Source organism: Gymnogyps californianus, chromosome 13 (assembly GCF_018139145.2).
Source record: "Gymnogyps californianus isolate 813 chromosome 13, ASM1813914v2, whole genome shotgun sequence".
NCBI lineage: Eukaryota > Metazoa > Chordata > Aves > Accipitriformes > Cathartidae > Gymnogyps > Gymnogyps californianus.
This window is the reverse complement of record NC_059483.1, coordinates 11,176,398-11,298,293: the sequence shown is the minus strand read 5'-3', so window position 1 is coordinate 11,298,293 and position 121,896 is coordinate 11,176,398. Positions and strand designations below refer to the sequence as shown.

Sequence of the window (121,896 nt, the reverse complement as noted above, 5' to 3'; positions counted from 1 at the left end):
TCCTGAGGCCTTTGCCTCAGGCATCTTGCCAAAAGGCATCTAGTCTCTATTCACTTCAAACACATACAGTTCCTAAGCCAGAAATGTGCAGAAAGCTCATGAACTGTGGTCAGCTGAAGGCCAGAAAGTGTGACCTGGTGCCTCTTAAAAATCAATGAATTGAAGAGCTGTGACTTCTGGATGCTTGGGAAGTATGAGGAGGCTGCAGCACCCGCCGTGCAGTGTGAACCTGAAGAGGATCACAGGATGATCTGCTCAAACATGGATCTAACCTGTATTTATGGTAGGAAAATATCCTGAAATCTGTGCCAAAATAATTAGAATTTGCTTAAATGAAGTGTTTTGGCAAACACAAGCGATTACCTTCATAGATCCTGTGTATGGGCTTCCTTTCTTCAGAGCATGAGGAATTTAAGGCACATTTTACTTTGGAGCTAAAAGGCATGTTTTTAGCAAAGGCGGTGCAAGCAGCATTGGAGCAGACTCCAGGCCTTTGGTGTTCCTGAAGAAACGCAAACAACTGCAGAGAAGGGTATAGCTCAGATCCTTTTGCCAGCGCGCTTAGCAGGCAGCCCAGTACCAGATCTGGTTCAGTCTTCGACAAGTGACCTCTGTCACTGAACGGGAACATAAAGAGCCTCAGTGAGCTTTGGCTGAACTGGGCTTTTGCCTGTCTGCTCCAGCGAGAGAGTAACCTCAGTGTTCCCTTCCCTCCCTCCCCCCAGTGTGTCTGTGAAAATACTAACTTGATTTAGCTGCCAAAAAAAGACATTTGAAAAGTATACATTGCTCTCCTGTGTCCTAACTTCTGTAAAATATGGGTTACAGTTGGTGCCTGTATATGGTGCTCAGTAATTTTACAGAAGAGAAAACGGCACCACTACAACTATCTACGCAACACTTAATACAGTGAGGTCTTAGTCTGTACTAGGACTCCAGAGTGCTATTCTGAGCATTATGAACCCGTTTATATTACATATAGAGCTCAGATGGCTCAGAGCCACACTCGGGATATTAACTGTTTCTATTAAGCTTTGCATTTAGAGATCCTTCTGGCAGAGGAGGGTGATGCTGAATGAGCTAGCATTCCCACAGCAAAACTGTGTGTGTCTGTACAGTTAGGGAGTGTTTTGTATTTGATTGGCACAAGGGGTAACCCAAGTTCCAGAGCTTGCTAACTTATGGATGCTCAGTGTAATAATCTTTTCAATATACTAGTTTTGTAGCTGCAGGTGTTGTGGAGGAGGCACTTATTGATGTAGATGTATAGGAGTGCAAGAGAAACCTTACAAAGTTTATATACTATATATAAAGTATATAAATGTATCATAAGGGATAAATCCATATGTAGTGTGTCATTTGACAGAGTATGTGATAAAATGGCATTGAATGTGGTTACTTGTGATTCTTGACAGCCTGTGTCCCTGAAAGAGCATTTTTAAGACTCAGTTCAGTTTGTGATGAAAGTAACTTTAGGAATAGTGAAGGTCCTTCCCACTTCTGTTTTAAAAAAAAAAAAAGTTTCTTTTCATTATTTACATTTTGGTTTGTGCTGTTCCAGATTTTGTAAAAACAAACGCCCTGAAAACCCAAATAACAACAATAATAAAAGAAATCCTTTGTAGATCGCTTGGGTGACCAAACAAAGTTGATGAGTTTGTCAGTGTCTGAATACGTACTGGCTGCCAGGTGGGAATTGTGCAACTCTTCCTTCATCACCCCACAAGTGAAGGAAGAGATAAGAGAAATGTGTGTAATCCTGCCCTGGCACTGACTGAATTTGAAGCACACTACTAGCAGACAGGTAGGCTGAACTTGGAGCCTAAATGGGTGCCTTATGGAGGAAAGGGGCGTAGACGCTATTGTATGGCTGTTAGGGATATGAGGCACTGGGATAGGGAAGGTTACAGATTTGCTAGTGGGAGAAGAGTGCTGGAGGTGGCAGCCTGTGCTGTTGGGAAAGCAACCTCTCATCTCTCCTTGGAGGCAGCGAGACTTTGCCTTCACTGGGCTTGGGGTTAAACCCTTCTCCCAGTAAAACCGCAGTTTGCAGCTCCTTTTTCTGTAGTGGGAGAGAGATGCGACTGTTGAGGCAGGGACAGTCTACCGTTCAGTGAACACCTTTCTCTGCAGGAGAAAGAAATGAGTGGATGGAAATATCCCACGTGCCACTGGTTAGTTCATGCTTAGGCTGATGGTGAGGGACCGAGTCTGTGTGTGTGTTGTTGATGAATATCCCCTTCCTCAGAAAGCAAACAGCTGACATCTTTACCTTGCAAAGGCTTTGCTCTCCAAACTCAAGCCTGTAGCGCAAGGAAGGCACGTGGTGACCTTGGTGTTCCTGTGCCTTCTCAGCTGCTTTTTTGTCTTGGACTCCGCTGACCCTGAGATTTGGATGCATTTCCATCTGCTGCTTCATGTTAAAAATGAAGAATGAACTCTAACGCAGGGAAGCAGTTTGTATGATGGAACCTCTCAAAATAAATATGAGGGGATGGTGGTGGTGGTTGGATGAGACATGGTGATTGGGCTGGATGTTGTAGTGAGGAGGAGAAGGGGAGCTACGAAGGGACTGCAATGGGAATCAGTCCCTGAAATAAATATTGCATGAGCGGGGCATGAAGGGATAAGTGGTCTCCTTCAAATCAGATTCTGTGCCTGAGCCTTCCTCCAGAATTTTCTGCAGTTTAGACAAATGGCCAACATCAGATTTTTAAATGGTGTTTGTGCTGAACACTTGCAGGAGTGCATTCCCATCCAGCTGCTAAGCAGAAGTCCTCGTACTTTGGCCTTGCTGGGAGCTGCTTTGCGCTTTTCTGCGGCAGCAGCTTTTGCAATAGGAGCCCCCCTGCCCCCGAAAAGGATGGCGCTTTCTGTGAAAGAAGCCAGCGTAGCCAGGCAGACATTATCCCCTTGCCGGAAGGAGGGATCCAGGCTCCCTGGGGAGGAGGGAACTGGGGGGAGCGAGTGATTCATTGCAGCTGGCTGCAGTTTGGCCTCCTTCTCTCTCTTTGCCCTGGGTGCCAGGGAGTGACAGCTTGTGGGCAGGGGGCCAAGCTGTGAAAAGAGGAGTGTGTGAGGCCTTCAGCTTTCTCATGCTTTATCAAGCTGCAAAGAATAGCTCGATATTCAGCCAGTGTTGGTGCAGGTCAGGAGAATGGAAATGCTAACTTAACTCCTGACATGCCGGCTGATTGCTGACCGCACGCTCTGCGCGGAGCGAGGGTTGCTTTGTACTGCAGCATGCGGAGCAAAAGGAAGAAAGCGTGCTTCGATGCAGTGATGAAGATATCTTTCTGTTAAGTGGGCAGCCTCTGGGACTTGCTGGGAGCGTGGAAAGATGGAAAGAGTGCTCTCCTCTCGTGGCTTGCTGCCTGTGTACTGGTGGAGGATGGAAGCACTGAAAGGTAGGGCAGCAGGAGCGATGGGCGTCCTGGGAAAGCGTGAGGGACTGTGGCGGGTGAGTGGCAGGTCTGCCCTCGGCTGTCCTCCCGCTTGTGGCACAGCGCTGAGGGCTCCGCTGCAGGCCAGCCGACCCCTGTGCAGTGCCTCTCAGTGCGGCCTGGGGAGCAGGATGGGGCCAGTCCTGGAGCTGTAACCCTTTGCTGGAGGGCCCGCCAGCAAGGCATCCCTGCGGCGGCAGGCTCTGCGGAGGGCTGCCCGCCGGCACGGAGGGAGTTAAGCGCTCCTCGGCGGCTGGGGGTGAGCCTACCTCGGGGTGTTGAGCTCCATTCCCACGGCTTTTCCTTTCTGACCAGGGCTGGGGGAGGGATCTCGCCTGGAACAAGTAAAATGCCCGGAGGCTGGAAAACAGCACCCGGGCCCCTCCGGCCTTGCGGTGGGCTGGGAGGGATTTGAGCTTCACCGCAGGCTGGACAGGGGCTGCTGGCCAAGGCCGGGGTCTGTCGCCGCTCGGCTGGCCGCTGGGTAAGATCATTGGTTTATTTCCCTCCTTTAAGCAGACCAAGATGGCTTTGCAGGCAATTGAGTTCCTGCCTAGGGGACTGAAATAAATTATTTCTCAGCTGGAAGGATGTAAAGTAGAAATCAAGTCCCAGCAGTTCCATGAGCAGATCACAGCACAGGTTAACATACGGGTTTTGTGGCTGAGCGAGAGCAGCAGTGTTTGAAGGAGCGTCGTTCCCTACAGGACGTGCAAGTTTCTCAAAGGCGTGAGGTATCAGGGCCCTTCTTTCCTGATGCTGACTCCTGCACCATTTTGAGCTGCTGAGTTGAGCTGTTTGAAGCCCTGAGGGAGTGGGAAGGGGAGGAAGAGCAGGTGAAAGTCTGAGGGGCCAAGGAAGGGAGTTAGCGGGTGCTTGGAGCACAGCCTGCGGCTGCCTTAACAGCCCAAATCCCACCATTTCTCCATCAGCAGTGCAGGGGGCTGGGAGAGCAAGAGGACTCTACCACATCCCAGCTTGCTTTGGAGCTGAGTGTATCTCTACATGGGGTACTAATCCTGGCCAGTACCAGTTTCCCAGCAGAGGGAGAAGGGAGTTAGAGTACCTATTCAGCCCCTAGAAATACTCTCTGAAGTCCTCTTTGAGGACTAAGGTGTGCAGTCCCTATTCTCAACAGCTTCTGAATTCAAGGCAAGGTGAACTGATGTGAGTGGATGGGACCCAGTAGTAGCATAAAGGAGAATGCTACTCAGGGTAGCATTGTTCACGATGTTCATGTGTACTCATGGTTCAAGGAACCCACGAACCATGGGCTTGGAGTGCAATTCCACGGTTTAATTCTGCTGGGCTGTGTTTGCGCTGTGCAGACCAGGTTATGCCAAAAAGCATGGCAAATGTGTGATTAGAGACTGGATTTTTGTTTGTGCAGGGGGTATCTGGCCTTGCTTCTGCCCCAGATTCTCTTTGCAAAGGGTGAAGTACTGTGATTCTCCCACTTGCTGTGCTGGCCCCTGTGGCAGCAGGATCTGGAGGGGAGAGGGTTTGGGAAGCAGTATTGCCTGTGTGGGGCGGAGGCTTTATTTCTTGCAAGGCCAAGAGAGTAGCCTGGGTCAGCACCCAGACACAGACATGAGTGATGAAAACAACAGCATCTGTGCAAATATTCTGCAAATGCCGAAGTGATTCCTCCTGGTGGATCTTGCTGATGTTAGATGCCAAAATCCTAATAAAGACCAGTAGGCAGCAGCCCTTGTTCAGTTTTCTGCACCCAGGCACTTAATGGTCGCTGAGCTCTGCTTTCGAGTATACTGCAGCTCTTTGCTCTGTCCCTTTACTCACCCAGCAATGGGAAATAGTGGCTGGAGTGGGAGCTGGAGTCACAGGCTGATCTGAGCCCTGTGCGAGGCAGACCTGTGGTGGATGCACAAAGAGAAACTCCTGCCTGCTGTGGCGGTAGCTTGGGACCCAGGTGCAGCAAATGCACCAGCAAGAGCTGGCTTTTCTGCTGTGCTCCTGCAGGGCCAGGGCGTGTGTTCCCATTGTGCCTGTTCTGGTTTGCTCCTGTCAAGCCTCTTCTCATTATTTTTGCCTTGAGCTGTCTCAGGCCCGAAGGCAAAGTGCTACAGAAGGCTCTGTAGGCTTGCCCTTGAGAGACGTGCGGTCCTTGGAGAGTGGCTGTTCAAGGGAAGCACTGCAGTGGGCTGAATTGAGGCTGTTTCAGGCTGCACAGCTCTGAGCTAATCTCCCAGAGGCAGAGACATTACTCACCAATCAGGAATGTGTCTGTATTTTTCCTAATGAGAACAAAACATTTTATCCCTGTTCATTAGCAGAGAGTTAGGGTGTACTGTTGCTATGCCAACAGACTCCTCTCCCCTGCAGACGCACTGGGGGTGTCCTCCATGCCATGGTTAGAAGGGTGAAAGGGAAGGCTCGTTCTGGCAAGAAAAAGATCCCATTGTTTTCCCAGGGCTGCCTGGACTTTGTGCAGCTGGCCAGACCTTGCCTTCTCAGGGGGAAGGGAACCACAGCGGAAGTCAAGTGCAACAGAGATTTAATTTATTGGAAAAATAGTCTTTGCATTTCATGTTATGTTGTTTTTTCCAGCTTGAGGCACACTCTTCAATAAGAGAAATGAAGGTGTCTCAACGTTCCCAAGAGTCCAGATGGTAAGCAAAATGCGCCGGGAGTCAGCACTGGGACGCCCATGGACTGCTGCAGCCCGCTGGGCTACTCCGTGTTCCTGATCATCTCGGTTTGCGTGGCCAGTGTAATGCTGGGCAGCCTCTTGATGCTGCTGCACAACGAACCCACCTGATGAACTGTACCACCTGTGATTAGCTGGTCGAGTGGGTTCACCAGGCACGTGGTCTACTGGAAAGAGTGAGTGGCTATATGTGAGAATATGCACTTGTTCCCTTTGTAAAGGGAACATTCCCTTTATGTAGGGAAATCCTGTGAAGGACGGAGGGTATCTCTTCAACAGCAGCTTTGATCTGTAGAGTTCTGCTGTAAGCAGATGTATTTACTCCAAAGGCTGCCTGTCTATTTGCTTGTCATTTTTGTCTTTGTCTTCTCCCCAGCTGCACCCCACTTTCTTGAGGGACTGATTGGGATCTGTGGGTTGCAGTGGCACCTAAGTCAGGCCACTGTACACCTTTTGCAAGAATCTTCTTGGCACCTCTGGTGCTGCACTTCCATCTCTGTTGCAATGTAAAAAATAAATTTTAAACTTTACATTTTCTGTACGAGGAATGAGCTTAACCTACAGATGGAAACAAACAAAACAAAAAAGCTACTTTCTGATGGTGATCTATGGCCAGAGATGGGCCAGTGAGTGTTGTCAAATCCAAAGACAGACTCCTGGAGCAGGGGTGATGTTTATATCTGGCTGTCAATCACCATGCGGTGTGATGGCTTTGTGCTGGCTGAGCTCTGTGGTGTTTGACAGCTGTAGACCCTTGAAGAAACATCTCCATGAAACTGACTTTTCCTTTCAGGCTGCTTCCTGTTAAACAGGATAGTTACAACTCCTATTTCAGTTTGCCTGGCAAAGCACTCTGAATGTGTGGAATTTGAATATGGAAATTTGAATATCAAATATAGGGTGGTACAGCAGAGATCCCAGACTGAATGAGCTGCTGGAGATCTGCAGATCTGCATGAACTTCTGGTTGGGGAGTGAAACCCTGGCACCTGGATACCAGGTACCGATTTAGATGAGTCACCGACTCTTGCACTGGAGAGATGAGTATTGCGTTAGAGCACTGTGAGTACAGGAGCCCTTCATCAGAAGGATGTCTGCTTGTTGGACTTGCAGCTATAGCAGCAGGAGGGCTCAGCAGAAATAAAAACAATGAACAAAGCCAGACAGCAAGCCCAGAATTCTCTGTGTGCAGCCTGTGTGGTTTCAGTTTGGTAGTAGACCTGGACTGAACTCTTGGATGGTAAAGAGCAAGTTTTCAGAAAACCTGTTTCAATGTGGAGGCTCCAAGAATAAATCCTGAGTATATATAACACATGTACAAAGATTGGCGAGTCTGGTTTCCTCAGCTTTGCATTGCTCTGGGTGGTTCAAGTAAAACCACTAAATCAAAGCTGTTTGAAATAGGGAATGAGTAAGTACTTAAGATGACTTGAATTCAGGCCAGTCTCTTCTGGATCCATGCTTTCAGAGTGCATAAAAAAATAAAAGACCATAGGGAGGACAGAGGTCTATATGTTGTATCCTTTGAGATATCAAATGAATTCTGTCCAGATCCTATTGGAAAAATGCTCCAGCAGAAGTGCACTAGAGGACATGCTTTTTAGTACCTTTAAGTGCGAAAGATCCTGGCTGAACAAACTAACTTCTGAAATGTGAGTTACGGTTATTATCCGAGTCGCGCTCTACTTCATTCTTGTGCAGCCGAAGTAGCAATTCGATGTTACCTAGGAGAGTGTTACATGTTCCCTCCTCTTCTCTCCCTTCCTTTTTAAACAGTGTAGGGGCCGATTTTCTGCCCTATCTTTTGTGGACCACTGCTTTTTCTTTTTTAGAGTAAAGATAAACATACAGCTGCTGTGCTGTGTGCAAGGCAAGAATTCTTCAGGAGAAACCCTCAGCTTTGGGGGGTGCAGGGCACATTTTTCCAAAGTGTGATGATGTGTTTTGGCTGTAGATGTTTCTTTCTCATTGCTTCCTATGCCTGGCAAGCAGTTCTGTGTAGTGTGCTCTCTGCAAAGTGGTCAGAATAGCGGGGGGCGTTGGATTTTTCTAGACCTGGGGCCACATACTTCCTTCATATGTGATGCAAAGCCTCTGCATAGCTATGTCAAGCTCCAGTTCCAAATGTGGTAGTTCAATAAAAGACTAGTCCAAATTGCTCTCTGGTCTTGCATCTTGTCTTGCAATTCTGTTTCCAAGATGTCTCCCACTGCATGCTGAGCTCTTCTTCACTAGATATGTATGCTCCATTTGTTTAAGTATTTAACCTTATAACAACTAGATTCTTGTTTTGGTAGCATCTGAGCTTCTTTCAGTGGAAAAATAATGCAGACCTATGCATATCACAGTGGGGTAAAGAATAAAATTCCAAATCTGTTTCTACATTTTGCCTCTAAAAGCACTGCAGGTGCAATACCTGGAGCCAGGTGAATGCCTTATGTGAAAATAAGCCCTTGTGTCATGTTCCAGGTGCAGGTTTTATGTAACTCTCAGGGTTGAGATAGTTTGATGTCACCGAAGATGTGGTCAGCTCTCCTGCATTGCATTCGAGAAGCTCAGCTTCCAGGAACAGCTAAGTGCTTTGCCCATCGGATCTAGTGGAAGAGATGGGAATAGCTGGGCTCAACTTAGAGGCTCGATGAGATGAACTTCTGAGTCCTGTGTGCTGTTTGATATCCACCACCTTGAGAGGAGGGTTCTCCCCTTTGATCAGGACCAGTTATGGGCTGTTTGGGGTGAGGTGTTCCTTCTAACCCTTAACGAATGGTTCAAAGCCCTAAATTGGGGTAGGTTTATATTTTTAAAAATGCTGTTAGCACTGAGTATTGTAACTCTAGGTAATGTAACTGCCCTCTCTTGAATTCTGTTGGGTTTTAATGGCCTCACTGCTTTTTTAATTCCAGTTATACTTCTACATCTCTGCATCTTAAAAATGCTTGTTTAACTTCTAATAGTGAAACTGGCAAAGGACAGAGAAAAGCCAGATATTTCAGCCTGACAGGAAAGTTTAGGTTGCTTACTGAGCTAAGCATGTATAAGTAGCGAAGTCCTATATCTGATAATCAAGAAAGCAGGAAGCAATTAGGATCACTGCACTTGTGGAAGAAATCACTCAGGATTTTGAGGGAGTCATGAAAAAAACAGTGTCTAAACCCAAGTATTCTTATGTGATTCTGTAGAAGAACAAGGTCTGTTAAGGATATTGTTGTTTTATGTAGCATCAGGAAATCACTGAATATTGTGCCCATGCTTAAGGAAAAAATTGATGGATTGAAATGTTTATAAAGAACATGTGACAGAATAAAGCTCTGGCACGCAACCTTTGTCAAAAGGGATATATCCTTCATCAGAGCAGGCTAAATCAAATATAAGGATGTTATTTGTATTTTCAAAGCACTAATGGGAAGAGAAAGTTTTTGAAAAATACACCCTGTTCTGGAGGAAGAAGGTGTAGCTGCATGCTGTGGCTTGAAAGTAAACTTGCTTTTGAGCAAACTCAGTTTAAGAAGTTAGGCTGCATATTTTAAGAGAACTACCCGACTAGCAATTCACTATAGCAGTTGGGAATCCCTGCTGTATTTGAAATCATCACACTAGTTTCTCCAGCTCATATGGAAGTTGAGTTTTTTGCAGCTTGAGGAAGACGATTGCATCTCAAAGGTATCTTCAGTTATTAGGAATGGAACAGCAGCAACAGTGACCAGAGGCGAGGATTACCTTCCATACAGAGAGCAACTGAATAAACTGGGGCTCTTCCACCTGAAAAGTGATGAGTGATAGTTATCTTCAAATCCTGAATGCCATGGAAAAGTTAGAGGGGGAGCAACCTTTTTTTTTGCCTCTTCCATTACAAGTATGAATAGGTATTGAATGGAGCCAGGATGTAGTAAGCTTAAAAACAAATAATGACTTAGTCCTTGATGTGTGCAGTTAACCTGGGAAGCTTCTTGCCACAGGATGTTGTGAATGCCAAACATCTGTGTGTATTTGAGGACATAGGGCAGCTCCATAGAAGAAGGGAGCTATTGAAGATTACTAAATGCATAGAAACCACCTCTACCCCAAGAAATTCCTGCACATTGTTGAAGCCTGGGAGAGTGTTCAGGGAGGTAAAGTGCTACTATGTGCTCACTTCGTACTTATGTTTCAGGCCAGAGCCAGACAACTGCAACCTGGTTTGTCAGCGTGGAGCGGGAGGGGGGATACAAATAAAGCTTGTAAAAACAGGGACTGGCACAGCTTGTGTTCTAGGTTGGTTCTGTGCTGCTTGTGATGTACTGCATGCACCTCTTACTTGCTAAAGGCATTGCCTGTGGGCTGTTGGAGTCTGCAGACTGTTGACTTGAGTTTGAAGAAAGGTGGAGAGTATATTTCTGGAAACTATGCAGGTAGGAAAGGTGGTGTGAAGACAAATATTCTAAGCAGAGAAGCTGACTTTCTCCCTTTCTCTGAGGCATATACTGTTCCTGCTGCTCTGAGAAGGTACGTGTTTTATTGAGTTACAGAGACTGTCTTGCTGCTGATAGCTTAAATCTTGTTTGTGTGAATTTCCCCCCTTTAAAAGAGTATTTTTTGCCTGGTAATGGACTGTAACTTAATTTGAGCTAAAATGGGTGATAAGCAAATGTATAAACAGTACTATCCCTGTTCCAAAGCATTTTCAAACTAAAAATGTCATGGCCTACGTGAGGTTCATACTCTTCAGACGTACTCAAAACACTGGTCTTATTTTAGGTCCTGTCTAAACATTTAAAAATAACTTAAAAATAGGGCTCACTTCTAGATACTTCACCCTTGAAGGTCTGGTCTTGCATTTGGTTTTAGATGCTTACCCAAATCTGCAGAACAGCCCTCGTCATTCCTTTGAACTTTTCCTTTCAGAAGGAAGAGAACAATGTCGGGCTATTTCTTTTTCTTTTTGTCCCTAGGGATGTGGTCTCTGCTGTTAGGTAGTGTCCTTTTTTTTTTTTTTTTTTTTTTTCTTTTTGTTGACTAACTTTGCTGCTGTGGTCCTTGGGAAATGGAAAGCTGACCGGTAGCAGAACTAAGATGATGTGTATTCTTGGAGGCATGCTCATATGACTGAACACAACTGAGTTGATGTATTTTGGGAAACTATAGCCCCTTTGCAAGGATACGGAAACTGACTTGTCTGCATCTCATATTCTATAGTGAAAGTCACTCCATGGACTGGCTGAGAAGTCGTGTGCTCAGATTACAGCTATGAGGAGTACAGACAGGCCTGGGGCTGAGACAAGAAGCCAGGTGGAGTACATACAGGATTAGGACAAGGGTCATGTTGGGGAAGACTGGGACTAGGTGGAGTGGGCTTAAGTTCCCTTCCTGTTGATTGTTCCCCTATTGTCTTGATGTGTTGCACCATTTAGTCAGCTGTTTGATCCAGGAAGAAGTCTCTATCCCAAACCAGAAGCCTGATCATTGCAGAGTAGCAATGGGCTCAGTTGTTATACCATTTAGAGAGCATCCTTCTTGTTTCACTCTTACTTATTCACTCAATAATTTCTCGATTATTGTTTTCACCAGTAGTTTTGTTCCAGCAATGATTCTCTCTCAGCCTGTTCCTGTGAGTGCTGGACCTGTCTGCCATTCTCCAGATAGTCTGTCCAGGTTAGATTTAGTTTGAACTCGTCTTTAGCCTGTATGATCTTTTCTATTCCTAGCTGGTCCGTGATTTCAACTAGTGTATTTCCCACTAAGCCCTGAGAAGGTTTAATTTAAAAGATTTTTATGATGCTAAACTTGTGTCAGCCCCACTGTGGCCCACTGAGTTGATGTTAGGTGGCCGATTGTTCAGTTTGGTCCACACATATGTCTGAAGAGTGCTGTCTGAGCCACATTTTTGTGGGGTTTTGATTAGTTCCTATGTTGTGGCAGAGTTGAACAGTTTCCTTTCCCAGAGGAAGGCACAGTCCCTGCTGTGTGGGGTATATAGCTTAAAATGACAGAGGAAGGGTGCCTGGAACTGGGACAGCCTGCAAACAGAACCGTGCTGACCGCAGGCTATGTTTTATCCTTTCAGCACAGATGTGCATACTTTTTCCTTGTTCCCCTTACCAGCCTCTCTGCTCTGTCTAGCTGTTCCTTCCAGCAGAAGAGCAGCCACTCAGATGTAAAACTCTCAGTGCTATTCCTAACAAGCTACTGTAAATCTGGTTTTCCTGTCTCCTGGGCACTTTTGCCCAGGGGTGACCCTGGCAAGGTAGCATTCTCTTGAAATGCCGACAGTCAGCCGGTTATACTGGCTGAAATTCCTGCTCATAGCAGTTTGCATTTCAGACTAGCACTGCACTTTATGCAGCAGACCTGTTAGTGCATCTCTTTGGCCCTAGGGTGAAGGTCTGGGCTTCCCTGAAAGGCAAAGGGAAGAGCCAGTCAGTCCTGCCCAGCCAGTGGTTGTCAGACTGTGAAGGTGGGACGGTAGCAAACCAGATGGAGAACAGTCTCAACCGAAAAGCCTTTAAAATTCATGGCTGCCATGAACAGGTAGCCAGTTCTGAACCTTGGTGCCTTTAGGACAGCACCAAAGAAGCTTTCTCAGCCCTGGACAGGACCAGGAGCTCAAATATTTTGCCAGAAAAAGTTAGGATCTCCTCAATCTGAGTGTACAGATAAGAACAGAAGCTCATGTTGCAAAGCTACTTGATGGTGTTAAAATTTCTTATCGTGAATTTTGTCTTGTAATAAAATTCCTTGTTCTGGATAAAATGTGACTAGATGTTTGCCTGTTAACAAAGTGACTGGGGAACTCTTGCTCCAGATGGTTTATTTCTCCAAGTACCAAATCTTGTGGTGTCCTAGCTTCAGCTTTCTTTGCCGCTTAATTTTCATGTTGCTCATTTTCACTCCTCCAGATTGTGGACCTGCAGTGGTATGAATGAAGAGCATTGCCTGATGACCCATGCACAGTAGTAGTTCTCCCACGCCTATCCGTATGCAGTCTGGTGCTCTGAATTTTATCCTTGAAACAAGAACTTCCAAGTGTGGACAATGTCTGGGATGGAGGGCTGTGATTGTAGGGTGGAAGAGTATGCTGCGTCGCTGCTGCCAGCCCGTGGCTCCTCGACCACATGCACATTGAGAGCCCTTCATGGATGGTTCCTGTGCCACCATTCTATGTTGGGCTATGTTTGCAAGCACTGGATGTCAAAGATCCCAGCCTGTGTGGGAGGGTCATTGCTCGGGGCTGTTGAGACTGGTGCGAAGTTGATTCTGGCTCTCAAGTCTGCACCCAGCCTGTTCAGTCTTCTATAGCAGTGCAGTGGGAGCTATTGTGTTTTATACGTGTTATGAGCAACCAGGGAAGGTCCCCAGGCTTTTTGAACAACATGGTGTGTTGCTATCTGTTCTTGGCCTTATGAAAGCCTTAGTATTGGCTTGCAGAGGTGGAAGAAAATGCCTGGCCACCTCAACTTGGATCATTATCTAGCAGACCTGTGTAACCTAATTACCAGAATATTGAGCCTAATAGTTTGTAGCTGACTACTAATAGCCTTCCAGGCTTAGGCACTAATTTATGGAAGATTAATTGATCAAAGCTGCATTTCTGATAATGCTTTAAAATGAGTTGAGTAATACAAGATAGAATATACCCCAACTTAGTTTGAAGGCAAACCGCAAGCAGATTGTGGTAGTGATGTGGAATTCTGTTGATTTTGCTGTCTTTTCTGGGTGGGAGGGGATAGATGCTACTCATGTGGTTGCATTGCATTAAATTTATTTGCGTGTTACTGCCTGTATTCATGGCTGTAGCCAGAACTGCTGACACTGTTGGAGTGATAGGGGAAGACTGTCAAACTGCTGTCAGGCTGTATGGTTCTCCAGAAGATTACTGGGGAGGGCAAAAAAGCAAATTTTGTTTGAAATGAAGGAAAACTCCAAGGAGAAGAATTCCTGCCTGTCCACCCAGGGCGTATTAATTCTTTATAGAGCTGTTGTGGTACAAAAATTGAAGACTTCTGCGGTGTTGAGGAAATGCTGTTCTTTAACAGGCCAGAGCACCCTGCACTGCTCAGTGTCTGCAGATCGAAAGGATTTATTCAAGGCAGGCCCCTCCAGTGTTTAATGGTTCTGATTTGCATCTTGACAACTGGATGGTGGAGCTCGGGATGTGGTCCTTGTGTGTCTGCTTGTGGTCTGTAACACTGCTAGCATGAACTCCTTTTGTGGTAGGTCTCTCTGATGATGCTGGCATGGAGACCATGGTTTCCTCTTGGGGTGCAAGTGTAGGACTGGCTTCCTTTCACAGGATGTTTCAAGCTCCTTTCCTCTCTTGCTAGATTACTCCAAGGCCAGGCTAGATGCAAAAGAAATTCTCTGGGAGTGTGGCCTTTGCCTCTGGGACATGAGAGCTTGGTTAGGGGTCACAGTGCTGTCCTCTGGGAAGCATGTGCTGGTTGCAGGAGGTCTCCTCCCTCCCTTCTGGAGGGCACTCTGCCAAGGAAAATAGACTCTAAGGCAGAAGCGATTACACTGAGAAGATCGTGTGCTGTCCTGGCTGTTTCTGGACAAAACGGACGGGCGTTTCTGCTTTATAGAAATCAACGCAAGAATAGCTAAGGCAGCTAGTGCAGAGCAGGACTTTGGCTTTTGTAGCCTGTGGAGCCAAAGCTGAGAACAGGAGGATCCTGGCTGAGGCTGGGGAGAGGTGCCCCTAATGATAGGGAGGGCAGTGTGGTTGGGAAGGCGTGCCTTGTTTGAGGTGGAGGCCGGTAAAATATGAATCACGTCTGTTTGAAGTAGTGATGAAATTCCAGATGACGGTTTTCTGTAATACCTGGCCAAATAGTCTGGTATGCTTTAGCTTTCCTTTCTCCCTGGTTAGAACGGACAGTCCTGACCTACTTTTAGCAATAGCAGTTCTGTTGAACGCTACCCAGTGCTTAGCTGTATGTACGGCAAACACATGTTATCTGTTTTGTTCAGTCGGTGTCTGAGAGAGATGTTTCCATCAAACATTTAGCAGCCAGGGAAGAGCTGTTCTTGGAAGAGGGACTGTTGGTGCTTTAAGCTTGATTCTGCCACTTCGGTGCACCGTGGCTCTGGCCTTTGCTTTGGTTTCCCAGTCTGCTGAGGGTGACGCTTGCTTGCTTCGCTGCTGTATTGTGCATTAACTTTTGTGCTGCGCTGTCAGGATTCAGTTAGATGGTATCTAAATGTTAATATGATAGATAATGCCTTTAGAAATAGTCAATGAGGTTAGTTTTCCGGCTTCCTAAATATGCGATTAGGCAGGGCTAAAGTTACATTCTTAATACTTAAAAATAAATAAAATCTATAAATGTACCATAAAATAAGAAGTCTAAATAGAAGTGTCATCCTGGGGCAAATTGCAAAGCTCTGTGTAGCTCAGTATCCTGTCTTTGACAAAATCCAGAAGCAGACACTTAATGAGGGCTGTAAGAAACAGGGCATGTATAATGTGGTGGGTTTGTTTTGGTTTTTCTCCGCCCCCCTGACTCCCAGCTTATGACCATCATCAGTTTAGGACCTTCCTTGGCCAGGAGTTGTATCTGATCATCTGATCTCAACTATATCTAGTCTCCATTAATTTATATAATCCCTCTTCTAACTTGTTTATGTTTCTAGTCTCCATGACATCCTCCATCAGTGAGCTCTACAATTTAATTATGCATTTTAAACGTTATTTAAAATATTCTATATCCAGTGACAATATCCTTGAACTAGCGTAGAAAAGTTGTCTGTAACTTTGGTGGGTGCAGTCTTGTTTCTGCATTGTAAGACATGGTAGTCGATTATTCCATGTTTTTCATCTTGACACTATGTCATGTTTCAGATCTCTTAAATTTTCCATATTTTCCCCCTGATTGTTTCTTTGTCCATCCGAAGTCCTACTCTGCTCAGTCTCTTCTTACAAGGAAGCTGCTCCATGCTTTTGATCATCTTTGTTGTCCTTTTTGTCATTCTGTCTCCTTTTTCAGATGTAGGAAGCAGAACTGCCTGCAGCATTCAACAACATAATGGTGATGCATGTTTGCTTTCCTAATCACTCCAAAGGTTGTATTTGCCTTTTTGCTTGATACTAAATACTGAACTGACCTACCAAGTTTCCAAAGTTTTCCTGAGTGGTAACAGCTAATTTGGATCCTGTTGTGTTTATGTAATTAGAATATTTTGTGTTGGTTTTGGTACTTACTGACATCTAAGATATTGTGTAGTTCCTTAGGAGCACATGAGTTCTGTTACTTTTTGCAGTCTTTCCTGAATTTGATTGTGATGCATAATTTTTTTAGTAATAAAATTTGCCACTTCTAGACATATTCCTCTTCGTAGATCTTATGTGAACATATTCAACAGTGCAGGTTGCAGAACAAATTCTTGGCAGATATCACTGATAAACTTCCTCTGACGGGGAAACTCTTGGTTTCCTGTATTTTAACTACTTATTAAATCACGATAAGGACTGTAACTTTAATTGCCCAGTAGCTTAACCTTTTTTTCCAAGAGCCTTAGCTGACAGTTCTTTTAAAATCAGTTTAGTTCATATTAAACAGATTAAAAACTGGCTCTTGGATCTCAGTTAGCTGGAAATGGGAAATCTGCTTTTGGAATTTCCTGGGTACTGCAGGGATTTCTCTCTGCTCTAATATTAGTCTGCATTTTGATCAACAATTGGGTTCTTGAACTTCTGCAAGCAAATTTGTTTCTACGGGGGGTGATGGGCTAAGATTTGTGTAGGTTTGTGTAGAAACAGTGGATTTGCTCAGCAGGGTGAATTGGATGTTAACTTTAGTGAGCTCTGCTTTCCCAGCAGGGTTCTATTACAGCTGGATTAAATCTATCTAGGCTCTCTGGATGTACTCTACACACTAAAGGCTAGAGAACGGGATATTTTTTTTTCTAACTAGTTGCCTGGAAAATATTTGTCACTGATGGTATTCGACTGGATACAAACTTGACATGTGATGGGGCAGCTAGAAGAACAAGAGGTTCTTGGGCAGGTAAATGGCGGGCTGGTGGGTCGAACTGGAGAAAGTAGTGTTTGCTCTGTGCGCAGCATTAGAAACCCAAAGGGATAGCCTGTCTGGGTCAGGTGCTGTGAAAAGGGGATGCTCATTCAGGTCAGGTGCCTTAAAAAAAAGTATGCTGACAAACTGGAAAGGGCTCAGAGAGCTACAAGAAAAATGAATTCTTTCTGACTAAAGAAGCTCAGACCACCTAATGTATCCATCCGAAGGATTACATGTGTCTCCAATCTGTGATTCAGGAAGGCCCAAAGCTGGCAGGATGTATAGGGGAAGGATTGCCTTATGCTTGTCTGCCTTTATACTACTTCTTAGGCATCTATTATTGTCTGTTGCTGGAGCCAGGGTTTCTGTGTAGGTGGACCTCTGTCTGAGTTAGAATAGCTGTCGTTATCTTCTTGCCCAAGGAGGATTAAGAAGAAGGATTAGTTTTTAAACTGTTCATGCAAAAAGCAACTAGAAAGCTCTTTGACTTGGGAGATCCTGTGACAAGCAAAGTTAGACAAAATGACAAGGCATTTTACCTGGGGTAAATAACCCTCAGGGATCAGCTTGCTGGGTTAAGGTGGTGGTTTCTGTATTTTAGGAGCCCTAAGAAAAAAATTCTGCTTTCACTGGGAGACTTTAGTCAGGAGCTCATGGGCTAGAGGAAGAGATTGCTTAGTGGTGGTCTGTGGTTTGATTACGCAGAAAGTTTGGGTAGATCCTAAAGGACTCAATCTTCAGATTCATAACACCGACAGAAAGTTATCCTTTGATTATGTTAAGATACTGAGAAACCAACAGCTGACTTGATTTTCCCCTTTTAAAAGTGTATATACAACATGGTACTTGAGTTCACATTTTGTTAGTGTTTGAGAGGATGGTAAAGTGAAAAGTCAACCCTCAATTTACGATGACAATGTCTATGAAGAAAGCTTCTTTTAACAGCAAGCAGCTTGTGGTTGCTTTATATTCCTTGTAAATGTTTGTGTAGCTTGTCTTGATTTATAAAGTTCACTATTTAACATTGTATTAATCATTAACTCTTCATTAACCATTTGTACTGGAAGCTTAAACTAGTGTTTATTACATATTTTCATGTGTGTAAGAGAAAAGATCGGTTGTGCTAGACCTGTTTAGGGGAAATACCTGTCCACTACCATCAATTAATTCTAGTATGGCTAAATTTAATATTTAGGTAGGCACAGGGGTAGAAGCCCTTTCTACAGTTTTTCCAAAGAACCCGAACAATGCACAAGCATCATTAAAATGGCAATAGTATCACAAAGTTGACAAAATACTTTGTGCAACATTGTTTTAGTATAACTTCTTCAACCTCCATCCAGAAAAGTACGTTGTAATGGTCAGCAGTAACTATCAAGGGTTTAGAAAACATAATTTTCCCAAGCGTTTCCCTAAGAATGCTGTTAATTCTGTAGCCTGAAAGTACAGGTTTTGTGCCACCTTCCCTCACTGTTTCAGATTTGATATTTTGTCTTTAGAGGGTTTTTTAAAAGTTATTTTGACCTCAACTTTGGTGTTACTCACATCTGGTATAACAGAGCTCCCTTGTCTCTGCCAGTCCTGCTCCAACAGGATGGCTTGGATTTGGGATTCTCCTTGGGGTCAATTTTATTTGGAAAACAGAGGTTTGTGTTCATCTCTGCCGGAGCTGCTTGCTGCAAGTGTTCTTAAACAGCAGAGCAGGGGACTGGCCTGGTAGTAGTAAATAAGACTCAAAAAAAGATTTATTTATTTAATGGGAATGTCATCTTTCACAGCAGAAAACAGCAAGTCTCTGTTGAGCATATGAAACTTAGAAGGGGGGCTGTAATTCAGAGCTTTTGTGCAGAAAACACAGCAGTGGTCGGCTTCCTACTGCTGGGTGGTTTGAATGAGCTGGAGCACAAGGGTCGTCATACAGCTGGAAGAATTATGCTTTTAATTTTTAAATCTTTTAGTGCTCTCGCTGTGGTTTGGCTCTGCAAATGATACAGTGGAAATTGCAGGTGCAAATTTCAGGGATGTACTTTTTTCCAAGGATAATTCTGCTGGGATTGGTGTTGAGTATGAAATCTAGCCTAGAAGTTGGAACATTATCTGACCTCTCCATGTTTGGGGGATAGGATGTGGTATTAGGGAAATAATATGTGAGGACTGAAATAATCTTTACGTGTTGATACGCTGTTAAAATGTGTCCAAATGAGTTCTGGGTTTGTTTCTTTAATAAATGAGTAAAGTCTCTGAGAGGGATACGTGAGGTCAGAGAGGTAAAAATAGTGCTACAGAAAACACGGTCTTATTTCAAATTCCACGTAACAAAATAGTGCCATTGCTTCCACGTTGTTGGTTGTTGTTTTGTGGATGTGATATAAATATTCTGTGGCAGAACTGACTAATCCTCTAGCCCTTCTGTTGTGATCCAGATTAAATAAATGAAACTCAGAAGTATCATTTGGATATTAATATTTCACAGTGTGTTAGAGGCAATGTTCAGAGTATTGTCTGGAGCATTTTCCTATTTAATGGGAATTCATAAAAAAAATGGAATATTTGAAAAGAATCTTTAAGCCTTGGCAATTGCCTTCAGAATTAATTAAAGGCTACACACTTTTAGTGCAATCTGTCTGTAACAGCTGTGTTATACACTAGCAGTGAGCACAGGAAGCAGAACGGTTCAGTAAATCCATAAAGAGCTCAGTAGTGTAGCCTGTCATGAAACCATCAGATTTAAATGTAGGTTATCCTCCTCCTTCCTGTCCTCCCAGAGAGGTTGTGATGGGCTTAACTGTTGTGAAGAGCAAGAATAAAAAAGGCAGCGATGCCCATGCTTGGGAAAAGACTTGGAAAAATTAATCAAAAGACACTGCTGGCTTTTTATCTCAATTTTCACGTAGAATGGGAATGCTTCTAGCTACTGATAGCCACACAGACTTGTGCTCATTTCTGATGTGTTTGCTCACCTAGCAATAAATACAAGTTCATTTGCTAATGGCTCTTCAGCAAAGAGCAACAAAGAGCACTATATTCAATGTTTACCTGTCGCTCAGAGCGATTAGAACTAGCTTGCAGAACATGCTGTACTACCTTTTTTCCTTTTTTTTTTTTTTTTTTTTTTCCTTCCCCTGTCTTCTCAGCTGCCCTCTGTTCTCCCAGAGTCATGAGGACTAGATAGTAGCTTCTAACCTGGAACACCTTTGAGGACTAGCTCTTAACAAAGCGATCTCTAGGGGCATATTGGTGAGTGAAAGAAGAATAACTTCAGGTCAGAGCTTTGACCATAGCAGCATCTGTTTTTGATTGTGGTCTGCTGGAATGAAAGGCTAGTTGCTTTTCCATCTCTTTTCCAGTACAGGTGCTCCAATAGGTAAAATGCTTTCAGTGAAACATTAGGGATAGATTCAACTACAGATCAGAGAGCTTGTAAAAAGATTTGTATTGCTAGAATGGTGTCATACACTGGGGTTTGAGTTCAACCACTGGTGATATGTATGAGCATTAGTTCTGCCCCAGCAGTTGTCAGTGATGGTATGTAGTGGACAGAGCAGGGTCTTGCAGCTTGTAGGCATGACGTCTAGCCAGAAAATGAGTATTTCAGAATTCATAAATTCCAAAGACACATGCCGATTTTACTGTGTGAGTGCTGGCATAGGAAGGTTGTATTAGCTAGAAAGAAGATTAGAGATTCCTGTAACTGGTGTAGTGTAATGATGTCTTGTGATCCTCAGCTGCTCTGAGATCAAAGACTCTCTTCTCCATGTCAGTGTGGCTCTGTCACAACGTAGTCAAGCTCCCGCTGTTGGATGGTCATCAGCCTGTTGTTTTGTTTGCAGGCATTTTAAGCTTTGAGGAGACTCCAGACAGAGTTGCACAACAAGCCATCATGACATCTGCATGATGGCTGTGCAGACGTACCAAGGCAGTTGTGTGATTAAGGAGTTCCTTGAATAAAGTTTTCTCCAATAAAAATGGTGAGAATGCATAAAAAAATAACTCACATTTTGGAGTTGGGGCAAGATATCCTCTACTGATATAAACCGAAGGTGATATAGTTAAGTTAGAGCTCCATCCTTCAATCTACACGTATCTACTTGCTGGCTGTATAAATATCCCTCATCACGCTTCACAGATAACATCTCTCACATGATGAGGACTTCTGTCAAGTGCTACAACGCGCTCTCTCACCACCCTGGAAAGAGACTCCAAGGCTAGTTCAGCACTGTTTGCGAATCTGGGTGAAGCAGAGTGTGTTCGTTGCACTGAGAGCAGAAAACACTAAGTGTCCATTATCGGGGCAAACAAAAGCCCTAGTGTGCACGTAACCTAAACACAGTGCTGGTACGGTGTGAATTGGCAGCTGTGTGCTCTGGGGGAAAGCTGCCAGCCTAGAGCCAGCATTCCTGTGTCTGGGTATATCCTGACAGTACTACCTACTTACCTACAATAACCATGGGAAGTGGAGCTTTTCCAGAGCTTCACAAAGCCTATATTTAATAATGTGTTGTATTTATAATACCTTCCATCCGCTGGATTTCACAAGTAGACTAATCCTCTCAACTGGTCTTTTGGTAGAGCAAAGATGCCTGTTTTACTGACAAAGGAGCTGGAAAGCAGGTTTTTGTGGTTGTTTTGTTTTGGGGTTTGGTGTTTGGTTGGGTTTTTTTTTTTTTTTTTTGCAATAGCAGTGAAATAAAGGACGGCTCTAGAGTCTTAGAGTCATTGTTCTCACCATTGCTACTGTGTTTTCTGCACACTGTGTGCTGGGTGCTGCACAGAACGAGTGGAAGACACAGTTTGTGTGGTGAGAAGTTTGTGACCTAAACTGGGTAAGTCCTGCAGTAAATGCTGGAGTAGTCTTCTCTTGAAATGCTGCAGACCTTTTTTCCACCTCTGCTCTAAGCACTTGTGGGCTAATAGCACTTTGAGCTTATCAAGAAAAAATCCAAGAGGGATGATGCTGTAGGAGGGAAGTGATGATAATTTTCTTAGCTTTAACTACAAAATAAACATCACCCCTGAGGAGCTGAGTTGCCAAAATGAGCACAGCAGATTACAGATCAGTTCTGGAGCAGATACTGTACCCATCAGCTCTGTTGGGCCCCTGGCCCGGCTTGGCATCTGTGTAGCTGTATGTAGCTTGGATACCTTGTCTGTAGGAGGGAGGGAGGGAAGGGAGTAGATTCACAGCTGCATTGCCACCTACTTTTCAATTCAAATAAGGTGGTACTCATAGTAACTTATGAGTACTTGCAGCTGCTGCCCTTTCTCTGTGGGGAAAGCATTAATCTAAATGTTACCACATTTCCACCATGCTGTGGGATTCCCCATGCTGTTCAGGACAGTTGTTCCCATCTGTGGCATGGCTTGGGTGGGTCACAGTGGATTTCAAGAGGGGTTGATCGAAAGATCCTCTGGAGAGGAGCAGAACAGGTCTGGTGGTTCCCTGGATCTGTCTAACACCCACCCCATCTGGCCTTGCCTACGCTTTGAGGCATGGGACAGGGAAGGAATGGAGCATTGTCCACAGAGCAGGCATGTTTAAATCGCCTTTTACAGTACTGGTGGAGTTGCTGTGGAGAGATGAGTGCCAGCAAGAGACTTTGCCCCCAGAGAGTGCAGTAACAAGTGAGCAGGATAAGGTGGTCTCCCCCTTGCCTGGACATGCTGCATCTGCCCAAGGAGATGGGGGCCCACCAGGGCTGGCTTGGCAGGGCTGGGGGGCAGACTGGCGGCCCCAGGGGAGTGGCTGGGAGCGGCTGGGAGCTGCTGTGACTGACCCTCTGGAGGCCTCATACTGGCACCCAGGTCCTGCTTGGGTGGGTGATGCTCAGTGGCAGAGATGGCATGGGAAGGTTTCTTCTGAAGCAGTAGTGGAAGAGTCTTGGACCCAAAAGAGGCTGTTGATAGGCATAAGTGATGAGAGAGAGAAGGATTAGTTACGATATCTAGATCAAATACAGAGCAAAGGGGTTACTAGTTTGCTTTGAATTGGATCCCAGCTACAGTTTATTTAAACAATGATCCTGCAGGTTGTGTTTGTCTCGGACAGTGGTTTGTTTTACTGTGGTGTTGCTCGTTAACAATGTATGCGATGTGCTGGCTGCTGTAGGAATGTGGTCCTGTCCTGGAGAACTTCCAATATAGCATCATAGGAAAGAGTTGTGCAGGAGTCTGGTTAAACATGGCTTTTTCTGATGTTACAAGAATAGTGATCAACTTCAATGCTTGAAATACCTTCTGTCACAGCATAGATAGGACCTTTCTCCTTAGGTTATGTCCCTGGATTGATGAATCTGTACTTTGGACTGTTTATTCACAAGTTTAGTACAAGTTCTGGGCTTGTGAAGAGAAGCTTTCCCCAGTACCACCCAGCAGTCTCTGGGAAAGCCCCCAAGAACATTACTTGCCGTATTCCAGCTTCTCCTGAATATGCTATGCCTGTCATCTTGATGTAGAGGTGATTGAGTGAAGTCTCTGATACTCCTGCAGGCCTCTTTCTGTTGGTGTTTCTGCAAGTGTCCTGTGTTGGCTCTTTGTGTCTAGCTCTCTGCTTTCTCTGGTTATCCATGTCCTCTTTGCCTACCTCTCATAATAAGAGTGCTGTTGAAGGATTTTGATGAGTGCTAATCTTCCCTCCTGGTTTATGAGGAGTTATAACAGCTTTTCCTCTCTTGCAGAGTGTTTACCATGCCTCTGGGAACGTTCTTCCTTCCTGTTCTCTGTTTCTTGGGAGCAGCGATTCCACGGGGACTGCAGTATGTCACATTCTCGCGCAACGCTACGAAATTCCTCCACCTGTCTATGGACTTGGAATCTGGGACCATTTACTTGGGGGCCACCAACTTTCTCTTTCAGCTGACATCTGACCTGCTGATGAAGAACGTGGTTCAGACTGGACCGGTTCTGGACAGTAAAGATTGCCTCCCCCCGGTCTCAAAGCTGGAGTGCCCTCAGGCCCACCACACTGACAATCACAACAAGCTGCTGCTAGTGAACGCCGTGCAGAAGGAGCTCATTGTGTGTGGCAGTGTGCACCAGGGAATCTGTGAGAAGAGGAGCCTCACGTCCATCGACCACGTCCTCTTCCGACCAGAGAGCCCTGGTGACACTCAGTACGTTGCTGCCAACGATCCCAATATCACCACTGTGGGACTCATAGCCTACTCAGAGGATGAGGTCCCCTTGCTGTTTGTGGGACGAGGGTACACTAGCCGAGGAGTTGGAGGAGGGATTCCTCCCATCACTACCCGAAATCTCAGGGCCCACGGAGGGGATGTTCAAGCAACAGACTCTCACTCCATTTTCTCCTATGAAGAAACAGCAAAACTGGCTGTGGGCCGGCTCTCTGAGTACAACCACCATTTCATTAAATCCTTCACTTATCGCTCGAGCGTCTATTTCCTATTCTACCGTCGGGACCTCAAGTCTCAGTCACGTGAGTACAAGACCTACATCTCACGAATCTGCCTGGATGACTCTCATTATTACTCGTATGTGGAGTTACCTCTGCTATGCCAGAGCAAAGCCAATACATACAGCCTCCTGCAAGCAGCCTATGTCACCCAGCCGGGAAAAGGCCTGGCCCAGGGGCAGCTGGACACCGAGGGAGAAGTGCTGTTTGCAGCCTTCTCTGCCTGGCAGGCTTCTTCTGGCAAACTGAGCGAGGAGTCTGCGCTCTGTGTCTATGCAATGGAGGAGGTGGATCGCCTGACCAACTGGACTAGGGATGTTTGCTACATGAGAGACGGCAAGTCAGAAGAAGGGACAGAAGTGGCGTATATTGAATACGATGTCAGTTCCAACTGTGTCCAGCTGCCAGCGGTAAGTGGCTTTGCACCTTTGCCAGGCTAAAGAATAGTCTGCAACGTGTTCTTGTGTTGCTTTGTTTTCCTGAAGTCAGCCCATTTCCCACAGATGGATATTGAAATTTGCTTGGGTTAAAAGCCTCTGGGCTCAGGCTGTTTCTTTGCTGCTGCAGCAACGTGATGCAAGAACTGTTGCATCCTGTTTAAGTACAGTCTGTCTCATTGCTGCTGGAGCTCTCTGCACCACATGGGCAGGTTTCCTTGCAGAGGGAGATGGACTGTGTGGCAATGGGGAGAGCATCTGGTGTGACCTGGCCCTGAGGCCTCTCTCATGGCAATAGCAGGCAAGAGCACTGAAGTTGCAGTTCAGGTTGTTCTTTATCAGTATCTTCATCTCCTGGTCTGCACTGCAGGGAAGGAGAAGAGTATGTGCATGTGCACCTGTGTGTTGGGAAGGGAATTTAAGGGGTGTGCTGGGTCCCTGTTGCTTATGGTGAGGTGCACCTCGCAACAACTTCCTGCAAAGGCACCCAGGAACAAAAAAGAACATAACCAAACAAAGTGTCAACAAAATCCTGATTTCCTATTAGTCCTGCAAAATTCTGTGCCCGAGGAAGACCTTCTCCTGACCTGGCTGTTCTTTGTCTCCAGAGCTGTAAGAGGTGATAATCTTTCTTTAAATTTTGTGGCAAAGGCATGATGGGATGTTGCAGGATAAAAATGTGAACTGAAATGGCTGTGACCCTGAATCCTTGCAGTCTCTTAGCCACGCTGGCTGGTGCTGTGATATCGGGGACAGTGACACAAACACAGAGCAGCAGCATTCTCCTGGGGCGGTGCTGAATGCAGTGCCCTGGCGTGAGGCTCTGTGGTTGTGAGTAGCCTGTTTTCACCGAGGGCGTTGCTAGTCCTTAGCAGAACAGCATGTTATCTTGTGTCTTCCTTCTATGGAACAGGCTGTCCAGATAATTGCCTCTTCCCAGCCTTGTGCTACAAAGAGCAAAGTGGTACCACAGAGCTTTCAAAGTCGCTGAGTTTGGATGTGTGGTCCAAAACCGGTTTTAAAATTATGGTTTTCCTTTTGGTAGCTAAAGCTGACTGTAGAATACTTGTGGGACAAGGGAAGGGTAAAGAGCAGACTTGGAGCAGGACGCATGTAAGGTCAGGAGAAGTACGTAAGAGTTGGGAAGCAAGAGACTGCCCAGCTTGATGTCCTGCTTTCGTTGTATTTCTTAGCCATGCCCAATGTGTGCTTTGCGGGGCCGCACAGAAGGAATTTTCGCAGGTGATTTTTAGGGCAGCTCAAGGGACTTAAATGTCAAACTGGTGTGAGTACTTCAGAAAAATCCTTCATTCAAAACAATGTGGAGTCCCCCTGTACCATTTGATCCAGTGGAGAAGTGGGTGCACAGGGTGGGAGAAAAAGGCCAGTCTCCGCTATGCGATTCCTGGCGCATGATCCCGGGGTCCCAGCTGCACGGTTTGGCACTAGTGGGCTGACTAAAGTATGGCATCTTATTAACAAGTGTGTCCAATGATATGTAAATGTCCTAACAAACTTTATCCTTCAGCATTCAGTACATGGTAGCGGTTGTCGTTAAGATTGTATCTAACAACACGTAAGGGTCTGTGCCAGCTCCAGCCTGCTCCATTCAGCGCTGAGTGGAAGTGGCTGTCAATGAACATTTTATGCAGGAACAGTTTTAACTTGGTTTCAATGGGGGCAGCTTGTGCTGAATGTAAGGATAATGCTAATTAATTTCATGTTTTTCTGCCTCCAAACCAGCCTGTGCACAAGGTATACCCTTTTCCCTAGTTAGCACTGGCTCCAATTTTTAGCCCATCAGGAGAGGCTAAGATAGAGTTTTGCAGTTCAGTACAATCTCTTCAACTGGAAAAAAATGCTTGTTTTTATAAGAATTTCAGAACCAGTTCACTCGTTCAGTTTGCTGGAGATCCATTAGTCTTGAGATGCAGGAGACAATGTGTAGATGCTGTTAGTGACTTGATAATTGGAGGTGTGAAACATGTTTCTGCAAGGCTTGGGAAGGCTGCATATCTTCTGTGGGTGTAGTTTTCAAGGTATGTAACTTGTCCTTTTGCGTGGAGCTTTCAGTCTTCTTCATGCATAGATACGGAGTTGTCCTGTTGTTGCTTCCTACCTGTGCAACGTAGGAAGCGCACACCAGAATTCACGGCAGCAGCTTCATCCACACTTGCTGCATCACAGTAGGACACTGGCTGATCCCTGAAGTGTATTTTCTGCTACGTTGCCAAGATGTTATTCACTGAAAACAATTTAAACAGCTTCTATGTAAATTTATATAAGCACTTTACACAGTTATCATGGTCTTAATCTTGTAGAATGGAACAAGTTTCAGCTCTTGATTGTGATTAACTGCGCTGCAGACAGTCCCTGCGAGGCCACGGGCAGGCTGTGCCAGTGCTGGGAGAGCTTGCACAGGTCACGTTGGTTTATGATAGATAAATGTTGTGTGTGAAGTGACTTGCCCTTGGCATCACGTATAGGCCACAGCAGTGCTGAGCACAACGAGGGTACAACTGTTTCTGACTTGTATGCATTTTTTTAAGCAAACTTTGAAAATCAACCTCAGCAGTGAGGTCATTAGGCTCCAGCATTTGTCTGCATTGATACAAAGGTTGCAAAAGGTAGCTAGAATCCCATTCAAAACAAACACTTGATGCTTTTAACCATGGAAATTTGGCTGTGGCCCACTTCCTAATAAATCTTATAGCAACTGGACAACTGGAGAAATAGAAATCTTTAAGTTACAAGAAGGTGGTTGGAAGAAGTTTAAGAATCAAATGACAAAGCTGATAAAAAATATATCTGTCACTAAAAATGAATGATAGCTTAGAAGATGGTAAAAACTAACAATCATTAAAAGTTGTAACCTCCTCTGAGGCTTTAAGTCAGAGCTTTATACCTAGTGTGCAGAAAATCAGTTGAATTAGTATTTGAAAGGAAAACAATAAAGCAACAGAATGAAAGTAGTGCTAGTCTTAACTAGCATGGTTTCTTACATGGTGGAACTGCTGTGTCAAGCCTTGCTTCCCTGCTAAGATAGCAATACCTTTGAGAAGTGAATAGAGGTCAGCAGGTTAAATATATTTTACCGTGGGATTTCCATAGACTTTGTCAAAAGCTCCTGATCATTTTTAGTTTCTCCAGGAAGCAGTCAAGTATTTAAAAAAAAAAACAAACAAACAAACAAACCAACAAAACAACCAAAACCAACCAAACAAAAAAACAACAAAAAAACCCAGAGAAATGGGAGGACAGGGGGAAAAAGGGTCAAGTTTTCTATGGGGTCGGCGAGGGCTGATGAGCAGATGCCTCAAGAATGCCATGTTGTGCTGTTATCGCTGACCTCCGGCGCGGGCGGCTCCATTGCCTGGTGCTGAATGGTACCGTGCAGCTCAGTGCTGCCAAATGCAAAGCCACAGACATCAGACAGAAGGAATACGTAACTCTGCTCACAAGGAGGCTAAATTCAACCACATTGCCTGAGGCAAGAGAGGGAGCTGGAGTCGGTGTGGACTGCGCAGTTAATGCCTCTGCTCCACACGCAGCTTTGTAAGAGTAATTAGTAAGGGGCGGGAGACGAGGGTGAAAATGTTATCCATAAGGGATTTCATGATGAAAATCACTAGTTTACACAGCTACATTGTTTGAAGACAAGCCACTGATTGATTTAAAAATGGTGTTTTTAATAGTAATTATTGGGTGAACAATCCTGCATTCAGTCTCCAAAAGGATACTGTAAAATTGAAGTGGACACAGAACAAGGTGTCAAGAAAGATATAAAGCAACAGGGGAACTGTCCTAGACAAGACTGAGTTTGTTACTTAGGATGAATCATAATGGAATATCTTCTCTCTACATATACAAATAGTAAATAAGTTGGCAGCTTTCATTCTCTCCTTTAGAATTCAATAAGTGAAGGTTTGGTGGGCCTGGGAGGGATCTAACTGGAACAGAAGGATGACTGGTTTTGTATGGTGCTCTGGAGTTAATTTTCAGAAATATCAAGACTCGGAAGAATTGAAGCAGTGTGCAGAGATGACCCTTGTTTTGACTTTTTCTGGGTCTCTAGTTGTATGTGCTCTACGATTTCTATGTGTAGTTAGTAAGCATTTTGGAGCAGGTTATGCTCTGCCCTGTATGTCCTGATGCTTTGAGATTCTACTTCAGGCTTAGAATTTGTAGGTGATACAACAAAACCATGCTAACTGTTGAAGGCGATGCTTGTGACCAGGTGGTTTTGCACTGGAAGTAGGAATTCTCATCTTTTTGTTTTGTTCTGAAAAATACAATGAATCTTCCCCAAAGCTGTATCATGGTAGTGTATAGCCAGTAATGTTTTTTGGAGAACTTAAGAGTTTAGTAGAGTTTCGATGCATTTCATTATTGATGCTGAATGCACTTGCTGAAATGTCTGCAGGATTCTGTGAGGGTACAACCTAAACTAATTATTAAAAGCTGATTTTTACTCTCAGTAAAAAAGCTTAGAGGAGTTCAAAGCTGAATTCACTGCTGGGGCACCTGTTTAAGGAATTTGGGTGGAAGGGGATGGTGGGAAGTGTTAAAGATGCCAATGTTCCTTGTATCCATTTTTGGGTACTGATGTCCCTGTTCTTTCCACTCTCCAAAAAAGGACACCCTGTATGCATACCCCTGTGGCTCTGACCACACTCCGAGCCCCATGGCCAGCCGGGTACCCTTGGAAGCAGCCCCCCTCCTGGAGAAAACAGAGGCCCGTCTGACAGCTGTGGCAGTGAATGTGGAAGATGGCCACACCATTGCTTTTCTGGGAGACAGCAGAGGGAGACTGCACAAGGTATGATCTGGATGTGACAGGAAGCAAAGAGGATAAAACTAATCAGGGATGCTCAGGTGAAAGGGGAAAAAAGGCAATTTCTTTTGTCCCTTGGGAAGTCAGGTTCCTACTAAAGATCCTTACTATCAGATGGTCTCTTCTTACGCTATACTGACTGTTGAGAATGTGAATGCCCCAAGCAGTGGTCACGTTGCCTTTGGTTACATCTGCACTGAGCCAGCATCAGGGCTGGTGCATCCTACATGGCTTCCACAGGTATTGCTAGGCACATGCGTCATGTGGCTGAAGTCACTGCATTGAGATTTTGGTGGGAGGTTGAAATCCTTGCACACAGCAGTGTTTCCAATTAGTTCCTGATGTAGGATGGGTGCCCCTGACTCCTGCTGTGATATTTTGCCTGCATACAACTGTGACTCTCTTGCAGGTGTACTTAGGAGCAATGGGAGATGCACATATATATGCTTCTTTAGCTATCCAGTTAAATAGCATGGTGAGTGGAGACCTGCTGTTTGACCAGTTGCAGGAGCACCTCTTTGTCATGACCCAGTCAATGGTAAGAGCAATAAAATCCCTTGCACAGAAGAGTTGAAAGCATTTGAGATCCAGACAGACTACTGATGGGAGTGGGGGAGGCAGAGAAACAGTGTGTATAGCTAAGCCTGTGCTGGGCAGCAGCTGCCTGCCAGTCTAGCTTACAGGGATGGGGACTGGCCTTTTGCAAAAGCTGGAAGAAGCATGGAGGAAGTCTTGTTACCCTAAACCATGGCTTGTTTACATGTGCATTTCCCTAAGTCAGTCAGGCTGTGTCAGCAGTGATGGAGGAATGTGAACTGCAGGCTATAAAGGCTGCTCTATTGGCATGAAGACAAGGGGCTGCAAATTCCTGGGTTCCTCTGTGTTGAGCAGGAACTGTTTGGACAACGGTTTGCATCTCCATCAGAGCAGAAGAATGTGAGCCTTCTGGGTTCACAAGTAATGTGACCTGTCTTGGTTTTGCAAAAGATTAAAAAGAGAAAAGGGAGGTTTTGTGTAATTAAAACTGTGGCACTTCTCCTGTTTTTAATCAGTTAAAAGATTAAGCTGTTTCTGTAGGCATGTAACCTACAAAAAGCAGAAATGTGTGGGAAATATTTTCAGATAGCAGAGTTGCACTCTGACCAGGTATATAATAAGTCTTGCAAATGAAATCAAGTCATATAAGGAACCATGTGAGGCACCTTTCCCTCTTCTGCTTTCTGTAGTTCTGTTTGTGCCCAGTAGCAGTTGGAGGAGAAGAGGCGTTGCGACGCCTCAGGCTCTTGGGATATTGGTGTCTGCTGAGTAGGAAATCCAGCTTTGAGAGGATTTGTACGACACCACTCATATCAGCTCCTTGAGCTGGAAAGAAAAGGATCTTCCTAGCAAAGGAAAAAGCAGTCCTTGAGTTACTCTGAAGGAAAGAAGAAACAAAAAATGAGAGCATGCTGGAAAGCCACTGTTTCCCTTCAGCCCCCCCAGTGCACTCTGAGATACTCAGAAATTTTGTGACACTTCAAAGGAGAAGTGGAAATCTGTGAGTGGAAGAAGATTAGGAAATCTGAAATATATCCTTAAGAATAATTGTTCTGTCAATTAAAAAATGCAAATTACATCATGTACTTAGCAAAAGTAATAGGTTGGAGACTAGAAGTTGGTATTTTAAAGTAACTGACAGTGTAGTAGCTGAAGTGTAGTAGCAGATGAAAGAGAGGGCAAGAGGCTGAAATCACCAAGGATAGTAAGTTAAAGCAGAAGTGTTTTGCAAGCAAAACTTACCCTCAGATGGCAGAAGGTTTTTGTTCCACATTGATCAAAGCTTCTTGGTCTACTTTCAGTCAAAATGATGGTTCTGCCCTAGAGCTGGCAATGGTGCAGATGCATTCAGAGGCCTCAGCTGGAGCTGCTGTCTCCAGCTTCAGTCACCTACATGTCAAGAGATATGATCTCCCTTGACAGAGTCCAGAAAAGCAAAAGAGTGAATGGTATTCAGTCTGCTATTCTTTGATCCATTTTGTTAAAATGTAGTTTTATCACTAAATAAAGTCTCCTTCTTGCAGAAAGTGTCATAGATAACCCATTAATAGCAATACACTTTGCTTGCCTCAGTGCCTCTGTACACCCTGATTTTTAGATGTCCTTCACCAATATGTGAAATGGCTGTTCAGATGGGCTCTGGAAACTTGTTCCTTTTTTCTTTATTTTTATGCAATATTGGGGATTAAGAAGTTGTTTTCAGTGAGCATGCAGATGATGGGACTTACTAGTTAGGCAGAAGAAGCCGTAGACCTGAGGCCTGTGTTGTGTGTGCTGTGTTTTCACTAGTTTCTTTCTCTGACAGGTGGTAAAGGTTCCCATACTGGAATGTTCCCTGTATTTGGACTGTGAATCCTGTCTGGCGCTGAAAGATCCTTACTGTGGCTGGTGTGTCCTTCAGGGACGGTAAGATAGATCCTTGTTCACCTGCAAGGATTTTGGAGGGATAGTGCTTAGGGATTGTCTCCACTTACTCTCTTCCTTATGTATATCTCTGTGTCTGGATTTAGTTTATTTTTAAACTAAATTTTAAACTTGTTGCACACAAGGGTATCTTTCCATTGCTTTTTGGGTCTTTGGTCACTACTCACGATGCTCCTGTCCAGTGCATTTCAGCCTGGTTTTAGTCTGACTGCAGCTCACACTGCCTCATTTCAAATGTAGAGAAACTATCTTATCTCTTTTGGTGTCACTCTCTTATTTAGCACTTTTTCACTTCTTGCTCCCCTGCTGATGTTACTTAATGAGACATGGTTTATTCCAGTGTGTCTGTCTGCTTGCTGGCTCTGTCTCCCTGTAGAATGCCGTAGGAACTAGTTTATGACCCTTGAAGCCCAAAAAGTGCCTACCCGTCTATATTTTGGCAACAGTTCATCCTATTATTGAAGGTGATGGGAGGCTGGGACTTCCATGGCTTGTGTAGCAGCTTTCCCAAGTGTCTAGCAAGGCTTCAGACAGCCAGTGTCAGCTTGGAAACTGCACGTGTCCTGTTAGGGCTGCACAGATCTCTCATAGGGCTTCTTGCTATTTCCCTGCAGGTGCAGCCGTCGCTCTGAGTGCTTGCGGTCCAGGTTGAGTGAGCAGTGGCTCTGGAGTTTTAACTCTACACAGCAGTGTCTATCTGTCCAGTCACTAACTCCAGCCAATATCAGCAGAGAGGAAAAGAGAAATGTGAGTGGTGATGATCCTCTGATGATGCTCAAGCATGTAGAAGGTCCCCTGCAAACTCTGAGGAGTCACACATCTTCCTGTTGCTTTCAGTGGGGTACTGAATCACTGAGCCTTCAAGCACATGCCGTCTGCCTCACATAAGGGACTTAACAGCTTGGCTGTACCAGGAGATAATTTCATTGTTTTTTCCCATAAAACTAAATGTCCTTGCCTGCTAAGTTACTGGGTATTCTGGAGTATTTGATGGCTGCTTGGGTGGAGTCCCTCCTTGGCTTAGTATCTATAAGGTGCCCATGTCTGTGGCTTCACAGTGTTTCTGACACTTGCTGTCAGGAAGATCTGAAAGGAGCTACCCAAATTACGGCTTCAGTCTGGCATCTGAGAGCTGGCAGAAAAGCTAAGAAGGCGCTGCAGTGTGTTGAAGTCTGTCATTGTGTCAGGAGGTGGCAAGAACCTGTCATTTGCTAGAGACTTGGGCAAAGGGGGAAGTTGCCAATTGCTTGGTGGATGCCAATTTCAGTTTGGGAATGGCAAGAGAGATGAATGGAACAGTCAGTCCTAGGAGGCATTATAGGAAAATGGGTGTATATGTAGATAACTACTTTATGGGGCTCTTACTTTGAAAAAATAGAACCAGAAAATTGGACAAAATAAAGAAGAATGTGTTAGAGGGCAACTTATTTACTGGATATTATTGAATTGGTAGATATTCCTGGCTATCTCGGACTTACCTTCTCTGCGTGAGGAAGAATTTTACTCATGTTACTTTGAAGATTATGAAAGCCCAGCAGTTCTGACAGAGTCAGGAATCATGTGTCCTTCTCCAGATCCCAGCCAAGCACCAGCTTTGCCAACAGGAGCAGGTCAGTGAAATGCTTTAAATGGAGCATGATAGCTCTGATAACGTTGTTGGGAGAAAGTACGTTGTAGGTCCATCAGATTGCTAGGATTAACAGCCATGAATGTATGTGGTCTGTCAGCAGGTGTTCCTTTCATTCTGTCATATCTGTTTGCTTTCTACTTGTGTGTCACACACATCCTGTGCTATTTTGGGCTGTTGCCAAATTCCAATGCCAAATCTGGTAGTTGGAAAGGAGATCCTGCTTGAAGGGTTGTATGCAAATCTGAATATGATCTGAAATGCAGTCTAGAGTGGTTGCTGGTTTGGCAGCTTTGTCATAAATTTGGAGAGAGAACTCTCTTAAATACTGCTTTATTATTTAAATCAAACAAAATGCAAACCTTCTCAAAATCCACATAGTAGTGGGAGAAGGAAGTACATGTAAGCAAAGGCAAGAAGAGACCCATGGTCCTTAAAGTTAGAAATGAGTCCGCAATGCGGCATAACCTCAGAAAATACGTAGTCAGCCTTCTATTGCTGTGAATGACAACAGGCTGATTATTGCTAATTGGCCACTGTAAGAACCTGGAAAGTTCTCAGTTTATAGTCTTTGTATTGGATTTTACCCAGCCTGTCAGTGTGAGCTCTGATGAGCTGATCTCTTCAAAGAGCTTGTTCATCTGAAGTAAAAGACAGGTGCCAGTTGGGAAGAATTCCACACAATTCACCTAAATGGCTAAACAGATTTTCTGTGCAAGTATGCAGCTGGCTAATAGGTCTGAAGCAATCTCCATGGACATAACATGATAGCAGAACCCAGCTAACACACTCATTCAATCTCAAACTCCTTCATTTTCAATATTATTTACAATATTATTATATCTGGCTTTCACACTGCTTTAGTCTGGAACAAACAAACCAGGTCTCCATTCAGGGTGGTCAGGCACAGAGGGAAAGGGCTTCGTGCACTGCCACTGCAGGCAGAGTGGGCAGGATTGGCTTCCCTGTTTAGTTCTGCAAATGTGGGCCTGAATTTGAGCACAGTTGTGAAAAAATCAGTGTAGATAAAGCCACAGTCTAGTTCTCATTATTCCAGGCTTCACATATTCTTATTGACTCCTTTGTAACTCAGTCTTGCTTTTATTTCAAGACTCCATAGATGCTTTACCTATGTTACTTTCATATTGCATCTCTGAGGCTTAACAGGTTGCTTCTGTTTTCTAGCCTAAACTTGCTCATGGATGGTTTCTGTCCGTTTGATCTATTTGTGTTGTCCTTTTGCTTCCTCAGCTCTTCTCCCACTCAGTGAACTATGGCCAGGCATTCTTAGCACCGAGTTTCACCGTGTTAACTGTGCCAATTTTTTTTCGTGTTCTTTTATTACTCAGACTTCCTCTCTCCTTCACTGTATTGCTAGCCTTTCTTTGCACGTCATCTGTGCTCTGCTAAGATGAATTTGAAGTCGGTAACCGGAATCATACACTGTTTTCTAAATGAGGTCTCATCAGGGCCTTAGATACTGGCACTTTCCTATTCCTACTTATAATACTTTTCCCAGCTCACTAAAATATTTGCCTTTTTTTCAGCTTTGTTTTAAAGGCTGCATACCAGCTCATCTGTCACTTTAAGCTGTTGAGCTCCAAGCTGATAGCAGAAACTCTTGCTCACAATTTGCAAGTGCTCGACCTCATCTTCTGTACTGTTGAACAGTGTTATCGGCAGTCATGGGAAATAATGGCCTTTTTGGAGAAAGGAATATTTATAAATATGGTGCCATAACCCTGAAATCCTGGGAGGTGTTAGCCCTTCCACCACTGCCAAATGCAATCACCTCTATGACAATGATGGGAGTTGACAGTACTACAGTGACTCCTGCCTCCAGCTGCATATGATACCCTTATTTTCTGCTAATCATGGGGTTTCATACACACCTCATCATCAGCTGTTTTACTAGCATACTGCTTCACTTGTTATCCTATCAGGAACCCAGCTTAGGCCTGACTGATCCTTCACCAGACATGTTAATTGTTTTGTTGTGAATAGAGCTTGCTTGCAAGAGGAGGTCTGAACTCTGTGAGAGGAACAATGGACAAGCTTCTTGTTACTTATTTTTTATAGCAAACTGTCTTGGAGAAATGGCAGCTCCTGGAGTTGAGCAGAGCATGCAATATGTTCCCATTATTTCGAGAACTAATACCCAGCTCCAGGGTTGGGGGCATTTGTCTGGAACAAGATTAATTAGCTGGTTTAGTACTGTCATATGCAAAATATCTCCTTCAGGCTCATGCTGTCAGCTGCAGTAAGTTTTGACCATCTCTGCAGCTATTTGATCTATCAGAAAACAGTGATAGTCTCTTCCCAAAGAGAACTGGGCTATCCTGAGGCTTGTAGTTGACATGACACCTGGATTTAAAGCAGATAAGCCTTCAGTCATTTAAGTGAGATTACAAGTCTTATAAACCTCTTCACTGACTCACTTCTTAGTCTGGACATAGAACAAAGCTCTCAAGGCAGTATGTGAAGGGCATGTCAGTTCTAAGGGTTTAGTTTTCCTTTGGATGACAAAGGAAGACAATCAGCTTTGAGCCTGGAATGTTATGTCTTCCTCTAATACAGAGATGACAGTGGAATTATAGCAGATAAAGATGGAGGGATCTTCAGACTCGTCTTCCTTCCCATGGGTTGGCAAGAGCTGTCATAAACTACTCCTGACAAACTTGTCCAACCTGTTTTTAGTGTCCATAGGATTATCCAGTGATTGAGATGCTAGAAGCATGGAAGGGAATCTGTCTCCATGTTTGACAGTGTCTTTTCTAAAGCATGCTGTGTCTCTTAACAGTATGGCAGACTTACAGTGGCTCCAGTTCTAAGAAATTTTTATTTTCATTTTCAGATCATGTCACCATAAAGCTCGTAGTGCGTTTCCATGACATCTTCATTGCTTCTGTGGACTTCTCTTTCTATGACTGTGCTGCAGTGGCCCTGCTGTGGAAATCGGCACCGTGAGCACCTGCTTTTTCTTGTCTGTAGTTATAGGGAGGGTGGCTGTCCCTTCCTGGGTCCTCTTAGCAGCTGCTTTTCTATCATTGTTCCAGGTGCCAGAAGTGTGTGAGCAGTCTCTGGGGATGTAACTGGTGCATCCAGCAGCACCTCTGCACCCACAAAGCAGCCTGTGAGGAAGGAACCATTATCTACAATGAAAGGGTGCGTCTTCTACTCAGTCCTAGTCCTATGTGCTGTAACAGCCTCAGCAAGTTGCAGTGAGTCAGAGCTCTTCTCAGGTAAAATAGCAGCTGTCAGTCACATCAAGCAAGGAAGTGAGCTGTTGGAGCAAAGCCTCCCCTTGGAGCGACACAAGGCTCTGCGTCCCTGATGTTACAAGACCTTGCTAGGTTTCTGGGGAAGTGCCATCAGATGAAGCAGGTCACCCTTCTCCTGGGGTTATCCAGCCTGTGTTTTCGAAGCAAGGGACAAGAGCAAGCTGGCAGGGAGGCTGCGAGTGGGGAGGTGGAACAGATGCCCAGTTTGTGGCTGCCACAGGTGGCCTTACAGTTTTGTGGGGGATGAAGGCAGGCAGACCTCCCTCTGAGTGGAGGCGAGTGCAGGCATCTGTGGGAAGAGGGAATGTTGCTGGATCTCCCGCACTGTGAGCATTCCCCAGTCCCATCCCGAGACAAGGAGGCATGAGATGTAGTTCTCATTGAAATCCAGAGAGTGAAGCAGCCTCTTGTGAACACTGCTACGGGAAGTAATATGGAGTGTTTTTCTGCTTGGGTTTTATTGTTTCATTTCTCTCTCTCTTCTCACCCCATCGTATTGTTTTTCTCTAGGCCCAGATCCCAACCTCAAGTGTGTTTCCTTCTTCAGCAGCTCCCCTCACCAAGTCCTCTACCACAGCCCCAACCGCAGCCACAAAACCTGTCACTCCCCCTGTGCATGTGGTACCGAGCACTGTGCCCCCCACAGAGCCCAACCACGTCACACTCTCCACAGCCTCGGGTACAACGACTGAGCCTACAGAAACCCTCAGCTATACATACTTGACTCTTTCAACTGAAGCAGCCTCTCTCCAGGCCTTCACAGAATCCCCTCTACCACCACCAGCAGACAAACCTGCTGTCACCGTGCCAGAGATGACTTCTCCCGCTGCATCTGTCCTCACCAGCCCATCCAAAAACATGGGTCATGCAGCCTTGCCCACTGAAGGGCCAACCACTGCCCAGGAGCCACGGCACACCGACGCACCCACCACCCTAGTGGGTAGCCCTCTGCACACGTCTGCAGCAGCAGTGACACCTTCCCCTCATGTCACCAGTTCCAAGTGGGCTCTGAGTTCTTTTCCTACCACAGAGGCACTGACATTTGCCATCCCATCTCCCCAAACCCCCAGCCAGGTGCCGGGGGTCCCTCCTGCCTCTGATGACTCTCCCGCATTGCTGGGAACTGAACTACCTGCTTCAGAGCTCCCACCGTCAGCTCCCCCAGACTGGCTGCTGGAGGAAGGCACGGAGCTCCAGGACACAGAGGACTGGATGGATTTGCTGCAGGCTGAGAATGACACATCTCCCTTCTCCGCATCTACTCTTCTGTCGGGTGATGGCGATTCTTCAGAGAGGGATGTTCCTGACTTTCCAAGGATCCTCCACCCTGACCTCGACTATCAGTATGATGCCCCTGAGTTTTGGGAGGAGGTAAGTTGCTGGGCTTTGGAATTCACAGTCTAAGGCTATAACACTTTGAAATTTTGGTACAGATTGCTGGTGTAGTATTTCAGCACACAGGAGAGGTGGTGCCCTGTGAGAGTGTAGCAGCTGACCGCTGTAATGTGCGGAGTGAGAAGTGGCAGCCTGAGGTAGAAAAATGTGTGCGAGGTTCCCAGGTCTTGTAGAAATGCTGCTGGCCTGAAGGTGGCAGCTGCTGTGATGTCCAGCATATTCACAGCTTTCTGCTGTTCGCCTCTTTGGGCTCCTGCATTGTGTTCTTGTAACTTCATGGTAAAGCAGCACAGCCGTGTCTTCATTCAGGCAGGGCTTGTTTCTCTGTTGGCATGTTAGGCTTTGACTCCCTCTATCAGAGCCATGGAGGTCTCTTTCTCTAAAGACCTGTGTTTGTTTTCAGAATGAAGAGCTTAGCTGGGGTCCAGATGCATGTCCATGTGTGCAGGGAATCCAGGGATCTTCGCTATTTCCAGTCAACGTGGCGAGGAAGATAACCCTGCTGGGAAAGAACTTCCACCTCTATCAGGTAGTCAGCTCAACACCATCAGCACTGAGAAACTGTATTAATGCAGAGCACTGTTTGGGCAACCTGTCCACTGGACTGCTAAAAATACGTGTGAGACACAGTTGTGGCTCTGCCTAGATTTTTCCTGTTTGCAGAAACACCTAGAGGAATGACCTACTTCCGTGAATAAAGAATGACATAGCTGGATATATTGGTGGGTAGGAGGTCACCCAGAGAAAGGGAGAGTACAGGTGTGCACCAACCTGCTGGAGAAGATCTGCGTGCGTTTGGATGAAGTTGCACCTGTGCTGCACTGTAGATGGTAGTTCTTGGAATAACTTCCTGCTGAATCTCTGCTGATTGTGTCTCTATAAGCTAAAGATATGTCATCTGTTCCCTTTCCTTTCTGACATGCTGGTGTTAATGTGGCTATTCCTGTTGTACCTGAAACTTCTGCAATGGGGAAAACCACCCTTGAAAGCTATGTTTCTTGGGTGTGCCTCTGATAAAAATTCTCTTTGCTTCTCAAGACAGAAGACTGATTTAGTAACCTTTTACAAACAACCGCCTCAGAACACGCAGCCCACAGACTAATTGTTACCTTATATGTTAAACCTGATATACTGCACTGCTCAGAGGAGCAGAGCTGGTTACAGATGCATATCCATCTTTTTTACAGGAAGTGTCTAAGCAATTCAGTGGAAGATTCACAGGAGAGAGAGAAGAAAAATACACTTAGTGTTTTTTGAGGTGCACTGCCCTAATCTGTGTACTCTTAATTTCCAAGCTAGTGTTTCACAGAGACATACAGGCATAACTCCACAGTCTCACCGTTTTTTCTTTAATTCCTCCTCCTGTGCTGAGTTCTCCCCGCACTGACATACACGTGCTCCCTTCTAGGTGTTTTGTTTTGTGTTGGTTTACCTTTCATACATGGAGGCAGTGACAGCATAGAGAGCCCTTGAATATAGCATAGAGTTGGCATAACGAAGGGAATGAGAGGAGCACACTGCTTGCACAGTAAGTGGCTTGGTAAAAGGTACGGAATTGGAGAGGCAGGAGTACACTGTTGTGTAGCAGGATGCTCCGTGTAGTTGAGAAATGGTGCCATGTGTATCTTCTCCGCAGGACCAGCAGTGGGACTACGAGTGTGTCCTGAATTTGGAGGGGAGGACAGTGGTGATGGATGCTTATGTGGAAGGAGAAGAAACAAACCAGTCCCTCTGTTATATCACCTGCCAGATGAACCAGGTAAGTGCTTTGGAATACGGTGCCATTTCAGAGTTCACGCTGGTGCTGTTTTTGCTCAGCAAAACAGCAGGCTGGAAGGCAAACTCTTTGGGGAAAAAAGCGTATTTTGCAAAAATATTTGTAGAATATTTAGCACTGTGGGGCCCTCATCTGTGATGCTGCTGCCTGGCGGTTCTGGTATCTTCAACTTGGAAAAAGGTTGTGCAGTCTGAGCCACGCGACCTGTTGCTGCATTTGCTGTAGTATGGGATGATGCCATCTCTGAATCACCACTCATTGCAACCTGCTAGGACAGTGCCACTTCTGCTTTAGCTTGAGGCACTGTTGTTCATGGTTCTCTGGATCGTGACTTCTTCTGTGATGGTGGTTCCTATGTGAAAATAAAAATGCTATTAATACCAATTTTGTTCTTAGTGGTGGAAGCTAGCCTGTGGATTGTAAGATTAACAGGCAAAATTAAAACAGCCGTGTACATTTCTGGACGACATGTGGATTTTACTTAGGGCAAGATTTGCAAGCAGAGGCAATATTTTTAGTTCACAAACTCATATAGTTAAGGGAGAGGCACAACATAGGCTCTTGTGCACATGAGCCCTGCGGACTAATTGTAATCCTACATCTTCAGCTCTACTGAAATTGCAGAAATGCCAGCTTGAGCAGTTTTCTGAGCAGGTGGCTTGTAGATAGGAATTAGCCATTTAGGAATGCAGTTAGGAAATTAGACAAGTATTGTGAGCACACATTTGTTTTCAATGTTTATCCTAGTGAACCAATGCCTGCTACTCTTTCTGGAGCAGAATTGTGACTGTGAACCAGTGAGGACAGGCCTGTGCTGCCACTGTCCCAGCTAACGCTGCCTTGTCTGCATTCACGGAAAGCTCCGTGTAGGCTGTATGTGCTGGGGCACTATGCAGGATGGATGCTGATGCTTTTTGCCTATTCAGCTGGCTTGTTTGTGCCTCTAAGTCCTTTGTCTTGATGGTCTTTGTCTTTGCAGTACAGTTACACAGCGCCTCAACTCGAATTCAATGCTGTGGTATTTGTGCAGAGGCGACGACACCTTCGAGTGGACAGTGCTGCAGATCTTCACGGTAGGAGTGCAACACCTCCCCAGCAAAAAGACAGCAGATGAGGAGGAAGAGAATTGAGAAATCCTCGAATGAGGCTTTTTGCATCTGTAGTAGTCCTATCACAGGGAAACTAAAGAAAACATAGAGCCTCATTTATGTTCCTTGTCACAGGGGAGGGAGAAGGAGAGGGTTCTGTACAAGATGCCGAGTTGCTGGATTATTCTGTGCCCTAGGGGATGTTTGCAGATGCCTCTGAATTTTTCTCCTTTGCAGTGACTTTTTACAACTGCTCTGTGGGACACACTGATTGTAGCCGCTGCCAAACAGCTGACTCAAAGTACAACTGTGTGTGGTGTGGAGGTGACAACCCCAGCTGTATCTTCAGGGGCTCCTGCAAGGAAGAGGTAGAAGACCTGTGTCCAGCACCTCTCATTCACTCTGTGAGTAACTTGCTAGTGTACTGCACCCGGGGCAAGGAGGGCTCCATTCTCCAATTGAAATCAAAGGGCTGTGAACTCAGAGTGCAAACAGTGCAGCTCAACAATACATTGGCCACCTGAAGAGCAAGTTAGTCCTATTCTACTGTGATCCCTCGGTGTAGTAAGGATGCTAGACTTTTGTGCTGGGCTTTCAGTTTGCTGATAAGAGAACAGTGGGGAAAGACGCATTTGTATCTCATGCAAGCTGAAACTGGCATGCCAGAAGGAGCAGAATCATTCAGGAGCTGGGGAAGGGTCCACAGATTGGATCCTCCAACTGTCCCGAGCCAGACCCTGAAACAGGTTGGCCCAACTGAGCCTGGAGCAAAGGAGGGCAAAACCTAATGATAACGGCACAGCAAGGATGGGAAAGGCATGACAGGTTACTGGAATTAATTATTTTTGTCTGTTGATTTTAAATGTTTCTTGCTAACTGCCACATGACAAGTGTCTGTAGCCATGTGTCCCTTTTGCTGTCAGCTTGTCCTCCCTCCGGTGGCACACAACATCCATGTGCTGCATCTTGTCTTAGTTTACCTTGGATGCTGCTCAGGGACAGAGCTTTGACGTTTGTGCAGCATGCAATTCATTGTCGTACTGATGCTGAGGGGGGAATGGTGCTTGCTGCTTCAATACTAGTAACATGTATTGGCTTGTGCATTCCCACTCTTCAGCAGAAATGCCCTGTGGAGTAGTCAGCATGTTGATGAGAAGGCAAAGCAGGGCAGTCCTTGCCTTAGAAGTCTATAGTGGATTATCACCTCTGGGGGGGACTGCTGGCAACAGTGAGGTATGGGAAAGAAGGCTCCGACTGTGGTGTTCTTTATGGCCTCTCTTCTGATGAGGATGCAACCTGGTATTAGTCCAAGCCAGTAAAAGGAATCCATAGCAGTGACCCGACCAGGCAGAGCTTGTAATGGGGCAGTTGAAGGGCCCTGTGCTGTAGATCAGTTGCCAGACTGCAGAGGTCTGAGATACTGTGACATTTACACATGCGCGGATGTCTTTGCAGGTGTACCCCCTGTCTGGACCAGTGGAAGGTGGCACTAGAATCACCATCACTGGCTCAAACCTCGGGCAGAAACATCAAGACATTGCAGAAACTGTCACTGTTGCAGGAATTCCCTGTGCCGTAGATGCTCAAGAGTATGAGATCTCTAGCAGGTAGAGTATCTGTGAAACCTCCTCCCAGAGGCAGGCGCTGGCTTTTCCCTTGGCTGCTGACACCAGCCTGAGGTGTCATTGCCTTTGCTGTAGCAGGTATTGAGCCTTGCCCGTTCCCCAGGGAGTGCCCCTGAGTGAGGTCACTGTCTGATTAGTTGCTCAGGCAGTGACCTTAGACAGATAAGGTTGTGTACAAGGCGATGGCCAAACAGTGCTGCCGTATACCGACCACGCTGCCAGTACAGCGCCCGCAGGCCAGCCAGATCAGAGAGTCACAGGCTCAGAACCATGCAGTTTTGTAGGTGTGTCTCCCAGCCACAGGGAGATTTCAATAAAGCGAAGGACATGGCTTGTGCAAGTGTCACTGCTAGGAAAATATCCTGACCATGTTAACACAGGGTGAGGACGGGAACACGTGTTTGGAGGTACGGCACAGATTCTTGCCTCTGCTTGAGTGGGCACGTCCCTAGACTGGCTATTCTTCACTTGCCAGCCAGACTTCCACCTCCCAGGAACAAACCCAATGAAAGGACCTTCTCAACCAGGGAGTCCAGGTGGGCCCTATGCCACTCTTCTGGTGGCTAGGAGTGCCTGGCAGGTCAAACAATGCTTGTAAAAAGTAGTGGCTAGGAGGAGGATGAGAAGCAGAAAGATCTGTCCTGCTGAATCCAGCTAATGTCAGTGATAGAGAACTGGGGAGCTGGTGTGTCTGGCCAGGGCAGGACCATGTAACAAGGCAGTGTAGTCAGGTGTTGAGAGGTGTGACTGGGGGGTAGCCAGGAAGCAAGGAGAAAGGAATACTTGTGTAGTTGGCCTGTGGCAGGGCAGGTAGGTAGGAGCCTTGGACAAGGGAGGGAGAGGAGCCAAGCAACCAGCAGGAGAAGAGGAGAGCAATTGTGAGTAACCTCTCGTGAGAGCTATCACAAACCCATTTTTCCATTCCATGGTAGCAGTAGTTGTAGCACCCTTCCTTCTGGGAGCAAGGTAAGATCATGCTGGGAAATGGCCTGCTGTGTTGAGCCGTGTTGTCCTGTCTGTGCACCTTGTTTGTCTGGATCCATCTGCTTTCTGTTTGCATCCTAGAATTAGAGCATAATCTTTCTGGGGTTAGCACTGTCTGTGTTCTGTATCTGTAAATCACCTGGCATCACAGGGTCCTGGCTTGGGACTGCACTGCCTAAGTTCAAATTCCTGAGCCTTCTTGGTTGAGGGGATATAGCTGTGAACCTGGAACCCACTCCTGAGCAAGGCCCAGACAAAATTGATCTCCTGCTGTGTGGGAAGGCTGCGAAGTCTCCTACAGAGTAGTTTTTCTGTTAGCAAATCAGTGCTGTAACATGGGATTCCTTGCTGCCCTGTTCTAAGTACAACCTGATTTTTCACCTTGTCAGCATCTCCCATACCAAATTACGGCTGGAAAAAGGGCTGGGAAGAATGGGTGGTGCAGATCAGGGGAACTGGCTGGTCCCAGAGGCCACTGGCTGAAGACCAGTGCCAGCTAAACCTACAGTCTTGAGTTTTCTTCTGCATCAGACACAGCAGTAATGTGTGGATTGACCACTGCTAGCCTGGGGCCACTCCGGGTGTCACTGATTTGATCAGCTCTGGACAATAGCAGAGTTCTGTGTATCTGTGATACAGTGGGCTTCATCCTGTCTGTCCCAGAAAGAATAATCTTGGAGAGGATGGGCCTGTTTGGAACCACCCCCTGCTTTTTTCTACTGCATCTAATCCAGCTTTTAAAGGTGTTTCTCAATGTTTGATTGTATATTCTGAGCATGTGATAAGGCTGAAAGAAGGGAGCTGTGGTTGCTGGATGGTTTTAGGACATGATGCAATGGATACAGCTCATCTGCTCTTCCACGGTGTGACGCTGTTCTTGAATTGCCCTGCAGTATCGTATGTGTCACTGGCGGGAGCTGGACAGAGAGATTTGGGCACATTGTGGTGGAAGTGCCTGGAGGAGGACGTGGAGTTTCTGGGCATATTTTTACCTATCAGGTAATGTAACTTGTGCTTCTTTAATACCTCTCCCTGTTCTTAGAGTATCTCTGCTAAATGGCTGTCTATTGCATGAACTTACGGGACTCTACCAGGCACTTGCTGATGGTATTTTTATCTGATTTTTCTGGCGTTTGTGTTGTGTGGTGTTTTGGGGTTTTTTTTGTTTTGGTGTCCGTCGTCCTGTGTGTGTGTCCCCCGATTATAAGAACAGCTGTACTGGCTAATACTAAAGATTCTGTAGTCTAGAGATTTTTTTTTTTGACAATGGTAACTATTAAATGCTTAAAGAAAGAGGAAAAATAGAGGATACTTTTCTGATTTAGAGATTCTTTTTTTTTATTGATGACTTAACATCTTACTAAGACTTCTGACTTTTATTAATTTGCAAATTGCTGCTTGAACACACTTTTAACTTCTGACCTTCAGCAGCTAGTGGCAGTAAGTTCAAAGTTACTGTGCACTGTATGGAGAAACATTTCCTATTATTTTTAAACACGTTTCTGATAACTTTTTGGTATCTTAAACTCAGCAACTATGAAATAAATATTTAAGAAGTTTTTAGATACAATTACTCACTTTTCATCCTTGCTGTGCAACTTACAAGTTATGTACCTAGTTGCATGTGTCCCTCTCCCATGGGAAGGGGAAAGAGATGCCTGAAAAGTCTTAGGCTATTCCAATTTTGGCTGTATAGAACCATTTTATATACTGGATTATGCTTGTTGCTCTTCTCTTGAGTTTGGTTGTATTATCACCATTTTGAGGCAGGGTGATGAGAACTGCATACTATCTTCAAGATGCGAGTGCAAAAGGAATTTTTACTGTGGCATAAAAATCTTTTTCTTCTTAATTCCCTTCCCAGTAGTTCCTACCACTTGGTGTGTTTTTGTTGAGATCTGTGCATACAGCTGTTAGAGTTGTTACAGGTACCAAAGCACTCTTGAATGGGCAGGAGCTATTTCGAAACTCACAACTATGTACATATGATTGGGTTGCTTTTTTGCTGTAGTCTCCTTGCTCCTTCTCACTTCATGTATGTTTCTCTTCATTTATCAGCAGTGACTTGTGCCACTCTGCCTGGTTCCTCTAAATTTTGCTGCAGCTCCTCAGTGGTACTAAGTTTTTGTTACTCTGAATAATTTATCAAATTTCATTTCCCCCTTCCAGGTCACCTACGAGTATGTTTAACAGCACAGGTCTCAACACAAATTCTTAGGACTCCGTGCTGGTAATCTCCTCATCTGCTAGACAAACAGACAATTTATTTGCTACCTTGTTTTTCCTAACCTGAGTTCTTAATCCAGTTACTGATCTGAACAATCCCTTTGAACTGTTAATCCTAGGGTTTGTGTGTGAGGCTCACAGCTCTGCTGTTTGTAGCATCCATCTGCCTTTTGCAGTCTGTGGAAAGACTGGTCCCCGATTCATGGTTCTTGCCGGTGTGATTGATCCCTCTTCAGTTGCCTCTGCTCCGTAAGGTAGCTGCTGGACCCTAGCTGAGGCCTGCCTGTGATTGGGATCTATAGCTTCTATTTTCAGAGCACTGGAGGTCACTGAACATGTTCTGCTGTTTTCTTTCCTTTCCTTATCTTTTGAGGTCCTTGTCACTCACCTCCTTTTTTTTTTTCTTTTTCTTTTTGTTTTTCCTCCCCCTCTTCTAGAACCCAGAGCTGAAATCCATTGTTCCAACTCAGGGCCCCAAAGCGGGAGGAACCTGCCTTACCCTTCTGGGCTCAAAGCTGCTGACTGGGCATCCTAGTGAGATCAGTGTCCTGCTTGGAGACCTCCCTTGCCACATGTAAGATCAGAGCCTGCCGATGTGCTGGCTGTGCACTGCCCTGAGTCCTTCCCAGAGCCCTGCAGGGTGTGATGCTGCCTGGCTCAGCCCTTAGCACAGGCTGTTGGAGCTCTGCTCTCCTCTGTGTTCCAGGAGATCCTCCCCTTGAGGGTCATGACAGCAGCCTCGACCATCTTACATTCCTGCCCACGTTCCCTTGGACGTGAACAGTGCTACATGGCCTCTGTTCTGCATGTCTCTTGACAGGACTATACCCCATCCTGACAGCTCTGCTTTTGCCAATGGGGAAGTGCAGTTGGCTGCTGCAGACTAACACTAAGAGCTGCTTGTTCTCTTGCATCCTGGGACACGTACACCTGACAGCACTGCTGGTGAGAAGGTGCACATGCCTTGGTAGCATGCTTCCAGTCTCTTCAGTCTGGACAGTGGCTGTACCTGCTTTTTGTCCACGTGCTGCTCACTGACAACTGCCCAGCAATTATTACTTGCTTAGATAAGGCACAAGACCTTTCAGCATTAAATTTAGGAAAATACCAGAAGAGGTTTGCAGACTGTCTGCAAAGAGCAAGGCACAGTACTGTAAAATCTGTCTCTGCAGTGGCTGTGTTAATCCCTTGTTCTCTCTTCTGTCTCTCCAAGCCTCTCTGAGATGACGGAGGATCAGCTGGCATGCCAGACGAGTCCCAGCAATGTGTCCGCAGAACTCCCAGTCACTATCAAATATGGGGACCAAGAGCGGAGACTGGAAGGATCCCTCTTCAGATATACTCTGGATCCCAACATCACTTTTGCAGAGCCACCTAAAAGCTTCCTCAGGTAGAAAGGCTGAGTGCGCCTTCCCCAGGGCTGTGTGCTGAGGCAGGTACTACAGCACCAGTGGCAATCGTTTGTTGAGTTGCACTTTGGAGTAAAGTCAGGCTTGTAGGAATGAGCATAAGCAGAAGGGTGGGAGCATGGGCAAGACAGAGCTAATGAATAATAGGTGGGTAAGATCAGCTACTCTTCTCTTTCAGTGGAGGGAGAGTGCTCAGAGTTCATGGATACAACTTGGATGTTGTACAGAAACCGAAGATCCGAGTTACGGTTTCTCCATCTGAACGCCGGCGCCGAGGACTGGGACGATGGCGCAGAATCATCCCAGACACCGAGTGCCCTGAGGATGCTCTGTGCAGCGTCCAGCAGGTAGTATGGCAAAGTGCTCAGTGGAGCTGAGGGTGCATGAGGGTTGATGTGTTGCTCTGGAGAGGTGGACTTTCTGTCCCCAGGGCTTTTCCCCCCACTTGCTGTTATCTGCTTGGATTGTAACAACAGTCTTGGCCAAGTGGAGATGTTCTCTGCCAGACGGAGAGGTTAAGCACTTTCACAAACATTTCCATGAGTTGGGTCTGCCTCTGCTTAGACGTGTGCAGGATTTGTGATGTGGGACAGAAACAGCAGGGCAGCAGTGTGGAGATAAAGAAATCTACAGCTGAGCCAGAGAGCTTGTGTGGCTCAGCATGTCCATGCTCCAGACCCTTCCTTTTGGATAGTTCAGTCCATCTCTATAGCCCCTGGCTCTCTCTCACTCTGAGATACAAAAACAGGCAGAGTTCCACGAAATTACCAGTTCCTCCAACATTTTCTGCTCTCCTGCTGCCTGTGTCCTGAGATGGATCGCTACAGAGGTATTGATGTGATCATCAAGGTCACAGAGCATGCAGCAGAATTTGCAGAGGTAGAGGGTGTTTGGCAGCGAAAGCACAAGAAGGATTTGCATTATTAGTGCAAATCATGGAGGGCTTCCTGTACATAAACTGGGAGAATATGCTCCTGATGCACATGCATCAATAATAGCTGATTTTACCCATTTTCTTAGGAAGGCATTTGTGGCTGTAGGGGAGGAAAAAAAAAAAATTACTCTAATACTTTCACCAAATGTATAAAACATATCCAACTGGACAGAGAAATACTTCTTTCACAGAAGCATTCAGGCTAGGAAATCAGCCTTGCACTGAAGGTCTTTGGTCCCATTCTGTCAGAGCAGGGAGATCTAAAGCCGATGCCTCTCCAGAATTTGCTGCCAGAGGAATGTCAGAGCTGATGCCCACTGCTGAGACCTAGGTACTTGCAACAAAACCAGTGCTATGAAAACTTTCTTTATAGGAACATGGGGAATTCCTCAGATCTTGGATTTTTCCTTCTACAATTAAGTGGAGTTCCTCTGGCATTGCTCTAGATGAGAGGAATGCAGACTGGCCCCAGATTGCTCAGGGCTGCAAGTATTGCAAAGCTGCAGGAGAAGCATTAGTGTTTCACTACTGACACTTTTTTTGCCTTTCACATTTAGTTTGAAGAACCATGCCTTGTTAACTCCTCTTACCTGATCCTGTGCAAAACTCCAGCCATTAACCTGCTGTTGCGGAGTGTCCGCATCAAACTGGAATTTATTCTGGATAATCTGAGCTTTGATTTCAACTCATTGCATCCCATGCCCTTCTCTTATGAAGTCAACCCCATCCTAAAACCATTGAATGCTGAAGACCCTGCCAAACCATATCGTCACAAGCCAGGAAGCGTCATCTCTGTGGAGGTAACACAAAAACTAGCTGGAAATAATGTTCCTTGTATGAAGTTGTTTCTAACCTGAGTGTTTTAAATTGGTGTCATGCAGCATCCGAGGTTTTAAAGCATTTGACAGGCTTACAACCTGTCACAGCACATCTACTTTGGCCTATGAGAAATGGTACATAAGAAGAGGGAAAAGAGTGCATCAAAAAGGCCTCTTGAGCCCATAAGTCGTTAAGGGCTTCATAGGGCTTGTGGAAACTTCCGTGCTTTTTTATTTTTAATCCTAATAAACTATTTGTATATGAGATATTAGTACTAAATAAATCCCACGTCTTATTCTTGGCTGCCGGCTTTTTCATAGCTTCTTAAGATTCCTCTAGAAATAACTTAGGAGTAAAAGAATCCTGGCAGTAGGGAAGACCTGTTACTAGGTGGAGGTAGAAAAATCACTCTTTAAAGATGATATGGAAGGGCAGAGTGGCTAGTGTTTTTTCTGTACATGCGAGAAAAAAATCTCCGAGGTATTTCTTTTGTATGGAAAGGTACTTTCCAGTCCAGTACTCATTAAGAAAGTTAATGGCTGCAGCTGGAGATGCACTTTCTCCACTTTTTTCACATATAAGTAAAACCGTGAGGACGTACTAGTCTAGAAATGTCTAGATTGCTGCCATTGGTACTGAATGCATCTTGGAGAAGTAGGGCAATTTGAGAAGACTGAAAGAGAACTAACAAGATGCAAGCTTCCAAAGGGCAAGGAGGTTGATCTACCAACCTGTCAGGATATCCTGACAGAGCTCTGGGCAAAAGCATGAAAATGCTGCTGCAGGATTCAGCTTAGAAAGCATTAAAACATAAAAATGTAATTAACATCAGTCAGCATGGTTTTATTTTAAAAAAAAAAAGTCTTAATCCCCAAAAATTAAAGCAGATATGTGTAGCAGATAAGAACAATAGCATAAATGTGTTACACCTTTGAAAGGCATTGATTGACTCACCTGAGTGCTTAGGTTAACTGACATGAGACCACCTTTTTAAATATACACACATTGTGTGTATGTATATGCATATACACAGAGTGAAGAGTTGAGCTTAGTCGTGCTGTGGCTGAAGAGCCTTAAGAAGACAGGCTATTTATAACTGTACTTATGCAGCATGGTACGGGTCCTAAAGCTATAATCTAAATCATAGGCAAGTGAATTTTTTAGCTTACAAAATGAACTTCTGCAGCCAATTCAGATGCAAGCCTAGTCAGAGAAGAAAAAAGGCTGCTTTCATCCTGTGGTGTTGGTCTCCTCCATCTTCTCTGGAGCCATGGAAATGCAGAGTTGTTTTTTCCCCGATTTGATGTGCAGTTCCACATCTGTTCCAGGGGGAAAATCTAGATCTGGCTATTTCCAAGGATGAAGTTATGGCTATGATTGGGGAAGGAATCTGTGTGGTGAAGACACTAACAAGGAATCATCTCTACTGTGAGCCTCCCTCTGAGCAGCCAGCTCCGCGGCACCGCACGAAGCGGGAGGGCACAGACTTGCTCCCAGAGTTCACGGTAGGGAATTGGCAGTAGTGCAAGAAATCCTGTCATTTGTTGAAGCACAAGCAAGAAGTAGAGGTGGAGGCAGGGAGTGGGATGGGAAGTGGAGGAAAGGCAGAAGCCCTGGTAGGGGACGGGAGGTACCAGGGGTGGCAGAGAGCTGCTCTTGCTCTCAACTCGAATCTTACGTGCCAAACATTGCCTGAAAGCAAATGGTATAGCTGGATTCAGGAGTTGTGCTGTGGGACAGCTTTGCTAGAGAGCTGTATGCCACCTGTACCCATTCTGGAGAAGCCCTGTGGCTTTGCATTGCACTGCTGCACTGAGCTTATGTCGTGGCGCATGCTTTCTTACAGGTACAGATGGGAAACCTGAACTTCCTCCTGGGCCGAGTGCAGTATGACACAGAAAGCCAGCTCACCTTCCCGCTGGAGGCACAGATTGGTTTGGGTGTTGGTGCATCCTTTGTGGCACTGATTGTTCTGGTCATCGTCTTCATATACAGGTAAGAAACTTTTTGGTATTGTATGAGGTCTTTGAGTTCCTCTACAACATTATTCAGTGGATGTGGCCAAGCGTGTATATCTTGGGCCTGAACAAGGTTCCAGTTTTCTTTATTTTGTGCCAAATTCTGAGCCCCTGGTGTTGGATGTGCGAGGCACGTTGCACCTGCTGGTCACAGCCTGCACTGTGGGTCATTCAGAGCCCACACCTAACGGGTGCTCCAAGAGGCACATCTAGTTTACAGAACGCTGTTTGGTATCCTGCAAAGATGTTGAGTAGCAATCACCTCAACACCAATTGCTCTGGAGTCTTCGGCAGCAACACAACAGTTGGCAAGGACAATCCCTGGGCTTGGGCCACTGGGAACAATTCTGCTTCTTATTGCAGGAGGAAGAGCAAACAGGCTCTGAGGGATTACAAGAAAGTTCAAATCCAGCTGGAAAATCTGGAAACAAGTGTTCGGGACAGGTGCAAAAAGGAATTCACAGGTCAGTCACTGAGCTCCTAGGTTCTTTCAGCTTCAGGGAAGCTTGAAGAACCACTCTCAGCCCTACCTCTCTTTCCATTCCTGCATACTTGTTTGGGTAGCTCAGAGCAAGCAATAACTTTGTCCTGTGCCGGTGCATTGAGACATATAGCCAAATTCTTCCATTTTTAATTCTTCTCTTTAATTCAGAGCACAGTGATCTATACAGACCCCTCTGATTCTCCTGTTCATCCTCCAGACTCAGGTGAAGAGCTAAAGGTCAAGACAGCACACTTGGAGAGATCTTAAGGACAGCTAGCCCAGTCTTTGTGTAGGGCAAGTTGAATTACATCCCATGTCCTGGGCCCGCAAACCTTGTACTTCAGCTGCTTACAGCAGTGAGCCCTTGTGTGGGAGACCTGGGGCTCTGAAACTCTGACTTGGACTGTAATCCCCAACTAATGCAGGAAGCAGTGAGGAGCAGGAGATCTCTAACACTCTATCTCTGATGTAGGTAATGCCTGTAACCGCAGATCTGTGCTGAACAGTGGCTTCCTCTTTATAGAACTGGAAGCCAGCCCCTGACTGTAAATGAGAATAACCATCAAAGTCACCTTTTGGTTCCTCCCCAAGGCTGGAAGTTTCCTCATGCAGTTTCTCCTAGTGCCTAGTCTAGTTTTAAATGTTCTAGCAATGGGACCCCAATGTGCCTCTTCCTGACAGGAAACATCCTTCCTCTTCCTCAGTCCCATCCTGCTGGCCCTAGTTCCTGCACTCACCTCATGCTCTGCACCATCAGTTGTGTGATCGTGTAGTGAAGCTCATGGGCATTTCCTTTCCCTCAGACCTGATGACTGAGATGATGGACCTCACAAGTGACCTTGTGGGCACAGGAATCCCCTTCTTAGACTACAAGTCCTATGCAGAGCGCATTTTCTTCCCGGGTCACCGTGAGTCACCACTGCAAAGGGACCTGGACATCCCTGAGTGCCGGCGGCAAACTGTGGAGCAGGGCTTGGTCCAGCTCTCCAACCTGCTCAACAGCAAGCTCTTCCTCACCAAGGTAATGTCCCTCTCTCTGCTCGCAGCCTGCTGTGGGGTCAGGGCCACATCACTGGCAGCTGGTGGCAGGAAGCGGGCAGTGTCTGTTAAAGTTCATTCCTGAACAGCACCCTGCAGCACCACTTCTTCCAAGAGCCAGTAGCTGTGACTGCCTTGTTTTCAGCAGATTCACACACTGGCTTATCTCTCTCCCCACCAGTTCATCCACACTCTAGAAATCCAGCGCACTTTCTCTCCAAGAGACCGGGCCTATGTGGCATCATTGCTCACTGTGTCGCTGCACGGGAAGCTGGAGTACTTCACTGACATCCTCAAAACACTCCTGAATGACCTTGTGGAGCAGTATGTGGCCAAGAACCCCAAACTGATGCTGCGGAGGTGAGTGAGCCAGCCATGGTCCCACTGCTAGCTACCTGAGGGGACAGAGCCTTTCTGCCCAGCTGGCAAGCTCTGAAACTGCTGTGAGTAGCATAATACCATGGCATGGGCTGCAGCTCTAAGACCAGTGTGTGTCCAGACAACATGCATCAAACAGGAGGAAGCAGTAACAATGATACCCCTCTCTCCAGTCGGCAATTGGCAAGGCATATAGCAGGAAAGGTGTGAAAAGAGTAGGAAGCTGGAATTGCCCACCCCAAATTCCTCTTCTTTTGAAGGTGCTGTACATTAACTCTCTCCTTGTGTTCAGGTACTAGGGCTCTGCCAAGTCTGCTAATCTCACTTTGCTGTTTAGAGGTCCCTGAGCTCGCAGTCATGCCATGTTTGGAAGCTAAACTGAAATATCTCCTGTGTTTGGATCCCCATTAGCCTCCTGTCTGGTCCATCCTTCTGATCTGAACAAACTTCCCTTGTCTGAGACCTACCAGAGGCTTCCCTCTGTCCCCTGCTTGCTGCTTGTCTCTCCACTTCTGTAATTTGGTGCCTCCTTCAGGCTGAAAAGTGCCTCAAATAAGTGGTATCAAAAGCATCAACCTTACTGGTCTCTGAAGTCTTTTTTTTTTTTTTTTTCCTTCCCTTCCTCTCCCTTGATCCTGTATCATCATTTAGTGTGCTCTTTTCTCAAGGGGAGTGATCTTTATCTCCAAGTCCCTCCCTGCTCTGCACCTATTCCTGTGACCAACCTCATGCTCTCTTTCAGGACAGAAACAGTGGTAGAGAAGCTGTTAACCAACTGGATGTCCATCTGCCTGTACGCATTTGTGAGGGTGAGCTCTTTGTCCCTTTGTGGTGTAGAGGGGCCAAAAGAGGGGAGACAGCCACAGCTTTGCTTTGTGCCTCGATCGTAGCTGCAAGAGTGCCAGAGTCATCCTGTATTTCAGGGTGGAGAATGAGAGAGCTGGGCTGTTCACTGGGGACGATACCACTCATTGTTTCCAGGATGTCTCGCCAGATCACGGAGGGCTCAGTGTAGCAACTTTATCTTGAGACACGCTGGCCATAGGCCGGTCTGTGCGTGGGGAGGACAGATTCTGATCTAATTCCTTTTCTGGAGAGGGGGTGGCAAGGAGAGCCTCTCAGATCAGTGACACGGAGGCAGAGCAATGCCTTGGTCTTGTGCATCCACCTGGTAGTTGGCCCACGTGCTTTCCCTGTGCATGGAGCAGGAGCTGTCGGCAAAGGCTCTGTCTTTGCCTGCTGTGGCTTAGCTGCTATGTCCTCAGTCCTGCTCCTCCTCTGCTTGGGTGTCCATGTTTCCAAGCCATTGGGCTCTGCTGGGAGGAGCAAGCTGAATTTCTCTCAGGTGAAACTCCTTCCTTTCTGTGCCAGGATTCTGTTGGGGAGCCCCTTTACATGCTGTTTCGAGGAATCAAGCACCAGGTGGACAAAGGGCCAGTCGACTGGGTGACAGGGAAAGCCAAATATACCCTGAATGACAACCGCCTTTTGAGAGAGGACCTGGAGTACCGGACTCTGGTAAGCACCAAATCTTTTGTTCCCTCTGGGCTTTCTGGTGCGACAGGGCTGAATGTCTCTGCTCCCATTATTGAGGCAGAAGTGCAGCATCCTGCCACTGTCTCCTGGGAGCCAGGTTTATCCCAGCAGTGCAACTCCACAGATGAGCAAGAGCTCTGCTAAATCAGACACTTTTGCTCTAGGCTGGTAGGAGCCATCAGCACAGTAATCTGGTGTATGTGCTGTGCTCTGTGCCTAGAAATATGGGGATGAAATTGCTGATGGCACATCAAAACCCCTCCCCAACGCTGTTGAACTGGCTTCCAGCTCTTGACACAAGACTGAGAACATGGTGTTTAATATGTGATGTTTTCTTTTCTGAAACTCTTCCATTGAAAGGACTAGCTGTTAACTTGCCTCAATGCCAACCATCAAAGGTGTAAACATGTCAGATGTAATCTTATCAGCTGAGTAGCTGTGACCTTTTCTTTTCTTTCCCCAGACCTTAAATGCTTTGACACAAGCAGGAGTTGCTGCAGGAGGGGCAGAGGACTCCCAAGGGATTTCTGCAAAAGTACTAGACTGTGACACCATAACACAAGTGAAGGAGAAAATCCTAGATCAGATCTATAAAGGAACGCCATACTGTCACCGACCAGACCCAGACACCCTGGACCTCGGTGAGCAGAACTCCTTGGTGCCAAACCTCAGTGAGGAAGTGGAAGAGTGGTTATTTGCTATGTGTGCACAGCACCCAGGCACGCGTGACGTTTGTCGTTCCTGCTGAGTGTGCAGAGTCACTGACCAAGGATCTTGCACTCTGGCTGGACCCAACAGGGCATGATGCAGGAAAGAGGCTAACAGCAAGAGGCAGGGGTGGGAAAGAAGCAGTTGGGTCCAGCCCTTCCATTTCATGGTGTTCTTTGCCAGACTTGGACTGTGGCAATGGCTTGGGCAAGGGGACACAGGAGGGGAAAAAAAAAAAAAGCGTGGAGAATGTGTAGGAGGTGAGGACGATTTGAGCGTGGTGCTGTAGTCATAGACTGGCCCTTCCTGCCAGTGAAGTCAATGGCAGCATCTCAGTAATGTATGTCAGGGAGGATTTTGCCCACAGTGGTTAATGAAAGGTAGGACTTACATTGTGAGGGAAACCACTCAGTTTTCCATCTTCTTCATTCTTTGGCTGTTGCTGACTAGTGGTGACATTTATAGATGAGCAGGTACTGGGGGAATAGTAGCTAATAAGGACTATGGGTGCCTATTTGTGGTTTGAATCACCTGCTTGAAGAGTCACAATCTGACAGAATTTGTAGGAACTTGGCGAGTGGAACCTGGGAGGCCGGGAAGCCGCCTGTCCCTGTGCTCAGAGGCTGTCCTGTCACTGCAGGACTCAGCAGGGCACTTGCTCAGGTTATGTTGTCTGTGAAACAGCATGGGTACAGGTTGACGAGGATCAGTGTGTGCGTAACAAGGTCAACCAGGCTGAAGTAGAGCAGACTTGAGATGCCTCAAATTAACAGTTTATCTTTTCATTTTCTGTGTTTTAATGGCTGTAGAGTGGAGATCAGGGCTGGCAGGTCATCTGATACTGTCCGATGAGGATGTGACATCTGTCGTTCAAGGAACCTGGAAACGCCTGAACACTCTTCAGCATTACAAGGTCAGAACTCAGTCTACCATTGCCTTGTCTCCCCTCTCATCTTCTACACACTGTTATGCTCTATTTGTGGCTCTGGCTCCTGGTGGATCACTGTCAAAAGGCTGGAGCTTTCTTGCAGCAGCATGTTCAAATTAAGTCAGTGCTGCGGTCTGCACTCTGACTTCAACAAGCACAGCCACCTCCTTAACTCGTACCTGAGCCGTGGGCAGGTGTAGAGCTTGGAAGGAGATGCACAAGTTCATGCCTGGTGGCTGTTGCAATGAAGGCGATGCTGCTGGATCTGTTAATGTTCCAGTCCAAATCAGTTAGCAGGTGATGGCGCGCTGATCTGCGAAGTAGCTTCTAGGAATGGAAAGAAGGGGGTTTTTTAACTACCTTGCACCAATGTGTCGTATCTTGCATCAATATGTCATACATCGCTGCAACATGTTCTGATGTAAATGAGCTCAATCCCTGAGTATTATCATCTTCGTTGTACTTTGTGCATCAGGTTTTTTAATTGGTACAAACAAGATTCTCCCGCCATCAGGAAAGACAGTGATGGTGCCCCAAAATCCCTGTTACTGTCCCTATTTCTAGTAATGGTATAGTCTGTTTTGGTCTACAAGCACTTGCCTGTTGTGCTGATGAGAAACATGCCATTTGTTTTGAATGTTGATTTTTTGCTTGTGTGCAGGTGCCTGATGGAGCAACAGTAGCACTGGTCCCACGCCTGACCAAGCACATCCATCGGGAGAATCAGGATTACATCCCAGGAGAGAGTGAGTTTGATGTCCTGTTCTCATAAAATGATTTTATAGCACTTGCCAGTTAGTGGGACAAGTCTCTTGCCATAGCCCCAGCTTTATGCTGCTATAGAAGGCTGATACATGATTTGGACCCTCATAGGATTGTCAGGAGATTGAAAGCTTGGGCAGGTGAGATGAGAGAAAAGCAGAAGAGCGTAAGAGCAGAGAAAAGCCAGGCTGGGCATGAAAATGTAGGATAAGCACAATTCTCTAGTTCGGACTCTCTAGGTCTGAGCGCAGTTACCTTACTGCCTGGCAGAGCGAACAGCTCCATGGACACTCCTGTGGCACGAGGGACAATAGCCACAGGCTGCAGCTTAACAGTTTCAAATTGGACATGGGAAAAAAACTTCTTCAGCAAAAGGGTGGTGCAGCCCTGGAACAGACCCCTGGGGTGGTGAGGGATCTCTGTCTGGCGAAGTTTCCAAGACCTTGAAGGTTTTGGGTGGACAAAGGCAACCTGCTGTAGTGCTAGCAACAGTTGTACTCTGTGCAGAAGACCGGATAGAGGCCTCCAGAGGTTCCTTCTCATTTGTGTTTCTATCGTACTGTGAAATCTTGCTTCCTTGGGGCTCACCTGGCCAAGCTCTACTGTGAGAGAACTGACGCTCATCTGTAAAGAATTGCTTGTTTTAGAAACACCAATGCTGGAGGATGCAGATGAAGGTGGGATCAAACTTTGGCACCTGGTAAAACCAACAGAAGAGCCAGAGCTTCCCAAGCATCGGCGTGGGAGCTTAAGAGATCGGGAGCGAGCCAAGGCAATCCCGGAGATCTATCTGACACGTCTACTCTCAATGAAGGTGAGAAGAAGCACAGATTGTGCTTGGGATCTCACCTTCCTTCATTTCCCCTGGCAGATTGCAGGGATGTCTATGAAGATGAAGAGCCCCTTTGCCTGGGTTGATGCACGTGCTGGTTGTTTCCCCTCCGATCCCAGCACTGCAGTGCCAAACTTCTACTAATGGGTGAAGTTTTGCAGAGCCTCTAGGAGAGTGAGAAATGGTTTTACCCCCGTGTCCACCCCATGTTTGTCTTTGTGTGTCCCACAGAAAAAAGCAGGTACCCTGTGCTTCGCAGCAGAGTTTCTTTGGCAGCGGTGTCCACTGGGCTGCCATGCCTGCTCACCTTCCACCTCACCCAGGGCCAAGAAGATAGGACTGACCTGTTACCTGCTGCAGCAAAATGATGCTAATAGTACACACCAGCCATGTACAGATTCAGCTGCAGTCATAAATCAGGCATAGCGCATGCTCACATTCTCCTTTTTGCTTTATTCCAGTGTCATTGTTAAAAAAATTGACCCAGGAACTTGTCCCTCTGCTCTGTTCTCAAGAAAGGATCAGTTTTTGGCATCCAGGTTCCCCAGCAATGCCCTGCTTGCAGTAGTACCGATCCTCAAGGGACAGCCCAGGCACTTTGCCAGGCAGTGCCTGTGTTCTTCCCACATTTACTGAACTTCCTCTTGCTGCTGAGCAAACCCCTTCTCCTTGCTCCTGTCCGGCTGAATACAGCTGCTGGCAGCCAGCCGTCCCCCTCCACCAGGCAGTCTCTACGGTTCAGTGCCATTCCATCACGTTGCAAGCTCTCTCCCCTGTAGCAACCCCCTTTACCTGCAGTGGCTCTGAGTACATCTGACTCCCCTCCGCGTTTTGCTTTGTTCATGAGCTTCTCTCTGGCCTCTGTTCCAGAAACCGCTGGGGCCTCCCTTCTCCTCTGCTGCCGCTCCCTGCAGTGGAGGGGAGGTAGCTTTAGACGGTGAGGGGAGGTTGCTGAGCAGAAGAGGGTAACCTCTCATCTGCCTGAAGCCTGGGCTCTCCACTCTCCTCTGCCTGTGCTGACTCTGTCCTGCTCGGTTCTCCACAGGGCACCCTGCAGAAGTTTGTGGATGACTTGTTCCAGGTGATCCTCAGTACCAACCGCCCTGTCCCTCTGGCAGTCAAATACTTCTTTGACCTGTTGGATGAGCAGGCAATGCACTACGGGATCGCAGACCCTGAGACCATCCATATCTGGAAGACAAACAGGTACGGTGTTCCTGTGGGCCCCGGAGGGAGGCACTGCTAAGCTGTCTAGAGGTGATCACTTGCAAAGCGACAGCCACCTTTGCCTACTGAGGAGGAGCAAAATGGGAGTGCAGGGCAGCAGAGCATGGTGTGAAAAGCTGGTTTTGCTGGGAGGGCGAAGCTGGGAGATGCAGTAACGTGCAGAATGTCTTTCAGCACCGTAGCTGCTACCTCTGCTGATACCCTGTTGCGCTTCGCTCTTCTCTGCAGCCTGCCCCTGCGGTTCTGGATCAACATCATCAAGAATCCCCAGTTTGTTTTTGATGTGCAGACGTCAGATAACGTAGATGCTGTGCTCCTGGTCATTGCGCAGACCTTCATGGACTCCTGTACAATAGCTGACCATAAGTTAGGGCGGGTAAGTACAGAGGGAGAAGGGAGCATGGTTGGCACCGATCGTTGAGCAGTGCTGCCCCAGGAAGGCAATAATGTTTACGTAGTACCACTGGGACAGCGGGCCAGGCCCATCCTTGCTCCCATGTGCTACTGGAGCACTGGAGAGTGATGGGGACTCCTGGGAAGAGAGGAGGGAGGACCTGATTTCATTTAGCGTACAGAAGAAGTTGTTGAGGGGTGCTTTTTATTTACAGCTTACAGCTACTTGGGGGACAGAGCTAAACTCTAGCTGGCTGTGGCAGACAGTGTAAGTCACACGATGCATTTTGGGAGATTCAGGCTGGCCATTAGAAAAACTTTTTACCACCACTACTCGCCCTGTGCCAAGGGTGGAACAGTTCTGCACAGGTCACCAGAGATGGGATGGGTGGATCTCTGGAGGATTTCAGGAATCGGCTATGCAAAGCCATAGCCAATGTGATCTCATACTGGTGATCACCCAGCTCAAGTGGAAGGCTGGATTAGGGATCCCAGATGTCCCTTTGCCAACACATCTCATGGTTCCTCAGACTGCATTACTAGAAGGGAGCCTGGTATTTGAAGTGCCTCTCCCTGCGGAGGACAAAAATTCCTGATCCTGAATGAATGACAGAAAATAGCAGTGATGGTGTCACCTGCTAAGGTTTAGTCCACAGCATGATGAAGGAGCTTTTTGTAATCAATTCTGGTTTTGGATGTTCAAGGACTCTCCGATCAATAAGCTGCTCTATGCCCGGGACATTCCTCGCTACAAGCAGATGGTGGAAAGGTAAGCAATGAATGTGAGGAGTCGTAGTTTAAGCAGTAAGAAGGAGGCCAGGAGGAACAATACGCTAATTGCCTGTGTACCACTGTGTAGGTATTATGCGGACATTCGTCAGACCATCTCTGCCAGTGACCAGGAGATGAACTCTGCCCTGGCTGAGCTATCACGGGTAAATAAAATTATTTCAGAAGTCACCTTGGCCCCTCACCTGTGCACCTAAGAGAAAGTTAGTAATGCAAAGAAGGGATATTCCAGCTGAGTGTGCAGTTCTGCTCAGACATGCTGACCGTTCCCAGTGGCTGCTCTGCCTTTGTGGCACCGCTGGGAGGGCGAGAGTCTGCCCAGCTAGCGCTGATGAGGAAAGCGTAGTCAAGGATTCAGGTCAAGGAGTATGTGTGATTTTTCCTTTGCTAGGAACTACTGGTGAATTCCCTTTCCTGTTGCTTCGTGCAACAGGCACATTTCCTAATGAGTTGTGAGGACGCAGAATTTAGAAGAACAATTGTTAGGTGTCTCATGGTTTTGTCTAACTTCCTCTCTTATTCAGAATTACTCAGGTGACCTCAATTCCCTGGTGGCTCTACATGAATTGTACAAATACATCAATAAGTACTACGACCAGGTGAGTGTGTGTTTCCAGCAGGTATGAACATGCCCTTCTCTTTTTACCATCCAACCAAAAAACCTCCAAAAGTTAATAATTAAGAGCAGCCAGACTATTACAACACTGTGTATTGTTTCATTGGCATGTGTAACTTCCATGTCATAAGTTTGCTTTATTCTTATCAAAGAGGGAGGGAGGAAATCACAAAAAAGGACTCAGCTCTAACTTGGAGGCTGTTGGGATTTCATGTATGCTGCTTTTTTTTTTTTTTGACTCCAGTATCCAAATACTCTACTTAAAAATGAAATGCAGTTAGTTCAGATTCATTTACTAAAGATACCATTTTCAGATGAGAAGTTTAGCATTCTTTTTACGCTACAAAGTTTATAAGTTATTAGGATGAATTTAGAATATTTATTTTGTGGTTAATTTGAAATTAATTACTACATACCCACTCTAGTCTTGAGCACACTGGATTCCAGCTTGGGGCTCTCCACTGTGCATAGAGTTGAGCTGGTTGACAGTGTTGTGTGCTGGAGAAAAGCTGCCAGTGAGCTCTGTCTCGTTGCAGATCATTACTGCCTTGGAGGAAGACCCAACAGCACAGAAGATGCAGCTCGGATATAGACTACAACAGATTGCAGCAGCTGTGGAGAATAAAGTCACAGATTTGTGACAGGCGCAGACAGACTGCTCTCCCCTGGCTGAATGGGGACAGTGCTCATCCTAGCTATACACAGGGTGTCCTGCTGCCATTGGAACCAGACTCTCCAAGGAACCCGCGGGTGACATGAACAGGGATGGCCAAGGCAGTACAAAGTACAAGCGTCCTTGCATCTCAGAGAATATTTTTTTACAGTTTTTTTCTTTTTAAAAGCAAAAGAAAACAAAAAACCCCAAACTTTGGTTTTCCTCTGGCAGACTGTCAGGGGGACCACACAGCTCGTTCCTACAGATGTTACGTGAATGTGCCAAGTTTCCAAACAACGTTGAAGAGCCAGGTGACAATGCCGAGCACCACGTCTGCGGAGTCCTCGGCCTTGCACGGACGCCCTTGCCAGTGCTGGGAGACTCCCCTGCTGCAGCCGCTCACTTCAGCGGGGACGCAGGAAGCTTTCCCCGGGCTGACAGCTGTGCTAACCTCTGTCCCTGGCTAGCGAGCACTCCTGCAGTATCCCACCTGAGAAACTTCCTTGCAGCAATGTCCCCACTGGTTCCGGATGTTGGATGTAGAAAGGAGAGCGTCCGACGGCGAAGGTCTCTTGCTCCCAGTGTTCTGGTCTCTGACAGCTCGTGCACAACACCTGCTTGGATGTAACGTGCTCACCAGCATGCGCGCTTGCCCAGGGGGCTACTGTAAATGGACAGCATCCCCTCACCCTTTCCCTCAGGACAAATTCAGCATGTGAGAGTCGCTGCCTGGCTTGCCTCAGTCTCCACTGACCCAGCTCGGGATCTGTCTTCCTGGTTCCTTGTGGTCAGAGGTTGCCCTGCTCTTTGGAAAAGCACAACAAATGCCTTGTGCCACTTGCCCTTCCTCCAGTGTCTAGCTGTTCTGCTGCTCTGAACTGGACTTGTAAATACCCTCAGAAAGTTAATGTATTTAAATGCTAAAGGAGAATGTTTAATTTTGTGGCTTTGAGACAAAGCTTTTTCTTGGAGAAGTATCTCTGTGCACTTCTACTGACAAACGTCTGTCAGCACTGGAGCAAAGTTTTCTCCACTGCTTTGTCTGCAGGGATAACTCATAGATGTCTCCGTTGTCATAACAGCAGCTTGCTTTTCCCCACAGCTCAGTTCGAGGCTTAGCTGTGTGCTCTTCTGTTAGGCTTGCCTCACACCTTACAGTTTCACCTCCCAAACTCTCCTGTTGTGGCACATAGAAGGGTTATTTGGTGAGCTGTGAACTCGAGGAAGCCATGAAGCACAACTGCGCTGTTCCCAAGGAGCATCAGGTGTCCTGCAAACGGGAATGATTCATGTGAGGAAGGAGAGTCTGGAGCAGGCACAAGCACAGTTAGTTGCCAGCTGTCACTGGGCAGCTCCTGGCTGCTCCCTCCTCAGCTCCTGCGCCTTGTGAACAGAGTACTCTGCCCTTCTGGGAGCGAATTCCTAGTTATAAGGGTGCCCTACTTGTTCTCACCCCCCGCTGCTAATTTCACGCTGATGTCCTGCATGCCTGGGGCAGGTAGACAGGTCTGACTCCTCTGTCACCTCCCTGAGGTGGTGATTGTGTGGGCCAGGAGGGACCAGAGCTAAAACAGGGCAGCATCGTGTCCCTACCTCTCTTTACATTGCATAAGCAGTAATTCCAGGCCTATCAGATCAGCCCTGTGGCTTTGTGTGAGTGCTGCGCAGTTGCAAAACTGCTCTCTGAGCAATATAACAACAAGCTAACGCTGGCCTCTCTTCCTGCAAAGCCAGCTCTCTCCTGTGACCCTCTCTCAGCAGTATTCCCAGGTACTCTGTGTGCCCAGAGCACGGCCAACATCCCTGTGCCACCTCCTGCTCCTGTCCTGCTGCCAGACAGAAGGGGGGGCAGAGTTTGCCTCTCTTGCCCCCAGGTTGGCACCAGTTTGGGTCTCACTCCTGCCTGACCACCCATTTCGGTGAGACTTATGGGAACTTAGCATCTCTGAAATCTCTGTCTCGACCAAATCTGATTAAATCAGCCCAAAATAAGCTTGGTGGAGGAAAGGACTGGCAGATGGGAAAAAGCAGATACAATGCCCATTAGTAAGGCCCGTTCCCTTGGGAACTGCAGGAGGCGATTCCTTGGTTTGAGGCAGGCGCAGGTATAGCGGCAGAGTAGCGTTGTCCCCTTGCGCGTTGACGGAGGGACCACCTGCCCCAGGCAGCAAGGCGTAGTTTGTGGCCTCTCCAACTTGCTGAGTGTCTGCCAGGAGCCACAGGCGCTCCGCTGGATTTACGGCTCTGCAGGCTAATGTCTGCCCCTATTTTTGCAGAATTATCTCTGCGCTTTCCCAGAACAGGGTGGCTTGGGGCTTAATTCTGAACCCGCCTCACATTGGCAAAGGGAGGAGGACTTGGTGGCTCTCCTGGAATCGTGGTGACGGGAGTCCGGGTGTTTCTGCTGAGAGCGCAGCCTCTGCCCACGTGGCTGACTTAGGCCGTAGGGTAAGGGGGCTCCACATCCTCTTTGCTTCTCGGTAGTGCTCCTGGATGTTGGAAATGATCTGCTTTCTCTGAGTGTATCTGTGAAAGTCTGCTTTTATTAGAGCAATAATCAAGACTTAAAAATAGAGCTAAACGTAGGTGATTGACTTATTTAACATCTTGAGCTTGTCCGTGCATAGCTGGACAGGAGGCACTGCCCAGCGCGGGCGCAGTGAGGGTGGAAAGCTGGTAGTGCCCATCTCTTCCCATCCGACTGTCCTTGGTGTTCTAGATACCGGCATCCTCCTCCCCTGCGGACACGCACTGAAGGCCCCTCGCTGGGAGCGACTTGGGTGTTTAGGCATGGCCCCTCTTCTCTCCGTCCATGCCCCTCTCCTGTGGCAAAATCCGTTACTACGACAGGGTTCTGTTGCCATTTAAATTTGCACAAAACAGGTTTTATTATGAAATTCCCTATTGCAGGGAAGACTTATTTATTTATTTCTCACGGTCCTTCCAAGTTTCTTCCAGTCTCTGCCTGATGCCATGACCAGCTCGTCAGACACTCTGGAGAGGGACGTTCCTTCTCAAGGACGGAGAATCCTCTCTGGATGTTCCTGTTTTCTTACAGGTAGCAAGTTCTGTGGGCACCAGCTGAGAGTGCCCTGCCACAGCGCCCGTTCCCCTTCTGCAAGACACAAGTGCAGCAAGGGGACGTCGCTGCTTTAATCGTATTCTCCGAAAGGTGATGTTCTCGAATGGCAGGCATTAAGATTTATTTAGTACTGCAGTCAGAGAAAGAAACTTGCTTCCACTGTGGTCTGGATGAAACGCCGAGAGCTGATCAGTATTAAGATAAATATCCGTTAGTGTATTTGAATGTCTCTCCTGTTGGCACGCCTAAGAGCAGGTGGCACCCACGTGATGTAGATGCGAGAGTGCTTGCTTTCATCTGGTGGCAAATCTAGGCTGTACCTGGAAGCTGCTTTTTTTTTTTGGGTAGAAAAGATGGCTAATTTTTTTTTTTTTTTTAAATGAAACTAGAGGGTTCTCAGATGCTGCTGCCTCAGTGGAATGCCATTTCTTTTTCAGGGTGTGCCCCAGTTGCAGCGAGATGCTGCTTTTTTGGTGCCTTTCTTGTCGGGATGATTCTTCTGGTTTCCAGAACACCCAGCACGTTTGCTCTAATAGTCTTTCTCCCGGTCCTCTGTCCTGGTGACTCTGCCCTCTCCCAGCCTTGTGACTTGGTGTCTGTCTGTCTGTTACGGTATGGCCTGACCTGCATTTATGCCCTGCCACACCTTGAGTTCTGCTCAGAGCACCTGAGGTACTGTCTTTCTCAAATTGGAATTAATAATTAATATAAAAGCTTGAAAAAATCTGAATTTTGTTACATAGTGTAATAACTGTTTGTAGATACTGTTCTGAGATGTAGGAATCTATTGGTGATATAAGAGGTTTTGTCTGTAAATAATCAGTTTAGAGTCCAAATGATTTTAATAAAGAGAATTCTTACACAATAATTCAATAAATTTTAATATACAACCTCTGTGTCATGCTTGGGTTGCATGATGATGCAATCTATTCGCCTCTTTTTCCTCTAAAGTGGAAACTCTATTCCTGAGCACCAGGACCCAGGAGCTGCGCCAGGAGCCTGGGGCTTTTCCCTCCTGCCCCCTCCGTAGTCTGTGAGATACCGGCTGCGTTTCTTCCATATAACCTTGTGCCACCTTCTGCTGATGGCTCTTACATCTTCCAGAGCTCCGCCACCTTCCCTGCCCACAGGAGCGGGAGCCTCCCTTCGCGGAGGAGCCGGAGCGGGGCTGCAGCTGCGAGGGCTGGGCGCGGGGCAGAGCTCTGGCTCTGGTGCTCCACAGTGGGGTTGCTGAACGTACAGCTCGCGTTGATGGCTGTTGTCTACCAGTGCGAGGCAGGAACCAGTATTCCTAAATTAGCAAAACAACTTAATTCTTAAACTAATTGCCCAGTTCTTCCCAGACATAAAGCTGGCTCCTGGCCCATCTATCCTGCCTTTCCCTCCACCCCCAGCTTCCTTTCCTAGCAGAGTTTTGGATACAGTCTGCTTCTCCCCCCTTATCTATGTAATGTCACTGCTTTAGGCCCTCCTTTCCCTACATGTGTGTGTGTTCCTGCTGGCCTTTTAGGGGTCACAAATCACTTGTCCCCCCGGGCAGCGCTCAGCACCCAGCCGGGTGCAGCCTCTGCCCCCTCCCTTGTTATTTTTAGCGCGGGGCAGGCAGGTGAGAGGAGAGGGGCGCAGGCAAGGGGAGAACCGCTGCGGGGGGCCCCGACCCCGCTTTGGCAGCCTGGATCTGCAGCAGAGCTACTGCTAGGCAGCGTTAACCCTTTGCTTCGAGGCTGGGGCTTGTTCTCTGCGGTCTCGGGGAGGAAACCTGAGCTGTACGACACCAGGGCCCCAGCGAGGGGGAGGCCAGGGCATGCCCAGCTCTGGTGCAAGGCTGCGGCATGTGGCAGCAGCAAAAAAATAAATGTGATTTTTTTTTTTTTTTTTTTTTTTACTGTGTGCAGCCATTTGCTCCTCAGTGTCGTGTGGGTGCTGGGCTGCTGGGGGCCCACCTTGGTGGGGCAGGGCTGCTGGGCGAGCGGGGCTGCAGGGAGGATGCTGCTGTCGTGGTTGCTCTCCACGAAAAGGGAAGGGGGGAAGCATAGGGCTGTGTGGTGACCAGCACCACGCTGCGATTGTGTTCGGCCGCGGGCGGGCATTGCTGGGGGAGGCTGAGGTGCCTCAGGTCAGGCAGCATGGCACAGGGGTGGGCTTGGGGAGCTTGTCCCCTCTGCTAGGCACAGGCTGGGGATGGCTGTGCCAGGCAGGATGCGGTGCCGCAGCAGCGAGGCTGGGCCACGAGCCCTGCCGACACGCGGCTGGGAGCAGTGGGAAGTGCCAGGCAGCCCCATGGTGTCTGGGTCTGGGGATGGTGGAGCAGAGGGGAAGGATTTCTCTGTTTCCATCTCAGCAGAGCTGTGAATTTCCCTCTATAAATAGTTGTTGTGGAGACTGTGGAGCTGCAGCAGGCTGACAGACCTGCTGCCAGGGAAGCCGGGAGAGGCCAGCAGTAAAGTGAATGCACCGCAGCTGTCCTAGGTCTCTTGCTATCCCGAAGCCAAGGTTGTTCCCAGAAGCGGTGCTGTGATCTGATACCCTGGCCTGCTCCTCACCACGTCCATCCAGCGATGCAGAAGAGTTTGGACTGCTCACGGACACCCCTCCCGGGCGGCGCAGGCTAAAAAGAGAGCAGGACCAGCTGGTATCTCACTTTGGGGAGCTCCAGAATGAGCCAGATGACAAATGGAGCAGCGTGCCCTGCCTGCGAGCTGCTGCACGGTAAGTCTGCGCAGGGCCCCTGGGGCTCGGCACGCCAACGGGGCTGCTTTTCTGCTGCATGTTGCGACTTGCAGGGGTGCTGCGCTCAGCAAGGGCTTGCCAGGTCTGTGTTCATGCAGAAGGTGAAGGTGTGCGTTGCTCTGGTGAGCTCTGCGACTCCAGAGGTCCAGGCATTATAAGGCGTGACTGGTGGTGGGCAGCTCCTTACGCCGTTCCGTGCAGGTCAGGTGGAGTTGTCCAGGCCAGAGGCGAAGCACTGCTCCCTGCCCGTGGCTCTCGCAGACCAGGCAGGACCAGTATGTTTTTGGGCTGAAGTTCTCTGACCTGGTCCGGGCCTGCAGCAAGCCAGTAGGTTCTGCACAATGTCGCTTTGAATGACAAAAGCAAAACAACGGTCGTTTTTAATGTAAAGACGTCAAGCAACGAAGGACTTCAAAGCATTGATCGTCCTTTATCACAAAGCTTAGAAAAGTATGTTTCACTCTCCTATACCAAGTTGCATAGCAACGCTCCTCATCCTTTGCCAGTGCATCCAGCTAACCAGGGTGGATGGGGGTAAAGTCTCGCACGCCTAAGGACGGACTTGCCTCGCCTCCGCAGCGAGAAGGACACCAGGGCCCGGTGAGCTGCCCAAAAGCTCCGTCAGCCCTAGCGCTAGGATGTGTTTTACACTCTGAGTTTGTCTTTGGGTCCTACTTTCCCACCGATGTCTCCTGTTACCACAACAATCTACCTAGGGGAGATGCTGTTGAACTCCCCTCTCTGTGCACTCTTGAGTTTTCCTTTGGCGGGTGAATGGTGAGCGACAGAAGAAAATCTTTAAGGCTGTTGCTCGGCTCTCAGATCAGTCCCTGCTGTCCTAATGATGTGAGTGGAGAGGGCTTGGGTAGATTCTGGTGGTGCAGGAGCTCGTGAGGTTCCTGATGTGCTCAGCCTGTGCACAAATAAGGAAAACTTTGATTTCACCTCTGTTTCATAGCTAAGACGTCAGTAAGTATTTGCTGAAAAGAGTGGCCATCCAGACATGCAGCATCCTGGATGTTTGTGCCTAAAAGAGACTGATTCTGAACAGTGTAAATGCCACAGTTAGAGGTGTAAAAATATAAGGAGGGGGAGGGATTTTGAGCTCCTTTCAGACTGCTGTATGGGCTTGGGTGAACAGAGCAATGTCAGCTCTGGCAATCTGGGTTGTCCCTGACAGGATCGGAGTTCTCGAGCCCAGTCTGACCCTTAATTAGAACCGTGCTGGGAGCTTGCTAGGTGCCCAAAGGCAGGCTGCGTCTCTGGCTGCTGTGCTGGGAGAGGAGCATCAGCATGTGGAAAGAAACTTCAGTCTTTTGAGGAAGTCACGCCTCTGTCTCAGACCTGGAAGGTGTTACTGTCCCAGAACAACTCCCTGTCACGCGGCTCCCGCTGCCACCACCGCTGCTAGCCCACTATATTTCTGAAAATCCTCTGGTGCAGACGAGCTCTTAGCTTTAGCAACCTGATTTGAAAGATTTAAAGGTCAATATTTCTACCCATGCTAATGGTCTGCTGGGATTATTATCACCTGTCACAAGCTCTGGCAATGTGTTAACCCGAAGCTTCGGCCGTACAGCAAGTGACATTTCCAAATTACGAAAGGCTGGGTTGGGAGTACCCCAGCTACGGCAGCTTACGTCTGTATTTCCATTAGCAACACGGGCTCTGGGCTGCTATTTCAGGTGATCGGTGCTGAAGCCAATTCTACACCGGTACTGCGGGGCAGGGGGACAGCAGTTGCATCAGTCTGTCTGCACTGTCTCGGTGTTTGTACCTCGGGCTGTCATAGTAACAAACCCTGGGAACAGCCTCCCCCCTTGTCACAGCCTCTCGCTAGGGCGTCACGGGACGGTCAGTGACAAACCCGTGCTCCGGCCCTGGGGCTGGGCTGCAGACAGATGTGCAGCGCTGTGGTGTCTAAAACGCAGGTTCTGCTTCGCACCCATCTGGAGCGTGAGGCTCCTCCTGCCAGCAAAAGCCCAGACGTGTCCCCTCCTTGGCCGGGACGGGGATGGGGAGCGGGCGCTTTCCCCGGCTGCAGCTGCGGGAGGGGATCCCGCAGTCCCCGCTAAGCCCCTGAAAATCCACGCTGGGCACAGGGAAACCTGAGACTCCCACCTGGCCCTGGCCCTGGCCCTGGCCCAGCCACACACCGCCAGGATCCCTGCCCGGCCCCAGCCTGCCAGCTTTCCTCTTCTGAACTCTTAAAATAATCCCTGCCTCCGGGAAGTGCCAAAAGTGTTTGTAACAGCCTGGCTCCAGGGGCTGATGAAGCGGATGGGAAAAAAGGGGGCGAGGGGACAGCAGGGGTAGAAGAGGGAATCGATGGGCTGCCCTGCAGCTCTCCAACTCTCTTTAAAGGAGTCAAGTGCTGACGATCGCACCGCCCGTGCCCCACCACCCGGTTCCCCACTGCCTCCGTCCCCTCGTGCCGGGGATCTGCTGCGGCGCTGGGCCATGGAGGAGCGGGTGCAGGAGGAGGTGCCGGCAGCCCAGCGCACAGGTCAGTCCTCGGGCGTGCGGCTCCAGAGCCGAGACCGTGCCAGGCTCTTCCCAGGCCAGAGGAGGCCACCGGGACCTGTCCGGCCGTTCCTCCGGGAGGACGGCTGGGCTGTCCTCAGCTGCTCTTTCAGCCTAAGAGCATTTAGAGATGTCAGTAATGTCTCTTGGCGATGGTCCCCGCAGGAGGCCACCACCCGATGCGGGAAGGAGAGGTGTTCAACACGCAATACCAGGCTCTGCGCAAGCTGGGCTGCGGCACCTTTGCCACCGTCTGGCTGTGCCAGGACATGAGGTGAGGGGCTAACCGCCTTTCGGGGAGGTGGGAAGGGGTGGCTGATCTCCTGGGCAGGACCGGCCCCTCTGGCAGAAGCAGCAGAGCACGGCTGCCTGCCTGGGGGTGTATCGGCATCCCCCGAGCACAGGGCAAACCTGGCAGCAAGATTGGTGAGGTGCAGCGAGCAGAGCTGGTCCCCAGAAACCAAAGAACATAAATGAGGTGGGATCAGCCCTTGCTCTGTGTTTGCTCTTCTGGTTTAGACCCTGCAGTATCCATGCTCTGCCTTTTTTTCTCCAGCCCCTTGCTGGTCCCTGGGGCAGCTGTGCTGCCAGATGCCGGCAGCGTTGCCAGGAGGGATGTCCACGGGCCTGGCGTGCTGCAGACCAAGGGCAAGGCTTTTTGCAGGAGGGCAGCACCCTCCTTGGGGGCCCAGGGCTGGGTGACTGGGAGAAGGGGAGGTGCTGCTGGTTAGGGCCACACTGGCATACGTTGGCTGGCAGCTGTGATTCATTTCCCAGGAGGAAGAAACACGTAGCCGTGAAGGTCCTGAAAAGCAGGGAAGGCTTTGCTGAGGCTGCCCAGGACGAGGTCGCTCTCCTCCGCTGCGTACGTATATTCTGGGGCTCTGTGCTTTGCTCCACAGGGATGGCCACTGAGTTCAGGTCTGAGTATCAGCCTCGTCATCCCTTCTCCCTCCAGGTCTCAGTCTGAGGAGCTAGGTGGGGAAGGGGAAAAAACCCAAAAAGTTAGGGAATTCATAGAAATCACCCTGGCTCAGCACTGGCCTCTGAAACAGGCACCTTCTCCTTCCTCCTGTCATACTGGGACATACTGGCTGTGTCCCACTTGCCCTGTAAGCCTGTTTCTTTCAGCTGAGACCAAAATCCAGTAAATAGGAGGAACCTGCAGAAAGGTGAGGTGGACCATCAACAGAAAAAGGTGGTAATGTTCTTAAGCAGGAGATGGGAGCATGTCCGCTGCGTTTGGGTCATTCCCAGCTCAGAGGGCATTGCTCTATCACAACACTGATACTGAAGTAAAAGGAAATATCTGCAAAAAAAATAAAAATGCAGGATGTAGCAAAAATATAATAAACGTCTGAAGTCAGAAAGCTTCCTCCTGCCTTTGCTAATGGATGTGGTAATTAGGTGCCTGTATCTGGGTCTCAGCTAGTTGCCTTTGAAGATGGCTTGATCTGCTGGTTCTAGAAAGCTCGTGGTTACAATTCTTCGAGTTTGCCTGAATACAAAGTTACATCAGCTTTAGATGAGTAAAAGCCATTAAATTTTGCATTTCAAATTACTCTGAGGCCTTTCTCCAACAGGTTTGAGAAAGGTTTAGTTCACACCTGTAAATCTGTAGGCCCTATCCAAAGGGACACGAGCCAGACTCAGTGATGCAAGAGGAAGTACCAAGTGGCGCTAATTTAATGTAATCAGAGGGCTGCTTTTCTACACATCAGCACAATCCTGCATACAGACCGAGCCTTACCCTTGATTTATTACTAATTCTCTCTGAAAGACACGCCTTCCCATTCAGCAGACTACAGCTGGTTCCCAGGGCAGTTCCCACCAGCACAGTGGGGTCGGTGCCTGCAGAGCTGCCAGGAGAGGCGATCTGGTCTCCCGTGCTTCCACGGCTGCTTGCTTCTGTCGTGCCAGCACAAACCTCCTGGCACTGGTGCAGGCGGATCCGGCATCTGCACAATGCACCAAACCAAAATCCCGACACTTATGGCTGTGAAGAGGAAAAAACAGTGTGAATTGCCGTACCAGGATCAGTGGTCTGTGAGAGCAAACTCACTCAAGGAGCAGAGGCTGCAGAAGGGCAAAGGAAATGGACAGCCATTGCTGCTGGGAGCAGGGAGCTGCGGTCCTGGCGGAATCCCCTTCCAGCATAAGCAGGAGTGCTTTCTGGGCCTGCGTGGGATAGCATAAGCAGCGGGAAGTGTGCTAGACATTATTAGCAGGATCGGTTTGAGTTATTTGAACACCGTGAGGGTGATGGCCCCACCTGGTCAAGAGCTAGACAACATACAGAAACTCATCCCTTGGTAACACACTCTGCTTTTGTGTTTGGAGCCTGGTTTTCCTGATGCTGTTTTCATGGGATTTGTCATGAAGTGCCAACTCCTGGAAGAGAAAGTCTGTAGAATGGGATAAAACAGGTGCAAGATGTCCTTGTGCATATGTATGTCTCTAATTGGAGCTTTCTCGGAATTCTCCCCCTCAGGTGAGCAGTATGAAGAAGAAGGACCGGGCAGGAGAAAACATTGTCTGTTTGTTAGATGACTTCAGAATGATTGGAGAGAACGGCTTCCATATCCTTGTGTTGAGAGTGCTGCAGCTCTGGGTCAGCAAAGCCTGGGCTTGCCTCAGAGAGTCGCAGGATGGTGTAAAACCGAGCACTGCGCTCCCATGGGGAGGATGAGCAGGGCAATAGCTGGACCGGGGCACGTGGAGGTGGCTGGAGGGGAGAGCTTGGATAAGGAGACATTTGGCTGCTCTGGTGAAGGGCAAAAGGCTGGTGGTAGCATCTTCTCTCTGTTAGTGAATCCCTGACTCTTTCCCACATGTGTGCTTGGTATTTGAGGCGCTGGGTCCTTCCTTGCAATGTCTGATGGGGAACTACGCAGCCCAGGGACTGCCTTTGCCTTTTGTGAAAAAGTCTTTACGGCAGGTGAGAACTTAGCTGGAACTGGGCGAGGGCACCAAGGGACTGTTGGCTAGGGGACACGCAATAGTCTTCATCCTGGGGTCATCTGCCATGAACTCCATGACTGCATCTGCAAAGAAAGGGACAATACAGAGTGAGTGCCCAAGGCATGCATTTTTTTAAGGAAAACAGTAACTATTTTGGGTGTAAGGCGAGAAATTGTTAACTAAAATGCAGAGTGGGAAGTCATCACGTTCCCATCAGTCAGGGGCACTGTGCGTTACTGCCCAAGCCTGCAGTCTCACTGGGTTTGGGAAGGAGTCAGGGCCACCACCATGAAGAGTCAGCAGCCTGCAGACCTGCACCGGGGGTGGCACTTGCGTTCCCCTCATCTCAGTAATCATTGAATTCTCCAGCAGTTCTGCTGCTCGCAGGAGTAGCAGGGGGACAAACAGCCCGCCATAGTTATGCTTCTTGTGGGCAAACCATGTGTATCTCTGCCCTCCCGCTGCCCTGAGAAGTCCCCCCTGGCAGCAATGCCAGACCGCTGGCGTTCGCCTCGGCATCCAGCCACAGGTAGCGCCGGCAGGTCCGGCAGCTTTCTGCACGGTACCACCAAAGGCTGCCTGAGGTCTCCCTCAGCGCTGGTGTCTTTCCAGGGCTTTCTCAATTGCTGGTTCGGTTGGCTGGTCCTCCACCCATGTCGAGGTTTTCCTGCTCAGAGCCAACTCTTCCTTCATCCCCTGTAAGGATGTGGTGTGCCGATCAAACAGACCGTGAAAACTGAGTTTCTTATGCATTGGCTGGGAATAGCTAAGGAATGGGAAACCTGAGAGAGGCCTCGGAATAGTTAAAATTACATTTTGCCTCTCAGGCTGAGATTTATCAGAAGTCTGCACACTGGCCAAGATTTGCTACCCTGATTTCTGTGCCCTTCTAGGGACACTAAGAAAGAAAACCGCTTCCTCCTTCATCCTGTTTTCTGGAATAGCCTCTTCTTCCTCTAAAGAAGCTCCATTAACACCTGAATAAGTTACACAAAAACGCAGTGGCATTAATCTCTGTGCCCCATTTCACACCCAAGCCTTTTGCTTGATCCATTCCCTTATCTGCTTTAATTGTAAAGTCTCAGAATCTTTTTTCCCCCCTTCAGATCAGCACTGGGGCAGTATTTACTTCTGATTCATTCCAGTTTAGCTATTTAAATCTTTCCCCGTGTTTCACAGTTACCATTTAAGGTTGGTATTTCCCTGGGGCTGGTGTTCATCCCAGAATAGAATTTGATAGTACAAAGAATATTTGCCAGCCCTTTATGACTGACCACAGTGTTTAAAAAACAAATGTAACTCTCCCAGTAGCCTTTTCGCTGTTATTGATTTCCGATAGCGACTGTTTCTCTCTGGTAGGCGTTGTGTATCTCTGCCCTGTGACAGGCCAGACTCTCCCTGCTCCATCGTAAGCCGTTCTTTCCCTACATGGTTCTCCTGCACTGCCTCCAAGTCCTCTCTACACGCACTCACTCCTGGTCTCTCCCTCCTCCTGTCTGGGTTATGCTGCACCTCCTTTTCTTTCCCTGTACGATGGGACGCCCTCCCGTGCCAGGTCACTCTATAACCGGCTCCCAACTTCCATTCCGATGATAATCAGCAGGAAGGCATGGGGGTCCGAGGACAGAACAGCCATACAAACAGGAATGTTTTTTCAGGAGAAAGCTCAGCTTTGTGACCGTAATGCCTCCTCGTAGCCCTATCCTCTTTCCGTCTCCCCGAGCTTGCCCATCCATGCTGATACCTGTGGATTTTCACGCCGCCTTCTGCTGCGTGTCACCCCCCCCCCCGCCAAAGAGCCCCTCCCCGCTGGGCTCCCCAGGCCCCCTCTCGCTCGCCGTGCTGGGCACGTGGGGCTCCGGCGCCCGCTCCTCCTGCCGTGTTGTGCGATGAAACCCCTTGCGCCTGCTCCCACGGGGCCACCCCAACCCATGTCACCGCTCTGCTGGCTGCACCTCCAGCTTAGTACAGGGCACTCGCTATACAGAAACAATTTATTGCAGACAGTTATCATCAGTGCCCTCTTTCTTCAATACCAGAACGTCCACAACTTGCAGACCCACCGTGCCCGACTGCTCTGACAGCACTGGCAGCTGCTGGGGCAGGGGAGGCGGTGGGGACCCTCGCGTTGCTGACGTGACTTGCTGCCTGCTCGCCCAGGTGCTGGCAGGGCTGCACTTCCTGCACAAGCGCTGCCGCATTATCCACGCGGACATCAAACCCGAGAACGTCTTGCTGTACGGACGCGACAAAAGCCTCCAAAGGCTTCTGCCCGATATGCTCGACTGCGGCCAGAGAACAGATTTGAGGCTAAAGGGACCAGGTGAGCACTCCAGGGTTTTTTTAACAAGAAAAGGGACTTAGGTGTTTATTGCTGGGAGGGAAACAGAGAGGCAGCAGGTACAGATATCTTAGGAAAGGTTCCCATCTCCTGCAACGGCCAGTACAAAACAGTACAGCCAGCTTATGCTGCTGAGAGGTCTCTCCTATCTCTGCTTAATACAAAGATCGGGCTGAGCGGCTACAAGCTGCTCAAGGCACCTACAGAAACGTGGTCTTGCAGGTAGGTTTGTGTGGAGGACAACTACAGATCACGGGTACCTCTTAACAGCCCCACCACGACCTCAGAGCTCGATCTTATGGCTTTAGGTACGGGATAGTTCCCTTGTGTCTGGTGTTTTCAGCCACTGAAAGGTTTACATACAAAATGGTTTGATCAGAAAACTGTACGACACTTCTGCTCTTTATTTCCCCTATTTCTGAGGTTTGTGGGAGACTTGTATGTACTGCTAATCTTCAAGGCCTTTTGAGACATAATTTATTTGCAGAGAACGGTGTGAATATCGAGTAAGATGCAGGGCTGGAGAGTTTCTTGAGAGATCAGCTCATCTCCCAGCAATGAGACCCTTTATATTATCCTCACACAATGTTCTCCCATGAGCATTTCTCCCATGACGGTGCTGTTTTGTCTCTCAAACTCTGGGGCAACCAGGGAACGCTAAATTAGTGACCGAGTCTCTTGCTTGGAGCAGACAGGCACAATATTAGGCATAGACTGACAGCTCACTGTAAAGCAGTAAACCAAAAATGACCCTTTTCCAGGGTCATATGAAAATGTAACCTTTATGGGGCTTGCCAAGCAGGCTGCATCCAAGGTCCGTGACAGCCAGGATTGCTGAAGGCTAAGGAGGCATTACAGATGTTTTGTATCTGACTAGTGCTGGTAGGATGTGCTCACCTCTGGGCTCACAGTAATTTAACCTCCGTGCTAGAGGAACCTTGCAGCAGGACAGGAGCACATGGTCACACCACTCCACTCCAAGCTACCGTGCTCCCGAACATCCTCTTAGATTTTGACTAGATACCAGCTCTTCCTTTGTGTTTCCTCAAAAAACAGAGGTGGCATTTTATTGATGAAAAAAGCATTTTAGGACCTTTTAGGCTGAAAAACTTTAAAAGGCGGCATACATATGCCTCCTGTGGTAAGTGATGCATACCTGTCGGTTTGGAAAGACCTGATTTCTCTCTGTCCTTTCCATCTAGGAGGCGACCTTGGCAATCGATTGGAAGAATCTGATTTAATGAGCATAGAAGTGAAAATTGCAGATCTGGGCAGTGCGTGCTGGACAGTGAGTCTGCTCCGAGTCTCAGTCCCATGACGATGCGGGATGCTGTGTGCTTCTTTCCATCCCACCCTGCGCGTCTGTCCTTTTACAGCTGAATAGCTGTTTCAGCGCGCTGAAGAGATGCCGATTTCAGGGGGTGTTACATTCAGCACTCCCAGCTGAGAGCTGGGCACTGTACTCCTGGAGACATTGTCAACTTCGGACATTTCTTCAGCTTGCCGTTAGTCCCTACAATTAGAAATTCAAAACCGTGTCCAGTGTGAAATGTTGGGAGGTAAATTCACCCTGGTGTCAGTAGGGCTGAGGATATGCCTGCCGTGCCCCGCGCAGAGCTTAGTACACGTATTCGGTTCTGCCCCCAGCGTCCTCCTCGCTGCGGGAAGCTGTTGCTGTTACTCGTTTATGGACGTTAACCAAAGGGAGTTTGTTTCTGTTTCAGTACAAGCCTTTTTCCAAGGAGATACAGACCCAGCCATACCGTGCCCTGGAAGTGCTTCTTGGATTAGACTATGGCACTCCTGCGGATATCTGGAGCACGGGCTGCCTGGTAGGACTGGGGACAACGCTGGGCGTGCACGGGAGGTGACTGACACGAACAAGCCGGGGGAGCGTGTCCTCGGCACACACCTATACACGCTGCATGTAAAGCAAAACTTCCTTGCTGAGAAGGAGAAAGGGGCTGTCTGCATTCATTCACTTCGGATTGAAAGTATGCTGCTGATAAAATTCACTCTTAGTTAGTTTAAGCTATAAGGCAATTCACACTCCATGTATGTTAACTCATAGGCTTGACTGCATCAGGCATATACTGCTTTTCAGCCTGATGGAACTAAAGGTGTTGTTTCACCATGGTACAGATCAAAGCAGTGTGAATATTTCCATATTTTAGTATCAGTTTTGTGTGATAGCAAGGGAAATTGGTACTATCAGTTAATGGGGAAGAAAAACTCCAGTTAGTCAATTAACAACACTACTCCATTTCTAGGCATTTGAAATGGCAACTGGGGAGCGTCTATTTGATCCTCAACCTGGGAAATACTTCTCCAGAGATGATGGTAGGACTCCATCAGTTTTACTCATTTCACTGAGTGAAGTGTCACAATCTTTGTATCTAGATGTGTTTTCCCTCCCTCTGTCTAGATCATGTTGCTCGTATTATTGAACTCCTGGGAAGAATTCCTCCTCAAATTGCTTTCTCCTGGAACAAGTCAACAAAATTTTTCAGCAGGCCAGGTAAGAATTGGAGTAAGGAATTTTACTCTAAAAATCACTGTGGATCTCTGACACACTCCTCCTCAGCTCAGACTGAAAACCCCCCAAAGTTACGTTACACAACGCAGGCTACAAGCAGGGACAGAAGACAAGCGGAGATTTCATAAAGCGCAGTAACACTCCCTGCCCTGCCTACCTTTGCAATCCAGGAGCGTTCCAGGGATGAATGCAAAATCCTGAAAAATGGTCATAGCAAACACCCAACAGGGAAACATTTCCATTCTTTCTCCTTTGGGTTTGGAGAGAATGGAAATATGGACAGGAAATAGCTACATGCCAGGAAGGCTGAAGAGTGCGTAACTGGCTGGATTTCACCCGTTTCACCCGTGGCAGAGAACAATGATGATCAGGAACGGGACACTCATATCCTTCCATCCTTCCAACGTGGCTGCTATATTTAGTCTTCTGACCCAACTGTAACATCTCTTCTGTTTTATTCTCCCCAATTCCTTTCCCTTTGACTCATTAGGCTTGAAATCCTTGTCTTTGACTTCAAGGCATCACATGACGCCATCCTTCTGCAATTTAGTCTACCATCCTCTTTCTCTGCTTTCACCCTCGCCAGCCACACAGCCTCAGCCTGCCCACAACGCATGCAATGTTGAGTGCTAGTCCCATGCTGCAGCTCAGCAAGCACCTCCCTGCACATTCACATCCTTCGCTCACACTTATTCCTTCTATGGTGCTCACAAGAAATGAGTCAGAACTAGTTCTTGTTCTATATTCATTCTTCGTGTGAACTGAACTGGCCTGACCACATATGCCTAACCTGAATCGCTGCATTTACACCATGTACTACTCCTAGGGACAAGGATAGCTTCTCAGTCAGTAGTGGCACTCTTCTGGGTGCCACGGAGCTAGTAGGCACAAACAAATTAAACGTTAGCGTCTTGTGAGCTACGGCACTGAAATGGCCCGACGCATTCCGGGTTGCATGTGGACAGGCAGAGGGCACAAGCAGCAATGGCTTTGGCATGGCTATTCTGGGAACACTTCATTCACTCTTGGCATGTTCTCATCTGAGAAGTGCTCAGGAACAGGGAGACTCCAAACACTAGCTTGGAAGGATGATTTCTGAGAAACACCCGAGAGCCAAACCTGCAAGGGGCAGTGCAGGTGAAGCTTACAGAGAGGAAGACTCCAAGGCGAAGGAAGGGCTCCTTCAGGATGCTTTGGATGAATTGCATGAGGTGAGGAGCGGTAGCCTCAGTCTTGCAAGTGTAATTAAGGCACTGTGCTTTACGCTGTCTTCACTAGGTGCTCTTCTGCGGATCTCCAGACTTTCCCCCCGCAGCCTCCACGGCATCCTGGCGGACAGACACAACTGGGCCAAACGCGAGGTTACTCCCTTCACCAGCTTCCTCCTGCCCGCCCTGCAGTACGCGCCCGACCGCCGCGCCACAGCCGCCCAGTGCCTGCACCACGCGTGGCTCAGCCCCCCGTGACCGGCCCCTCGCCTCTGGCCCTGCGGGGGGAACACCGGCAGCTGCCGGGGCACCTGCGCCGGAGCCGCCTCTCCCCCCCCCCGCCCCGGCCGGAGCTCTGCGGGCCCCGCGAACGCGCTCCGGCCCCGCCGCAGCGGCCAGGACTGCCCTCCCGGGGGCGGCGGGTGGCGGGCGGGGCGGGCCCGGGCTGGCTGCCATGGCGGGCGCTGCGCACAAGATGGCGGCGGGGCCGGTTCGTCAGCCTGCTCGCCCGTTCGCCACCCCCGGTACGCGGCACAGCCTCTTCCGAGCGACCCCGGGAGCGGGGCGGGAGCCGCCGCAGCCTCCAGCTTTGTCCCGCAGCTCCTGCTGCACTCGGGCTCCGTTCGCCTTCCTGAAACGTCCCTTTAGTTCGTGCAGTCCGCCCGCAGCGCTAACCGGAAGAAAGCAGGAATTCACGTCCCGGGGTCTCCAAGTCGGCAAGGCCGTTTAAGCGGGGGGGCAAGGGCAGGCAGAGCCCTTCCGTGCCCGCCTGCGCCTGGCCCTTGCGGGCCGCCCGTTCCCCGGCAGCGGGAGGGACCGCTGGCCTGCGGCGCAGCCTGCCTTGCCCCGCCTAGGCAGGACGGCCAGTCGCTCCGCAGACGCGTCCCGCGGGTGCGCTCCCCCTCCTCTCCCCGGAGACGCGGTACGTGGGCACCGGCCACCCGCGCAGGGAAGAGCCCCTCGGCCGGGCACAGGCACCTCCCCGGTGCCGCAGGGTCCCTCCCGCCCAGCTTAGCGGGGCTCGGCCTCCCGCACCCGCGCCCCTCCTTCCCGCCGCCCCTCCCGCGGAGAGGCCGCTCCTCCGCCGGTCAGCGCCCGGCGCCCTTTGTTTGGGGCTCCGGGGACGGAGAAGCAGCCAGCCCTGGGCTCCAGCGGTGCGCTGGCACCTCTCCCCGCTGGCCCCGGCCTGTGCGGGGGCCCGGAAAGCGGCGGCCGTCCCGGCGCGGCCTGCCCGCCCCTCGCCTCAGGAAGGCCCGCCAAGGCGCGGGGCGGGAGGGGAAGGCAGCCGCCGGAGCGGAGCAGCTCCGTGGCGCGGCACCCGCGCTCCGCGAGGCCTGCGGGGGAAGGCACCGGTGGCGGCCGCCGAAGGAACGCGCCCGCGGGGCGGCGAGCTGCCCTCCCGGGCCCCCCTGACGGGACCCCGGCCCCGCGGCCGCCCCCTCCCCCCCGCAGCGCGGACGTGCCGAGCGGCAGGCCCCGCGCCCGCAGCGCCGCGCATGCGCCCTACCCCCCTTCCCCCTCGGCCCGGCCCGCGCATGCGCGGCGCAGCAGCGGCTGCCGCCCAGGAATCCCGGCCGCCCGCACCGCCCCTTCTTTCTGCCACGTGTCCCGACGCGGGAGTTACCCCGCGGAGAGCGGCGCCTCGGCGGGGGCGGTGACGGGCCGCGCCGGCCCCGCCCCTCGGCACGTAGCGCGGCTCGGCCGGCAGGCACTGTCGCAGCCCGCCCGGGTGCACCTCCTCGACGCTGGCGGCCCCCTCCTCCCCCGCCTCCCGCCGGCGACTGGCAGCTCCGCGCGCCAATGGGACGCCACGACCGTGGGGCGAGCGGCGGGGCGGCCGCGCGACTCCCAATGAGGCGGGAGCGCGGGCGGGGCCGGGCGGCGAGGCCACCAATGGCAAGCGTGGGCGGGCGGGGCGTTGGCGGCGGCGGGCGTCCCGGCGGGGCGGAGTGTGGCGCCGTGGCAGCCAACGGGGAGCGGGAGTGGGCGTGTCCGGGGCGCCCCTGGCGCCGGCGCCGGGGATCCCCGTGCGCCCAGTGCCGTTTCCGCCCGGCCTGGGGAGAAGCCGCCGCTACTGCTGCCAGGGGGAGGGGCTGGCGCCGCGGCCGCCGCCGAGGGCTTGCTCCCGCCGGCTGCCCAGGAGACGCCGTGGCGCTGAGCCGGGCCTAGTGCCGCGCGGGGGCCCGGGGAACGGGCCGGCCAGGTAGGCGCGGGCGGGAACCGGCCGTGCCCGGTGGCGGAGCTGGCGGGAGGGAATGCCGGAGCGGGAAGGCATGCCGGAGCGGGAGGGCGGGCGGCCGCGGGGGGCTCCCGGCGCGGGCCGCGGCCCGGCGCTCCGCCCTGCCCTGCCCTGCCCTGCCTCGGGGGCCCGGGCGTCAGGGCCCCGTCGTGGCGGTGCGGCAGCGGCCCGGGAGGCCCGGCCCGACCCGACCCGACCCGGCGGGGGGAGGCACGGCCCGGCGGCGCGGGCCATCATGGCGGTCCCGGTGGTGCGCGCCCGCCCGCGGCGGCCGGGCTCGGGCCGGTGGTGGCAGGCCGGTGCGGGGCCGGGGCTGGGGCCGGGCCCGGCCGCGGGGCTTTGTCGGTGGAGGCGAGCGCCGGGGAAGCCCCGCTGTAGGCTGGCCTCCTCCGCTCCCCTTTTTTCCTCCCTTATTGTCCCGGGGGGGCCTCGGGGGTCGTTGTCCGTCTCGGGGCAGCCTCCTCCGGGCCGCCGCTGCCTGCCCCCGCCGCCGCTGCCCGCCCCGAGCCGCCGGCCCCTCCGGGCCTCGGGGGAGGCGGTGTTTGACCTGCATTTTCTGCTTTCTCATGGTGCCCGTGCGGCGTCTTCCCCCGTAACCCCCCGCTCCCGGCCCGCCCGGCGCCGGGGGCTGCAGCGCGGATCCTCCTGCATTTCCTCGTCCGTCACGCGTGGCCGCCGCGGGGTGGGTTCCCGGCCGCCCTGCCCGCTCCCCGGCCCCGCTCCGACCCCCGCCACCTTCTCTCCGACGGCACCGGCAAGGTCACTGTCGCCCGGCGGCTCGTCCTTGGGTGCCGGTGACCGGAGTTCACCACCGGGTCGGGCGGGGAAGCGGCGGCGGGCAGCGTCTCGCCGTCCGTGGGGGGAGGGAAGGAGGCGAGGTGCGAGGCCGCGTGTGGCCCTGTGGAAGCGGGGAAATGGGTGTAGCAGCGGGGGGGGTTTCACGGCCGCTTCCCGGTCCTGTCCCCGTGCTCCTGTGCCCGAAACTCAGATCCGCGGGTGGGCTTTTTTGGGGGGGGTGGGGGAGGTCTGCGGGTCTGTGGAGGGCACGGGGTGCTGCAGGGCTGCGGTGGCTGCTGCGGGCTCTGGCCATGATGTAATGGCTGAGGGTACGGCCGGGCCAGGGCAAGGGGCGAGGGGCGAATGCCTCTCCTTGTGTGAAGGGTGCAGCTGGGTCTCGAAGAACTTGATGTTGGTGTCTGATGGTGTGCCGGTACATCGTGGGTTTCAGATGGTTCCTCCCCACCCTGACTGGGTGTTACTGCAAGGACCTAAACCCAGAAAAGAAATTTCCTGTTTCTCCAGTAGAAATAGGAGATTCCCCTTTTCGCTTGTATAGGAAATACTAGGATTTTTTTTAAATTTTTTTTTTCTTCTTGTGGTTGACCCAGGAAGTCATCTTGTCCCCAGCCTTCTGGTTTTTTTGCTCTAGAGGTGCAGGGAGGAGGGTGTTGCTTTGCTCTGGATCCTGTGGGTAAGCGTTGAAGGCAGTGACAGCAGCTGCTGTTGGCTCTGGAGCTCTGGTTGCTATGAGAGAAGCTTCAGTAGACTTGGCTGCTATCTCCAGGGAAGGACAGCAGAGCAGCCTCCATTAGTGTGGTGGTAGAGAGATGGCTGGCTCACGTTCAGCAAAGGGCTTTACTTTTCTGGCCATGTCCCCAGGTCCAAAGCAGAAGCAGGGATATGTTTTGGTCCAGTGGGACAAAAACCTACAAGATGGGTTTCACCGCTGTTCTTGAGTTAATGGAATTGCATTAAAGCATGGGCTGGAAACCCCGAGTTACCCTTTCCAGATATTTTGGTCCGTGTGAAAAGTAGGACAGTGAGAATTGATATGATCTTCCTGTTAAGTGAAGGCTGCAGTCGTGTCTCTTTTGAACTCCAGTCTCCTTTCCAGCCAGTAACAGAGCCAGATGCTTTTCTTATTGTTTGTATGTCTCCTTCCTCCCCTTCCATCGCCTGGGCCCCACTTGCCTTATTGACTGGAATTTCTGCTGTGTGCAGTGGGTGTGTGCAGCAGACACCAGCCTGCTAGTGCTGAGGAGGGATTTTCCATTCACAGACCAGGGAACAGTCAAAATAAAGGCCCGGCTCAACTTTGGGGTTGGAAACAGAAAGCGGGGAGAGGAGTTTTTCCCTCTGCTGCAGAGTAAAATTTATCCTCTGCGCTTCTTACGCGGTTGTATGTCAAAATGTGTAGAAAATGCTGCTCTGCTGTGGAATAGGGAGGTGAAACTCCTGTGAATAATGGGGAAGATTCCTCTCTTTTGGTTGACTCAAACGCTTGATGAAGGAACAGTTTGCAGGAGGCCATTTTTGACGTGACTATGTATTGTGGAATCTGCCAGCTTCTATCCACACTCTGTCTACTTGACTGCAATAGCTTCCTTTTTTTTTTTTTTTAGGAAGAATGAGTGCCTTTCTTATCTGCTTAACTAACCATTTGGCAGTGGCCGCTGTCTGTGTGATATTGTGTTGTCGAGTTGGAGCTATCAGCATATTCCAGTGCATTTGTTAAAGATGAAAACTGTTAGTTGAGGTATGCAGTATGGGAAATGGGAATACATTAGCATTAGAAAACAACTGCCATCTTTGTAAACTAACACCTATAATGGGGAGCCCCTTGCCCTGGCCTGAGTTACCAAACTCAGAATTACTATGAGCTTGAAGCAAAAATTCCAGGACCAGAATAATGTGAGAGAGATTAAAATATGCCCTTAAATCCGCTTGACTGGCAGCAGTCATGTGGTAGATGCCGAACTCTGAGTAGCTTTTATATTTCAGGATCTGTAGCACCCAAATTGTTTCACAAAGTGGGGTGAGCAACTTCTAACCCACCTAAAATGCATCCATCACTGGGGCTGCATGTGGTATCTGCTGCCTAGCATGGAGTGACATGACAACAGTAATGAACTTAGGATTTTGTGAGTATGAAAACTAGCTCCTTGGTTTAATAAAATACAGCAAGTGATCTTCATGGCCCCTTAGTCTTTGTTTACAGTCTCTCTGTACCTTGTTTACAGTCTCTCTGTATGTTATAATGGGGAATTAGTCCACTGCCTCACATCCTGTTGGATAACTGGCACCACTTTGACAAGGCCGTGGCTTTTTGTTTTACTGTCATATCCCAAGTGACCTGAAAGTAATATTCCTTAGCTAATGTTGTCTGAGATTTCCCCACCCCAAGGTGGGGCGGTGAAATCCCACATACATTTAAATCCCTTTTTAGAAAGAGGACTCAGTTACAGCCAGATCTTATTTTGAAAAGTAATAGGTCAAAGTTGAAAAAATGCAGAGGAAAGAGATGGCATTGAACTGGCATCTCAGAACGTGTGGAAGTTTATGCTCTTTTTCTGGGGGGAAAAAAACCAACCAACAACCATTGATTTAAATTTTCCAAATGTTCCCTGAAGTAAAAAAAAAAAAAGCAATTTTAATTCAAACTTCCAGGTGCGAAGCATGCAAGGAAGACCTAAATGTATGATGTCCCAGCAATGTAATTTATTAGTCTGACCGGTCTATTGTTTCTCTCATTTTGGATGATCAGACTTTTACAAACTTGTTTTGAATGATGTGATGAGATAAAAATGTTTCTATCTGTTCTGGCAATAGTAAAACAAACGTAATGAGTGTTCAGAGGTTTGAAAATTCAAAAGTCATTGTTCTCATGGCAGTATTACTGTGTTACAGAAGCCCATTTGTGTTCTTACTCTGGTGCTGCTTGTATGTGTAACTCTGAAATCTTGCCAGTGAAATCTTGTGTTATGTGCAGTATTTAAGAAAGGTTGCAATAGGCAAAGGTTTTTTTATGTATACAAGATGTAGTAGCAGTACTTGAGTTGAAAGTGTTAAATGTATGCTTAAATGTATAGCATGTGAGATATTACGTCTCAGTTGCCCCTATGAAACTTAATATGCTGTTTGATTTTAAAATAAAGACTTTGTTGCATTTTACTTGTCTATTTAGTTTTTTTCTCTTCCAAATGAAAAGAAAAATAGCTATGGATGTTAAAGCTGTTACAGATTCTACAGCCAGTCTTTGGCTTCCATGACTGACTTGTGCCAAGAGTTAGTGCACAGTAAGTTTGCACTTATATTGTTAGAGACAGTTTTGTATAAATCTGGCTTAGCCTAAACCTTTTGCTTATTTTTGATCATGGAAAAAGCCCCAGACCGTAATGCAGCAAGAGTTCAACATCTTGAAACTGTGGGAGCTGAGATTTTTTTCCACTTTTTTCTTAATTCCTTATTGAAGTTGTGGGGGGTTTCTTGGGGTTTTTTTTTCTACAGGATTTGCTATTTTGGTGGCAATTTTCCAGTATTCCTGTAGCAAATCAGCCGAGCAGCGGCCCCTGTCCCTGCTGAGCAGGGAGAATGTGCAGTGCTCCTGGCCTCCCTGCTGAGCTCACGCAGGGGTGGGACTTGCTAAGCTGCTGAAATTGCAGCTAATGCCCACTGAGCATGCTGAGAAACAGTTTTTCAACTGCTCCTAGTTTAAATTTTTTTTCTTCTATAATTAGTAAAGATGCTCTTTGTCTCGGAGGATGATCTACGCGACAAATCAGGAGATTCTTGTTCATCGTCCCCCCTTCGCCCCCGCCTGAGCTAGTGGTGAAGTATTATTTTCCTGTAACAAAAATAGCTAAAGGGATTTTTCCCTCACTTTAACTGATGAGTCTGAACTTGAAAAGCTGTAGCCCAAAAGAAATCTGCAGCAAATAATAGCCTTAATGCTAGTTTTTGTTGCCACAAGCCCTATAGGAGCATCAATATTATTGTTTAAATTGTAAATCTGCAACTTTCTGATCCTTAAATCTAATTTAAATGCTTAAGCAGTAGAACAAACAAATTATATTTTTAAATAATAAATTTGAGAAAGAAAAGCTGTCTTGGTGAGTTTTATTTTCCTCCTACCAAACACACACAAAACCCAATTATTTTAATGAGCAATATGGGAAATATTCAGCAAAGTGTACTGATGTGCTCAGACTTCAAGGTGGAAAAATGTGGGAGGACTTGTCAGCAGTTTGAGTGGCAAGCTTTTAGTGAGCGGGAGAAGTAATTTCTTTTGTGGTCAGGAATCTAATAGTCCCACATTCACCAAACACGAAGAAAAAAGGGGGAACGAAGAGAGAGGAACGTAGAAGAGTGGCATTGAGAAATAGTCAGGAATTTGGCTTTTAGAGAGAAGTTTAGAAATGATCTGTTGTTTATGCTAAAGTTTAATCCTTATAAACTTGATAACATAGACAGGTCTTGCATTCCTCCCCAAGGGTCACGGAAGGGCTAAGTTTAGGAAAGGGGAGGTATCCCAAGCAGTCAGATCTGCGCAGTTTTCAAGGCAGCAAACTTTTTTGCTTATTCATCCTGTTCTAAATGAGCTTAGTTATTTTTTTTCACTTACAAGCAGCCTTTTGAGACAGAATGTGAGTGTTAAAACCAAAATGCTTAAGCCCTAAAATATTTCAAAGTAATTTCAGAGTAGAAAGGTCACGGTGCTTTTGATGCGTTTGTATTTAGAGTGTGATTACAATTGCAATCATACACGTTGACAAGAAGATATTGTCTGGATTTGGTAGCTGCTCATTTAGTGACTCAGGCTTATTCCTGTTGTCCTTACGGAGCTCATACCAGGGTTTTCTTCTGCAGCTTTGCTGATTTACAGGACAAAACTTTTTCAGTGACCGTGCCAGCAGCCCAGAAAACGGTTTGAAGTTCTGATACTGAGAAGAATCCTCTTGACTTTGAAGTGAGCAGTTTGAAATGCAAGTTGTTGATAGGGAAGAAGTGTGAGACCCCGCCATCAAACTTTTTAACAGAACATGCCTGCTGATGGTGATTCAGTAAAAGAAAAAAAAAAAGTCAGGATGCAGCTTGGAGTTTTAGTTTGTCAGTGTCAGATAATGCAGTCTCTTGGTTTTGCATAGGCTTTGAATCATGAAAATAAGTGGCTGGAGGATTTTTGAGGATTGAGTTGCATGGAAATATTTGGGTGAGGAAGCCCATGTAAGACAGCGTGGCTCAGTCTGGAGTAGGGAAAGACACAGCTTGCTTCTGGGAGCAGAATATGGGAGCTGCAGAGGTGATAGCTGGTAGGAGGATGGGCCCAGGAAGACAAACTTCTCATCACAGCTCCAGGTAGTGCAGAGAATAGGAGCAGAGGAGTATTTTTCCAGTGCGGCCCTGTTTCCCAGCTCTGCCTCTGCCCAAATTACGTCTTCCTGGCAATGCTCTCAGTTGCTCTCTAGGACTGGTGCCCCTTCAGGATGCTGGTGTGGAAGCTGCTCCCAAGGAGCAATTCTCAAATGTTTTTGTTGGAGAGAGTGAGGAGGTGAGAATGTATCCTTGCTTGTAGGCAGGAAGGAATACACTGGGAAAAGTTTGAGAACCAGTGATTTAGGAAACTGAAGTGCCCTGGGGGTTCAGCGTGGAGCCTTTAAAATAGTTAGCATGTCTCAACCTGAGTTGCACTATCAATTTATAGATACTTGGAAGAATATGTGAGCCTTTTTCATTCATGTGGCCTTTAAAGACACTAAACCAAATTATTTCCTGTGTTTTGGTGGCATTAGGTTGGAATAACTTATAATCATGCTGCAAGAATGCTTTCAGTACTGTGGCTGTAGATTGACTTTTGCCACAGCAAAGATCTGGAAGCTTCCTGTATAAATACAGCTAAAGTGAACCTTTGAAGAAAAGACGACTGCTTGATCAAGTTAAGTAGGCTCTGCTTGACTGTAGAGGAGACTGGCTTTCTGATTCAAAGTTCTCTTGCAGTTTCATGAATTTCAAGGGTGTTGGAGTTCAAGATGGCCTGGAGGTTAATAGGGAACAAGGATACTTGTAGGGTGAAAAGTCAGGTTCTGAGCTTGCCACAAAGTCGCTTTGTTGTGCAGTTCTTCTAATATCCACCTCAGGGTTTGCTCATATTTAAACTGGAATGGGTGTTTGTGACGCACTGTATGTTCTTTGCACAACTTTGTGCAGGTTTTTGGTGCACACTAGTGATACGGTTCCGTGGCAATTCAAGCTGCCCTGATGTGCTGCTGCTACAGTCCTGCTCTCCTTCCCACTTTTGGCTCTGTTCTGGCACATGCCTGCCCCAGCAGTGAACTATTCAGGAAGGCTACCATGACGAAAACAAGTGCATTTCATTTTTGGAAGTAAGAGTCTTCTGCTGGCTTCTGCCTGAACTGCTCGACTGTGGGGTCAGGTTAGCACCAGTGCAGAAAGGGATTGGGAGGCTGCACTGAAGCTGTGCCAACTGAAGTCAGCTTGAAACTATTGCAGAACTGCACCCTGCGAGTGAGGTTACTCCGGGTGAAGTTACACGAGACAGCTGAGTACATCCAACAGCTCTGCTGCTGAATGGGGGAAGTTTTGCTCCCCCTTCCTCTCCCACCCAACGGGGAGTTCTGCCTTTTCTGTTTGCCAGCTCTGGTTCTTGCTGGATCCCTTTTCTGAACTCCTTCAGCTTGCTAACCCAGCAGAAAGCTATGTTGGGGTTATTTTATGTTTTGGTTTTTGCTGGATTATTTTTTTGCCAAGATAGTGAACTGAATTGGCTCACCAAGAGATTTGACAAGCATCCAGAGCCCTCACAAAATAAATAGGGGAGAGCATATGGGTGGAAGTGCAGAGGATGTGGTGGGGACCCGAGAAGGGGAGCAGGGTCTCCGCCTTTCGGTGGCAGCACACAGTGCGGCCAGCTCAGGCTGTCCCCTGTAACTTCACACTCCTTTTAAAGGAGAGTGCTCACCACACAGTGGATGGTAGCTCAGTCTGTGAAACACTGTGGATTTGTGCCCTTGGTTGCTGTGCATGGAGTACTTTCTTTAGACGAGCATTTAGTTTTCTGCTTGAAAATTGGCGGTGTAGGCTTTCCTTCGTCTGCTCTTGTTTGCTCGGGAAGCTGGTCAGATGTGAGTTTTGATGTAGGCTTGATCTGTGATGGTGGAGTGGTGTTATAGCCTACACGTGGTGCTTAACTGTTTCAAAATAGCGAATTCTTGTAGGTATATTTTTGCAGAAAGTAAATAAAGCAGAGAGCTGAAGTGATGTCTCATTTCGGAAGATGGCAAAATGTTAATTAGTATACAGTTATTACAAATCTGTGTAAATAAATGTACCGCACGATATTCCTTATCTTTTTCTTTTTTTATCTGGTAATCAGAAAGTCTTTATTTTGCATTTACTTGCCAGTCTTTATGACTTGTGAGATATCCAGGCATGCAGAAAATTATGAATTACCGAGGATAAGTTGTCAATCAAATTATAAAAAAATATAGTAGTAAAAAAACTATAACATGAATTCCATCTAGCTTTGCTGACAATGTATAGAGATATGAGTGTGACTGGAACAAGGCAAAAATTTAATTCAGCCAAGGCCAGTTGCAGCAGAAACTTGAATCCTGTTTCTTTAATATGGAAAACTTGGTTATAGCAGCATATATTTGAAATAGAGCAATTGTCTGTGTACTCCAAATCCCAGTGTGTGCTGCTCCATCTGCTTGCTGTGAGTTGAGGCTTTTAGTTTCGTACATAGTGAGAATATTTGGTCTAGTAGAACTTGAGGCAGCATTTTGGCTATTTGAGTTTGAATAAAGTTGTTTAAATGTTAGCATGTCATGACATCTCCAAATGCATATTGCTGTGCAAAAAACTCATGTTGGGCTTGAGCAGTATGTCTCATAAGCAAGAACTCTCATCTGTTGTGAGGGTAATCTTGTATTTCATTAAAATCTTCACATATAGCCCCAAATCAATGACATTGCAATAAAGGAACTAAGCAGATTGTATTTGCTGCATTATGCTTCACGGCCGATAGCAGTTACTCTGACTTTGCAGCGTGGTAGCTGAATACATAGGTGAGCAGTAGGGTGACATATGTAGGTAGAGTTCCTATGTACTTCATCTGAACGGTTGTGTCCGCTCCCCACCCGTGCCCCCAGATAAGTGCCCAGGGTTGGGACACATCCTTTATTTGACAGTGGCCGGGCAGAAGGTGGAAAGTTTTGCTAAGTAATAGATGTTGCATTTTGGGGTATGTCATCCCAAACCTGTCTCTTTTGGTAAGTGTCTTGTCACAGTAGGACGATCTCTGCTGAGGTTAAAACTATGACTTGTGAGATACATACCTTAATGCTGCCCCGCAATGGTCCTGTTTGGAGAGGCTGTTCTTGGGTGCTCTGCCTGAGGTGGGAGGCACTTGCATGCTGAAGTCCCAAGCTGATGGCATCCTTTGCACACCTATGGAAATCACCGTTAGTGCTTCCAGAAGAGCAGTGCTTTTTACCTTTCCAGCTTAGCTCCTGAAACACTTGGAGCATGGTGTGGGTCAGTCGGAGAAATTCAAGAAGCCGGGCACTGAGGTGCTTGCATCTGGCGGCACAAGTCCACCGTTTGGTGGATTCTCTTCAGCCACTGAGGATTCAGAGTATCCTTTAGGAAAAGTTCAGATGCAGAATTTGTAAGAAGATGAAAAATTCACAAACTGGGAAAAGACTTTCCTCACAAGCTGCCAGAGAACATAAGAGTGAAATTAATGTGTCACAGCTCCTATTTCCTCCTCCTGTGTTTCTAAGTCTTACACATGCAGATAGACGTAATAAATTAATAAAGAAGAAAGCGCTAGCATATTCTAAAAGTGAGACTATACATTTAAACTTGCCGTCATTGGTTAGGCCTTTCTTGGGTGCAGCTTGGGACTCTCAGCTTGAAACTGGTCAGCAGAAATTCGTTGAATCGCATGTGGAGAAGAGGACCTTGAAGGAGCAGGGAGAATGAAATGGCATGTCCAAATGTCAGTGCTCTGGTTTTTGCAGAACTATATGAAAATGTAACCAGGATCCTTTCGGGGAAATCCTTTGACTGAAAATTCCTTCTTTTGTTTAAAACCATATCGCACAGTGGAGATGGACGAGGATGATTTAGGAGCAGGCTGTTCTTGCGAACAAAGTTTGTAGCTTTCTGTTGCTTTTCCAGCGTCAGAGTTTAAGGCGTCGCTCCTTTTTCTGAGCAGTAGTGAAGTAGGCTGTTCCCATGAGAGTCACTGTGTTGGGGTAACATTTGCAAGGAATTATAAAATTCTCAGTTTTACGTGAAGAGAAGGTTGTGAGAGAGGAAATAAATGGCCTTGACACGTATTTGAAAATGATGGAAACTTTTCAGCATTTTGTAAAACAAAATTGCCTAAGTTGTTAAGAAAGATGGTTGTTACTGAAATGGTATGTGGGTTTAAAATGTAAACATTCATCTTGAACAATGGATTTGCTATGGAGTTCTCTTAGTATTGAGAAGGTGTAATTTAGCTTAGGTTAAAATCTCTCCAGTTAAACTGATCACCCCCGCTTTTTGGGAGGCTGCCGCTTCTCAGCCAGGATGGATGCATGGGTCCTTAGCCTGCACTGACCGTGAATGAAACAAGTGAAATGGCCACAGTGATTTAAATTTTTTTTCAGGTGTTTTTTTCCACCCAAAAGTTCAAGGTGCAGTTTTGCCAGGGCCGTTTGTCCCCACTCCCATTCTGGTTAGACCTATTGATCTAGCTCTAGCTTTCATGTGTAGAAAGGCTGTGTGTGACATCTCAGAAGTAGTGTTCTGATTTTACTGATAGGAAAATTAAGGCACAAAAAAGGGATTAGCTTGTATAGGGCTCCTTATAAGCAGTGTGGAGGTAAAACATGGATTTTTTTTTGACTCCTGGTCTAGTGGTGCAAATTGCTTCTCTTGGACTTTTTTAGGTAGCTGTCTCTCCCACGCCAGTCCTCACCTCTGCCCACGTGTCCGTGTTCTGTAGTGCTGTGTTGCTTCTGTGCCTTTGGTTTCTTTCAGTAAAGCAATCAGTGGTTTTAATACTGATGTTAATAGGTGTGGTGGGGAGTACATTATGTAGTGGATACAGGTGAAAAAATCTCCTGTATGAGTTGTTGATGGGGAAGTGTGGTAGTATGAGCCAGGGTATTTCTCCTGCTTGTTTTCACTGGGCTTTGTAATGCTACAAGATAGTTTGAGTTAAGAACAATGTTGCTACTGATTTGTAGCCATCAGGTCTGATAAACCATGTGAAGGGGCCTTCAGAGTATCTTGGCAAACTGTTTGGATGCTTAATGCACACAAAGTCTATCTGCATTATTCAGGAAGATAATTCCTGTCTGTGCTGTTTTCCTCCTGTGTTAAGATCATTCTCCTATCCAACTGTTACCCAGCTGAGGTCTTGATAGTTCTCAGTTTTTCCATAATGACAAAATCAAATTAGCCCTACGATGACTGGTGCATGTGAAATTCCTCTCGGTTAAAGCACGTTGCCCTGAATATTTTCTGGCTATTTTTTTCTTGGGAGAACTCAGCGTCTTGTGTTTGAAAGGGAAAGGAGAAAGATGTAGATTAGGAAATGCTGTTTAAGGTACAGGGAGGAACGTGTAGCTTGCTTCTAGAGCATAATCTGTCCAGCTGTGACTTAGTCATCTTCAGTTTTACATAAAATGCGTCCAATCTAAATAGTTGAGCATCTCCCTCCTGAATGCGGCAAACCAGCGTCTTTTATGCTTATGTGAAGCTGTAGCAGGCGCAAGCCATCTTCTTAGGAGTGCCTTCATACTTGTGAACCTGCAGCATCCATCATGCTGTCAAGCCTCATTTACTCATGTGATGGGATTTTTTTTTTTTTTTCTTTTTCTATTCCGTTCCACAATTTTTCCAAGTGTAAAGAGGTTCTTTGCTGTTGGCAGGGAATACAGCATTGATAATCCCGGACAGGAGAGCAGAGAACGTAACATGAGAACAAGAGTGACTCCTGAGTCAGACTGAAGGTTTTGTTCATCTCTGACAGGGCCAAAAATTGATGCTTAGGGAAGAATGTAAGGTGAGAGGATCACAGGATCTTGGCTAACGTCTCTAATTTCAGTGTAGTAGTTCATGCTGTTACATTAAATCCAGCCCTGCTCTTACTTGCTTTGATTTCACATAGCTATTCTTTAAGGAAAGGGGGATAACTTGACTGTTATGACATGGATAAATGTATTTCCGCATTAGTCCTTTGTTTATATAATTATGGTTTTTTTGGAGGGGTGGGGGAGATTCTTGTTGGTGACTGAAGCAAGAACTGATAAGCTTTGTACGAACTGGCCTGTGTGAGCTGAGAGATACTCTGTGCTAGTTAAGGGATGATGGACATCCTTATTTAGGTAGTCAAGGAAACAGATGCTGTGTTAAATAAATGTATTGATAAAGATAGGTGCTGCTAAATCTTACCACTGTGGACATGGAAGATAACATTTAAAATTATATCAATGTATTTGCCACTAATATGTTTCATGAAACTGGGGAAGCTAACATCTTAAGTCACCTATATATGCAGTGGAAGAACAGTCTCCTTCGGAGGGGTAGTTAGAAGCATTCTTCAAAGGCTTCTGAGAAAGTGTTTGATGTAGTTTTAGTTCTAAAAAAAAGTTTTACACTTTTTTCGCAAGAACTACAAATGTACTGTGCTCACTGTGAAGACTTAATGGCTTGGGTTGGTGCTGCCTGGGGACCTCTAGGCTGCAGTCTGTTGCATGATTTTAAATTTCCCCTGAAGATTTGTGGTAAATCCATACACTGTTTTTTAGGCTGTGCTTGACAAACATGGTCTAGCTCGCTTGTAAGCTGCAATGCCAAGTGTAGAAATGACTAGGTGAGATTTTCCAGTCTTTGTTAGGTGGAAAGTCAGATCATCAGAAGGTTATTTTTGGCCTTAAAATGCATAGTTACACAAACACTTAGCGGCCCTGGAGAAGAAATGAGCAATGCCCTGAGCAACCTGATCCAAGTTGGCCCTGCTTTGGGGAGAGGAGGGGGTTTCAGTCAGTTAACCTTCAGTGGTCCCTTCCAGCCTGGATTATTCTGTGGTTCTGTGGAAGTTGGACTGGGTGTAGGAGGTGTGGGGGGTATGCCTGTTTTGGGTGGAGAGGGCAAGAGTTAGGAGGAAGAAGCCAGGGTCTCTGACACTAGAAATGGTTGTGCTGGAGAAATTGCATTAACAGTGGAGATCTAAAATATCTGGAATTGTAACTTGGAGAGGACACACCTAGCTTTATAGAAGATTCTGAGATGAAATCAGCTTTTAATTTACTGCTCTTTAGACTCTTTTTGTCTGGATAGCATAAAATATTTGATAAAGCTTCTGTCAGAGACAGCCTAGTTGGATAATAAAGTATGTTTAGGGAGCTCTGAATTGTTTTGCCACATTTCAACAAAATATATGAATCCATCCCATTGCAAGGTGATGCATTTGTTAGCAAAACTGCAAACCCACCTATAAATTGTGAAACAGCATTTTGGAATGCAGTAGCTCAAAGGGCTTTAAGGTCTTTACAGCTAGTTGCCTCTACATGGTACTAGGGCCAGTATTTTATTTAAAAGGGTTGATGTGATTCTTGGGCATATTGAGGAGAAAAAAAAAAGTGGGGGAAAGGAATGTGAAGCAAAAATAAGTGATCTTATAAACACAGCAACGTTGAGACTGATACTGGAATTGAATTTTGGTTTCCATGCTTCAAGAAGAATGCCAGTGTATTTGGAGAGAATTCAAAGGACAGCTGCAGAAATGATCCAGGGACTGGAAAATAAGGCTCATGATGTGAGGCTTAAAGGAGCTCAACTTACTCAGCTTATTGAAAAGACAATTGAGAGAGGACTTGATCTTTCTCTAAAAGGACTTGTGAGATTTGCTGACAAAGGCATAGCAATATCAACTGAGGTTAGACAAATTCCATCTTGAAGTACAGTTTCTTAGCAATGATGATAATTAAACATTGGAATGGTTTACAGGGAAGGGGAAAGGAGCAAACATTCATCTTAGTCTTTTAAAATAGGCCCAACTAATTTCTTTCCGGAGAAAGTATGTTGTGGGTTTTTTGGTGTTTTTTAATGATGATAATACTCCTTTCCTGACACTGGAGTTTAAGAATCTTTAAAGATTTCGTGCCATGATCAGTTGGCGCAAGTTCAGATACATGCACTTGCAGTCAAAGCCAAGGTCATGAAATTAAGATGAATTTAGAGGAGAAATAGTTAACCTGGTGCTAGAATACTGCCTTGCATAAGACACATAAGATGTGAAGGGAACTCTGAAATTTAATGCTTTGTGGCTTGCATCGTTGGAACTCAGTTCTTTCCCATACTGCGTTGCTTCAGATGTTTAAGATATGGTTAAGGCTTTCTGAAAGCCTCTACAGAGAAGCCCTGATGTAACTGTGTACACTCACTGTATTCAGATGAGCATTTCTGAATTCCAGTTGACCGCAGCAGAAGTCTGTAAATCTTTTTCATCCTTTTTTAGAAACAGTATTAAAAAAATTGCACAATGGCAATATGATTACAGTTCCTCTGAGAGGCAAAGTAAGCACAAGCTCTCCTGGTAGGTTTCATTTTTAAATTAATGTAGGATATTCTCTATCTCTCCAGTTAACTGGACTTAGTCGGAAAGTTTATTTGTGTTTGAAACAATATTAAATAATTGTCAGAAGCAGTATTCTAATGGCATTTGTTTGCCAGTTTTCATGCCACCAAATGAGAGTACTTCAGTGATTCTGCTCCTCTCTCACTTTGTAAATTCACCTGGGGAATTGAGTGACTCAGTTTGGTAATGGCTCGAGATCGTGCATCTACTTTTTATTTGCGTTTGTCCATTCCACCACTCCCTCGATGGCTGCCGAGTTTCTATATTTCCATAGATTACCTTTTTCCAGATGCTTTTGCAGACATGCAGAGCTCTTAAATTCCCTCCTGGTAGCTCTCAAAATCTGCTGCTTTGTGCAGGTAGAGCTCTCCTGGTCAGTCCTGCCTGTGTGCATGCTCGTCCTTGCCTGCGCAGAGGAGGACGTGGAGCTACCTGGGCTGCTCTCATCTCTTCTCCTGCACGGCTGCATTCCTGCCTCTCCTCTCCTCCAGGTCTGGCCAGGGAGGAGCCCCATCGCTCTCATCTCTGCAGCTGTGCAGTAAGGAAATGCTTCTGTGTCCTAAGGAAGAAGAGGCAGCTCAAAACTCTGTAGCTCTTCGAACATTGAGCCTATCGATTTGTCACATAAATTGAGCTATTTCTGAGGTTGGAAAGAGGTTGTCTAGCAACTGCAAGTTTCCTTGCTTAGGGCTAAAGGGATAGCAAACTGCAGAAACGTGTTGGGGCACTACACAGTGTAAAGCAAAGGCCTCCAGCTTTGAGACCTAGTGCAGCAACCCCTGCTACTCACCTTGTCCAGACAGCCCAATCTGTCTTAACCTGCAGAAGTGACTCGCAGAAAGTGCTACACACAAGAGAGGTTGTGAAGGCTTAGCAGTAAAGAAATCTGCCCCCTCTCTTGCCTTTCCTGTCTGCTGTGTCATCATCACCCTCTCCCCAGCATCGAGAAGCTGATGGAGACAACCTGCTGGAGGAGGGCTGTCAGCCCTTTCAGCATGAGCAACTCTCACATTTCAACCTCTTAGTTTCATCATGTGGTTGTACATACCTGTGCTTAGTTGCATTTGTGATAATCATGAAAATTCCTCGGTACATTAGTCTGCTCATAATTCAACATTCAAAAAAGCCAACAGTTGTGGTAGCAGATAGCATTTCATTATTGATGTGTTACAGAACCACTCACTCAGCATTGCTTTCGTGTGAGCTCTACGATGAGCACTCTTGGCCAACTGTTTGATGTCAGTACTCCTGTGTTACCACCCACAAGCAGTTAAGGTCATTGGTTACAGTGTTGTGCACTCAGAGGAGCTCTTCTCAAAGGAAGAAATTACTAATTTATCTGCAAGTCACCAGAAATAAATCTGGTTTAAGTGACTTTTGTCTTTATTTGGTCACTGGTTGCAAGTTTTTGACTGCTGATTTCTGGTCATCTGCATTTACTTTGAAAATGCGTTCAACTGGATTATCTGCTTTTCATCTTGTTAACAAAAAAATGGGCTAGTCAAAAAAGTGACCGTGGCTCTCAGCACTGTCTGTACCACTGAGCTTTGCATTTCTTGCCAGCAGTTATGAAGCAGGTATTTGGGAGCTTCCTGAGTAAGTATTACACCTTCATCTCTGTGGTTGTAAGAGCAAGTCTTTGATTATCTTGTTTTACCAAAAACTTATCAAAATAACTTATCAAAATTTATATTCCTTAAAGCTTGATGGTCCGATATATTGTTGGCTGATGGCTTATTCTGTAAATCTGACTACTGTAACATTGCAATTGGGTGAACGTCCACCGTGCACAGAGGATCCAACATGCAGAGCCAGGGCATGCCACGCTGCCGTGTCGGTAGTACCTGCATTTTGGGATCAGCACGTATCTTGCCAGTGCCAAAATACAATATAACACGAGATGCAAGTAAGCCAGAAAAGTGAAGCGCAATAAAGAACATCTCTTGAACATAATTCAGCAGCATCAAGCGAGTGGAAGCCCCAGAAGGGGAAATAAGGCTTTTTGGCTGATATGCTGCCTTTAGGCCTTCATGATTGGTTTCTACCGCTGTCCTACTGACCCTGTCTGCTCTCTAACAGGTTTTGTGCTGGTAAAAGTAGATCTGCCAGAAATGTGTGAATTTTCTAGGGGTCCCAGCACCATCTTAAATGACCAAGAGTGCCACTGGGCACCGGTGCCTGGGCAAGTGCCACAGTCAGTGATGTTCCTACTAAGACATCCCTTAGAAGGGGATGTAGAGGGGCAGTGCAGCAGGCTGAGCTTTGAAATCAGCCACAATGCTGGAAGATTGCTGAAATCCTGTAAAAGTCACTGGATTTTAATGCTTAAAAGTGATTACATAGCTCAGTTAGTAAATGGATCCGACTCTTGCTGTGTGCAGCGCAGGTCACAGGTGTTTTCATGGCCTGGTTTCGCACTGGAGGTGCATTGGACAAACCGGTGTTTGTTGGGACGCGGCACAAGAGCGTTACATAAGCCTGGAGTAACTTCCTTACAACGCGGAGAAAAATGTATTTGCATGATCTCGCGCCCAGGTGCAAGGCTGCAAAACTCGCCAGTCACAAACCTCAGAGGCCAGGCTGCAGCCGGGAGGGCACTCAGTGATGGTTTGGGCAGGGGGGTAAGGGTCAAAACGAGTCCTGTAATGGAAAGCAAGGCTGAACCTTCGCTTGGGAGCCGCAGCTCCATAATTGCCACACTGTGTGATGTTGCCATGGCTGCCCGGGCTGTCCCTGTGTGGTTTCCTGGTGTGTGAGAGCGGGGCCGAGGCTGCCGGCGAGCGGAGAGCTGCTGTACGTGTTTGGGGAGCTCAGGCATGCGCTGGCAAGCCGCGGTGACGGGAGGATCCCTGTCTGGGAGATTTGAGGCTTTGAGCTCAGTCTCTCCCCCGTCTCTTCCCTCCAACAGATCAGAGGACGAGCTGTGATTTTTGCAGGACTTTAAAACCCCCTTTTACTTCTTTCTCTCTATCGTAATGTCCTTCGTTCTGCCTGAAGCCATGGTCGCGCTAGGAGCGAGGTGGCAACGCGAATTGGAGGATCCTCGGGGGCACGAAGGGGGAGGCCTGGGGGGGCTCGCTGGGCCTGGATGGGCTCCGGCATGTTTTGATCTGAGAGCCTTTGGCCGCGTTGCCATCTGCATAGCCTGTGAATAGTTTTCTCTGGCACAGACCTTGTTCCTCAGTGTTGCATCATCTCTGGGAGAAAGGCCAGGTCCGGAGCCCCAGCACAAAGGCTTTCTGAAGCCGATGAAGCTTGTTCTGTGTCTCTCTCCTTCCTGTCGTCCTTTCCACGGGATTCCTGAAGCGGCCTCCGTCCGAGAGCCCCTTCGTCAACAGCTGCTTTATCTCCGCTGCTTCCTGCACACCTGGCTGATGCAACGTCTGCCTTGGAAGCCGCTGCTGGAGTCTCCTCTGGAGCTGGGTTGTTTGCCCTGGCTGGGAGTGGCCAGGCAGGCAGCCTTCGTCACGTGGGGGCCTTAAATAGATGTATAAAGGACGTACAGCCAGACCTGCGAGGCAGAGAGTATTTAGTGGGATTATGGAGAAATCTTTTTTCCAATTCTAGGACTGGAGGTTGCAATCCTACTCCTGGCAACTTGTTTGTGGTTAGCCTTCCACTGGTTGCAACTTTGGGATGCTGCTCCGTGCCAGTAAATTCTGCTGATTCCCCTTCTATATTCAGCGACTTCCCGTGACTCTGGACTGTCCGGATTCTCATGGGAACTGTAATTCTCTGGGTTTGGATTTGATCCTAGTTATTGCCCTTTATTGCTCTGTTTCCCTCTGACCTTGCATGTGGTATAGGCTTTTCTCTGAAATACCTTCAAAACACAATTTCAAGGTCTAAAGGTGGTTTTTTTCCTTTTTGAGGGGGGGTTGTCTGACAACCTTTTTAATTTAGGGGTTGTCTGCTTAAGCAAGTTTAATAGTTACACAGGTACAACCATTCATATGAATACTATTACATTCACAAGCAACAAAATTTAGAACAAGGAAACACTCTGGTCTGCTAGGATTAAACCAATGTTGTTTACAGTATTTAAATGAATATTGAGTCTTATTTAACCGTAGCCATTTTCTGGTGTGGGCAGGCCTCTTAAATTGAATCTGAAAACATAGGATTTATATGGACAAGGTGTGGCGGACTGAGCAGTGATGTTTCTAGTATTGCTGTTCCTAGTTGTCTGCTCTGCCCCATTGCAGAAATTTATTGCTCCTATAACCGTATCTAAAATGGAGTGTGTATTTTACCTGCTTCTGCTTTTAGTCCAGTCTTCTTGGCATCAACTGCACTTCATGAGACATGGCAACGTTTCCTTCCTGCCAGCTGTTTTGGCAAAGGCTTAGAGGGGACAGTTGCAGCAGTAAGATCAGCTGCCACAGCTGGATTCACTGGAGGTTAGTTGTCAAGCCCTTAATCTCAAAATACCGGTTCTGAACCTTTTTGTTTGCATACAGACATTTGACTGTTCTCCTTCACCCCGTGGGAAAAGAGAGCAACAAACTCACAGTATAGAACCGGCATAGCAATTAGGATGTGTTTCCCCTTGCTGCAGAATAGTTTTCCCCTGTGACTGTCCCAAATGAAAAGTTTGTAGGACTGAAAGAAGAGAGGGATGTTTTTCCTCTTTCCTGTTTCATTTACTTTAGTAATTTTTGTATCATCATTTCTGTGGGGTCCTATGTATAATTCTTTTTTTCTCTTGTATTGCTGTATATCTTTCAGGAAAGAATAGAAAACAGTATTTGCAAAAATAAGAGTGTTTTCAGGGGGTCACCTTCCTTTAATTTTTGAAAGTATCATTTTAAGTGCTTCAGTATTTGAAGAATTTGTCATCTTCACCAATTACTTGTTATGCTGTGAGATAGAGGCAATGTAAAACAATGTTTTCAGCATAGAAAGGGGCCAACAATTATGCTTTTTGAGTCTATGGGATTTTTCTGAATTTCTCCACTATTACCATTATTCTTTAAGTTTTATTTTGATGGTTAACATTTTTAAGGTGTTAGCATTTCATATAGGTGGCTAGATTTTCAAAGTATTGTCTTGTGAAGTTTTCTTGAAGATTTCCTTTGTTTATGGCCCTTAAAGTTATGAGGACTTTGATATAAAGTTCTTGGTTGGGATAGTCCTTTTCCCTTTATGTTGAGGTTGTTATTCCTTTAAAACATCATCTCTGTCACCGTCCTGCTCACCAGACTGTGTGTGCAGACCACGCAAATACAGCTAGGTCCCTTCTCGTCAGTGTGGGGTACAGGCAAAGTTTCCTGGTGTCTGCCTGCCACCTTTCCATAAACATACCTCAGAATAATTTGGTCTCCTGCAGATCACTGCTGCTCTGTAATTTGCTTCCCCTTTCTAATTGGGCACGTTTTTGTTTATGAAATTATCCTTATGTGTGACTCTTCAACCATTTTCAAGTCGATATAAATTAAACTTTCCCGTAAGGTTCTGTGATGCAAATTAGATGTTTTAAGAAAGTCCAAACAAACCCTTGTCTGACGTCTCCATCTCTGGAGTGTATTGGACTGTAAAGAATGCGGTTGAATTGTCCAGTAGAAGGTATTTCTGGGGCCAAAGTCTTATCTGCCCTTCCTTTATCTCTTATTAAATTTCTCTTCTATTTCTTATCGTAATACCTGAAATACTTAATGATTCCAAAAGAAAAACACAGGATTTTTTTTGTTGTTGTCGGCAAAACAAAGAGGTTTTGCTTCTTGACTGCTGAAGCAGCAGTGAAGTTTTGAGGTTGTTATTTTTGCTTTTCTGACTAATCTCTGCAGTCTTGGGTCAGTTGCTGAGAATACTTGACTATGCATTTCGTAATTTCTCTGCTTGATGGTCTAATTTCTTTCGGTTGCTCACTGTCATAGTTTGTAGTCCCTTAGGGTGTAGTTTGCAGAGGAGTTTAACTAAAATTGATGTTTTCTTCATCAGATAAAACGATGGAATCCAATGATGGACATGATGAAAATTGCCTTAAAATAGCTTGAACCTAGTTTAAGTAAATTTAATCAAAAGTTTTTTAGTTTCCAGCTGTTTATCAAATTTTGTCAAAATTGGTTTAACTTGCTAGTACCTCGGTTTTAAATGTGGCTTACATAGCCTTCACTGAATGGCTTTATCACGCTGACTTTAGCTAAGTAGGTGTATTCATAGACGTGTGTTGAGGTGGTTTCTAGTGCTTCCATAAAGTACTTTAAGAATAATAGGAATCGTTAATATGATTTCATATCTTGTATGGAACAACTTGACTGATGCATAGGTCCATGGATACCAAAAGCTGTTTGAAATCACCCGTGTCCCAAAAGCAGCAGTCTTGCCTTTCCCCTGGCTCCAGGTCTTGTGCGGCATGGCGAGCAGGATTAGGTCTCCCTGGGTTGTTGCTTTTTGACACTTAACAATTTTAAAATGTGTTATTCTTGTTCTAAGAGCTTGTCTCAGTGCTTTAGCATGGTTCTCCAGATCCCAGAGAGCAAGATGAACTCTGAACCAAATGTATACATACAAGCATTTCTTTTTGCGTATAGTTACTTATGTATAAAACAGGAGAGAGTCTTAAGAAAGCTCTAAGACAGATAAATCTTCAACCATTATACTATATTTGTCAATAATTTGGTTATCACGGTATGCATACATAGCTAGTAATGAATACTTGTATTGCCTGTTATTTTGATCCTTTCTGTTGTAGACTAGGACTGAGTTCTCTCAGACCCCGTGGGATGGATGGGATTGCTGTCTTGCTTTGTCAGTCAGCTAGCAGATGATATATGGTACTAATGATAATAGTAAATACTCATGTCAATATTTCATTTTTTAAAACTGGCACAGTTGTTTCCTTGCTGCTTAGTGAACCCAGCTTGTTTTCAGAGCAGAGCTAAGCATTTGTATTGGTAGATTGAGGCACAATTCAAGTACTTTTAGGAATCTGTATGTTTCAGAATAAGTTGGAGCTAAACAGCTTAAGGATTTGTCTGCTCTGTGTCTGCTCTGCCCCTGCCTCTGTGTAGGTGTCCTTATAGAACAACACGTCTGAAATTCTGGGAATTTGATGCATTTTTTTGAGCTAGCTGTTTTAAACACAAAAACCCCAAACCCCTTGATCTGATCCTGTTTCCACTAAAGGTGCTTGCCCTTCTGTGAGGATCTGCCCTTGACACGAGGTTTATGGGTATGCTGGAAAGAACGGGCAGTGCTTGATTGGACTCTGGTGGACTGCGCTCGTGTTTGGGTGGCACTGGCTGATGAGATGGGACTTTTTCAGTATGGTAATGGAAGCACTTCACGTTTACATTAGATGTCCCATAGATTTTGGCTATTCCGAAATTTCCAGGGGAAAAGATGAATGAATAGGATCCATAAGCCTGCTAATGCTTTTTATACTGCTCCACTTACAAAGTGATTTGCTACTGATGCAGATGACAGCATAAGTATGAACTGGTCAGAATTCGCTGGCTCTGTCCCAGATGAGGTTGATGGAGAGGATGCCAAGGAAGGCTGCATGGCAGAGCTGCTGTTTCCACTTTGCCACCAGCTCTGACCTGTGGCAGTGTGAGATGCAGGAGAAAAACGTGCTTTGAATTTGATGTGACCGGTAATGGCTTGGGAGCTTAAAGATGTGCAACTCATTATATATGGAGCTCATCCTATATAGGTGACCTGTAGGCCTGTTGCTGAGCATGGAGAAGAGGATGGCGGTTATCATTTGGACACTAGTAATCCTGGGTTGTCAGAAGTCTTGGATCCGTGTCCAGTTTTGGGACTTAAGTAACTGGAGCTGTTGGGAGGTGTGGGGAGTGGTAAAGGAAGCATTTGTTTGTCCTTTGCTATCTGCGAAATTCCAAGTCCTCTGTAGACACAGACTCACAGATGCGCACTGACACTAAGGAGAAACAGGCTGAATCTCTCTGTCCTCCCCCTGCTTGGTAACTGCTTTACCCTTGGGTCTGTGACTGTGGGAGGGTGTAAGGGGAGTGCTCTGTCCTCCCTGAGATTGTATAGCATCACCTGAGCAGCACCAAATGGTGGTGGAGTCTGGGCATCTGAATTTAGGTAACACATGCAGTCTGTGAGGCTGTGCCCAGGGCTTTTTGTCTGGGGGTGAATTTTTCATGGTGCTCACAAATATTTTGTAGAGTCTGTCACCAAGTGTTGCACACCACAGGTGCCCAGAGGTGTCTGTAAGACCGGGACACTAGTGAAAATGGGAACAACCACATCTTGAAGGAGGAAGCTCTAGTGAGCTGTTTGACTGACCATGCTTGATTGTCCCTGTTAATACTGACTTTTAACACCACAAGTAATGAAAAGAGTTCCCAGCAGTAAATTTTCTGCATCTGCTTTATTTGTAACATGGACGGCAGTGGTTGTGGAAGTGAGCCAATGCAGCGCTGCGGCTGTTGCATCCTAAACAGAGTTTCAAAAATTAAATTCGCTGTTATAGCAGGTGTTGCCTAACCTTCGCTTGGCCAGCTTAGAGTTATTACAGTCCTTTCCGTTGATACAGGATGTTACCTGAAATAATCGAATAGCAAAGATTCACATTTTAGCTAAGGCAACCACTTATGGTTTTGGTCTGAAGGTGACTGAGTCCCTTGGTGTGTGACCTGTCCTGAGTGAGAGTCGGGGATCCCAGCGCTGGGGTGGCTGTGCGGGTGGATGCTCATCTGGGCTGTTTTGATGATGTTGGGGAAAACCCAGGTGTCTTTATACTGGTATGACTGGTTAAGGAGGCAGGCGTGTAGATGCCAAACATGGGAAAAAAATATATCTTTAAACCCTACCTTTTCAAAACCAGCTACGTATTATTTACCTGTTAGGCCATCAAAATTCCAGTTTCCATTTGATTTCAAGAAGAATTGTATCATAAGGGAGATAGGTTTGTGCTGTGGTCTGAAGCTCATCAAATTTGCATTAAGACTTTGAATTTTAGGAAAACTTCTTCCAGTGGCACTGGAGAGAACTTGCTGCGACTTTTTTCTCCTGTACAGCTGTATATTTTGGGGGGGAGAGGTAGGAAGGAGCTTGGGGATTGTATATACAGGAAATTATCAGTTTGATGGGTGAACGTTTTGATCTCAACCCCAGTATTTTCTGTGCAGGCTAATGTTTTGGGTGTTACCAGGCCAAGTTTCATGAAGACCAGACTGTAATCTAGCCCAAAGTGTGATGTGGTCTTGGACAGCACTTGAGATTGGTCTCAGCAATTCATTTTGAATGTTACATTGTCAGAGTTGAAAGTACGCATAAAACAGCAGCAACAAACAGCAAAATCTGAGCATGAGTGATAGTTGGGCAAGTACTGCTGGGTCAACACAAAAGCGACTGAACTGGAATTCGCCTTGTCTAACCTTTCTGTTTGGCATTTCATGTTTCTCCAGTAATCTCTTTCCCAAAAGTGGGAGTTACCAGACTGTTGCAGTGCAACAGTGTTTGTACAGCATTGATGGAAAGAGGGTTTCCTATGAGAACTGGCTGAAAACTTGTCCTAGTTACCCCAGGACTGACCAGATATCCTGTGACTCTCGAGTCCAGAAGCTGCACCTGAAATCCTCCGGTTCTGCTGAGTCACGAGTAGGCAGGAGGCTGGAATTTGTCCTGATGAAGTCTCGGGCTGCTGTCAGCTGGGTATGGCCATGGCAAAGGCAAGAGACCAATAGGGAAAAAAAAAATCTAAGCAAATATGTAAAAAGATTAGTGGAGGGGGAGTTTTATATGTCCCTTAAAAGGGAAGGGTGCTTCAGACACTGAGGAACTTGTCCTGTTTCTTTTAACCTTGTGCCAGAGTTTTATGTAACTCTGGATTGAAGCAGGGACTGATGTCCATAGCTTTTAGCTGTATTTTAGCAGCAGTTTGTCTCATCTGGTGTCAGTGTAGAAATCACAATTGTCACAAGCATGAGAAAGGGTGAGGCACTTCCTAAAGGTCCTTTTATTTTTCTTTTTCCAGAAGACACACTCAAGGACACCTGGGCTGTCTTGGGTTTGAGCTGCTTGTGAGCTCAGTCCTGCCTGTTTGTTGGTTTGTTGTTTTTTTTTTTTATCTCCCACCTCCCTGCAAGACCGTTGCTTTGGGGCATAACAGGGAATTGCCACAGACCACTTAGAAATCTTTATGTGCTCCTTCTGTAATTCGCTGTATGCCTGTCATACTACCAGAAAGATTTCTTTTAGGGATGTATACTCTTTCCTTGCACTAAGAGAAGTGGCCTGCCTCTTTTAAGACAGGAAAAGGCAATATAGCGTGTGGCATTTAAACTTTCTGACTCTCTCACTCTTCCTTCATTTGCTGTTGTAGTGAGTGTGTGTTTTTGTGCTTCTAGGTTTTTTTGTGTGTTAAACAATGGCTGGACTATGGTGTTCAAAGGCAGTTCCCTGTGAGAAATTCACTACCCACAGGAAAACTTGGCTCACGGCCTCTCTGTAGCCCAGGAGGGTTTGCTGGCAGAGCCCCCGAAATGCCAGGGAGCATGTGATGGCCGGCTGCGAGGGCAGGCTGGCTCATCCGTGCTGCCGGAGCTGGGGGAAGACTGTGGAAAGTTATTCAAGGCTGCCCTTAAAGTTTAATGTGCAGAGAGGGTGGCTAAATTGTCGCTGGTTTTCTTTGGTTTTGGAGCTACCTTTGCTGTGTGCGGAAATGCAGCCTTTCTCTGTATCGTGGGGGGTTTCTTTAGAGCTCTGTTCTCCTTTATGAACGTCTGTGTTATTGAGGTTATTTACATAACGAGGAGCTGATCCCGTTTTACCTCCGTCCGCCATCCGACCCTTGGAAGTTTGCGTTTATCGGCGATTTCTCTCGCTGCCTTAGCAAAACGCTGCGGTCAGCAGGGAAGGTGGAGCCTGGGTGCGGGCTTCCCTGCCGGCCCCAGCACGGCCGGCGGCTGCGCCCCGTGATGCCGCCGTGACTCACCCCGGCTCCCCGCGCCGAGCCAATGGCCCCGCCGTGTTTCTCATCGGGCCTATGCATGAGCGCCCAGACGTCTGACGTGGCTCTGCCGCGGGGAGGTGTCCGCTGGGATTTCGGAAAGTCGGGGCCCGCTGCGTCAGGGCTCGCCGGACTGAGTAATCGGTGCAGAATCCAGGACGGGCCTCGCTTGCCGAGGGGAGGCCGTCGGTGGCGCGGGGATGGCCGCTCTGCTGGTCATGCTTGCCCGTGCTGTGGGCCCAGTGAATGCAAATACAAGCTGATCTCAAGCGAGAGGTCTCAGCTCAGTCCACCTCGGCTCTGTCTCATTGTCCTCCCAGATGGGGCTTTGCCTGCAACTTGTTTGGGGAAGGAGTTAGGAAATGCTGATGGAGGGCTGTGGGTGATAGGTGACAGCTGCTGCTTATATGCAGAAGGAGCTAATAGATTGCTTATCTGATAATTAGTCCTAAGTTTAGTTGGGGGAGGGGGGAACTATCATTATTGGCTTTATGGCAGAGCAGCTCATTGCATGTCAGTCCAAGACTGTAAAAAAAAACCAAAAAAAAAAAAACCCCAAAAAACACCCACCCCACCAAACTACTATCATCTACCTCTTCCCTAGCCCCACATATGAAAATGAAGTAAAAATGATGCAGCATGTCACTGATGGAAATCTATTTCTGCTTTTCTTTTGCTGTGAAAGCCTTCTTTAGGGGTATACAGGGAGACCTCATCCTGTAACGGAGATGCAATGCTTTGTTTCTACCCCGGTAGGTTTCCCCATGTCCGTGACGTGTTGGCCGAGGCTCTGCGGCTCCTCTCCGCCCTCGGAGCGGCCAGTCGCTGCCCTCTGGACTCCGTGATCCCCGACGGGCGTCATGAGCATTGCAATCCCTCTGGGAGTCACCACACCAGATACGTCCTACTCCGACATGGCTGCAGGATCGGAGTGAGTGTTACCCCATGGCGGAGGAGAAGGAGGAGGGGAGGGTGTCAGAGGGCTGCCCTGGGGTGGAGCTGCAGGATGGGTGCTGGTGCTTTCTCCACTCGAGAGAAAGGGTGTGCTGGTCCGCTGGCTGTGTGAGAGATGAATGCAGAGACAGACTCTGAGTGTTTAACAAATGCAGTGTTATGGAAATCGGTAAGTTTGACACAGGAGACAGTGAAAAGGAGAATTCCAACAGTATGAGGCACTCAACCATGGGTTTTATATCAGCTTGGCTAGTAAGTCTATACTCAAGTGCAGGCAGTTGTGAGTTTGCTGTACCCATGCTTGACGTTGGCAAGGTACAAGCCAGCTCCTTTTCCAAAAGCTGTGTTATATGAGTGATCAGTGTGCTGAGCCTCCCTCTCAGTAGAGCCTACTAGCTCAGACTCAGTACCGATCTTACGTGACTGATTTCCGGACCCCTTTGGAGCTTGGCTAGAGATGTGAGACAGCATCAGCCTGTGTAGACACCTTTATTTTGTTTCTGCCCCTGAGCAGGTTCCAAGAAGCGCACCTCGGTGGGCAATCCTTCAGGGTCCCCACCACAGGACTCTGTGCAGGGCTCTCACTGCAGTCCTATCTCTGAGGCCTGTTGGAGGGGACTTAGCATTTCTTTTAAAAGACTCTGCTTCTGCAGGAGTCAGGAACATTTCAAATCCAGAAACTATTGCATTGTGATCTTTCCTTAAAACCCTTGTTAGAATGATGTCAGCGTGGATGAGTACTATGTTTTTGTTGGGGGCGAGAGGGAGGGCTCAAGTTATTTCTTTGTGCTTCTACCTCCTGCTTTCCTGCATCCTTCTTTGAAATACAGACTGTAGCATCTCTTTACAAAAATTTACAAAGGGCCTTTTGGAGATAGATTTCCCCCATGTATTATTTAAAGGTACCTGCTGTGCAAATACCTGCGTGTCAGATTGATCAGTGTAAAACAGATATTGCTCCAGACTCTATTAATTTTGAGCTGTAAGAGCAGTGGGCTAGAGTATGAATCATTGTTTTTCCCTTTCATCTTGCCCTGATTTGACTATGCACAGAGTTTTGACTACACAGTTGCACTGTCTGCAAGACTGTTAATGCTCTTTTTTGTCTGTCTTGGCACTGGCCCCATTCTAGGCATTCTTCTTCGTGATGCTTCATTCCATCCTAAAGCCCGTATTTTTACATGTTGTTTTTAAACGGGGAGTCAGAATCTACTAAGTCACTCATCTGCACTGGGTTTATGATCCTTCACTTTTCAAGATTTAACATTCAGTATTGCTTGTCACCGTGCTTCTCCCACACCAGCACTTTAAAGACTCAACATGCAGGAATTTTAAACTGTTTATGACAGGAGAAAGAGTGCTAAATAGTTTACTCATGTACTAGGCACTTCGCTTTCAGAGCTGAGCATGGTAAAGAGGAGAGCCAGATACATCTACGCATGTCCCTTGTAACATTCAAGTATCAAAAAGACTGTCTGTAAACCTTCTGCAAAGGATTTTCTTTTCCCCTGGTTGTAAGAAAATTGTAGGTCCAACTTGAGGCTAGGCTGGAGTGCTTTGAAAAAAGACTTTTGAAGATTTCTGAATTGGTTTCTCTGTCTGTCTTCTAAAAATTGGGAATGCCAGGACTTTATTCTCCAGGCTTTGCATTGATACAGTGTTACTGCTGAAGTGTCCTTCGTGAGTCTGTTCAAAGTTAAGGCTATCCTCCATTTCTCGTTTGAAACTCTACTGGTTTGATGCATGAAGTCTGGGGTACTTGAGCTTCTTGTCTCTTATAAGGGATTGATTTCAAAGATGTGCATCACAAAGGCAGTGGGAAGGTAAAAGGAAAACTAGCTGGCCCTCTTTTCAGGCTGAGCTTTAGCATCTTCCCCTGGCCTCTGATACAGAGGGGAGGTGAAAATGCTGAAGGATGTTTGTGTGCATGTGAGGGTGACATGGAGGCTGCAGGGTAGTTTTGCTGTGTTAGTCTGACTGCATATTGGAAGTTGTTGAAGCTCCTTGGCAGACTGCTGCTGAGGAAGCATGGGCCCCAGTGTTGTTGCCCCTGGACACCGTTGCACCAACAATCTTGAAGTTTTATTGCTAATGCTTGCGGCAGTATTGCTGGTATTCCAGGCTGACTGTAGTGAGGAATGTGGGTGACTCGGACAGAGGACAGATCTGCTGCTTAGGCTGTTTAGGCTCTTTTCCTTTGAATATTGCTTCTGAAAATACGATTAAACCTGAATGCATTTAACTCTGTACCAATCTGGAAGTCCTAAAGGACTGTTGCAAAGATCCAGCAAGGCTGGATTGTGTGGCAAGCTCTACACGGTGTCTCTTATTAGATAGTATATCCTCTGAGAGGTATCGTCACCTGTATCTCCTGCTTTTGACAATTTAGCTGGCTGTAGTCACATTGAAAACCAACTGAATTTATCATGTCATGCTCCTAAATCCTGAGCTACAGAAGTGCAGTTTGTGTAGGTTTAAGGTCTTCTACTTTCTGCAGGTCTTTGTACAATAAATTATTACTCCTTTATGTTGCAAAGACAGATCCACCTTACTCCAGAATAAGCCAGAAGCTCAGAAGGTTAGTGCATTGGAGAGTATATCAGGTTTAGTGGCAGGGTGGGGCAAACTTCAGTGCAGCAGAGATTTCAAGAGCTAATAGGAAGTCCAAAGGGCACAGGGGTTAGTGTTCTTGGGTGGTGCCTAAACACTGCCCCACGCGTGACCACTGGCCATTGTTGTTTGAGTACTGCCTGATTCACACTGACAATGTAGGACCCACTGAGAATCCTGCAAGATCTCACCAGAGCAGCAGAGGTCCAAGGTAAAGTTCTCCTTTCTGCTATTTTTCTTTCCTGCTTGCTCAGCTCCATGCTATAATTTTGAAGATTTCACCTGCAGACATGATTCAGTAATATTCTGCTGTATTCTGATACGGGCCGTACTTCTGATCTGTGCACAGGTTAGCTGACTTGTATCTTCTGCTTCTAACAGACAGTGTGTTTCCTTGCTGGTATTCTGTCTGTAGCCTCATTATCTAATATTCCCTGCATTGAATTGCAGCTGTCCCTTCTCTGAGTAGGGTTTCTGCAGCTTTCTGCTAAGGATATACCTTTCATTTTCAGCTGTTTTTTTTCACCACCATGTGGTGGAAGAGTGCATTGTACCTCAGCAGCAAATTTCCTGTTCAGCACATTGCACACCATGTTGCTGTATAGAAAGCGCAGGGTGAATCTGATTTGTCTGTGGCCACTGTCTGTCCAGGTCATAAATTTTGTTGCGTCTCTGTAACAGGAATCTCTGCCTCCTGGTAGTTGCTGTCAGGACAGCTACAGGTTTCATGCAGACTTTATCACAGGATGTTGGACTCAGCTAACAATTAGTATCTGAGGGAGAGAGAAACAAGCACAGATGCAGGAAAGCTGCTTAGCTGCTATTTGAAATAAGCTGTTGCAGAGATAACGTGGCAGTACTGTTCAGTGGCTTCGAGATTAGGCTGGCTGAGTTCAGATGTGAATGCTGAACTAGACCCAACTTCCTCAACTATAAGGAAACTGAGCTTCTTACATGCTAATTATCTTTTTAACTTCCCAGATTGAGACCCAGTTTAATGAGTTATCCAGGGTGGCCCTTACTCAGTTCCTTCCCTCTGAAAGCAGGTTCATCCTGTACAACTTCTGCACACATGATGCCTGGTGAAGTGCATAATAACACCTCGATTTCATGAAGTTTCTTCATTTTGAGCTCATGTGTTGAATAGAAAAGAGCAGTGAAATACTGGCAATAAAAGAATGATGTATTGATGGGTTTTACTTCTGGCCCTTTCTGCAGCCCAGAGTCTGTGGAAGCTAGTCCAGCTGTCAGTGAGAAGAATGTGTACTCCAGCCACGGCTATGGGGCCACCCAGAAACACAGCTATCGCGGGCTGCCTTACGCAGTGAGTACTCTCTCTGCAGTGAATCAGCTCTTTACTGTCTACTTTACTCTTTTCTCCTTGTTCCATAGTTCTTTGCCTGTTAAGCCTTAGGAGGTTTGGCTTATTTATTAGGGAACACTGAGTTACAGCTGAGTTCTGCCATACCTTTTGCATTTGTGTGTTTACTGTTTGTGAAGTCTTGCATACTCTATAGCAAGCTTTATTAGTGTTCTAGGTGATAGATTTTTAACTGAATGCAGTATATGAATGAAGTGTGAATATATATGAATATATAACATTTCCTGGTGGTAATTTTATGCCCCGTTTGGTTTATTGTGCACTATTTATACTTGTTTCAACTGTGCAGATTTTCATATTGTAACTATGAGAAACAAGGAACAGTCAGGAAGAGTGGGAGCATGGCTTGAAACTATGGGATGAACAGGACGTCACAGAATCATTGAGGCTGGAAGGGGCCTCTTGAGATCGTGTAATCCAGCCCCCCTGCTCAAGCTGACTCTGCTTGAGCAGGTTGCCCAGGACCGTGTCCAGTTGAGTTTTGAATATCTCAGCAGATGGAAACTCCACAACGTCTCTGGGCAACTGGTTCCAGTGTTTGACCACTGATGTCATCTTGGATTATTAGCAGTACAACAGTTAATGTCAAAATAGCCTAGTTGTTTTCATAGGTTTTGAATTTAATTCATTGGTGCAGAAGAAAACCATTCACATCTTTCAGAGCTATTGCTTTACCTTCTTGGTAGGTTGAGGAATTCAGACTACTGTTTTACACCAGTTGTTAAATGATAACCTGGGAACTGTGGATTTGGGACTTCAGTTTCTAGGCATCATATCTTCACGTTAAAAGCAGTACTGCAAATACTCGTTTTCAGGATCATAATTATGGAGCCCCTCCTCCTCCAACACCGCCAGCCTCTCCTCCTGTCCAGACCATTATACCTCGTGCAGAACTGAACGGCCTGCACTCGCCTGATGAGGAGAACTCCGGGGACAGTGAGAGCTCCTCAGAAGGAGAATCAATTCCCACTTGGTGCCACTGCAGTGTCTCCCAAGATGGTTTCCTCCTCAAGTGTGAAAAATGCAGGTAAGCTTTGGTGCAGTGCACATCTGGACTGCTCCTTGTGTTGACTTCTCATACCGAACCGTGTCACATTTGGGCTGTGGGACGGACTTCCTTTTGCTAACTGGAGCGTTCTTTCCAGTGCTTTACCCAGTATTGACCCTCCTCCTTTGCGTTGTCAGCCTGACAAGTGTTGGTGGCACCAGGAGTGGAGATGAGGATGTTAAATCGATGTTCTTATCATCCTGGGCCCCACTGAGGGCACGCATCTTGTGACATCCTGTTGAATTTCAAGTGACTTTACTCCTACAAACCAGCTTCAATTGTGCATTCTCCTTTGGCAGAGGAATGAGCAGGGGGAAGGTGATCAGACTCCGCCGCCGGAAGCAGGACAACGTGTCAGGTGAGCTTGAGGTTGTAATTCTGATAATGGTGACTTTTGCTTTCTTTCTACAAGACCTTTGTCTTTTGGCTGCTGTAATCATCTAACTGATCAGTGCCTGCTGATGTTCTTTGCCTCCCAACCACTGGGATTTTCTCCTCTCCTTCCGCCTCATCTCAGTTAGCTCTTGGGAAAATGAGATTGTCTTGTGAACAAAAAAGGGAAATGCTCATCAGTGCCATTCTGTGAGATATCAGAAGTTTGGGAGGCCTGTTCCCAGTTTGGATGGGAAAACTGAGGTGGTATAGTTTTCTCAGGGTAGAGCTGTGCAGGGTCACCAAGTCGTCTTGATGAAAATGGACATAAGGGTAAGCTGTTCTCTCTGGGATGAATAAAAACATTGCTAATGAAGCACTCCTCTCTACAGGTGGGGACAGCAGTGCAACTGAGAGCTGGGATGAAGAACTGTCTCCCTCTACAGTGCTGTACACAGCTACGCAGCACACCCCTACAAGCATCACGCTGACTGTCAACCGCGTCCGTAGAAGCAAACCTAAAAAGAGGAAGAGGAGTACAGAAAAAGCTCGCACTGCTCCAAAGGCCAAAAAGATCAAGGTATGTGGAGTGAGACAAGGTTGCTGCAGTTCCTACCAAATGCTGTGTGGAGTATTGTTGAGAGCAGGTTGACAAGCTGGCAGTAGACAAGAAACTTCTGTCCTGTCAGGAGTCGCTCTTTCTGGTGTAATAACGTGACGCCTTGTATTTGTGACCTGCTAGAGTATGTGGCTGTTGGTTTAAAAATTACCTTACTGGAACTCCACCCTTATTTCCCAACGCTGTCCATTCATGCTCAGAGCTTGGATTCGATTATGTATTTTCCCTTCTGCTCTATTAGGATTTGGGGAAATAGCTTTTGGAGTCTGTCTGTTTGTGGCAAAGGGACAGTCTGTGAATGGAATGAAAAATGAAGGGAACATGGCATTTCTTAGAAGGCTATGTTAAGGAATCTGGGCTGCAGAGCTGCTTGGCACTGTTCTTCAGGAACAGAGATAGTGCCTGTGTGGAAAACTATGTAGGTAGTGATGAACATTTGTTGAGGGATGACTTTACTGTCTTGTTTGTGAGGGTTTGGGGACTGAAATAATTTTGGATTGCTTATGTTGGAATGCAAGTGTGTGAGCAGCTGGTTCTTTCCCATCATTGCTAGCTTTACCATGATTTTCCCCAGGTTAGCTTTCCCTTGAAGTTCTTCTGGTAGGCACTGATTAAATAAAAGATGGGGAGCAGGAGCCATGTGAGGTCTTCAGGTTTTTTGTTGTAAACCAGCTTGATTCTGTTGCTGGCCCTTCTTCTCTGAAAGCAAGTGGGGTTAGTCAGGACAGTTTTGATTTTGATCTTGAGGTTTTTACTAAGTATGAGACAGGCCTTTTTAGTTCAGAAATCCTGGCCATCAAGCTTTTCAGCAGTTTCCACTGGATTTGCATTGCAGAGTCTTTTTGTTCAAGCCCATTGCTTCTTGTGCAGGTCTTCCTGTAATTCTTGCCATCTTTTGTTAAGGGTTGGTCTTTTGGAGTAAGATCTAGTGTGGTTCTGGGACGCTAATTCTGAGAAAATATATAATACTTTGGTTTTTTTCTCCCTCTCTCCTTGTTCGGGGGACAGGCCTTTCGAGAGGGCTCACGAAAGTCTCTGAGGATGAAGGTGAGTAGAATTGAGAACACTCTGTGATGGTGGTGGGGTTTTTGCCCTGTATTTTGTGCCTCTCTTGGTTTGCCTGGGGAATTTCTGATTGTGGGACCAGCCTCAGAATAATCTCAAGCCTTACCATGCACCACAAGCAGGCCTATTCAAAAGGGTATCACAGGAATTGCCCCTTGAACCTTGTTTTTGCTTCAGGTAGCTTTCTGTAAGGTAATGTCATCCAGTTCCAAGAGATATGACTGATTCATGACACTTGGGAGTGGGGTGTTTGATGTAAGCAATGTAGAACTGGTTGTGGCCACTCTTCTGTGAGGTCAGTTATCATTTGATTGCATCAAAGCTATTTTAAGCTTGGGCATCAAAGTAGTACACAAGTTTAATGTTGGGAGCCCCTAGCAGTGTTGCCTTGTTTCTCTCCACATCCTCTTACTAGGGATGGATGGGACGATATATTTATCTCTGACTTTCTGCAATACTAGTAGGTGTGGCTATCTGATAGAAAGTTTATTTGACAAAAAAAGTAGACTTGCACTTTGAGCTAAACGTGTTCCTAGAAACACAAGAGGTGCCTTAAAGTTCACTCAGTTCCATCTCACCCCAGTACTGTAGCTGACAGTGGCTTCTGGCAGGTGGCTCAGAGGAAATAGGACAATCCTGTGGTGTGTCTGTCTGTATGCACCTATCTCCATAGTACGCAAGTGCCTTGAGAGGGTAAAAATGCCTGAAAACTCTTAATGCTTTTAATATATATGATGAAAATAATGATTGTTCTTCAGTGGTCCTTGTCACTAATACCTCAGTGTCACATATGTCTCAGTCCCTTATGAAGCCAGTTGAGTTACTGACCTCTGGAATATTATTTGTTGAATTACTTCAACTATTGTCAAGTAAAGAATGAAGCTTAAATGTTTTTTTTCTACCAGCTTCTTTTTTCCCCTCCCTTACAAGATGATATAAACGGATTACATCATTTTGCGCTCTCTTCTTTACACTGCTTAGGACTTGCAGTTTTAACCCTCTGGGTATTAGCTTATGCTCTACATTCAGTTTCTTGAAACCCTGATGACCATTCAGCTAGAAGGTTCAGAAGTATTTTTGGATCAGTCACTGCAAAGATTGAGATGCAGCCAGCATCATCTAGCATTGTGTCGCACATGAGTGGGTTGACTGCAGGACAAGCCTACATGAGATTTATTTGCCTTTGTGTTCTGTTCCTTTGCTTTTTTAATCTACTTAATTATTTTTCCAAAAATTAAAAAACTTTTTGTGGCCATGTACTAGCTTAATTTTCTTGTATGTAGCAGTGCCAAGTACCAGCTCTCAAGAGGTCTTAGTCCTGCACAGAGTTCTCCATAGATTCCTAAGTGGCACTGTTGTACAATGTTCTGGAGGATGCAGGTTCTGAAAAAGGTGTCCTCATAACCGACACTTTCTTAGTTTAGAATAGATTTGCCTTTTTTTGTAGCATATTCATATGCTCAGAGCAGTATGGATAGGTTTTTCCCGTTGTATGCTAGCTATTCACTCTCTGCTGTTTGGTGCAGAATTCCCCTTCTGAAGCGCATGCCTTGGATGAAAACACAGCTGAAGGGTGGGAGAATCGAATACGACTCTGGACAGATCAGTACGAAGAAGCCTTTACTAACCAGTACAGTGCCGACGTACAGAACTTGTTGGAGCGTCACCTAAACTCTAATAAAGAATATGTGGGCAAAACTGCTATGCTAGACACAATCAACAAAACAGAGTTGGCCTGCAATAATACTGTTATTGGGTCCCAGATGCAGGTAAGAACCGTTGTGACAGAAGTGGGGTAGGTCAGATCCTCTGGTTTCTAGACATAAGGTGTGGGCATGGGTGAGCAATATTGTAGCTGGTCATATAATTTCAGACCTATAGGCTTAGATTTGATATAAAAGGCAACAGAAGAGATGCCAGTACCAAGACAGATTCAGAAACACCTGCATTCAACCAAATCAGTGTTGCTAAGCTGCGGATATTTTGTACAGTTCTGTGATAGGGTTCACAGGTATTTTACCATAAATACTTTTGGTCACTGAATGGCTTGAGGCAGAACCAGATCTATCACTTGCTGGAGATAGGAAATTTCCTGCTTTCCAGCTGAGTTTTCCTGTCTTTTTTTTTTTTTCCTCCTTTCTTTCCTTTTTTCTGTCTCATGTTGTGTGGAAAGCTATTTTAAAGAACCTTTCAACATTATTTCAATATTTTGGATGATTATTTGGACTCTGGTAACTTTCAAATACTGCACAACTACAATTGATTTTAGGGAACTGTCTCTCCCTAACTTTTCTCTTCCAAGATGTGCAATGATTGGTGTCGTGCCAGCTTTTTGGAGTGCATGTAGACAAGGAGAAACAGGAAAAGGATGTGTTTGTGTGGCGTATGTCCTCCCCACAACTATTCTCAGCTGATGTTTCATCTGGTCCGTGCTTTATTGAACAGAGCGCGGCATTCCTACTCAGTTCAGGCTTTGTGGGGCTTCCTTGTCCAGGAGAATGGAGATAAGTGCAACTGAAAAGGATGGGCTCCAAAACAGATGTGGGGCACCTCTTCCGTAGAAGGGGAGCAGAGTTAGAAACCTGAATATCAGGTCTATGTCTGTGCTTGAATCATTCTTGTTTATATCAGCTGACTCACTGCTCTGTGAAGTTCACGTGCTCCCTCCCACCTTTCCCTCTGCTTTCATGTAGGTGAAGCACATCAGGCAGAGCACAGATATTGCCAGTAAGGGAGAGGGCAGAAAGAGGACTTTGGACCCGACTTCCTTCCACTTTTGCCTCTAGTTCTGCAATAATAAGACTTCTGTGAGGGTTTGGGAGAAACACTTCTACTTGGCTATGTGAGTAGCCTTCCTAAAGAGAGCAACTGAAGAAATACAGGGAAGAAAAAGTTCTGCTTCTCTAGAAATCTTAATATTTTCTGAGTCTAAATGTAAACTCTTCTATCTCCTTCACATGAGTTTTAGGAAAAGTCCTGAAATAAGTAATGAAACGTATGCTGTTTCTTTCTATCACCTTCGTAGGGTACAACAGGACAGATGGTTATAAAAGATGTCATACATAAATGTGCTTGTTCTTGTCATGCTCTCTTGCCCTCTCCCTTCCCTGTACAGACATAGGTTTTCCCACAGGGAAAAGTGGCCAGCATTCCAAATCAGAAGACTCCAAATGTGATATATCCCAAAGAAACAAAAAGATAGAAAGTTGCAAAACTTCATAGTGAGCTGCAGTTACTCTAAACAAGCTGTAGGTAGGTACCTATCATTGCGCATGCTGGCAAAGTGTAAAGGGACTTAGTGGCTTTGTAGTTCCTCTTGGATACTGGGGAAAGACCAAGTGGCTGTCCCAGGCTGCTGCTTGTCAGCTCTTATGTCCTTGTTTTCTCTGCTCAGCAGATGGCTGTGGAGTGTTGCGAGGAGGATAGCCTGCACAGGTGTGGAGTGCGTGATCTCTCATCCTGTGCTTTATATTTTTGTTCCAGTCATTTGTCTCATCTTTGTTAGACAAACTGAGAAGGCTTCTTGGTTTGCATCAGTTGGCTTTTAACTGGATATCATTACTGGATGTTAAAATAGGTTTTCTGGGAGATAAGGAAATAGGTACTTTGAGCTAGAAAAAAAAATTAAGGAGGTTGTGTCAATATGCAGATAGCAGCTGTGTGTAGAAGATGGGTATCGTCACTGCTCTATTTGGCCATGAAGGCTCTGGAGAGGGGAGAAAGGAGTAAAAATAAAATGTTTTATATGCCTTGCATACTCTCACAGTTGAGAGAGTTTGGCTTGGGTAAACAATGACGCAAGTGTATACTTTTTAAAAAAAAAAGAGAGAGAGAGAGAGAAGAAGAAGGTGTGACCTAGAAGCTTCCCCAAGCCAGAAGGAGTAGGGAAAGATGAGTTAAGAGTTATACATGCAGGATATGGGATTTTGATCATTGGAATGTTTTGGATAAACCAATTCTCAACTGTCTTAATGATGCAAAGGGAAACTTGTGAAAATATGAAGCTGTTCAGTGTCATCAATAAAATCATCTTAGTGCTGGCTGCTGCCAGATGCTTGACAAGCTGAAAGCTGTGAGTCACTTTTCTGCCTGCTGTTGCCAAACCAAACCCATGGTCAGTATTTGCCCTTTGTTGCCTCTGATAATTGCTGACTTGAGCTCAAACCCCTGATTGATTTCACATTCTGAAGTGAAGAGCAAAAGGGCCTTTATAAAATAAAGCCACTGAGTATTATGCAGATGTTGCTCTGCAAACATATCAGAACAGTTTTGTCTGATTAGCAGTCGGCAACCCTAGCCTGTGACACAAATAAAATCATTTGTTCTTTTCACACATGAAAGCATGGCAGCTAATCCTCTTCATATTTCTAAATTCAGAGAACGAAAACAAGCTGAGCTAGGGTCTTATCAGAAAAGCTATGAGATCATTCCTGTTTTACCAAACTGAGATAATTGTTAAGTTTTACAGATGCAGAGCTTCTCTTTCCTTCATGGGCTCTCTTCTCCTCCTACCACCTCACCTTATCCCACCTGTGTTCCTCAAGCTGTTTTCCAGCATCAGGTGAACAGTAATACAAGTCAGTCATGGGCCAAAGGTGAGAGTGAAGGCTACCAGACATTAACTCGCATCTCTGAAAGATACTAAGAGAATTTGATAGAGTAGTAGAATAATTTAGGTTGGGAGGAACCACTGGAGGTCGTCTGGCCCAACCCTCCTGCGTAGGGCCAGCTTAGATGAGAAACTGATTATAGCAGCAAACAAGTGATAGTATAGAAACAAAATCATTCAACTGGAGACATGCTTGTGTCTCAGTCCTAATTTATCTACTAACTTCAGATACTTTATCTCCTTCTGTCACACACTAACAAATCTAGTCCCATTTATTTATTCTCTGTTACCACAGCTGGATAGTACAAAGTGTATCCAATGTTTTTAAAATAATTTAGCCACTACTCTCGGCAATGTAAACAGTCTTATTCTACAGTTCACTCATGTCATGGGTTTGTTGATCAGAAATCAGGGCCAGCAGTGTGGCTTCTTTGTCTGGAAATAACATGTTTCTTTTATGCCAGTTCAGTGGACTTGGGGAAATCCTCTGTGAGCTCCTATCAGGACCCGAGATATGAAGAGATGAACGACAGCCTGCAAGGCTTTTCAGAGTCTCCAGTACATACATGCAGGTTTTTCCAATTGCCGGCAGATACAGTGGTGTCAAAAAGAGATATACGCTGTAGGCATGATAAATGTAGCACTGGATATACCTCTAAGAGGAGATCTGGAATAGCAAGACCATTACTCCCATCTGCATAGGCTTCAAATGAATATTTTTATAAAGCTATCTTTATCCTGGACCTGAGTGAGAGAAGTCAACAAATAGATCTTACTTTACTGGCTGATCCAAGATCTGCAGTATAATGTCATATTAAAACAATGAAAGTCATCTTCTTCCCAAGGAGGTTTAATTCAGAGCACATACAAGATTGCTGCAAAAAAAAAAAAAAAAGATCTGTGGTTCAGTACTTTCATATGGACCATATGGAGGTTTTCGTTTGATTCCTAGTGCTGAGTGCTGCCCTAAGGCATTAACTTTATTTTCACAAGGTTGGAACTTCATGTGTTCTGTCATTGTCCAGACCAAGCCCCTTCTTAAGCTAATGTGATTTTTATCCATTTGAGCAGACTGCTCAGTAGCCGTCTCTAACAAGAGAGTTTTATCAGGAAAAGTTGGGAGCTTGCTTTTCATAAAATCTTGTGGTTTGCTTCTAATTTAGTTAGATGACTGTCATTATTACTACAGTAAGAACACTTATGCATCAATTCGCTCCGGAAAAGTATCAAAACTGGGTCCTTATAAGCAGTGAATAGCGTGCTTAGGAAACAGCAGACACAGCTCTTGTGGTGAGGCAGCCAGCCATCTTCACATAATTTTTACTTGCAGAGAGGTTCAATCTGTTAAGCAAGAAAACTACTTTGTTTTATAGAAGAAGTCTTTCCTATGCCCTAGTGCTTATAATATCCCTTCCAATATTCCGTAAAATGTGTTGTATTTGAATGTCTGTGCTTAAAGAATGTGGTGGTTTCATACTGTCAAGACACATTGTTGTGAAAATCCATTGTCATAGAACTGTAGGCTTTAACATAAAGAAGATTCAGCAAACTGTCACTACTTGGTTAAAAATCTATTTTTTCATGTTTAAAAAAAAAAAAAAAAATCCACAGGACTAGTTGAGCAGGCAGATGAAGAGAAGTTTCTGGATGGAGATAGAAATTGCCAGCTTAAGTCTTTGGCCTGTTAGCTAGAATTTACCATCCTCTGCAGCTTGTGTTTTTTTCCTCTGAATGTGTGACAACCCACAATTTAGGGAAGATTTGAGTTATTCTGGCTGTGAAAGTGGCCATAATTGCAGAGCAGTTCCCTGTTAGCAGCAACTGACAGGTCTGGTTATGCCTCCTAGCTGTGAGACTGAAGTACTTGGTCTGATAGATTTGTGAGACTTACTGTTGAAGGAAAGGAATAAATACTCTGCTTTTGATAAATATTATCAAGGTCACTGGTCATTACTAAACTGTTAAAGAGCAAACAATACATTTGCCTGGCAGAGTTTCTGTGTGTTGCTACTAGAGTAATTTTTCTTTTCATGTAGGTAAAATATTCTTTATGAGTTAGAGGCCTTTGGTTTAAATTCTCATATTTTGCTCTGGTTTTTGTTACAGCTGCAGCTGGGAAGGGTGACTCGGGTTCAGAAGCACCGGAAGATCCTGAGGGCAGCAAGAGACTTGGCACTAGATACCCTTATAATTGAGTATCGAGGGAAGGTTATGTTACGACAGCAATTCGAGGTCAATGGGCATTTCTTCAAAAAGTAAGAGTACTATGAAGTGATTAGTATGAGAGCATCATGGCACGGAGAGACTAGTGTCTCTATGGCATAACGCACACTTACAAGGGCCTTGTCAGCTGTGCCGTCAATAGAAATGTGAAATCAAATATACAACCTCAGCTTGATGCTCTGTTTATGGACCAAAACCCTCTGAAGTAGATCTGTTAAACTGTGATGATGGAAGTGCATAAGTGTCCAGAGCAATAGCACTGATG

At 46.9% G+C, this 121,896-nt stretch overlaps 3 protein-coding genes across 5 annotated transcripts in view; all 3 read left to right on the top strand.

Annotated features, from left to right (window-relative positions):
- The first annotated feature begins 23,782 nt into the window (after positions 1-23,782).
- Positions 23,783-65,738, top strand: PLXNB1 (plexin B1). Of its 2 annotated transcripts, XM_050904529.1 has the most exons (36): positions 23,783-24,916; positions 29,580-29,762; positions 30,187-30,315; positions 32,119-32,219; positions 32,852-32,984; positions 33,691-33,847; positions 36,719-36,827; positions 36,921-37,029; positions 37,656-38,516; positions 38,944-39,069; positions 40,177-40,299; positions 41,297-41,390; positions 41,643-41,809; positions 42,861-43,012; positions 44,908-45,013; positions 46,678-46,814; positions 47,454-47,630; positions 47,828-47,996; positions 49,141-49,383; positions 50,731-50,907; positions 51,249-51,397; positions 51,784-51,884; positions 52,708-52,925; positions 53,124-53,302; positions 54,063-54,129; positions 54,692-54,838; positions 55,320-55,497; positions 56,374-56,477; positions 57,154-57,238; positions 57,902-58,068; positions 59,132-59,292; positions 59,542-59,689; positions 60,411-60,475; positions 60,566-60,641; positions 61,020-61,094; positions 61,648-65,738. In XM_050904529.1, exons 1-36 carry the CDS (start codon positions 23,783-23,785, stop codon positions 61,750-61,752), a joined length of 6,612 nt encoding a protein of 2,203 aa, XP_050760486.1. In that variant the 3' UTR covers positions 61,753-65,738. The 2 variants fall into 2 exon arrangements, with proteins under 2 accessions (XP_050760486.1, XP_050760487.1); XM_050904530.1 differs by lacking the exon at positions 37,656-38,516.
- A 4,300-nt stretch (positions 65,739-70,038) lies between these two features.
- LOC127021561 (SRSF protein kinase 3-like) lies at positions 70,039-79,405 on the top strand. Its single transcript, XM_050904692.1, has 11 exons — positions 70,039-70,084; positions 70,267-70,375; positions 70,879-70,966; positions 72,593-72,680; positions 72,933-73,039; positions 75,223-75,385; positions 76,606-76,691; positions 77,128-77,235; positions 77,674-77,743; positions 77,829-77,921; positions 79,218-79,405. Exons 1-11 carry the CDS (start codon positions 70,039-70,041, stop codon positions 79,403-79,405), a joined length of 1,146 nt encoding a protein of 381 aa, XP_050760649.1.
- A 1,884-nt stretch (positions 79,406-81,289) lies between these two features.
- The window catches only part of SETD5 (SET domain containing 5), a 68,288-nt gene continuing 27,681 nt past the window's right edge, over positions 81,290-121,896 (top strand). For both annotated transcript variants that reach the window (XR_007767264.1, XM_050904999.1), the window contains exons 1-9: positions 81,290-81,350; positions 107,507-107,681; positions 111,533-111,638; positions 112,511-112,722; positions 113,043-113,101; positions 113,508-113,695; positions 114,743-114,781; positions 116,326-116,568; positions 121,515-121,663. Coding sequence is in view for 1 of the 2 variants with exons in the window: in XM_050904999.1 (XP_050760956.1) it covers positions 107,611-107,681; positions 111,533-111,638; positions 112,511-112,722; positions 113,043-113,101; positions 113,508-113,695; positions 114,743-114,781; positions 116,326-116,568; positions 121,515-121,663 (1,067 nt within the window). In the remaining variant the exon portion in view is untranslated. The remainder of the gene's footprint in view (positions 81,351-107,506; positions 107,682-111,532; positions 111,639-112,510; positions 112,723-113,042; positions 113,102-113,507; positions 113,696-114,742; positions 114,782-116,325; positions 116,569-121,514; positions 121,664-121,896) is intronic.

What these genes read in the sequence shown, in the direction of transcription:
- PLXNB1 (XM_050904529.1), top strand. Translation starts at nt 23,783, where the DNA reads ATGCCTCTGGGAACGTTCTTCCTTCCTGTTCTCTGTTTCTTGGGAGCA. An exon ending in AGCTTTGCCAACAGGAGCAG is followed by an intron (nt 33,848 to 36,718) that starts GTCAGTGAAATG and finishes TTTCATTTTCAG; the next exon opens with ATCATGTCACCATAAAGCTC. An exon ending in GAGTATGAGATCTCTAGCAG is followed by an intron (nt 43,013 to 44,907) that starts GTAGAGTATCTG and finishes ATTGCCCTGCAG; the next exon opens with TATCGTATGTGTCACTGGCG.
- LOC127021561 (XM_050904692.1), top strand. Translation starts at nt 70,039, where the DNA reads ATGGAGGAGCGGGTGCAGGAGGAGGTGCCGGCAGCCCAGCGCACAG. An exon ending in GCCGGCAGCCCAGCGCACAG is followed by an intron (nt 70,085 to 70,266) that starts GTCAGTCCTCGG and finishes TGGTCCCCGCAG; the next exon opens with GAGGCCACCACCCGATGCGG. An exon ending in AGGTCGCTCTCCTCCGCTGC is followed by an intron (nt 70,967 to 72,592) that starts GTACGTATATTC and finishes TCTCCCCCTCAG; the next exon opens with GTGAGCAGTATGAAGAAGAA.